At 39.0% G+C, this 144,179-nt stretch overlaps 2 protein-coding genes across 4 annotated transcripts; one reads left to right on the forward strand and one right to left on the reverse strand.

The window, feature by feature from the left end:
* Nucleotides 1–41,058: 41,058 nt before the first annotated feature.
* Nucleotides 41,059–43,523, reverse strand: LOC147623753 (uncharacterized). Its single transcript, XM_086820798.1, has 3 exons — nucleotides 42,759–43,523; nucleotides 42,652–42,689; nucleotides 41,059–41,080 (listed from the first exon to the last, which is right to left on the reverse strand). The coding sequence occupies exons 1-3, from the start codon at nucleotides 43,521–43,523 to the stop codon at nucleotides 41,059–41,061; spliced, it is 825 nt and encodes a 274-aa protein (XP_086676924.1).
* Nucleotides 43,524–72,747: 29,224 nt separating this feature from the next.
* LOC147623754 (putative serine carboxypeptidase-like 23) lies at nucleotides 72,748–77,749 on the forward strand. Of its 3 annotated transcripts, none has more exons than XM_086820360.1 (10): nucleotides 72,748–73,111; nucleotides 73,451–73,558; nucleotides 74,570–74,665; nucleotides 74,748–74,840; nucleotides 74,925–75,013; nucleotides 75,185–75,442; nucleotides 76,499–76,647; nucleotides 76,761–76,856; nucleotides 76,954–77,059; nucleotides 77,326–77,749. In XM_086820360.1, exons 1-10 carry the CDS (start codon nucleotides 72,787–72,789, stop codon nucleotides 77,476–77,478), a joined length of 1,473 nt encoding a protein of 490 aa, XP_086676486.1. In that variant the 5' UTR covers nucleotides 72,748–72,786; the 3' UTR covers nucleotides 77,479–77,749. The 3 variants fall into 3 exon arrangements, with proteins under 3 accessions (XP_086676486.1, XP_086676487.1, XP_086676488.1); XM_086820361.1 differs by having other exon boundaries at nucleotides 74,748–74,825; XM_086820362.1 differs by having other exon boundaries at nucleotides 73,081–73,203.
* Nucleotides 77,750–144,179: the final 66,430 nt, after the last annotated feature.

Raw genomic sequence — 144,179 nt, forward strand, 5'->3', positions numbered from 1 at the left:
GCATAACCATGAAATGAAATAGCCCACTTTCGATGCAAAAATCTATTTTGAACTCATCTCCTTCTCTCATTCTTATTTGGTGATACCTAGATTTGAGATCTATCTTGGATAAGAACTTGGCTCCCTTGAGATCATCAAGAAGATCATATATTCTAGGTATAAAATAGTGGTTTTTGATGGTAAGCTTGTTAAGATCTCTATAATCCATGCATATCCTATATTTTCCATCCTTCTTCTTTACCAATAAAATGGGAGAGGTGAGTGGAAATTGACTTGGTTGTATAAACCCCATCTCTATGAGTTTTTGGACTTGCTTGGGTGGTTTATAAATTGCTTTGATAAGGAAACCCTACCGTAACGTGTCATGGGAAGTTGCCTATCTGCCGAGCTTGAGGTAGACTCAAGAGGTCCACTGTAGCCGCTCGCCACCACCATCATCCTGCTCTCTTTGTTGCCACACCGAGGCAGTTGCTCTAATCCAACAGGTGATACAAGCCCTCTCACCACGAAGATCATGTGGGATCTCCACGAAAGAGCATTGCGTTGGTTAGCCTAATCACTCAAGAAAAAGAGAGAGAGAGAGAGAGAGAGAGAGAGAGAGAGAGAGAGAGAGAGAGAGAGAGAGAGAGAGAGGAAGCAAGAGAGAACAAGTGATTAGCACTAATCACTCCTAGACCCTAACCCTAAGCACAATACACATGCTAGATTAGAGTTGCAAGAGAGAGGGTAAGATGGAACACTCCACTTATATTGCAGAAATGGAAGAATGAGTTACAAACAAGAGAAATTGGCTTTTATAGTTCCAAGCCTTTTCCCACTAGTAGGGCGCCCGAGAGCAAGTGACCTAGGGCACCCAAAACATAGTTAGAAGGCTTTTCTCTATGGTTTGGCCAACTGACCATGATCCTCTTTTCTGTCCTTCGAAGCTCAATACTTGGGAGTGTCTTTAGGATGTTTCCCTCATCAAATGACGAGATTTACAATATATAGTAGTGCCGATGCTCCATTACATAAATGTGCGGACATAGTTGTTGTAAGAATGTGTTAACCAATATGTGGTTAACATACTCCCCTTCCTAAAGTCGATCACGTCCTCCTGATCGATGAGGGGTTGTTGAGGCATGGAAGGAAGTGTTGCACTTGGTTAGTTCTCCTCTCTCTCCAAAAATGAGAGGGGAGTAAGATGGAAAGAAGTTAGTGGTGGAGTACTGGCGATTAAGTATCCAACTAGTCGTATGGGCTCTTACGAGATTGCTTTTTTGTATGTGCCCAATAGTACTCTTTATTTTGTTTTTTTGGGTTTTTCTTATTTTTGTCACCTTTGCGGCGGCAGGACATCTTCATTAGAGGAGTCAGAGTACTTGAATGAGTAAACTAGCATGGAATACTTAATGGACCAGTATCCCAGTGGTAGGTGGTATGATGAAGAAGGGGTTAGCAAAACAATGATGTTAGTAAGAAAATGGTGAGGGGGGAATTCTAGAGAGACAAGGAGGCAACACGCATGGAGACTGCTTATGCTCTGAGATGCTATATGTCGATGGCGATGTACATGAAGCTCTAGCATTTTTGTCAAAGGTGAGTGAAAAGAATCTTCCCACTGGCTAATTCCACTTGCATAGGTTTCCCTGATTTTTGATTTAGGACTAATTTACGCAGACATCCTCGAGAAATAAAAGAATGAGTATTGCTTGAATCAATCAAAAGCTTGAATTGCTTACCCTGGTACTCTGCTGGAGTTTAGAGGACTGAGAATTGACGGTTATTCCCCTAATGCTCAATTGCTGTGCATAGATCTGTCCTTTCTCTTCCTCTACTTCCTCAGCTATGGTGACTGCTCTGCAGTCTGAGGCGAAACTCTCTCACTTTGGTTATTCCAATTTTGGGAGAGGGAGTTTGAAAACTTCTTTGCATGGAGGCTGTAGGCTGAGCTGGCACTCTTCTTGGGTTGCCCTGATTCTGGTGCGGGGGACCCTGGTTGGGGACTGAAATGAAGGAGTTGGTCTCTGAACTTTGGGACCCTGGCTTCCTTGGCCCATCAAAGGAGATGGGCAATCCTTAAACTAGTGGCCAAATCCTTGACATCCAAAGCATTTGTTCTCGCTTCGAAGTTCTTCCCTTTGCATTCTGGAGAGAGCCGGAGTTCCTGAGAATGTACTTCGAGGGAAAGCTCTTCCTTCATTTCTGAAGCTTCCCGTCTCCACATTCTGGTTAGGACCTTGGTGTCTCTTTGGAGGCGGAAAGTTGGAAGAACTTCTCGGAGTCTGAAATCTCTTGAAGGATGAGGGAGCTGGCTTTGGCGGGACTTTTATGATGAAGGCTTTGGCAAAGTCCTTCGCCATTCTGACAGCTTCAGCCATGGACACTCAGCCATGGACACTTGCTTGGCATTTTTGACCAGTCTGTCCAAGGGTTCGTTCATTCCCTGAATGAATCTGGCCATGAGTTGCTCTTCATCTAGAGGTGGTGAATATTTAAGTAGAAGAGCGAAGGCTTGGTGATATTTCTTGATGGTTTTGCTCCCCTGCTTCAGCTCTAAGAATTCGTTCATTTTTGTTTCTAAAAATCCAGGGGGACAAAATCTCTTCCTTAATAGGTTTTAAGGTCGTTCCAGGACTGAGTATTTCTATCCAGACGATTGGTGTCACAATGGTTCCTCCATGCCACCCTGGCTGTTTCCACTATCTTTAGCCTAGCAAGAGCCATTTTGCTTTGAACATTGTAGCCGGTGACGTCAAAATATTCTTCCATCGCTTCCACCCATTTCTCCATAACCTCGCCTAGGTTCTCCCCTTCTCCTTTGAAGGGTCCTGGCTGGAGTTCTATGAAGAGCCTTGCGAACGTCAGGGTCAAGCTCATCATCTTCAGAGAGAGGGTCCGGCTGACGGCCATGGTTGACCCTAAGACTTAAGACGTTCGAGAAATAATTTCTTAAACAAGACAAACGATCTTATTAGAGATCTATGACATATGTCCGATAACAGATTTTTCTTTATTAGTTTGTCCATTAACAATCACTTATACGCAGGGAAGTTTTCTTCAAAAAACATTTCTTTATTTATAGAAATCAAAATCTCCTCGGGAGATGCATAAGACGATGGTACTGGGCCATAGCCATGCCCTAATATAAACGTTCACTTACTGCCAAGGGAGCTATTATCTTCTCCTTAGGAATAAAGCAACTAAGGAGTCTATAGATTTAGCATGAGAGTCTGAAATTCCGAGGCATTGAATGATATAGAATGACACCATGTACCACTTTCAACTTTATTAGAATCATGGCCAATGAGAGGTTTTGCCTCAATGTTGCACGCCGGCCGCAAGAGGCGTGGACATACTGCCTTGCAAACCACTTATGTTATCGTCTCTCCGTTGGGTCAGGAAAATATAAATCCTCGAAATGGTGTGCGAGTTTGACTCGGCTTGTTCGAGTTGCAGTGGAAGAGATGAGATGCTCAAAGGCAAACGCAGTCATGTCTTGCAAACTGGGTGAGGTCTCAGGAATACCAAATAAGTACGAAACTTCCATCTATAAAAACAATTTCTTTGATTAAAAATTCTTCATTAAAGAAGCTTACTTAATGAAAATACATTATGAAAATGCTTTTTTTTTGAGTTTTTATTATCAATTTCTGATAAGAATTCGTTTAACCTTATTAACTTTCAACTAGGCTTTGATACCAGCCCGTGAGGTCCCCCGCCCCGCTGCTCTGGGGCTCTTGCTGCTGCGGCGGCGGGGCGGCGGCCTCCCGCACGGGGGCGGCGTCCACACATTAATTCCTTTACACTAGGAATTACACTTTCCTCATTTAAATATTTGAATTCCAATATGGTGGGAATTCCTCTTTCATCATTTGAATTTATCTATACAAAAAGATAAATTTAACTAAATTTTCTCTTAAAATTTAAATAAAAATCTCCATTAATTCCTTTACACTAGGAATTACACTTTCCTCATTTAAATATTTGCATTCCAATATAGTGGGAATTCCTCTTTCATCATTTAAAATTTATCTATGCAAAAAGATAAATTTAACTAAAATCCTTCTTTAATTTTTAAATAAAATATGCATTATTTTAGCATCACAATTTTTCTCTTACTTCATTGGAGTACATGGATTTCCATTGTCATGGGGATTGGATTACTAGAAATTTCTCTTTTTCGTAATTAACTATTTATGCATAAACATAAAAATCAATTTTCCATGATTATAATGAAAATCATTCAATTAATCTAGGATGATTAATCCTAGAATATGGTAGGAAGTCCTCTTTTATATAAATGAAAATGATTTATGTGTTTATTTTTTAGAAATTTTACCATAGCTCCGCTGCTATTATTGATAATTCTCAATAAATTTGAAAGAATAAAGTTTAGTATTATTCATGTGATTAGAATAACCACTAATTGGATCATTATCTAATTATGGATTGATTCTTAATTTTACCATAAATTAAATAGCATAAAAGTATTAAAAAGATATTATTTTGGCCTCCAATTAGACAAGCATAGAAATTACTTTTAGATTAGAGAAATGCTTCATTCGAATTGAGAATAGGTCATAGGAATGACCATTCTTTGGGGGAGAGAGAGAAATGCTTAAAAACTATTATAAATTAAGCATAAATGAAAATTTATGTGTTTCTTCATTACAATACATTAAAGAACTTCAATAGTATTCAAAAGCCATTCAAATTAATGCTTCTCAAGCTTGAGAGGGGTTGACAAGAGAAACATTTGGAGATTTAAGAAAAAGAAGACAATAATCCATACTTTGATTAGAGTAGAGAACCCCAACCAATCAATTGGTTTGCTATGTTGTTGGAGTCTCCAAGGAAGATTAAAGAGAGAGAGAAGCTCCAATCTCTTCAATTTGTAGAGGGTTTTTAGAGGATAATAGAAAATAAGCTTAACTTAGAGTAATACCGGCATAGTTTAGTTCACAAATGAGAATACAAAGGAATGAGGGTCTATTTATAGGTGAGGGAGGCCACGAATTGAATCCAACCGAGTTCTAGAATTTTCCAGTTTCAGTTTGGCTGAATTTGGATAAGATTTGGACCAGTTTGGCTCCCTTTTTGATTTGGTTTGATCTAGGAGAGATAAAAATATCCTATTATTTTTGAGTTAAAAACTCATCCACACATGTGAAATAGGTGCCTCCTTGAAGGGCCCCCTTTTCCTCACCCATGTGTCAAAAATGAATGATTACTCTAAAATATCTCATTTTTTATTTATACTTCATAATTTTTAACTAATAAACCTAGTACTTAGTCAACTCTTCATCTTATGTGGGCATTTACTCATTTTTGGGTATTTTCTTTTATTCTTTGGATTTATCTTGTCCCAACACTTGGATTAATCTTATTGGTCCATAGGAACCTTAATTGGATTCTAATCGAAAAAAATTTAAAAATCTTAACCCTTAGGCTAAGGTCTTCTAAATCATTTTTAATTAACTCCAATTGCACCTTGGAAGATCTATTTTGATTTTCTATTTCAAGAAAACATTTTTTTGATATTTATAGAATTTATTTATCCAAAAATATCCCAATATTGATTTATCACTCTCTAGATTTTCTTTATCTCACTAGGCAAAACAAAGAAAAATAATATTTTCTTGTATTCAGAAACATAGAATGATTACAAGGGATTGAAGTAGAGGCTTAGCCCGAGGAGGAATCTTACATCCTCTCCCACTTTGAAAAATGCGAGTACAGCAATGTGATGAGCTATGGTGGATCAAATGCTAGAATCAACATCATTAATAAAGTGATTAGCAAATAATTAAGATGTGATTAGTGAGTAATTAACAAATAGATTAATGTAGGCATGGATAATAAAAAACCAGCGAATTCTCATTAGGCCAATGCCTCAATTTATAGAGTTTACATCCAAGCATCTAACCTCTTTTGCTTGATTCTCTCCACCTCTCCCAGAATATCTCCACACTTCATAAATCTTCTCATGCTACCCTTTATTCTCTCCCAGTAGATTCTTCTCACCTTTTTACAGGTTCTCTCACATTTATAGATTCTCTTTTACAGTCTCTAGCCAAGGGCTTGTTCCCGCACACACCCTATTCACTTGTATATTTCAACACCTCCCCTCAAGTGAATACTCCTAGCACACCTGGACCCTATACCAAGTTTCCCTCTTACTTGATAGTCCGCGACGACCAGTGTCTAGCACACCTCCCCTCAAGTTAACTTAGCACACCTGGACCCTATACCAAGTTTCTCTCTTACTCCGCGAGCACCAGTGCCTCAAGTCCTAACTCACAGTCCCTAAACTCACAGTCCTTGACACTCTCTCTCTCTCTATGTGTCCAAGGCTACTACAAGTGCCCACGACCTTGACTAAAGTGCTCACCTTGACTAAAGTGCTCACACATACATCTACCACGTGGCCTATATCATCGGTGACTCAGAGGTGGTTTTACTTTGTTGGGGCAGGTTACATTGGGTTGTGGGGTTTCTCTCTCTCTCTCTCTCTCTCTCTCTCTCTCTCTCTCTCTCTCTCTCTCTCTCTCTCTCTCAGAGATTTTCACATGGCTCCTCACTCTTTGGAGCCTCACATCTTCTCTTGTCTTCAGTCTTCTTGTCGTGGGGTGGCAGCTTCTCTTCATGCGTCCATGTCTTCCTCTTCTTTCAGTCTTCTTGTTGTGGTAGCTTCTCTCCTCGTGTCCATGTCTTCCTTTAGCTTTTCTTCTTGGTGTGGATCCTCTTCTTGGAAAGAGATGTTCTTCTTCTTTCATGGCTGGGGCCATGAGCTTGTCCGTCAGGTCTTCTTGCTCCATGTGAGCAACATATTTAAATGTTTTGTTGACAGTTCTTTTGGGCTTTTGATGTTTATCTTGTGTCATTATGCAATGCAAACCCAAACCTATGTGGGAGGTCTTACCTCTTGCCTTATTCTGGACAAGGGCAGTGTCTGATCCCATTTTTACACTGATGTAATGTGCCCAATACATAATGCATATAGCATTCATTCTTATGCACATTCCCAGATGCAACTCTGGCTGTGAATAATCTTGAATTTGAGTGTGATTTGCAAGCATTAACCAAGGATTAAATACAAAATGATGATTACCATAATTTTATCAGCATAATTTTACCAGAAATTACATTAAATCAAGGGTAACCAATTTGTATGGAATGGTTAGAGTATCAAACCATCTTCGAATTGCAATATGAAGTTATAGGGATCTGTATCAGATACCTAATGGGTAATTTGAACCCTCAATTGTACCAAAATATAGTGATTAGTACTAAGATTAGTAAATTAATCCTCTGTTTTGTGTGCAAAAAACAGAGTATGCGGGGAGCCCAGATCTGGGGCCTTAGACTTCAAATGAGTTCAAATTCTTTCAAGGCCATCAATAGCAATTAGTCTAGTAGAGGATTAAGCCAAGAAACACAAGATTTGACCAAACATTACTTCATCTGTGGAATGTCTAGAGGCTGCAGTTTCCCTGGCATCTTGACTCTCTCTGCCTTGACTCTTTGGCACATCAAGCATTTTCGCACATTATCAACTACATCCTTTTTGAGTCCTGGCCAGAAGAAGCTTTTCTTCATAGACATATAGGTTTTTATAAACCCTAGATGTCCAACTATCAGGCTATCATGGGCTTCTCTCAGAATTCTTCCCTTTATTCTCTCATTATTGGGGATACATAGCCGATTATTATAATACATGCATCCTTCATCCAGTTTGTACCCAAGAACTCGACTCATTTCCTGAGGAGTCTTGCTTTCTTGCATCAGAAGGGTGGCAATAGGGGTAAAGAATTTGTCCTGCATGATTTTCTCCTTTGCTTCATTGATCAATGGATTTGACACCACTGTAATTGCAAGCAAGGAGGCTTTTCTGTTGAGCGTATATGCAACCATATTTTCTTTCCCCGGCCGATACTTTATTTCAAAATCAAACTCCTGCAAGGTCTGCATCCATCTCCTTTGATGCATGTTGAGATCCCTTTGGGTGAAGATCCACTTCAAACTTTGATGATCTGTCATCAAGGTGGACCTTTGTCCCAAAAGATAATGTTTCCACAACTTTAGAGCATATATGCACTACTGAACTCCAAGTCATGGATGGCATAATTTCTCTCATGTGTTTTGAGTTTTCTGGATTCATAGGCCATTGCATGACCTTCCTGCATATTAGAGCACAACCTAAGGCAAATCCACTAGCATCAGTAAACTACCTCAAAGGGTTTGGTAAAATCTAGCAATTTAAGAATGGGGTTGGTTACTAAGGCTGACTTTAGCTTGTCAAAGGCACTCTGACACATTGCAGTCCACTGAAAAAGTGTACTTTTCTAGAGAAGGTAAGCCAAAGGGGACACTATCTGAGCATACCTAGGTATAAAGATCCTATACCATCCAGTTAACCCTAGGAATCCTCTGACTTCTTTTACTGACTTGGGTTCTGGCCATTCAACTACTGCTTGGATCTTTGCGGGGTCAGGAGAAATCCCATCCTTCTTTTACTGACTTGGGTTCTGGCCATTCAACTACTGCTTGGATCTTTGCGGGGTCAGGAGAAATCCCATCCTTTGACATTATGAATCCCAAGTATTCCACCTGGTCAATAGAGAAAGAACATTTGCTCTTCTTTACAAAGAGTTGGTGTTTCCTTAGGATTTCCAAGACCTTCGCACATGATCTTCATGGTCTGTAGCATTCTTTGAGTATACCAAGATATCATCAAAGAAGACAAGAACAAAATCATCCAAGTATTCTCTGAGAATATCTTACATAAGATGATCAAATGTCACCGGGTCATTAGTCAATCCAAACGGCATGACTGTGAACTCATAATGCCCATAGCGAGTATTGAATGTTGTCTTTGGGATGTCCTACTCCTTGATTCTGATCTGGTAGTACCCAGATTTGAGATCTATCTTTGTGAACATTTGGATTCCACTTAACCGATCCAGAAGTTCATCAATCCTAGGAATAGGATACTTATTCTTAATTGTTAATTGATTCAATCCTCTGTAGTCAATACAGAGTCTTAACGTTCCATCTTTCTTCTTTTGAAAGAGAACAGGTGCACCCCAATGTGAGACATTGGGTCTGACGAATTCCTCCTCTAACAGTTATCTTAACTATTCCTTAAGTTCTATGGCTTCAGGGACTGGCATTTTGTAAGCACGCTAGGCTATTGGCATTTTGTAAGCATGCTGGGCTATTGGCTAAGCTCCAGGGGTTAATTTAATCTCATGATCTACTTCACGAGATGGAGGCATCTCAGTTAGCTCTTCAGGAAATACATCTGCATACTCACTTAACCACTCTGGTTCTTTAGCCTTGCATTTTATGTCTACCGGATTCATTTTAACGACATATACAGCTTGCCTCTTTCTGAGCCCTTTTAATAATTTGGAAGCCTTGACTAATTGTAGCACTGGGGATCCAGAAATTCTAATTCTTTGAACTTTATTCCTGAGAAGGTCAAGAAAAGAGATGGTTCCTTTGTGACAAGCCTGATTCTTTTGGAGCCGATCCATTCCAAGGATTCCATCATATATTCCCAGGGGTAGGACTCTGAACTGGCACTATGTTACGTTCCCATCTAGGCTAAACTGAATAAGGTCCATCTCAAGGTGAGTGAAAAACCACTGGCTAATTCCACTTGCATAGGTTTCCTTGATTTTTGGTTTAGGACTAATTTACACAGACATCCTAGGGAAATAAAAGAATGAGTACTGCTTGAATCAATCAAAAGCTTGAATTGCTTACCCTGGTACTTTGCTAGAGTCTAGAGGACTGAGATTTGACGGTTATTTCCCTGATGCTCAATTGTTGTGCATAGATCTGTCCTTTCTCTTCCTCTACTTCCTCAGCTATGGTGACTGCTCTGGCTACTACAGTCTGAGGTGGTGGAACTCTCTCACTTTGGTTATTCCAATTTTGGGAGAGGAAGTTTCGAAATTGCTTTGCATGGAGGCTGTAGGCTGAACTGGCACTCTTCTTGGGTTACCCTGATTCTAGCACGGGGGGCCCTGGTTGGGTACTGAAATGAAGGAGTCAGTCTCTGAAATCTGGGACCTTGGCTTCCTTGGCCCACCGAAGGACATGGGCAATCCTTAAGCTGGTGCCCAAATCTTTCCTCATTTAAATATTTGCATTCCAATAGAAATCGACTTGCAATATCCTAGTAAGCCTTTGGCGCCATCACTTGCAAAGCGTAAGAGAGTTGTGGGATTTGAAAAGGGAGGATGTGAAGCAGTACAGGGGTTAATAGGATAGATGGAGCCATCACACCAAAGGTCTATGTGTTGCTTTCCCGACAACCTCATATGATCTTTAAGATTTGATGAGAAGCAATAGTTGTCCACTTCTACGTTTTTGAATGGGCACATACGTACTATCTAGATCAATGTGCAGATGGTACTTTCTCCTAATGCTTTCATGATTGGACTCTTCAATAGAATGAGTGTGTACATGGTTGTTCTCCATTGGAGTGTTCTAGGAATGAGTAAGTATACTATATGATGCAGAGTGAAAGAATAGGACTGGTTATGGGGTGAGAGAAGGCTTGTATTTGTCTTTTGAAATTGGAGATGAAGGTTCTAATTCCCTTCAAACTGTCTTCCGTGCAATAGTATCCTCTTGAACTAACCTTATTCTTGCAGTTTCGAATGTATCATTTGAAAGAAGGTTTAAGATGGCCGCATGGGAGAAAATTTACCTCTCTAGCTCAGAGACTACACTTTTAAGACTTTTACATTCTCTTTATTTTAATTTTTCAAGACGGCTTTAAGACGGCCGCCTGGGAGAAAATTTACCTCTCTAGCTCAGAGACTACACTTTTATGACTTTTACATTCTCTTTATTTTAATTTTTCAAGATTTTTTCTAGAGAGAGAAAATAAGAATCGACCATTTTCTTACAAGGCCCTACGAATGACCTCCAAAATATCCTAATGGAAAAAGATTCTTGCATCTACAAGGCTTTTATTGCTTCTTCCCTCATACTGTAGCCGCCCAATGTGTGCGTGAACCACATTCATAATTCCAATGATGCACTGAACTAGTTCCCACTCCTCATATGATGAGGGGTACACATTTGCAACCATAGACGTGGACTATTTACACAGTTCATTAGACCATTATGAGAAAATGAAAGATTGACAAGAGATATATTAACTTACAGTAGTTTGGTCTATATGCGAGGGCAATTTTATGTCATCTGGATTCTCAAGCACAAGCTCATTATGCATATAGATATGCTGCACCAGGACTTCCTTGATTGTTGTCCTTCCAGCTTCTATCTTGAAGTCTTTCACTCTTCCTCTCCATGACGCCCTAAATGTATTCTTGTTGCTTGTCTTTCTTCTCTTCCTTGACTGCATAAGGACCCATGTGCCCTTGGTGATTAGCACTTCAGTCCATTGATTTTGCATATTGAGAGAGTTGGATACAAGTATAGCAAACAATGACGATCTTGGTCTCCTTGCCCTAGAAATTGAATCATCTATGATGGCATTAGTGGGGCAAAATTGGGATGATATAAAACGAGATTTGCTACCCATCTTTTTAAGAAGAAATGGAGTACAAAAGGCTGAAGCTTTAGAAAATGGAGTGCAGCAGAAGGTAGAGGAAATAAAAAGAGCGTGAGATATTGTTTAAGCCCAAGAGGAAGTTTAAGAGGGAGGGAATTTTTCCTCCTTTGCAAAGATGTGTATTTAATACATGGATTCGAATAAAATATTCCCTCCCTACAAAAATGTAGGTGTGTTTAATGCATTCGGATGTAAAAAGTGACTATCATTCGGGTGTGCAAGTACAGTACATTTTGAGGTGAAAAAGAAGAGGATTTAGAAAAAAGAAATAACCTATTTTTCAACGTAACGTTGCCTTCTTCCTGACTAGATGCACTCCTTTTTCTCTCTCTACTAAAAGGCCCTACGAATGACCTCCAAAATGTCCTAATGGGTCCTACTTTTGTGGCTTTGATTTCATAACAGGACATTTATACTTTTGTAGTTTCCTTTCTTCTTTGTTTCTTTGTTTCTTTGAGATCTTTTGCTCTTCTCTTTGTTTCTCTACTCGCTCTTGCTCTCCCCTGTAACTCTTGTTCTTGCATCCACCTTTCTCTCTTTACCTCTCTTTACCCTTTTCGCTTCCATATCGGCTTCCATTTATCAGCAACGCGGTTTTCTGCTCTCCACCTTGCTTCATCTCGCACTCTTGTTTCATATTCCACAAAACTAAGCACTACATCTGAGAATTTATCTTCTCCTAGTTCAAAGGGCTTTGCGAGCGTATACTCCTGATGATCCATGGTTTGCAGAGCCACAAAAATAGCCAATCTTTTTGTTTCTTCCAAGAAGTGTTCTTATTGCAAGACAATTTGGTGCTGCAGATTTGGAGCAATCAGCCAAGTCCCTTCTGGGTTCTTATACACCTTGTATTTACTGTCATCCACTATTAGAGAGTTCTCAAGCCCAAATCTTGGGTTAAGATGCCAAAATTTATTTAGTGATTTTAAGAACACTGGTTTATTCAGAACCTGCCAATCAATGCCGCTATAGTCCTCTTGTGATAAAACACCTGCTAATCAAGATTTCTGGGATGAAAACACCGTTTTGACTATGCCATTGATTTGGTGAATTTTTTTGTACTCCATATGAACACATGGAAAAAGAAAAGGCACCAATCTAAAAATCGATGAGCATCTTTTCGGTAGAATACATAACGTCTGCCATTAATGGGTTGCTTTACCAAGTTCTGGCTATATGGAGGTGGTTGTTGACCAAATTGGCTCTAAACGACCTTGACCAGTAACCCATTAAGGTCAAGGATTAGAGCCTGTCTTTCATCTTCTAAGCGCTTGGGCACCCATATTGGTTCGGGCAGAGGGTGCCAAATCAAGGATAATTATCTCCCCATATGGGTGCACATATTGCAAATAAGCGTCAATTCTATGCAAGCACATAATTAAATGATCAAGCCGCCTTTCAAATTGAAGACACTGTCTTTGGATCTGCCTAACCTTCCCAATTTGCCATTTTTGCATCTAAGTATCTAGTTTACAAAGGGCAAGTCAAGTAATTGCAGATTGACTGACCTGTGCAAGAAAGTTACTTATTCAACAAATCAAAAAGGCATAAGCTAAAAACAAAGAGTAACTGAATGCTGTGATTGACAGTAATAGTTTCATACCAACAAATGAGATGAAAATATTTTCCATTATAAATATCAGATACATTACATCACTATGCAGTTCAAGGCACAACAAGATACATTTAGCAAAATAAGGCATAAGAGACAGATTCAATAAATCAGGGCAAAGAGCAAGGCTACACAAAACAAGGCATAACAGAGTCGGGTTCATCACAGTGTTTTGCATGCATGGGAGCGAGTGGCTTTCTGTGCACCTGTACCCCCCTTCTTAGCACTATCCTTTGGCACCTGCATATCTTCCTCACAATCTTGCTTCACATTTTCAAACACAAATACTCTAGCCTCAGGGACTTTCCTCTTTAGCATAATCCTTTTCACAAGCCCTACCACACCCAGAGGGCTGTTATCACCAACATCCTCAACTAGATGTTCACCCCCACTCCCAGTAGAGGGTGTACACCAAATTCTTTAACAACAGCAATAACAACTATTGTGCTGAAGTTAGAAATATCAAATTGATCTTTAGACTCATGTCCACCCATCCCCATTGTTTCAACTTCAACATGCAGAGGCTGGTCAATGCTTGGTTGAACTTCGTTAGCTATACCAGAGGTATCCTTATGGCAAGGTACTAGGAAAAACTCATTACCTTCCATTTTAGCATCATAAGCTCCACCTTTTGCTTTAGCATCATCAACTCCACCTTCATTCAAAACACCCCCCCTTCTGGCATGCTCTCCACTTCCTCTCTCTCTCCACCATGCCCTCACTTTTCTTATACCCAGTCTGCATTTCATTGGGTGATTTGGCTTCTGCACTCCCTCCCTTGCCATGCTTGTTGTCAGCTTGGAAAAAGTCTTCTACAATGCTTTGTTTCGACATTCTTGTCCATGGAGATGTGGCCTCAGGCACAATTTTAGCATCTGTAGACAAATGTATATAAGATGCTGGTCAACATACATAAGTGCTAGTTAATTAAATAACAGTGCCAGTTGTGCACACAAGAGTAGGTCTATAATGCTAAGCAAGCAAACATTATTGTTAGCAAGCACATACAAGTGCTAGTTATCATACATAAGTGTGAGGCAGCATATACGAGTATCACACTTGTGTACAAGTTAGCATATTTGGATGCTAGTTAGCATAGATAGCATAGATAGCATACAAGACTAATAATCTTTTGTATAAGATGTCTAGTAAAGCATCTATGCTATCTATGCTCGTAGATAGCATACAAGACTAATAATCATTTGTATAAGATGTCTAGTAAAGCATAAGAGATTGCTAGATAGCATAGAAGGCTTAGAATACTAGAGTGGTTGTTAGCATACAAGGTAGCTAGTAAGCATATAATAGCATTACTTAGCATTCTAGATATGCTAGTTCACAATCTGGATATGTTAGTTAACATACAAGAGTCCTTGTTAGTGTACAAGATATTTAGTTATCATATTACAGTGCTAGTCAGCACTCTGGATATGCTAATTAGCATACTAGATCTGCTAGTTAACATACTTGATATGCTAGCCAGCTTTGTCGGTTTTAGCTTTTTCATGCTTCTAGATTTATTTCTTGAAGTTTGGGCATTAACCTACTCCATGAGGCATTATAGGTTTTTCATTATCCTTTATGTTTTCTTGGTGGGTCTCTACCCTCCTTTAGCTTTATCTTTTCTAATATGGCCATTATTGGCAAGTGAATTTCCCTATGGTTCACCATCATCTAAAAACCCACTTTGGCACCTTTCTCTACACTAAAATCATCATGAGTAGTAGCTTCATTTTAACAACCAAAAATGCTAATAGGAGGTAGTACCGAAATGATGTATTAAAAGGAAGAGAGAGTAGGATAGTGCAGGGTGTGCATGTGTGTGTGGTCATAGTCATGGTCACTATTGAGAGAGAATAAAGTGATGTGATTGAGCTGAATAGTGTAGGTATGTGTATATTGTGCAATGTCTAGAATGGAAGAGTTCATGTCTAAATGTTTCAAGATGATGCTATATAATGTACTATTCAAGGCCTTATTTTACCTTGTTAATGGAAATGAACTCTATTGTATTGATACTTATAATATTCTTTTCTTAATAATGTTTAGTGTGTCTCTCTCCATCTAGACCAAGAGACCGTCTTGACTAATCATTACTGTTCAAGGCCTTATTTTGCCATGTTAATGGAAATGAACTATGTTGCACTAATACTTATAGTAGTCTTTTCTTAATAATGTTTAGTGTGTCTCTCTATGTCTAGACCAAGAAACAATCTAGATTGATCATTAAAGTAGTTAGAAAGAAATTCTAAAATAGCTCCAAGTGCGTGCACCTCATGTAGTTTGTTGGTGTTAAAAATCTAAAAGTCCTCATATTACATTGGGTACAAACATATTGGCTAAGTCATAGGAGGTGATTAGGGGGCTTGGAATAATTAAAGTGTCATGCTTTGACCGAGTAGCATAGGACCTATTTTTGGTGATCATGTTAATGAGATTAGCACTTGGAAAGAAAGATTAGTTTGTGTTATAGGAGTTTTGGATTAGTGTGTGGAATGCCCTAGAGACTCTTGGAAGGAGGATGAAGGAGGATGGGAAGAATATTTAGTGGATATTATTAAAGAATTTATGTCATGGAGATCACTTGGAAAATGGTAAGCCTTCAACAAGATAATTGCATTAACAATGTAGACACTCGAGCCCAATAGGAAATGGTCATAGATTACATCATCCAAACTAGACCTTGAGAGAAGACCTACATTTGTAGAAGCTAACAGAACGAGAAGCTGATGAACCAAGATCAAGATAATCAAGATGATCAAGAATCTTAAGAAGTGAGTGATAGACAATGAAGATGAGGAGCTAAAGCTTCAAAACAAAAGGCAAGAAGATCAAGAAGACCAAAGAGGTAATCAGGAACAAGAAGAAAGACAACCTGCACCTCTCACAATGGCTTTGAAGTACCTTAAGTTCAAGGTGAAGAATGACAAGGATCCCAAATGCACATGTGTTTTAATTTGAAACAACATTCTTGGAGACTAGATCCCCATACTAGTTTGAAGATCAAATTCTTTGCAAAGAAACTAGTAAATGGTATGCATATAGTATGGTATGGATTACTTTCAAAAACTTGACGAGATGAAGGATGACTTCTTGAAAAGCTTTCAGAAGGACAAGGACACCACTTAAGTGATGGATAAGTTATAAAAGAGGTTGACTCAATAGAGGTTACCTATAGATTATGTAGCATAACTCAAAACACTTTTAATGTGGTTAGGCTATTGGGGATGCATTCTTACTCGTTAATAGGTTTCTTGTTTGCGCGACCAAGTGTTGCCAATGCCTGTCAAAAAGCTTTTGTGACCAACTATATAGGAGATTTTAGATTATTGCTAGGTATATTGGGTAGTTGTGGCTACCTTGAGCAAGTGGTTTTTCAGGGGAATATACACACCACTCCAACCAGTTATGGAGTCACTAGATCTTGATACCTTGACAATCAAACAAGTTGTGGGGCAGAAGAAGTCAGGGAAGAAAGGGTCTTGTACAAAGGAAAACAAAAGAAAGTACCAAATAAGAAAAAAAAGAAGACTGATAAGAAACAAAAGGAGAAGGGAGGGAAATCCTCACGAGTCAAATTATGATGACAGTGAGGACACCTCACAACACGACTCAAGTGAGGACACCTCACAACACGACTCAAGTGAGGACACCTCACAACGACTCAAGTTTAGTTTTAGATGCTAAAAAAGATAGGAAGCCCTAAAAAAGATAGGAAGCCCTAAAAAAAGAAAGGCAAGCAATAGACGTTCAACAAGAGAGGAAAATGAAATCTGCACTAGCTAAGGTAATTGAAGGACATGCAAGCAACAACGGATCTAAACTAAGACCGATGTTTGATGTACAAAGTGTAAGAACTGAGGTCACAGTAAGGGAAAGTGCAAACTATCTCCAACTCAATAGTAGTGTGCTATATTTATAATAAGACCAATCATACAACCTTAAGTGTTACTACAACATCTAAAACAAGAATCCAGGAGTAGCAGAACACTGGCTATCAATGAGATAACAACAACACCTCAGCACACAACCATCATACAAAAGAGGTGGAGGTGGTAGAATTGGTGAAAGAGGAGAATGAGTGACATGCTATTATTGTAATACACAGTCATAGAAGAATTTACTATCCAGTGGAAAAGTCATAAGCAAGAACTACGGTGCAAGAAAACAACAAAATGTGGCCCCAGGAGGATCAACAAAGGCATGGTAAAAATATATGCCTTACCTTCTTGGAGATTACAAGAGGATTCCCAAGAGATAATGGCAGTAACAAGGTCACAAAAGGGCCTATTAAGTGATAAGATAGACGAGAGAGATGATTCTAAGAATAAGCTAAAGTCTAAAGAATGGATGGGTTATTAGAGGGTCTAAGACTAGGTCACACCAACAAGCTTATGGAAAGAAGCACAAGGAGTGATCTAGACAATGCACAAAATTCTACACCATTAAGAGACGGCTAGAATCACTCCAAAATAGACTAGTCTCAAAAGAAAAAAGAAAGAAATTACTACAAGCAATAAATTACAAGGAAATGGAAATGAGAATAAGGAATGGGTACCAAACTAATTGATTGGTTGGGGGCCTCTACTGTGATCAAAGAATCAAGTAATTTAGGAGGTAAAGTGTGGATTATTGTCTTCTTTTTCTTAAATCTCCAAATGTTTCTCTTCTCAACCCCTCTCAAGCTTGAGAAGCATTAATTTGAATGGCTTTTGAATACTATTGAAGTTCTTTAATGTATTGTAATGAAGAAACACATAAATTTTCATTTATGCTTAATTTATAATTGTTTTTAAGCATTTCTTTCTCTCCCCGAAAGAATGGTCATTCCTATGACCTATTCTCAATTCGAATGAAACTTCTCATCATGAAGCATTTCTCTAATCTAAAAGTTATTTCTATGCTTGTCTAATTGGAGGCCAAAATAATGGCTTTTTAATACTTTTATGCTATTTAATTTATGGTAAAATTAAGAATCAATCCATAATTGGATAATGATCCAATTAGTAGTTATTCTAATCACATGAATAATACTAAACTTTATTCTTTCAAATTTATTGAGAATAGCAGCCGGAGCTATGGTAAAATTTTTGAAAAATAAACACATAAATCATTTTTATTTATATTATGAAAAGAGGACTTCCTACCATATTCTAGGATTAATCATCCTAGATTAATTGAATGATTCTCATTATAATCATGGAAATTTAATTTTTATGTTTATGCATAAATAGTTAATTACGAAAAAGAGAAATTTCTAGTAATCCATTTTTATGTTAAAAGAGTAATCCCCATGACAATGGAAATCCATGTACTCCAATGAAGTAAGAGAAAAATTGTGATGCTAAAATAATGCATATTTTATTTAAAAATTAAAGAAGGATTTTAGTTAAATTTATCTTTTTGCATAGATAAATTTTAAATGATGAAAGAGGAATTCCCACTATATTGGAATGCAAATATTTAAATGAGAAAAGTGTAATTCCTAGTGTAAAGGAATTAATGGAGATTTTTATTTAAATTTTAAGATAAAATTTAGTTAAATTTATCTTTTTGTATAGATAAATTTAAATGATGAAAGAGAAATTCCCACCATATTGGAATTCAAATATTTAAATGAGGAAAGTGTAATTCCCAGTGTAAAGGAATTAATGGAGATTTTTATTTAAATTTTAAGATAAAATTTAGTTAAATTTATCTTTTTGTATAGATAAATTTAAATGATGAAAGAGGAATTCCCACCATATTGGAATTCAAATATTTAAATGAGGAAAGTGTAATTCCCAGTGTAAATGAATTAATGGAGATTTTTATTTAAATTTTAAGAGAAAATTTAGTTAAATTTATCTTTTTGTATAGATAAGTTTAAATGATGAAAGAGGAATTCCTACCATATTGGAATTCAAATGTTTAAATGAGAAAAGTGAAATTTTTAGCTTTATGGATATTTTATGTAATTTTTAAGAATAATTTTAAGTAGATTTAATTTATGGTAAAAGAGGAATTCCCATGATAATTGGATTGCACTCATTAAAATGAGAAAAAGAAGGATTTCAAGTTTATTCAAAAAAATAGTTATTGATATTTTAGTTAAAAGAAGAATTTTTATGATATATGATATTTAAGAAAAGATGGATTTGAATTAAATTTTAGTGTCAAAAGATGAATTTCCACCATAATTCTACCTAATGAATTAAGGCTTAGAAATTATGTGGCATAAAGAATATCTTTGGATATTTTAATTGGTAAAATCACTAAATGTATATTTACCCAAAACTAGATGTTTAACTGAAGGGAATCCTTGTAGAACTAAACCAAATGAATTTGGTTAGACTACGTGAGGGACAGATAGTAAACCTAATTGTTCTTCTCTCCATCTGAATCAGACAAAAACTTCGTAACCAATTCCAGTTACTAAATCCAAAGAATAGACTACCGAAACTAATCTAGTCCTTGACCAAACTCACCAAGAATCTAGTGGGACAAATGGACAAAATGATGGGTAGATTACCCTCATGCGAGATCAAGGATCCTCATTATGAAACTGGGAATGATGGAAAAAGGGTTGTTCGGAACCGATCTCAAACTGGAATTTACTTGCATTGGAACCTCTGTTTTTTCATTCAAAGGGCTGTTTTACGCCAGAATGCTGGAGAAAGCATTTGGCTTATGTTTTTCTAAGAGGAGATTCGTTGGAACAGCTGGCGGGGAGTCGTCAAGGGACGTTACTCACGACAAATCCTGTTGAGGTTTTGACCAGCCTCGGTACGGTTAAAATGGTGCGCTTCCAGTACGATGGGCGATGATCGAAGTGGTCCCCTGAGTGAAGGGCTAGGACACCTAAGGAGGATCCTAGAGGATTCTGACTAGGCAATACACGGGCTCGCGGTTGCTAGGACACCCATGTGTATGTCGAGGAAGATTTTGGATGGACAAAAAGGAAAGATTTTTGGGAACCAAATTTTGATACTGAATCTCGTTGGTTGGCCAGCTAGTCTTCAATGGAGAGTTCAGAGGATACATTTTTGTAATATAATGGACTCGGAATTTTAGAAAATGATGATCATAAATATTATGATTTCTATTGAAGGATTGTTTTTAAATCCAGTCGAATCTGTTATAAATGGCAATATCATATTGGGTGGGTACGTGGTATGCCTACCTTGATTTTTGCATAAATCGCCAGCTAGGGGGCCTGGGAACTCTTTTCCTCGTACCCAGGAAAAAACCTAACCAAATCTTTATAAAGGAATCCCACCAATTCAATGGTCGGGTGGTTGGCTAATCCATGGGCCGGATGGGGTTAGGCTACATCATCGCAGGATTCTTGAGAAACAACTAGATACGATTAGTTACGTTATTTAGTTTTAAATCTTGAGAAGGCCTTGTTCTATGGGAGGGGATCATCGACTGTGCCTCGTAAATGAGAAAAAAAGTGGTGATTCCATGGACCAAGTGCAAGTCTCTTCTTGATCTGACCATGTGACTTCAGGTTTGGTCAAATCAGTTTATCTAGTTAGGACTTGACTCGTTAGAGTAATTTCCCCGTTAGAAGATTTTTCCCAGTTGGCAGAATTGCCCGTGCCTTCCGGGCGAGGGGAGTCTTCCAGGCCCGATCTCGGAGGGGCCGCCGCCTGGGCTAGCCTCTCGTCCCGGACATTCGCGGGTGAGGCCCCGAGTGTGTGGACCCCACCTCATGTGGGAGGTCGACGCCACTTTCGCCGCCGCTGGGACAGAGGAGCCCCGGAGCGGCGGGCAGGGGACCTCACAGCTGGTATCAAAGCCTTGTTAAGGATAAACGAATTCTTATCAGAAATTGATAATAAAAACTCAGAATAAAGCATTTTCATAATGTATTTTCATTCTGTAAGCTTCTTTAATGAAGAATTTTTAATCAAAGAAATTGTTTTTATAGATGGAAGTTCCTTACTTATCTGGTATTCCCGACCTCACCTAGTTTGCAAGACATGACTGCGTTCACCTTTGAGCATCTCATCTCCTACACGGCAACTCGAACAAGGCGAGTCAATCTCGCATACCATTTCGAGGATTTATATTTTCCTGACCCAGCGGAGAGACGACAGCATAAGTGGTTTTTTGTAGGAGGGCAGTATGTCCATGCCTCTCATGACCGGCGTGCAACGTTGAGGCAAAACCTCTCATTGGCCATGATTCTAATAAAGTTGAAAGTGGTACATGGTATCATTCTATATCATTCAATGCCTCGAAATTTCAGACTCTCATGCCAAATCTATAGACTTCTTAGTCGCTTTATTCCTAAGGAGAATATAATAGCTTCCTTGGCAGTAAGTGAACGTTTGTATTAGGGCATGGCTATGGCCCAGTACCGCCGTCTTATGCGTCTTGGCAGTAAGTGAACGTTTGTATTAGGGTAGTAAGTGAACGTTTGTATTAGGGCATGGCTATGGCCCCCCAGTACCGCCGTCTTATGCGTCTCCCGAGGAGATTTTGATTTTTGGAGCCGAGCTGCTCTATGTTCTTATTGAAACTTTTATATAAATAAAGAAATATTTTCTGGAGAAAAATTCCCTGCTTTATAAGTGATTGTTTATGGTGGGCGAACTGATAAAGAAAAATTTGTTATCAGACATATGTCATAGATCTCCAATAAGATCACTTGTCTTGTTTAAGAAATTGTTTTCTGAACCTCTTAAGTCTTAGGATCTCGTGGATGATATCAAAAATAAAAATTTAATAATATATCATTTTTTGGCACAATCATGAGACGAGGAAACCGTGGCTGTCAGCCAGACGACCCTCTCTCTGAAGATGATGAGCTTGACCCTAATGTTCGCAAGGCTCTTCATAGAAATCAGCCAGGACCCTTCAAAGGAGAAGGAGAGAACTGGGTGAGGCTATGGAGAAATGGGTGGAAGCCATGGAAGAATATTTTGACGTCACCGGCTACAATGAGCGAAGCAAAATGACTCTTGCCAGGGTGAAGATAGTGGAAACAGCCAGGGTGGCATGGAGGAACCATTGTGACACCAACCGTCTAGACAGAAATACTCAGTCCTGGAACGACCTTAAAACCTATTTAAGGAAGAGATTTTGTCCCCCTGGATTTTTGGAAACCAAAATGAACGAATTCTTAGAGCTAAAGCAGGGGAGCAAAACCATCGAGGAATATCACCAGGCGTTCACTTTTCTACTTAAATATTCACCACCTCTAGATGAAGAGCAACTCATGTGGTGAGATTCATTCGGGGAATGAACGAACCCTTGGAGACACTGGTCAAAAATGCCAAGCCAGTGTCCATGGCTGAAGCTGTCAGAATGGCGAAGGACTTTGCCAAAGCCTTCATCATAAAAGTCCCGCCAAAGCGAGCTCCCTCATCCTTCAAGAGATTTCAGACTCTGGGAAGTTCTCCAACTTTTCGCCTCCAAAGAGACACCAAGGTCCTAACCAGAATGTGGAGATGGGAAGCTTCAGAAATGAAGGAAGACCTTTTCCCCAAAGTACATTCTCAAGAACTCCGACTCTCTCCAGAATGCAAAAGGGAAGAACTTCGAAGCGAGAACAAATGCTTTGAATGTCAGGGATTTGGGCACCAGCATAAGGATTGCCCATCTCCTTCGGTGGGCCAAGGAAGCCAGGGTCCCAGAGTTTAGAGACCGACTCCTTCATTTTAGTCCCCAACCAGGGTCCCCTACACCAGAATCGGGGTAACCCAAGAAGAGTGCCAACTCAGCCTACAACCTCCATGCAAAGCAGTTTTCGAACTCCCTCTCCCAAAATTGGAATAACCAAAGTGAGAGAGTTCCACCTCAAACTGCAGCACCCACAACAGTCACCATAGAGGAAGAGAAAGGACAGATCTATGCACAGCAATTGAGCATCAGGGGAATAACCGTCAATTCTCAGTCCTCCAGACTCCAGCAGAGTACCAAGGTAAGCAATTCAAGCTTTTAATTGATTCAAGCAGTACTCAATCTTTTATTTCCCTAGGATGTCTCCATAAATTAGTCCTAAATCAAAAAATCAGGGAAACCTATGCAAGTGGAATTCGCAAGTGGGAAGATTCTTTTCATTCACCTTGAGATTGACCTTATTCAGTTTAGCCTAGATGGGAACGTAACAGAGTGCCAGTTCAGAGTCCGACCCCTGGGAATATATGATGGAATCCTTGGAAGTGGGAAGATTCTTTTCATTCACCTTGAGACTGACATTATTCAGTTTAGCCTAGATGGGAACGTAACAGAGTGCCAGTTCAGAGTCCGACCCCTGGGAATATATGATGGAATCCTTGGAATGGATTGGCTCCAAAAGAATCAAGCTGACATTAATTGTCATAAAGGAACCATCTCTTTCCTTGACCTTCTCGGGAATAAAGTTCAAGGAATTGGAATTTCTGGATCCCTAGTGCTACAATTAGTCAAGGCTTCCAAATTATTAAAAGGGCTCAGAAAGAGGCAAGCTGTGTATGTCGTTAAAATGGATCTGGTAGACATAAAATGCAAGGCTAAAGAACCAGATGTACTTCCTGACGAGCTGACTGAGATGCCTCCGTCTCGTGAAGTAGATCATGAGATTGAATTAACCCCCGGAGCTCAGCCAATAGCCCAGCGTACTTACAAAATGCCAGTCCTTAAAGCCATAGAACTTAAGGAACAGTTAAGACAACTGTTAGAGCAGGGATTCGTCAGACCCAGTGTCTCACATTGGGGTGCACTCGTTCTCTTTCAAAAGAAGAAAGATGGAACGTTAAGACTATGTATTGACTACAGAGGATTGAATCAATTAACAACAATTAAGAATAAGTATCCTATTCCTAGGATTGATGAACTTCTGGATCGGTTAAGTGGGACCCAAATGTTCACAAAGAAAGATCTCAAATCTGGGTACTACCAGATCAGAATCAAGGAGCAAAGACCGTATTAGGTATTATGGAAAAAATCCCGCATTATGGGAATTTTGAAATTGAGAGGTTTCATGTATTATGGGAATTTCCCACTTAATGTGGAAAAAGTTATTATGGAATTTCTTAATATAGAACGGAGGAAGGTAGTGTTGATAATCACTGTTCAAACCAAAAAAGTGGTATTAGTATTTGTGCATAAACATATTTGAAAGGAGTTTGATAATCATGTACGAAGGTGGTGTTGATAAACACCATTAAAGTGGTATTTGTTTCTTTGCAAAGGACCTGCACCAATTGAGTTGTACACTGCACAAAATTTATGAAACAATTGAACAAATAAGATAGAAACATTATTATATCAAAAAAATGTAGGAGGCACAAAGAAAAATTTCATTCAATAAGTGAAAATAAAAAATAAAGAAGATACCAAAGTACATCTCTTTTGGATATTAGAGTTATATTAACCTAAAATTCCACATTGTCAATATTGAATCTACAAATGCTACTCCTCATTGAAGGAACCATCAATATGAGCTTCATCCTCACAAGCCAAGCCTAAGCATGCTTTTGCTTTACGGGCTTCCTTTTCTGGTATCTTGATTCTTTTGTATGGTGGTGGATTCCTTGGTTTCCACGACCAAAGAATTGCATCAGCATTTTCCCATACTTGTTGTTCTACCTCATTAATTTGCCAATATCCCTTCCAACAATCAGCATAAGCTTGAGCATCTGTCAAACCTTTCTTCCTTGCACAAGGTCCCCAATATTGAATCAAGAGTTTCTTGTAATTTGGTGATGTAGGCTCATCATCAATATCCGATTCAACCATAGCAAGCCAAACTGGATAGATGTTTGTGTCATCTGGGTGCAGCATGACAAAGTGTCCTTGCTGAACATGTAGCATAGGGTTAAATGCCTCCCTTGGTTTATCCCGTGCAGGCCCACAATAATGATCATTATGTTCTTCAATACCTAAGAATCTTTGTGCCTGCAATTGTTCAACATTCATATCATCTAATTGATGGGACCCTTCAGATTTTGGCCAAAAATCTGTGTACTTTCTTGCCTCTGATTGTATTGGTTTTCCAAGCTCTTCGATTACATTACTCCAATAATCTATCATGGGCCCATAATATCTTGGCACAAATGAACCATTACTTAGATTTTGCCAAAATTTTATGTAACCCTTCAATCCTGATATTACTTCTGCATGCATCTTTATATGCTCGGCCATTGGTAGTAGAGGTGGATCTGCTTTTTGGTAACCTTGGTTTACCTTCATTGTCTGTCTTCCAAAGACGGATACTTCCACTCCAATTATGAATAGCTACATGTGCCTTAAATTGCATTACCGGTGTGTCTCCTTCCATGCAGAACCTGAATAGAAGTGGTTTGGAGTGACCTATAAGTGCTTCTTGCCCATCACAAATGTAGCCATCACAATATGCCTCGAAGTCAGGGACCTCTGTAAGCAAGAAGGGAGTTGGAGAAGAAGTTGAGCTGGTTCTTAAAGTATCCATCAAATGTGGTAAAGTAAAGGTTTGCCCCACTCTTAATTTCTCTAAAAACCTGCTAAACATGGCATCTATATCTTCATGTGTATGTCCGACCATTAGAAATCCCAACTGTACAGTTTTGAAAGCACCCCGTGCAACAAGCAATGACAAATAGGCAAATAAGTACCGATTTTTTATTTTCTCCAGCACAATTATCTAGTTGTAGCAACAAGTTTTCTGGCAACTTGCGAAACGAGGAAACCCAATTCATTTTGTCTCCCTGATTTATACATGGTTCAACAATGGGATCTTTACCATCACTCATATTGTGGTTGTCTAAAGCTGTCCTTGAATTTAAAGCATGTAGAAGTGAAACACTGCTCCTTGGAAGCCCATTTGTTACTAGATCACCAAGAGGATGCTTATCCATCCTCTCTAAGTTATGTAAAAAACTTGCGATTGAGCCAATTATTAGATTGGGATCAGATGGCCATAAACCATTCAAAATAAAGTGTCCATAATGACCTTCTGCATGGCCATGAGTGATCATACCAATCAATGCAATTGGTAAATTATATCCCGAATCCACACCCTTGGGAAGGACCCGTAGTCTGGGAATGGCTGTTTTCTTTTGATCCATCTTGTCATGGATGATGCATACATACTTTTGTGGTTGGGTTTCTGAAAATATGCGCCATGCATAGTATAAGCTCCTGCAACTTTGTTGTTGTTGCATGTGAATATCTCTTTCACTGAGGAGCCTTGCTCTTTCTTCTAGACTAGGTTTGGCTTCTAGTTTTGCCTTGAGACCACTACACAAGGTGCACTTGGAGAACTCACTTGCCTTTGTTAGGGACACTTGTGGATACTCTTTATTCCAAATTCTACTAAACGATGACTTTGATAGCCTCTTCTCATGTCCCAACTACTCAAGTGTTGCGTTGATTTCATTTAAAATGTCAACTTGCTGATTGATGGAATCGACAACCTGGTTTCCCTTGAGCCATCTAGCATTGTTCTACTTTTGTGTGGCGCAGGCTCGGAGTTCATGTTCACAAATTCATCAAGTAGTGCTCTTGCCTCACTAGTATGTTGTAGGCCTCTCCTCAATACCCCTATATTTCCATGCAGATATTGACACACACCAGACTCAAACTTTTCCCTGTAATGGTAAAAGGATGTCTTTGGTATACCATGCATCTCATACCATACTCTACAACAAACAATCACCCCATTTAACCTAAATTCATATTTAATTTTTTGAGCTGAATCACGATGCCAAGCTGTAGAAAGCACATCATATACATAATTTGTACGAGACTCCTGAGATTGTCCCCAAAAGTCTCGTTGTATCCTCATTAGTACATCACGATCGATTAGCTGACAACATTTTTCTGCACAACAATCAATGGATGAAATCCTTTGAACTGATTCACGTGACATATAAAAGGTAGAAGCTGGTTGTGGTCTCTACTTTGGAATCCTGTTTATGAAAGTGTAGCATCTTTTTGCAGAGGTTTGGGCAACATTAACCTCATTAGTTACATCTCCATCATTATCCTCATTACATACATCAGCATGTTCAGCATGCATGCCATTAAGCGGAACATAGCGTTGCAATTGGCTCCCATCCAGCATTGTCAGCTGTTTAATAGGCCATTTAACTAGGGTGATACTATCCACTTGCGGCATAGTTTGAAATTCATTTGCACTTTCAATAGCCATGTCCACACAATCATCACCAAGTTGTTGAAAGTTGACATATTCAAATGGAAACACATATAAGATAATCCCTTGATTGATAGTCTGCATCATGCTCTCATCCTTTAGAAGAACCATCTCATTCTTCCAAGATTGTCGGATTTGCATGTCAAGTTTTGGAGATGTTATCGGTATTGCATCTACAATTGGAGGTTCCACAGGCTCTTCTTGATCTGCATCATTGAATCTTTCACTCCACTCTCCAAATTCCAGCTCCATTGTGAAAGGCCTTAAAAGCATTTTTGGCCAATGAACATTACTCCATAATGCATTTTTTAGATAAATGGTATCCATTGTAGGGAATGGTAGTTCCACATCCTTCAAGCATTCCTCCACAAGTAATGACACATTTTCTTGACCAATCTTTGTTCCACTACAAGTGGAATTTGGATCAATTCTACACACGTAGTCAATACCACGGTTACATTCATTGAAGTCTAGCTCTACCACATGGTAGAGCTAGAAGAATGCATTCTAGCTCCACCACATGGTAGAGCTGGACCTCAAAGCATTCTAGCTCTATGATATGTTCTAGTAGAATACAGCTCTACCACATGGTAGAGCTAGACCTCAAATGCAGTTCTAGCTCCACCACATGGTAGAGCTCAATCTCAAAGCATTCTAGCTCACGATGTGGTCTAGGTAGAATACAGCTCTACCACGTGGTAGAGCTAGATCAAATGCAATTCTAGCTCCTTGGTTCTTGTCATGTAAAGTAGGTCTCTTCTTGAAGTAACTGGTTTTGTTGATGTGTATGGAACACAGCTAGATCGATGCATTCTTGCTCTACCACATGGTAGAGCTAGACCTCAAATGCAATTCTAGCTCCACCACATGGTAGAGCTAGACCTAAAAGCATTCTATCTCTACAATTTGGTTTAGGTAGAATACAGCTCTACCATAGTTACATTCAACCTGAGCCAGACACATTCATTGAAGTCTAGCTCTACCACATGGTAGAGCTAGAAGAATGCATTCTAGCTCCACCACATGGTGCAGCTAGACCTCAAAGCATTCTAGCTCTACGATGTGGTCTAGGTAGAATATAGCTCTACCACGTGGTAGAGCTAGATCAAATGCAATTCTAGCTCCTTAGTTCTTGTCTTGTGAAGTAGCTCTCTTCTTGGAGTAATTGGATTTGTTGATGTGTATGGAACATAGCTAAATCGATGCATTCTTGCTCTACCACATGGTAGAGCTAGACCTCAAAGCTTTCTACCTCTACGATTCTAGCTCCACCACATGGTAGAGCACAGCTAGATCGATGCATTCTTGCTCAGCCCACAAGGTAGAGCTAGACCTCAAAGCTTTCTACCTCTACCATTCTAGCTCCACTACATAGCATAGCTAGACCTCAAATGCAATTCTAACTCCACCACATGGTAGAGCTAGACCTCAAAGCATTCTATCTCTACAATGTGGTTTAGGTAGAATACATCTCCACCACATGGTAGAGCTATTTCTCAAAGCAATTTATCTCTATAATGTGGTTTAGGTAGAATATAGCTCTACCACAGTTACATTCAACCTCAGCTGGTTACATTCGTTGAAGTCTAGCTCTACCCACAGGGTAGAGCTAGACCTCAAATGCAGTTCTAGCTCCACCACATGGTAGAGCTGGACCTCAAAGCATTCTAGCTCTACGATGTGGTCTAGGTAGAATACAGCTCTACCTCGTGGTAGAGCTAGATCAAATGCAATTCTAGCTCCTTGGTTCTTGTCATGTGAAGTAGGTCTCTTCTTGGAGTAATTGGTTTTGTTGATGTGTATGGAACATAGCTAGATCGATGCATTCTTGCTCTACCACATGGTAGAGCTAAACCTCAAAGCTTTCTACCTCTACGACTCTAGCTCCACCACATGGTAGAGCTAGACCTCAAATGCAATTCTGGCTCCACCACATGGTAGTGCTAGACCTCAAAGCATTCTATCTCTACAATGTGGTTTAGGTAGAATACAGCTCTACCACAGTTACATTCAGTCGGTTACATTCGTTGAAGTCTAGCTCTACCACATGGTAGAGCTAGAAGAATGCAATTCTAGCTCCACCACATGGTAGAGCTGGACCTCAAAGCATTCTAGCTCTACGATGTGGTCTAGGTAGAATATAGCTCTACCACGTGGTAGAGCTAGATCAAATGCAATTCTAGCTCCTTGGTTATAAGTAGGTCTCTTCTTGGAGTAATTGGTTTTGTTGATGTGTATGGAACACAGCTAGATCGATGCATTCTTGCTCTACCACATGGTAGAACTACACCTCAAAGCTTTCTACCTCTATGACTCTAGCTCCACCACATGGTAGAGATAGACCTGAAATGCAATTCTAGCTCCACCACATGGTAGAGCTAGGCCTCAAAGCATTCTATCTCTACAATGTGGTTTAGGTAGAATATAGCTCTACCATGGTTACATTCAACCTCAGTTGGTTACATTCGTTGAAGTCTAGCTCTACCACATGGTAGAGCTAGAAGAATGCATTCTAGCTCCACCACATGGTAGAGCTAGATTTCAAAGCATTCTGGTCAATACATTTATTAATCTTGCTCTACCACCTGGTAGATATAATATCCATTGAAAAACCAGCACAACTAGAATACTTTGAAGTCCAGCTAGAATGCATTTATCTAGCTCTACCATGTGGTAGAGCAAGACTAATAAATGTATTGAGAGCTCCAAGATGGAGTAATTGAGATAGAATGCTTTGAGGTCTAGCTCTACCATGTGGTGGAGCTAGAATTGCATTTGAGGTCTAGCTCTACCATGTGGTGGAGCTAGAATCGTAGAGGTAGAAAGCTTTGAGGTCTAGCTCTACCATAGTTACATTCAACCTCAACCGGTTACATTCATTGAAGTCTAGCTCTACCACATGGTAGAGCTAGAAGAATGCATTCTAGCTCCACCACATGGTAGAGCTAGACCTCAAAGCATTCTAGCTCTACGATGTGGTCTAGATAGAATACAGCTCTACCACATGGTAGAGCTAGACCTCAAATGCAGTTCTAGCTCCACTACATGGTAGAGCTGGACCTCAAAGCATTCTAGCTCACGATGTGGTCTAGGTAGAATACAGCTCTACCACGTGGTAGAGCTAGATCAAATGCAATTCTAGCTCCTTGGTTCTTGTCATGTGAAGTTGGTCTCTTCTTGGAGTAATTGGTTTTGTTGATGTGTATGGAACACAGCTAGATCGATGCATTCTTGCTCTACCACATGGTAGAGCTAGACCTCAAAGCTTTCTACCTCTACGATTCTAGATCCACCACATGGTAGAGCTAGACCTCAAATGCAATTCTAGCTCCACCACATGGTAGAGCTAGACCTCAAATGCAATTCTAGATCCACCACATGGTAGAGTTAGACCTCAAAGCATTCTATCTCTACAATGTGTTTTAGGTAGAATACAACTCTATCACAGTTACATTCAACCTTAGCCGGTTACATTCATTGAAGTCTAGCTCTACCACATGGTAGAGCTAGAAGAATGCATTCTAGCTCCACAACATGGTAGAGCTAGATTTCAAAGCATTCTGGTCAATACATTTATTAATCTTGCTCTGCCACCCGGTAGAGATAATATCCATTGAAAAACCAGCACTAGAATACTTTGAAGTCCAGCTAGAATGCATTTATCTAGCTCTACCATGTGGTAGAGCAAGACTAACAAATGTATCGAGAGCTCCAAGATGGAAATACTCTTCATCTCCTCCACAGTGTTTTCATGGATATATATTGTGATTTTTGAATATGATATTTTAAGTTTTTTTAAAAGTGTAAGAATACAATAACTATAATTAACAATTGTGGTTTTTGTTGCAGGTGAAAGATGTCTCAGAAAAGAAAAGTGGTGGAAGTTTCGGTCAGTGTTAACTTTGCCTCTGCTAATCAACGACGATAGTGGTACTTAGATATTTGGCGTCTTCAGGGTTCACAATTTAACAAAATTCATCTATTTGTTGCTAGTGATGTGGGCGTGGATACTTTTGAGGATCTAGGACTAATGACTCTATCTTATATTTCTGTAGTTGATTCTCATTCTGATATTGAATGCATAAATATTGGGGTACCTGGGATCCATGACTATCAACTAGATCCCAAGGCATTCATTATTGAACGAATAGTAAGAGATAAACAAGATACTATGTTCTGTCAAGGGTGGAAGTTAGATTGTGCAAGTCAAGAAATAACTCTTGAAGAGTTGCAAGCCTCCATTGCTTATTGTGTGAAAGGCAAACAAAAAAAAAAAAAGAAAATGCCCTCTAAAAATCCAGTTCAAAAAAAGGTAACAAGCAGTACACGTATTATGGATGTAGATGAAGCAGTTCTTAAATCTACAGTAGAGAAAACAGGCTTGGAAAATTCAACAAAAATAAGATTTTTGGATCCCAAAGTTTTGGAAAATGAGGTGCAAAAGGCACTAAAGAGTGATATAGGGGGTATGGAAAAATACTCTAAGTATTTTCCATTCAAGTACAAAGAGTATGAGATCCCTGTAGATCAATGCTGGCTAGCTCCTGATCACTATAACTCCCGTCAAATAGAACCTCACTGTGTGGATGAATGCATGTTATTTTTTGGTGCAAGTGCAAACAGGCCAAGAGTGTGTGCATACTTGATGCCTGTAAAGAATGCTGGCAAGAATAAAGGAATTCCAATGAAACTAAGTGAGGTAACAGAGGAGAAACTCACTGAGTATTCATATTGGATTATTGATGGCCAACATTCCATCTATTGTGCAAAATTCTTACGGTATCAAGAAATGGAAAAAGATGGTCGTGCTCTCAAGACCTGATACAAGTGTATGAAAAAAGGAAGGCTCGAATTGTTGTAGATCCAGAGCCACAAGTTGCGATGGCCATATTTGCTATAGCTAATGAAGAGGCCCAGTCATTATATGTCAAACAACCATACTATGATGTCTTGCAGCACTTGAGGAGTCAGTGGATCTTCAATAATTCTCCATCAAGGCCAGCATCTGGAGTAACAGAGGGCTCATCATCTTGTGTAGACTGGGATGTATGTCCATATCCCTTGCTCTCTTATAATTATATGTTTTGAAAAAAATACTTGATTTTGATCTTTTTTTCTTTTATTTCTTTGCAAAAATTTTTGCGAATGGCTAGAATTACGGTGGGAGCATCCTTCATTTCAAAGCAGTCTCACATGGTCATTTACTCTGATGAAGTTTTCAAACCAACTGCCACAGTTTTCAGATGTCTTGCTGGGCTAGATGAACAAGAAGTCAAACAAATACAATCAAAAATCAGGTCTGGAAAAATTGTTCTTTCAAAGGGTACTAAGGATGTAGATGTAATTGACATGCCAGAGCGTATCAAGCAGCTCAAGCAAGATAAAATTATTCAAGATACATTGCTTGTAGAGTTCAACACTCTGAACAAGGACAAACAATGTCAAGATTGGTCAGAATTGACTATCACCTATATCATCAATGAGGTTGTATACTCAATTATTTTGAAGTTATGTGATGTGTATATAAAGTCAAAGCTACAGGTTGGATCAAAGAAGATTGATTTTCTAGTAGAAGCAAGGCAATATGTGGAGTGGAATATCAGCCTTAGCAAAGAAAGTTCAGCCTTGTCCTTGGATCTTCCTTGGTGTATTTATGTTGTGAGTCTTCCATTTGACGGGAGTTACTACTTGAAGCGCCACCTCAACAATCCAATTTCCATTGGGTTATGTGTTCTGGATAACACTGAAGATTTGGGAAGAAATATGCATTGGGATGTGGAATCATTTTACAATCTTTTGAACGGCATTATGATCATTACAGCAGCTGGTAGATCTTTGCCATCCCAATATGTGTTGCTTACCTTTCTAAATATTACAGATTTTATTCACTTGTAAAATGCTTTAAAAAATTTGAGTGGCATAGCAAAGGAACAGTATAATGGGGCATTGCATTTTCGACGTGACAACCGATGCATTGGTGCAATAGAGTTCTTCACATCCTTAGTGTTTTTCAACAAGGGAGATGCCTTTCAAGGACTAGCAGATGTTCCTGATCCAGGTACACAAGCAACAATATTGGATACTGGACTTCTTGATATAGATAATGAAGATGTTAAAACTATCCCAGACATTGAGTTTCTAAGAATCAAGAAGAATCTTTTGATCAAGCAATGTATTCGAAAGTATTGCAGAGAAGGCTGCAAGCTTGTTGATCTTTTCAGTAATGGCTATATCATCGAGCTAGGGCTAGCACTAAATAAGGAAGTGATTTGCCTAGTGGAGAGTATTGAAGATCAAAGAAAGATGGGAACAAGGCTTCTTGACTTTGCAAAGTCAAGAAATGAGCAACCAGTTCTGCCTATTACTAACAATCCAAGGAATACCACCCACGGAAAGATCGAGACATGGTGAAGTTCGTTCAGCTCGAGATTTTTTGGATTTTGAAGACAGTATGTAACTTCTTAATGGGCTTTCCTTGTATCTTCAATACCCTTGGTTCATTTTTTAGTAGTATTTAGTTCTTTTGATTTTATACAATGCTTTTTTAGTAGTATTTAGTTCTTTTGATTTTATACAATGCTTTTATTATTTTTGTAGCTCTCTCCAAATTGGGCTTTGGAATCTAGAATCACCAAGTTATGGATCCTAACATGTTCATTGACAAATTCACTTTTTACATAACCAATTGGTGAATTTGGAAAGCCTACTTAGTGGTCGCACAATGGCCATCTGGTGAATCTAAAAATCTTGCTTATAAATCTAAGATGATAGAGCTAGAGATCCTCTCATTTACTTCAATCCTACCCTGTGGTAGATCTAGATTTCAATCCTACCCCTGTGGTAGATCTAGATTGCAATAGGTCTACAATTTGGTGGAGCTAGCTACCTCTTGAAAGTGGTGGACCAAGAATCCATTAAAGTCTAGATACCTCTTCAAAGTGGTGGAGCTAGGCCAATGCACCCCCCCAAAGATAGTTTTTACAGAGCATCCATTTAAGTCTAGCTCTACCATATGGTAGAGCCGGCCAATGCATTTCTAGAGATCCTCTCATTTACTTCAATCCTACCCTGTGGTAGATCTAGATTTCAATAGGTCTACAATTTGGTGGAGCTAGCTACCTCTTGAAAGTGGTGGACCAAGAATCCATTAAAGTCTAGCTACCTCTTCAAAGTGGTGGAGCTAGGCCAATGCACCCCCCCAAAGATAGTTTTTACAGAGCATCCATTTAAGTCTAGCTCTACCACATGGTAGAGCTAGGCCAATGCATTTCTAGCTCCACCACATGGTAGAGCTAGTTCAAATGCAATTCTAGCTCCTTGGTTCTTGTCACGTGCGATGAGCTAGAACCCATTGAAGTCTAGACCTAGAACCTATGGAAGTCTACTGGCTCCACCCGTTTAAGAAGCTATCTTGATCCCCAACTCAACCACGTGGTAAAGCAAGACTTATAAATTCTATCTCTACCATATGGAAAATCTAAAATATCTAAAATTTTAGCTTTACCATATAGTTGAGTAGTTTTGTGTTTCTCACCTCCACCTACTCTTGGAGCTCAAGGGTGGATCTCAAGGCCTACTTGCAACAAGAGATCCCTTGCAAATTGGCTCTACCAATGGTAGAGCTAGAATAATGGGTGTATTTGGAAATCCATTTTAAACCCTCCAATTCTAGAGTGAGCAAGTAGAATTGATAATTGGTATCCAAACATGATTTCCTTTTAGATTACAATGTTACTTTTTTTTCTTTTAGATCCCGAAATTGAGATAGTAGCACCAAGTGAAGTAGCTACGAAATGCCATAATCAAACTGTGGATGAGAGCTTCTCCCACACATTCAGTGATATCCATCCAGAAGGTTTAAAGACAAATGCTGACAATGAAATTGGGGTGCCTAAATCTCCAACAAATGAAGCAATGGGTGAGAGTTTCCAACCCAAAGAAGAAGTACCTAGAAGTACCAACACTGCTATCTCCAAGAAATCAGTGTTGACAATTGTGTTGGACCTGAATGATAGTGCCAGGATGTATCCAATTCTTGAAGATTTTATTAAAAAATATTAATGTTGGGATCTGGTCAACAGCGATAGAGAGTAATGTTCTTCAAATATTGAGAATATTACAAGACAGAGCAGGAGAGATATTGCCTTTTTTTGTAGTTTGGTCTCAAGAGGCTTGCGAGAAGGATAAAAGTGGTAAAATAGCTAGACCTGATAATCCAACAGTTCAGGCAATGTTCAAGCCATTGTCAAAAATCGCTTCATGTTTTGATTGTGATGCTCGTAGAACGGTTCTTATTGATGACTCTCCAATATTCTCATTGATGAGCTGCTCCCTTACTTATTGCAGCTTGATGAGAGTGAAGATGTGCGTGAGATCATTGGCTCTAATCGCTACGAACAACCTCCAGTATCTAATGAAAATGAATACAGGGTGTGGTAGATTTTTGGAGAAAGCGCAATTTAAATTGGTCACAAAAGACAATCTACACTGATAGACTACCACTATCAGAGATTATACAAAAGTTTGTGGACAATCAAGAGGTATTAGTGAGACAATATGAAAACAAAAGAGAAGAGATAATAGAAATTATGGCAAAAGAACGAGTCAGTATTGCTAGAATGAGGGGACCACAAGTGATTTCTCTAGCTAGAAAATTGGGTTCTACCACAACGTAGTTGAAGGCAGCCAATGCAAGGGCTTTCATATACAAGGTGTTAAATGAGTACAATATTCTCCAACGGGATAGAAATAACTAAGGTACTACCCAACATAAATGATAATTATAACCAAATACATGATTTTATACAACAATTTTGTATTTACAATGAAGAAACTTAATTTATGATGGTTTCTTGCAATTTTATTTCAAGGATATTGTTCCAAGGAGTATTCACTTAAAGAAGCCATTTGTCACAAGGATTGTATTTTTTTTGGAGGAATTTTATCTTTTTGTAATCATGAATTGATAAGAAATTTTATCCTGTTTTTAAAGTAGTGGCAAATGTATTACTCTTCAGATAATTTTATAAATGTTGGAGTGCACTCTACTATAAGGGGCCTCCTAATTTGAAAATGTATGGAAGCTTGATCTTTGTCTTATGATTTTAATTCCTACATATTTGGACTATGGTAGAGCTAGATCAATGCTGTCTGAGGGGGGTTATCCAACTGACTCGTATTTGTCAGACCCAATATGCGTACCCCTACGCAAAGAGGATGATAGGATTCTAAACCTCAATGGTTTGTTGTGCCATGTTGTCGACCCAATATGATGAGAAGGATCCTCCTTATAGCAACGAGTTGGTAAAATACCCAATTAACCAATATCGTTATGTCCTATGTCACAAGGATGCACATGAGTTCTTAGATTGGTGTATTCAATTCTTTGATGTTTTTATTTGGAGCACATATAGAAGAACTAAGTTCTCTGGAATAATTGACATAGTATTTCCACAACAAAAGCCCAAGTTTGCAGGTATTCTCTCACAAGAGCATTGTTCAAAATCCACATGGGTTGTGCAGAATAGACAAGTTTTCCTTAAAAAGCTTGAGACCTTTTGGGGTCTCCATCCTTTGTACAACAAGAAAAATACATTGATAATTGATGATAGCTACTATAAGGTGTTTAAGAATGAGCGAGGAACCTGGTTAATAGTCCCAGAATTGTACCATCAACCTTCCAAGGAAAGGTATAGTTTTTTGATAGAAGATTTAAGAAATTGGTTGTTTTTATGGCTACAGAATGAAGATCGGCAAGAGTATACATGGGATAATGCCTTTGAAGAAAAACCTAACCAATTCTTAGATGATGTGATGAAGAAATGGCTTGAAGAAGAGAAATTGGAAGTAGAGAATAGGAAAAAGGCAGAGGTGTGGAAGCGACAGCAGGAGACTGATGCTGAGGCAGAGAGGCAGGAACAACTTGAAATTCAGAGAAAGCAATGAGAGGAGGCTGAAGCTGAGGCAGAGAGGCAAGCAGAGAGTGAAAATCAAGCAAAGCAACAAGAGGAGGCATCATGAAAGTAATACACCACCATGAAGCTCATTTTGTTTGTCCCTAATATAATCAAATGTAGAGGATGCAAGTAATTTGGCCTTTTTTTAATGTAATAAAAGTCCATATATTGAAATATGATATTGTAATCATGCCTCTTATGGAGCATACTATTCAAATGTTTGCCTTTGCAAAGCATTGAAAAAATTCTAGCATAAGCAATAAATTCATGTTCATTTACAATGTCTTATTATAATTGAGTCATAAATGGAGTGCATCCTTCTCTAAGGGGACTCCTTTTATCCTTTTATCTTTTGGTCAAACTTTGCAAATTATTATTATTTTAGTAGAGTAGGTGAAGACTTTTAACTATCATTTTGATAAAGGGCATCCTACTGCAAGGAGCCTCTTTCTATCTTTAATAATGTTAATTTGTAGTAGTTGTGTATATAAGGAAACTTTCACCATGTCAAATTATAAATTCTTGTTTCAAATTATTTAGTCTTTGTTCATTACAATGTAGTCTTAAAATTGGAGAGTGCATCCTACTCTAAGGGGACTCTCAATATACAATCTCTTGTATCAATGTTTTTACTTGGGGGTCTAGATTGAACAAATGGTAGATCTTGGTTCTTTCAATGCGTTCTTGCTCCACGTGGTAGAGCTAGCTCATAATTCTAGCTCTACCATGTGGTAGAGCTAGAATCCCTTAAAATCAAGCTCCACCATATGGGATGGTAGAGCTAGAATTCTATGTCTATATCTACCATGTGGTGGAGCTACCATCCATTGAAGTCTAGCTGTATAATTTCATGGAGCTAGCTAGCTCCACCATGTGGTATCTTATTCAACTCTAGCTCCACCATGTGGTGGAGGTAGCAGCCATGGTCTCTTCATGGAATTTTGGCCTTACCACATGGTGGAGCTAGTATCCATGTGTGGTAGACCTAAACCTTTGGAAGTCATACAATACGACTAGAATTTTGAGTCTAGATCTATCGTTTGGTGGAGCTTGCATCCACTGAAGTCTAGCTCTATAATGTCCAAGTGGTGGAACAGGATCTAGAATGGATAAGTCATGGATCAAGAAATCCTTTTCAGCTCTATAATAGACAAGTGCTAGATCTAAAGTGAAGAGATAAAGTGATTGACGTTGGACTGCTAGCCATGCTAGACACCTCAATATAAGCAACAAGGCAAATATCTCGCTACATTGTCCATTTCAGACAAATAACTACACGAGTTTTCTTCAAAAAAGATTATTTCTTTTGGGGTCTCCATGTTTTGTACAACAACAAGAATACATTGAAACTCGATGATAGCTACTACAATGTGTTCAACAATCAAGATGATAATCAAGATAATAATTGAGAGAATAATCTAAGTGTGTGATCTTGTGAGTACACAAAATGAACATGCTTAAAAAGAAGCTCAATACCTCATTCAACCAATACACCCCCATGACACTAGCACATTTTGTTACTCCCTTTTGTAATTGAATGTAAATGGTCTTTGTAAATGGTCTCTATTATAATAAAATATAAAGGGTCTTTGTAATCTGGCCATCTTCGGGAGCGTGCTGTTCAATTGTGTGCCTTTTGCAAGGCATTGAACATATTTTGAATGCATCAGTATGGACTTTGTCACTGGATTACCTTCAGTGCAATTAGGTTACAACTCCATTTTTGTGGTAGTTCACAGGCTAGCCAAAGTTTCCCATCTGATTCTAGTAAAAGAAACATACTCTGCAGTGGATGTTGCCAGAGTTTTCCGTAAGGAGATCTTCAGATTGCATGGATTACCCCAGGAGGATAGTAAGTGACAGAGATACCAAATTCACATCAAAATTCTGGATTGTGTTCTTTGAAGCAGTAGGAACTTTCTTGGATCTCAACACAACCTATCACCCCGAAACAGATGGCCAGACAAAAAGGGTGAATCAAGTAATTGAAGATATCCTTTGGTCATGCTGTAGCAAACAGGGAACCCAAGAAGTGGTTAAGTCATCTGCATTTGGTCGAATTCGCTTACAATGCTTCTTTCAAAGCTTTGTATGGAAAAGATTGCCTTACACCATTGACTTGGTCTGATCCATTGATCAGAGTCGAAATGTCCAGACAAATGCTTGACGACATGGACCAGCAGATGCAATCAATCCGTAAACATATAAAGCCAGCCCAGGACAGATAAAAGCATTATGTAAATAAAAAGAGATATGAGAGAGAGTTCAAAGATTCAGATATGGTCTTCATTCGAGTACGACCAAAAAGAAGTTCCTTATCCTTAGGGAAGTACAAGAAGCTCTCTCCCAGATACTGTGGGCCGTATGCTATCATAAAGAAAGTGGGCGATCTAGCCTACAAACTTCTTTGCCTCCCCATCTCAAGGTACATGATGTATTCCATGTCATTTTGCTTAAGAAATATGTACCTAGCTCGAGTCACGTGCTGGATGATGAACAATTGATCTCTCCGACACTCAAGGCCAAATGGTACTCCAACCTAAGGAAATCCTTGACGTTCGGGAGAAGATACTTAGGAGTAGAGTCCTCAGAGAATTCTTAGTAAAGTGGAAGTTCTTCCCTCTATAAGATGCCACACCTGGGAGAAAGAAGAAGAATTGGCGAAGGACTACCCCCACTTTGCGAGATGAGGGCATCTCGCATTTTTCAAGTGGGAGAGGATGTAAGATTCCTCCTTGGGCTGAATATTGATTAAGCCTCTACTTTAATCCCTTGTAATCATTCTATGTTTTTGAATACAAGAAAATATTATTTTTCCTTGTTTTGCCTAGTGAGATAAAAAAACTCTAGAGAGTGGTAAATCAATATTGGGATATTTTTGGATAAATAAATTCTACAAATATCAAAAAAATGTTTCCCTGAAACAGAAAGTCAAAATAAATAAAACTAGATGTTTAACTGAAGGGAATCCTTGTAGAACTAAACTGAATGAATTTGGTTAGACTGCATAAGGGACGGATAGTAAACCTAATTGTCCTTCTCTCCATCTGAATCAGACAAAAACTTTGTGACCAATTCCAGTTACTAAATCCAAAGAATAGACTACCGAAACTAATCTAGTTTTTCCTTGACCAAACTCACTAAGAATCTAGTTAGACAAATGGACAAAATGATGGGTAGATTACCCTCATGAGAGATCAAGGATCCTCATTATGAAACTGGGAATTATGGAAAAAGGGTTATCGAAACCGATCTCAAACTGGAATTTACTTGCATTGGAACCTCTGTTTTTTCATTGAAAGGACTGTTTTACGCTGGAGGAAGCATTTGGCTTATGTTTTTCTAAGACCGGCCATCCCTCATCAAGAATTCTTGCTAAGAGGAATGTGTCCAAATCTTTGCAGACAAGCATGGTTCTCGCTATCTTCACCTGAAATAAGCTAAAAAGTTCCACAAACACAATAATTGGTAGGTAAACAATAATTTTTAATTTTTACTACCTGAGTTGGAATGCTCCCTCGTAGGGAGCATTGCACATCCTTGAAGAGCTTTCTCTTTCTGACTCCATTACTGAGGGGTCTGGGATAGGCCAATCCATGTAGTTCCACTCAGCTTGCAAAGGTAGCTCTTCCAAGCGGCCACCACGATTGTGCTTTTTGTTTAGCAAATGGTAGAAATGATTATAGAAAAAGATTCTTGTATCTACAAGGCTTTTGTTGCTCCTTCCGTCATACTGTAGCGCCGACCAATGTGTGCGTGAACCACATTCATAATTCCAATGATGCACTGAATTGGCTCCCACTCCTCATATGATGAGGGGTACACATCTGCAACCATAAACGTGGACAGTTTACATAGTTCATTAGACCATTATTAGAAAATGAAAGATTGACAAGCGATAGATTTACTTACAGTTTTGTCTATGCAAGGGCAATTTTATGTCATCTGAATTTTCAAGCACAAGCTCATTATGCATATATATATGCTGCACTAGGACTTCCTTGATGGTTGTCCTTCCAATCTCTATCTTGAAGTCTTTAATGCCCTAAATGTATTCTTGTTGTTTGTCTTTCTTTCTTCCTTGACACTGCATAAGGACCCATGTGCCCGTTAAGTTTAAAAATATGTTTTTCTTTCTAAATCCAAAAACTCTTCTTTCTCACGTCAAAATGTACTCTACTTACACTTGATAGTCACTTTTCACACCCGAATGCATTAAACACACCTACACTTGATAGTCACTTTTCACACCCGAATGCATTAAATACACCTACACTTTTGTAGGGAGGGAAACTTCTATTCGAATCCATGTATTAAATACACCTTTTTGCAAAAGAAGGAAAATTCCCCCCCTCTCAAACTTCCTCTTGGCCTTAAACAATATCTCACACTTTTTTCATTTCCTCTACCTTATGATGCACTCCATTTTCTGAAGCTTCAGACTTTTGTACTCCATTCCTTCTTGATGGCTTGTGCCCTCTCATCATCTTCAATATATTCAGCCTTAGTTCAATCAATAACCTTAGTGCCGGAGATGAATGGCCAAAAACCTTTGGACATCATCTTGTACTTGACAAGAACTTGCCAAGTGTGGAAGCCCTCTCCTGAGAACTTCTTAATTTAGGTGTTTCCTTTGACATTGGGTATTGAAGAGAGATTACTAGAGAGTAATGGGCTAATTTATGAAGAAGAAAACCAAAAAATTTGTGATGTTTTGGCTTAAGTAGAAAGAGAAAGGCTTATGAGAGTGCAACAACCCTTAATCAATCCAAGGCTGTTGCATAAAAAAGGAGATTAAGATGGTGAAGCTTATGGTTTAGCACTTAGGGTTTGTGCACCCAACCACTAATTTTGATGGAGAGAGCTTCATTAGTGTCAAGGAACACTTTCTTTGGTGATTAAGATCACCATTAGTATTTAGCAATACTATTAGTACTTAAGAGCACATTTTTAGCATCAAATGACACTTGTATTGGTGATTAGATTCACCATTAGTGTTTAAGAACACACTTAGTACATTGTAAAAGACTTATGTGTTACATCAATCTGTCCAACGATGATTAACAAAAATCTTTTGTTCTCTCTATTTGTTTTATGCTTCTATGGCATCTGAGTTTTAAAATGCTTCAGAACGCTTCAATCTCTTCCTTTCCATATGTCTAAGTGTCTGCATTAGTTTAGATGATCTCAAGGTTTCTTTTTTATGTAGTTGTTGTAGTATCCTTCTATAGAACCATTGGAACACTTCTTGTAGGTTGTTTGCCTTACTTTTTCCACCACCAAGTTGTGTGTGCCTGAAATATGCATTTCGAGCCATATAGTATGATTTCTCGAGTCCTTGTGTGTTCCAAATGATTTCTCGAGTCCTTGTGTGTTCCAAATGCTAGGATCTCTGTACTTGTTGATAAAGTAAGGCATGTGGTTGTAGAGAATATGCTGCATAAGAAAACATACAATGTAAGTTAGTATCGAGGGCTAGGAAACAACAGTAAGCTGGAAACATACCATGTAGTGTGTAATGTTGGTGTTAGTCCAAGTAGCTCTGAATGTTTTTTTGAACGCTTTTTTGAATGCTTGTAAGTTGTCTTGAAAGCTCTTTTTGTCTTGCTGGGAGTAGTTGACTTTCTCACACATTTGAAACAAAGTATCAATTGAATGCCAAACATCTTCTTTGACATTTCTTGAAGCACCTTCACCTTCATGGTCTTTCACTGCATTATGAAGCTTTTTCCACTGTTGGTATTCGATTCGACTTGTGTAGGTTGTTGTATATTGCTTTCCTAACTTTGTAGGTTTGTGTTGCTGATTATTCATTAGCTTGGAAATAAATCTTCTTGCCTTAACACCTCCAATGGAGGGCTTCATTGGAACTTCCTTTTCATTTGATGACTTTTTAGTGTCCTTCAAAATCTGGACATTACCTCCATGTAGTCCAATTTCTGATAGCACCTTCTCCAATTCACGGATGGCTTCTTTCCTCTCTGCTACGTTCTTGATCTTCCAAGCAAAGCCAATGTAGAGATATACCAATTTCTCTATGATACGACACAAAGCATGAAGCGTGCATATATGCACATTGGAAAGAGGAATCTCAAACACTGGTTTAAAGTTCTCATCCAAAATTTGTCTGTTCGGTGGTCGTCTCCACCACTTAGAGTCCATCACCCTTGCGGAGTTCATCCAATAAAGGCATGGAGACTTTGCATTGGCCCCTTTGTTGCAATTAAATAAGCACTTGAGAGCCTTCAAGTCACCCGTAAAAGATGCCATTGGACTTGAAATCCCCCCCTTTTCTCTACATGGAGCATCCTGGTTTCATTCATCTATTCTTTGATGAGATTGGGGATATGTGTCTGATGAAATACCCAAAACAAGGATTCATGGTCCTCTTTCTTGACCTCAACTGAACCTCACCACCAGATGTTCGTCTCGGAATGCACACTAAAATACTTTGGATCATCCCTACTACAATTACAAAGAGCCCTATTCATAAGTGTTATTGTGACCCTTTCCATCTTTTTCTCCTTGATAATCTCACACTCATCAAGCTTGATGACAAACTGAAGTACACCTCCTATCTCCTCAAATGTAATATCATAAAACTCCACCATTCTCTTTTGCAAGAGCTTCAAGTCCATGAATATATTGTTGTGTTCATTGTAGAATATACTGCCACCTTCTCCCTTAAACTCTCCTACAATGTGGTATGAGTGACCAACATAGTGAAGCTGTTCTGTGTTTAATTCATCCTTATGTCTCCAAACTTTTGTAGATGTTGGAAGTAGCTTTGCTTTAATGCCTTTGGCCTCAAGGAGGGATCACGTTGACTTTTGGATGGCACTATAACCCTTACGACGACTGACTCCACTTGAATCCATGGCGGATTGAATATCTGCAGCAGCTGAAACTGTATTGTTGGTTACAAATTCATCCACTATATCTCATTGAACCACCTTGAACTTCTTCTCTTTTATCATTTCTCTTGCTATTCTTGATGTCACAAATGGTTTTAGTTGCTTTGCTGGATTAAGATTGGGATTGATATTCTCTTTGTCAGGATGTATGACAACCCTACAAATATAGCACTACTCATTACTAACGTAGAGAACATGTAAATCACAAAGAAGCCCAGCAAATAAAATAATGTTAACTGCTAACACAAAATACATGTGAATGGGAATGCATTTAGTGCAATCTTACCTTATGGCTTGGATTCTCTTCTTCAAGCCTCCAAAATCGAGCCTCAAGTTCTCGACGTTTTTTAGCTTTCTTTTCTGTATGTGCCATCTAATGATTGTGTCTTTTTCTCTATATTTGTAGAGGTCACTTCTTAGTTTATTGATTTGACATTCTTGTTCTTCCAATCTAACTTTCTATGTCTTGCATTCACTAGACAAGCCAAGAAGCTCATTTACTAAGGTTTCTGAATAATGCCTTTCTCTTTCTTGCATGTAAGAAATTGACTTGCAATATCCTAGTAAGCCTGTGGTGCCATCACCTGCAAAATGTAAGAGAGTTGTGGAATTTGAAAAGGGAGGATGTGAAGCAGTACAGGGGTCAATAGGATAGATGGAGCCATCACACCAAAGGTCTATGTGTTGCTTCCCCGACAACCTCATATGATCTTTAACATCTAATGAGAGCAATAGTTGTCTACTTCTAAGTTTTTGAATGGGCACATACGCACTATCTAGATCAATGTGCAGATGGTACTTTTTCTTAATGCTTTCATGATTAGACTCTTCAATAAAATGACTGTGTACATGGTTGTTCTCCATTGGAGTGTTCTAGGAATGAGTAAGTATACTATATGATGCAAAGTGAAAGAATATGACTGGCTATGGTAAGAGAAGGCTTGTATTTGTCTTTTGAAATTGGAGATAAAGGTTCTAATTCCCTCCAAACTGTCTTCCCTACAATAATATCCTCTTGAACTAACTTTATTCTTGCAGTTTTGAATTTCCATGAATAATTTTTTAAATGAATAAGTAATTACTCTGTAAGAGAGAAATCCTATCGTTCCATATTCACTCAGATGGTTCGTAGGTTGAGGGATTAAAGTTAGAGGAACTTGGAAGATGATTGGAGAGCCCGGAGGATACATATCGGATAGGATTCTATGTCAGCCATCTAGAAGAGTTTATTGTCAACTGGGACATGATAGTGTCAGTAGGGAGTCAGCTAGGAGTTTATTGTCATCATCTCCAATAATATGTGTTAATTAGTAGTCTATAGGTGCTAATCAGCAATCTATTAGGTGTTGACAACATGTGGTAATTAATAGTCTACAAGTGCTAATTAGCAGTCGCTAACTATGTTAGTTAGCAGTCTGTTTGGAAACAACTCTCTGGAATATATACTAGGTAATAGTCACACATGTGCTAGTTAGCAGTCTATCTAGAAACAGCTCTCTGAAACATGTGCTAGTTAACAGTCACACAAGTGCTAATTAGCTATCTATAGGTATTGAAAACATGTGCTAATTAACAATCTACAAGTGATGATTAGCATAGTCATTAACTGTGCTAGTTATTATCAGTTTGTCTATAAAGAGCTCTCTGGAATATATGCTAGTTAGTAGTCTGTTTGGAAATAGCTCTCTGAAACATATGCTAGTTAACAATCACATAGGTGCTAGTCAGTTTCCATCAAAAGAAGTCGAATAGGTGTCAGCAGATTGTCCCGCGGAAACATAAGTAATAAGGAGTTTAAAATGGTTATTGGGTTGAGGGAGTAAAGTTAGAGGAACCTAGAGGATGATTGGAGAGCCCAAAAGATACATATCAGGTAGGATTCTATGTCAGCCATCCATAAGAGTTTACTATCAGAATGGGACAAGATAGTGTCAGCACAGAGTCAGGCAACTGACATGTTCTATGGAGTTCTGAGACAAATATTGAAGGTTTGTGAAAGGTGGAAGGCATTTTGGGGGTCAGGCGGATACGTCTCTGACTGGGATTAGCAGCAAGCAACATTGGATTCAGCTTACAGACAAAATTTGGTCAACTAAGTGTTAGTCGAGGAAAATACAGGTCAGCTACTTATCAATAGAGGTCAGCTGAGACATTCAAGCTGAAGATCAAGGGTCAATACAGGTCAGCTACTTATCAATAGAGGTCAGCTGAGACATTCAAGCTGAAGATCAAGGGTCGTGGAGGATAGATCTAATCTGGGAGGATAGTTGAAAGTATCAACCTAGCTTGATTGAAGGGAGTTGAGGTATTCGTTTTGGTGCCAGCTAGAGGTCAGAGGAATTGATGTCTTTAGAGCTAGGATCTTAGTGTCCCTGAGTTCTGATCCTCTTATATTCTCATCTTATGCACGTTTGTGCATGGGCAGTCTCACAGGTATGCTACTTACATATTATCAACAAGAAAACTGCTAACATAACCCCAAACTACTAACTAGCATACCACTACTGATAAACAAGTCATCAACAAAAGCATATTGACAACTAGCAGGTTACATGTCAAATCCCAAAGGGCATGCTGTTACAGATTGCTTCATAACTTTCTGGAGTGATTGTGTACACTTGCCTTCTTTTTGGCATTTGCTCCATGGGTATCTTGATACAACGTACAAGATTTAAAAGTATGTGGACAATGGGCTACTTGTTATCTAGTTTGAAGGAGTAGGAATCTATTTGCTTGTAATACAATCCTTGCACAACATAAGAACCTTCCATTCATCAATGTACCCCTTTTCTACCTTCTCCTTTACTGCATTCTTCCATCAATGTACCCTTTTTCTACCATTAATCAATGAACCCCTTTTCTATTCATCAATGTACGTTCTTCCATTCATCAAAGTACCCCTTTTCTACCTTCTCCTTTACTGCAATGCACTTAACAAGGTAAAAATCTACATCCTCCTCATTGGTTGTCACATCTGGATTTACTGCAAAAGTGTTACCAACACACAAAGCATTGCTTAACACATCACAATGGCCTTCATAAGTGAATCCGGCATATCCAATGACCTCATCTAAAGGGACCTCATCATCATTAGGCAATGGCACCATAAGGTGATAATCCCAAGGCTACACATGGGCCTTGTTAGTGTAATGGTTCCAACATGAATGCATGCATGCATCACAAAAGCATGCCAATGATCTTGTTGCAAGGGCAGTTGGATCTTGTTGCGAGGGTAGTTGGATCTTGTGAGTTGTGACCATGGATTACATGCAAAGAGTGAAACTTATTAATAGTGGCACAATTCCACTTAACCTCCCTATTCACATCTCCCAAAACACACGGGCACATTTCCTTTCTTTTGAAGGATATGTTGCGGTTGCTCCCTCAAACAAGTTGGCTCGACAAAAACCAACCACATCCATTGCACACTTTAAAGTGGCCCCATTTTTCTTTAATTGTTATGTGTCAATGCTCTTTACAACTTCTCCTGCACCGTCATGCTCTCCCTTGCCATGCCCTCTTCCAAAGAAGAACCAGCTCATCTCCAGTGTTGTTTCAAAGTGACACCTTGTCTTCATAGCCAATCACAATGCAACATAAAACAATGCTAGACAAACAATGTGTCATGCACCTTGTCATCTGATATGAAGAAGTGGATTGTTTTAACTACTTTCCTTGCCTTCCAATAGTACGTTATGTGTACGAAAATGGTTACTTGACTTGACTGACAGTTCATGGATTGGATCTCATTTTGCTACTTTGAATGCATAATTCTGTGCAAAATCTACAACCGAAACAATCATATCATTAGGAAATTTAAGTATACATCCTTGAATTATTGTGCTTGCCACATCGAGCAATATAGTTATGTGTGATGAAGAGCTTGAGCTTGGACTTCAAGAGTTGAAGAAACTCCCAACATTGCATGTTTTTATTTAAAAGATCTTTTTTTTGTTTATTTTCCATGCTTATCCATTGCTTTGACATATTCAAATACTTTTACAGTAATGGTCTTATCTTTCTTTTTTGTCTCTAAGATGCATGTTTCCAACTTCTTCACACCACAATTCTTGCATGCTCCCATTAGACACTTCCTATAGTGGAAAGATGCATCTATTTCCTTTGGGCAAAGTATTGACTCCCATAGATGTGTGACACCTTTGAAAATGTGAAGCCGAGCAACCAATGCTCATGCCAGCACCTGTGGCACAAATTCCACATGTACAATTTCATACCGCTTCATGGAGCCTGAAGGTATGAGACCGCATGTGGTTCAATGTGTCCTTTAGAAAGAACATTTACACATGGTATTCATAGCAGCATGTGTATCTGTCCTTAAACCGATGTACGAAGAATGGCTTCAGTATCTCAAAGGATCTCATCCCAATGTTGCAGTCTGGATATTTTGATTTGAACCTGTGGAAGAACTCAACTTGTGAAATTTCATAATAATGCATTAATACCAGGTCTAGACGGACATGTGCACTCATCACATGATTTAGCTTTAAAAGTTGATATCAAGTGCTAGAACTAGCAGATGATAGTTAGCACTAGCACTAGCACTATCTTGTTTGTTATGCTAGTTAGAACTAGCAGATGATAGTTAGCACTAGCACTATCTTGTTTGTTATGCTAGTGCTAGTTAGCACTTTGCCTTTCATAGCATCACGTGTTACGTAACATATCTACATGTCAGTTAATAATAAATGTTATCAGATTGTGCTTGTTATTAGACCATGTTGGTTAGCATAATCTAGTCATTAGCATGCCTGTTTATTAGATCATGCTAGTTAGCATAATCTAGTCATTAGCATGCTTGTTATTAGGCCATGCTAGTTATCATACCATGCTAGTTAGCATATCTACTCGCTAGCATCACATGCTTGTTATTAGACCATGTTAGTTAACACAATCTAGTTATTAGCACATGCTGGTTATCAGACCATGCTAGCATAGATCATCTACTTGCTAGCATCACACGCTGGTTAGACCATGCTAGTTAGCATAATCTAATTATTAGAGCATGCTACTTATTAGACCATGCTAGTTAGCATCATCTACTTGCTAGCATCACACGCTACTGAGACCGTGCTTGTCATCAGACCATGCTAGTTAGCATAATCTAGTTATTAGCACATGCTACTTATTAGACCATGCTAGTAAGCATCATCTAGTTATTAGGCCATGCTAGTTATCATACCATGCTAGCTAGCATATCTACTTGCTAGCATCACATGCTTGTTATTAGACCATGTTAGTTAGCATAATCTAGTTATTAGCACATGCTACTTATTAGACCATGCTAGTAAGCATCATCTAGTTATTAGGCCATGCTAGTTATCATACCATGCTAGCTAGCATATCTACTTGCTAGCATCACATGCTTGTTATTAGACCATGTTAATTGGCATAATCTAGTTGTTAGCACATGCTAGTTATCAGACCTTGCTTTTGTTATTAACATGCTAGTTAGCATCTTCTAGTTATTAGGCCATGCTAGTTATCATACCATGCTAGTTAGCATCATCTACTTGCTAGAATCACATGCTAGTTATCAGATCGTGCTTGTTAGTAGACCATGCTAGTTTTAATACAAACTAGTTATTAGCACTTGCTAGTTATAAAACCATGCTTGTTATTATTAGACTATTCTAGTTAGCATCATCTAGCTATTAGACCATGCTAGTTTTTAGATGTGATGCTAGATAGCACACTTTGTAGTGCTATTTATCATAGGAAGCTTTAATTATGAGATGAAGGACTAACTAATAGCAAAAGGAGTTACTATTGCTAATTAGCATAGAGTTCAAAGTAGAGTAAAATATAAATCACTAGTGCTATTAGTAGAGACTTGATTTATTTCACTTGAGTTAGACTAATCACATGAGGCTCATTGAGTAGGTGCACGGGGTGCCTTATATAAATTTTACTCCCAATTATCTTTGGATAAACATCCTTTTTGCTAGGGGATACACATGTCTCACTCTCCAAAATGTGTAAACCAATTCTTTCATTTCATCTATGATTGGACTACAGCGATGTTGCTTATGACATGGAGTTAATGAAAACAGTCCAGCATCAGGTTTCACTCATGACTTTGCCTTGTACAAGTTTGAGGGGGGACTTCAAAGGACCCTTGAAAATTTTGAAATAGGCATATTTTCCTTTGAATTCAACATCATGGATAATGTTGTATTCTTAAAAAATAACTCCTCTTTACAACATGGTTGCTTTACAAGCGCCAATGTGTTCTGCACATTGGAAATGCTTGTGGTTTGAACAACAGTCTCCTCTCATGTAGATTGTTCTTGGATCGCTTGCATGGCAAGATGCTGAATGACTAGATTCCAGATTTCTCGTCTCACTTCTATAACAAAGCCTTTGGTCCTCTACTTGAAAACTTTCACTATCTCAAAAGATATTTTGTGCTTTTCTTCTTCATCAAGAGCATGTACTCCATCCTCACCCTTCTTGTGTTTCTGCTCCTCCTATTGTTTCCTCGTCCTTTCCCTCTTATACTCCCTAATGACGGTAAGAATTGGGTCCTGTAAGTTGGGATCCATCATCTTATACTCCCTAATGACGGTAAGAATTGGGTCCTGTAAGTTAAGATCCATCATCTGTAATGGATCCCTTCTGCAAGTTTATCTTTCTAACTACAAACATACATATGTAATGATAGTCGGGAAAATTGCCAAGATATCAGGCATGCCTTCATACAAATAGTGTTTAAAGTTCTTTACCTCCATTGAAGACATTCTCTGCATCACAAAAACACCTGCCTAATTAGATGCCACTGTATGGTTCTCCATAGCTTTGCAGAGAAGGAAAGAGAGTGGAAGAACAAGGGGAGGATGTGGAAGGGAGAGGGAGTCTTGGAGCCTGCAGGGATGTTGAGAGAGAGGGCGAAATGGGGTGGGGGGAGTGTGTGTGTGTGTGTGTGTGTGTGTGTGAGAGAGAGAGAGAGAGAGAGAGAGAGAGGGATGGAGCTCAGCCCACGTATGGTGTGTAACTGAACCACAATATTATAAAGACATTATTTTTAAAATTTGGAAAGGGAGGGAATGACGTTTTATTTGAAATTAAAAAAGGAGAATGTGGGACATTTTAAAGTATAGCTAACAAGCATTGCTAGTTAGCAATGTCCCGAACGTTGTTTTTAGAGCACGTTAACATGCTTACAGCTTGTAGGTGCTAGCTATTGTGAGTGCCTACGTAAGAAAGATGTGTGTTTGAAGTGCAAATCCCTTGTGTGAGTAATGCAAATGATGTGCATGGGCTATGAGGACTATAGATGTGCTCGTGTGTGCGCTCCTCTAATCTAGATAGTGCTCCAACACTTTTGCTTTATTTAACTACTTTCTTTGATATTTTTTCACTTTTGTTGAGACAATATTGCGGGGTTTAATCATAAGGAGGTTGGTATTTTGTGAAGGAGTTAGTTGCTTGTTGGCACGGATGGCTTTCGCCCACTATTGCTCCCCCCATCCAAAGATATACCTCAACATTAATGGCGAGATAAGGGTGCTTATCAATTGTGGAGTCCTTTAGCTATGGTTATTCAACTAGAACTTAAGCAATGAGATCTGCCTAGTTACATTACTTGTGCGAGGGTACTATGCACTTAGGTTAAGGGGATTGCACAAATGTTTTATGTGGAGTGCTCAGTGGTGGGTAGACTCAAGTATAAACAATGACTATATGAATGGATAGGAGTAAAAATAAAGTGATGAGAAGTAAGATAATTTAGAATATTTTTAGATTTTGTAGATCCCACTTGTGAGTATGATTGTGTGTGTGTGTGTGTGTGTGTGTGTGTGGGTGGGTGTGGGCGTATAAGTGTGTGTGAGTATATGTGTGTGTGGGTGTGTGCATGAGTGTGAGTGTGAGTGTGAGTGTGAGTGTGAATGTGAATGTGAATGTGTGTAGTTATGTGAGTGTGGGGGGGGGGTGATAAATGGATAGGAGGGTTGGTATGTATGTGTGTGTGTATGGGATTTGCTTTTTGAAGTAGTTTAAAGGGTGGTTTTGGTTTTGGAGTCAGGTTTAGGCCAAGAGGATGCCCGAGACGTTGCCAAAGGACGGGTTTGGGCCAAGAGGGTGCCTAAGGCAGTGAGTTTGAGACAAGAGGGCACATGAGAGAAAAAAAAATTAATTCATTTCCAATTATTTATAAGTTATTTGTACACTCAATCTATGAGGTGCTACGTTACATATGTATAAATAGGGTTTAAGTCTTCTAGATTTACCTTGTGATCTCACTAAGCAAAGGAGAAAAACCGTTTTTGCCCATCCATGAGACAAAAGCTTTGACGTCACTGCTAGTGAGCTTTGGTGGTGATGTGCCCAATTAAGTTCTTTCTTTCTAGTTCTAGGAGTTGACAAGTTGGTGTTGTGGCATGGTGCACAGGGGTGTTATGGCACTAAAGTAGGGGTGTTATGTCACAACAAAAATGCCACAAGAAGGGAGCTCCAAACCAAGTTTAAGAAGGCATGAGCTAATTTTGGCAAGGTAAATAGTGATTAACATCACTTTTAAGTGATGTTTACAGTGATGTTAATAAAAGTCACTAAGTTAAATTTAGCCCTAACCTCACATGCAAGATTTATTTCTCCCAAATTTTGAAATCTTCTACCTAGGAGTTTAGTCAAAATTGAGCATAGATCTAGTGCTATCTTATGCATAGCTATGGTGGGTGTATGTGAGTAGCATTCATCACATGAAGATGATGCTAATTAGGTTGCAAGGTAGATTAGCTCGCACACTCATAAAGAAACTTGATAAATGTGCTTGGTTCATTGGCTTGAAATGGATCTCCTTATATAGGAGCTAGGTATAAATTTTGGGCTCTTGATTTACATGCATGTGGGATAATTAGGCTTTGCCAATGGCTTGATGCTAGGCTTTCTGTTTACTCACTCCTTACCTTTCAACTTGATCCTAGGCTTGCACTTCTATTCACTCCTTACCTTTCAACTTGTGCACTATGGCACCACATTTCTCAAAACCCCCTTTGGTGTGTCAAGTATAATTTTTAGGCTTTCACTCTTCCTCTCTCTCTCTCTCCCCTTGTGCTAGACTATACTATAGCTACTTTGGTTATAAATTTCAGCTTGAGTGCATCATATGGCCTCAAAGCTAATTTACAACACTCTTTGTAGAGATAAGAGGGGTGAAGAATACTATGGTTCTTTCTCTAGAAAAGTCTTTCTTTAGGTATGTTGTCCTCATCCATGGCACATTTGGCCTCACTTTAGTTTGCTTGATTCTTTTTATGATAGCAATCTTCTTCTAGGTGAGACCAACTTTCCTACAAAAATTGCACACAAATTCTGGTTTGTGTTTGTTACGACATTCGTTCTTTGTGTAACCAAGTTTTCCATAATGATAGTATCTTGGAAGTGAAGAGGTTGATTGATTGTTCCTTTGAAATTTCCCATCCTTTTGCACATAGTGCTTGTGCAATTGACTATGAGGTGAATGGTTCTTTATCCTTGAATTTTGATTCATGCTTAAGCAAAGATGATTCTATGTCTTGAAGTGTAGTGTTAGGCCCAATTTTAAGTGTAGCCACAATTGATTCGTATGGTTCTTTAGCAACACTCTTTAACAGTACATAGCAATAGACTCATATTCTTCAATAACTTTCTTCAAGGCTTTTAGTTGTTGCTTAATACCTTTGAGCTTGTTGATGTGTTACGCCATGCTCTCGATGTCCATCTTCTCAAGCTTGTAGAATTGCATGAGGTTAATCTTGGAGCTCTTTGAATTGGTGCCGAAAACCTTGTTAAGTTCTTGGCATGCCAATTTGGCATCCTTGATGCTAATCACATCATCACTGAGGTTTTAAGTGATAAGGCCCAATGCCTTGTGATTTTCAAGTGGCTTAATCGCCACTTGTTTATCCCCAATTAGGTGCCAAATCCCCTTATGAATGAGCAAGTACGTGGTCATGCTTTTGCCGTGTAAAAAACCCACCTCATTGAATATAGTGATGACCTCTACATACTCCATGCTTAATGAGGGGTCTTACCAAGTACTACTCGGCAATGTTTACCTCTTACAACCTAGCAATGTAATAAGAAGAATGAAGAATGTGCAATAAATGCTGATAAAAAGCAAGGAAATGGATAAAAACCAAAAGATAATGAAATCCACTTAGAAGTGGTTAGTTAAACGTTAATGAAAGTGAGGGTCTAGGCTTTGATAACTCACAAATGGTGTCTCAAAATATTTTTTTAAAATAGCATCACCAGCATGTCTGGCACATCCAAAAACCCCCTTGGATGCACTTTTCCAGTGACGGCACATTTTGATCCTTAAGTGTGCAAGCTTTCCAACTAGAGATTGTGTTTGGTTGGACTTAGTTGCATAACTGTGGGTGAGACGCTGCACCATGGCTGGGTACTGTAGATAGCCACACTACATTTGTGGTCTCTACTGTCTTTGTTAGCCAACCCCTTGATTTAACTATACTGAGGGCAATAGTAGTGTAGTTTCCAGTCTGCCTTCGCTTTTCAAATGCCACATCACGAGCTCTATAGATAGGCCGGAGGTTAAAAGGAGTAGCAATGGGCTGATAGCATTGGCATCCACATTGGCTATTAGTAAACAACCTAGAACTTCCTGCAAAGACCTCGTCGACACAGCAAAGAAGTGTCCAAGCGGTGGACCTCATAGTTATGGCAATGGCAAGCTTCGGATCAGATGGTAGTTTTTAACCATTGGTTTCTGAGTGGATAAGGTTGATTAGATAAGATTAATAATGAGGATTAAGCTAATAAAGATCAAAATAATGGAATGTGAGCTAAGGGGTCCGGATCTAGTGGGAGTGTTATGAGCTTAAGAAGGAGATGAATTTTGGAGAGAAAGTGGCAATAGCCATCTTCCACAACAAGCGGTGAAGAAAACTAAAGAGTGATTGATGAAAGACTTATGAAGAAAATTAGCCTAATGCACCTCCTATGAAACTAAAGAAGGCTGAAGAAAAGCTACTCAAGATTAATGCTAAGCTAAGCTAAGCACAACCCTAGCTTTAATACCATGTCAAAGTTGAGCATGGATCTAGTGCAGGCTTATGTTAAATAGCTATGGTGGGTGTCTGTGACTAGTATTCATCACATGAAGATGATGCTAATTAGTTTGACTCAAGTTAATTAGGTTACAAGATGGATTAGCTTGCACTAATAAAGAAACTTGAGCAATGTGCTTGTTTCATTTGCAAATGGGTCTCCTTATATAGGGGTCTAGTACAACTTTTGGGCTCTTTCTTCCCATGCATATGGGAAAATTCTAGGCTTATGCCACATAGATTGATGCTAGGCTTGCTCTTCTACTCACTCCTTACCTTTCAACTTGTGCGCTACACCACATTTCTCAACAAGTTTGGCACTCCTACTCCTTGTAGCATTCTATGCACATGAGCTCTTCTCTACCTCACCTTCTTACACCAAAGGTTCACCTTTGCTTAGAATTCATCTTCTTATTTCCTCTCAGCCTCCCTTGTCTCTTTTTCTTCTCTTCTACCCTCTCTCTTCTTTGCCCTCTCTTTTCTCTACCCTCTCTTCATATGGATCCATAAAGAGAGTTCTTACTAGTTATCCTCTCAAGAATCCTACAAGATTGTCAATTTGATGAGGAGGCATTATGAGATGCAATGGGGTGGTTGTACAATAAGGGTCCTCACTTTGGATGACCTTCCAAGTTTCTTAAAGCAAAAATAATCATTTTTTACTAAAATTGGCTAATCTCACCCACTTGGCAAAGGAATGTGACATTGAGCTCTTCTAATGAAACATCACACTCTTTGTCATGCACTTAAACATATGGTCCGATCAAAAATCAAAAATTCCAAATTCTAAATTTCGTGCGTCATAAAGATATTAAGGGTGTGGCATGTCCCAAACTTAGACTTGTAGATAGTATGATTATAAAATGATAATAACTTCTTTGTTTTAACTCCAATTCCATCCCTACTTTGCACACAAGGAAGGCATGGAATAGAGATCTTAGCTTGATTTATTGAGTAATTTTTGCATGTATTTTCTATTTTAAATTAATTAATATATATTTTAAAAGTATACAACCAGAGTAGTTTTTTTTGGATAGCACATCTTTATATAAAAAATTATATATTTTTACTTAATTGAATGATCTAAGGATACCGAGATCTCCAGAGTGGAAATTTACCTCAAAGTCTCAAAGTAGCTGAACATAATTAGTGAATTAACTATATAAATTCCTTTCTATGTGATTATGCAATAATTTTATATGACCAAGCAGTGTTAATCAAGGTGAATCTATAGAAAAAAAAATTGGTTCAATTTGAGTAAGAAAAGGTCTATTTTCACCTATTTTATGTGAAAATAGCTATACTTGAGTAGTTTCTTCCCTTCCAAGCCTAAACCCAAGTCTAACTAGGCTTGGTAAAGTTGGTTAGGTAATGGACCAAACCTAGGTGGAGACCCCTAAGGTGGCCATGCATGTGGCCACATGTCTAACATGTCACCTACACATGGCATGCATTCCACCTCAATGTACCACCTCAACATTGATGACATGGCATGCCACCTCATCATTAGATAAGCAAGCATGCCACCTTATTATATGCCATGTCACATGCATTAACACATCATCAAAGAGGAAGAGCTGCCACCTCATCTTGAGTTGGTTGTTGATAACCGAGCATGCCACCTCATTAGATGCCATGTCACATGCATTAACACATCACCAAAGAGGGAGAGCTACCACCTCATTTTTAATTATTACATATTTTAAAAGTATGCAACAAGAGTAGTTTTTTTGGGACAACACATCTTTATATAAAAAATTATGTATTTTTACTTGATTGAATGATCTAAGAATACCGAGATCTCCAGAGTGGAAATTTACCTCAAAGTCTAAAAGTAGCTGAACATAATTAGTAAATTAATTATATAAATTCCTTTTTATGTGATTATGCAATAATTTTATATGACCAAGTAGTGTTAATCAAGGTGAATCGATAGAAAAAAAAATTGGTTCAATTTAAGTAAGAAAAGATATATTTTCATCTATTTTATGTAAAAATAGCTATCCTTAAGTAGTTCCTTCCCTTCCAAGCCTAAACCCAAGTCTAACTAGGATTGGTAAAGTAGGTTAGGTAATGTACCAAACCTAGGTGGAGACCCCTAAGGTGGCCATGCATGTGGCCACATGTTTGACATATCACCCACTATGCCACCTCACTATGTGCCATCTCAATGTGCCACCTCACTATGCCATCTCAACATTGATGACATAGCATGCCACCTCACTATGCCATCTCATCATTGATGATCGAGCATGCCACCGAGAGTTGGTGCCACTTGTCACATGTGTAGGCCATGTCAACGATTGACCATGCCATGTCATCAATTTGAGTTCTCATGTCATCATCACCTCCCATGCTTTGGGCATCCATTCATGGTCTCACATACATAATATATATATATATATATATATATATATATATATATATCATTTATAGATAATCCATGCAAATATATGAAACATACTCTTATGATATTTAATTTTTTTAAATAAAAATATACATCAATTAGAAAATACATTATTTCACCTATATGATTTTAAAAAAATTAGCTAAATTTGTTGATTTATTATATATATATATATATTAGTATCTTTTTATTTTATTTTTAAATAATAAATTTTAATTTTTAAAAAATAAATAACATATTTAAATTAAATAATATATTATTTTATAGTTAAAAGAAATATATTTTGTGTCTTCTTCTTATTAAAAGATATTTTCTTTATTTGTAGAATTTTTATTTCTAAATATTTCTTTTTTGAAAAAAATATTATTTCAAAATCCTCTCCATTTTAAAAATCTAACCAAAGATATCATATAGATTTAATTAAAAAGATATATCTATTAATCTAATTGAATAAGAAAAATCTTATCTTATGAATTAGAATATCCAATACAATGCAAGTTAAGAGAGTGTTGTTTCCTATAAATGCACACACTTCTATGCTCATTTCATTCAATCATAGCTTAATGTCTAGTCTTCGTACTAGCATTTTGTAGAGAATGGGCTCACAAAGTCATAGGAGTAATAAATCTGATAGGAATAGGAAACCCCCTCCCCATGAGGCGGAGAGAAAGAGGATAGCTCGCGAGCAAAAAAAGAGAGTGGAGAACATGCCAGCCGCTAACGTTGTTGAGCCACCACTACCCTCATCTCCTCCACATGAGCCTCCTCCACCTCTCCCTACTATTGCCCCCCTTGGTTTGGTTGAAGCATGTGAGCCTTCTCCTCCTCCTCCTCCTCCTAGTAGTGAGAGTATGAATGTAAGAGCCACCATAGGCAACCAGCCATACGTCGTCGTGTGTCTAAGATCATCCATAACTTCTTTCAAGATCTCACTCCCTTGTCACAATTTTTTCTTCTCACATCCCTTATTGACCATCCTGACCTAGCTGAGTGTAGGGCTATTGCTGGGATTGTTGAGCAAGCATCAAGAGAGGAGAGTAGGTGCTAAGGTTCTTAATGGTGTTTTGTCGCATATATGAATCCATCAAGAAGAGGAATACCTTGGATGCATTGGTTGCTCGTCGTCATGCTATTGTAACGGACATTTGTAGACCCCACATGGTAGGTGAGATGAGAGCTACCTCTCACATTCTTTTGCATAGTACCACATACTCTTAGAGGTGGTTCTTTAAGGAGCAGAGTCTAGATGTGGATGATGCTGGGGTATTGTGGTCTTTTAGTGGTAGTGCTCCTAGGGGTAATCGTTTGATTAACGATAACATCAAGGCACTTCTAGAGAAATTTTGGGAGGAGAATTGTAGAGCTTTGCCAATGTTCAAGAAAGCATTGCGAAAAAGAGTCTCAAATGGTGTTCATTGAACATGGGGCTTGCTTTCTTGAGGCGAGTTAAATTGAGTTATATTCTTAGTTTGTGGAGGCACACCCTCACTTCAAGATTGGCCAAAGATCTTTTGAGTAATGCCAACCATGCTTTGTGCGCTACTCCCATCAGTGGGACACATGTTGTTGTCGATACCATGTGGAGTTTCAACTTTACTATGATGTATTTTGTTCCCTTATTAGTGGGAAAAATGGAAGGCCTACTAGCCCACACGATTTCATACACTCTCTTTTATGTGCACGCGAGCTAGATACCTTATACTATCACCTTTCATGTGTCAAGGGGACATGTGGTATATGTGGAGGATTGGCAACGCTACCTTGTTTGAGGGGGATGTTAGTGACATTGAGGTAGTGCATTGGCGGCAATATGAGTATGTAGTGTGCCGCTCGATGGTGGGGGGCCAATCCAAGAGGTTGCAACTCGTGGAGAAACATATCCACATGCATTATTCGGTACTACTTTTAGAGAGAGCACATCTACCCTTATGTACGACACTCTCATTGGGCCAAGTGGCAGGACCGTCAGTTTCATGCATGCTTGGAGCAGTTTCCCATCGGTGTGGTTATCTCAATGTGGTGGATTTTGTTGAGAACTATACATTCTTGCCCTACCCAGAGATACAATATGAGTCAGAGTAGGTGTAATATCTTTGATTGCTTTGTGATGTAATAGATTGTATTTACCATTGTATTAAAGTAAAATTGCATTACACTTTAGGTGGCTATTTTGGTGCATATTATAGTATCGGCATGCATAGATACATACACTTGGATGGAGTTGCCAACACCCATGCTTTGTGCGCTACTCCCATCAGTGGGACACATGTTGTTGTCGATACCATGTGGAGTTTCAACTTTACTATGATGTATTTTGTTCCCTTATTAGTGGGAAAAATGGAAGGCCTACTAGCCCACACGATTTCATACACTCTCTTTTATGTGCACGCGAGCTAGATACCTTATACTATCACCTTTCATGTGTCAAGGGGACATGTGGTATATGTGGAGGATTGGCAACGCTACCTTGTTTGAGGGGGATGTTAGTGACATTGAGGTAGTGCATTGGCGGCAATATGAGTATGTAGTGTGCCGCTCGATGGTGGGGGGCCAATCCAAGAGGTTGCAACTCGTGGAGAAACATATCCACATGCATTATTCGGTACTACTTTTAGAGAGAGCACATCTACCCTTATGTACGACACTCTCATTGGGCCAAGTGGCAGGACCGTCAGTTTCATGCATGCTTGGAGCAGTTTCCCATCGGTGTGGTTATCTCAATGTGGTGGATTTTGTTGAGAACTATACATTCTTGCCCTACCCAGAGATACAATATGAGTCAGAGTAGGTGTAATATCTTTGATTGCTTTGTGATGTAATAGATTGTATTTACCATTGTATTAAAGTAAAATTGCATTACACTTTAGGTGGCTATTTTGGTGCATATTATAGTATCGGCATGCATAGATACATACACTTGGATGGAGTTGCCAACACCCATGCTTTGTGCGCTACTCCCATCAGTGGGACACATGTTGTTGTCGATACCATGTGGAGTTTCAACTTTACTATGATGTATTTTGTTCCCTTAGTGGGAAAAATGGAAGGCCTACTAGCCCACACGATTTCATACACTCTCTTTTATGTGCACGCGAGCTAGATACCTTATACTATCACCTTTCATGTGTCAAGGGGACATGTGGTATATGTGGAGGATTGGCAACGCTACCTTGTTTGAGGGGGATGTTAGTGACATTGAGGTAGTGCATTGGCGGCAATATGAGTATGTAGTGTGCCGCTCGATGGTGGGGGGCCAATCCAAGAGGTTGCAACTCGTGGAGAAACATATCCACATGCATTATTCGGTACTACTTTTAGAGAGAGCACATCTACCCTTATGTACGACACTCTCATTGGGCCAAGTGGCAGGACCGTCAGTTTCATGCATGCTTGGAGCAGTTTCCCATCGGTGTGGTTATCTCAATGTGGTGGATTTTGTTGAGAACTATACATTCTTGCCCTACCCGGAGATACAATATGAGTCAGAGTAGGTATAATATCTTTGATTGCTTTGTGATGTAATAGATTGTATTTACCATTGTATTAAAGTAAAATTGCATTACACTTTAGGTGGCTATTTTGGTGCATATTATAGTATCGGCATGCATAGATACATACACTTGGATGGAGTTGCCAACACCCCGGAGGCCCGTATTATCAAGAAGTATCATTTTTACATTAATGATGATCGCTCGACTCTTAACCTTTTTGCTCAATTCCAAGCAGTAAACCATAATCCAAGGTATACACATATATGTTGTAACTTCTTCTCTCCATTTTTAGAGAGAAAAATTATACTTAAGACTAAATTTAAAGTAAAGATTTAAGTCCTAGGATAGGATTATCATGTCCTAAAATCCACTACAAAAAAATATACACAATTTTTTTATTTAAAAAGAGAGTTTCTCAATTTTCTCTCTCTAAAAATATACTCTTAATTTCTCTTTTAAAAAATATCATATCTTTCCTAATCTTTAACATGAAACTCCATGCATGCAAAAAGAAACTCCATCCATGCATGAAACTCCATGCATGCAAAAAGAAACATCAATTATTAATGCATGCATGTGCATGTGAGCCGATTACTCATTTACACATGATTTATTTCACATAAGTTACTCTATTTATTAATTTTCCCTAAGAGAGAGGCCTTAATATTACGGGATTAAAAATTTAAATCTTTTATTCTTCTATATTCTTTAACATAAATTACTCTATTTATTAATTTTTTCTAAGAGAGTAAGCCTTAATATCATAGGCTAAAAGTTCTAATCTTTTATACATCTAGATTTCTTTAACTTTTCCTTTATTAAATTATTTAGCAAAATCATCTCTCATATGAATGGGTTATTTTATATATCTAAGTGCATAAGTTATTGTATACAAGTTATGTGCACCTTTGTGTGCAAGCTTAATGTACATATTTACATGCACATCTTAATTTAACCTTAATTAGAATCAAAATTTAAGGTAATATTTCATATTCTACCTAAGGGTAACCTTTTTAAAATTTAATGCATAAAAGCTTCCCTCGTTATTGCATGTCACCTATCACCTTCATATGCTCCCTCTCTCTGCCTTCATCATCGCCTAGGTCCCTCTCTCTGCCTGGTTTTACCCCTAGCTCCTACTTTCTCCTCTTCCACCTGTTGAGCCTCTGCCTAGCCTGCGCTTCAGTTCACAGCCCATCTGATCCAACTCCTTTGTAGCTCCAAGAGGACTCCATGGTAGCTACTCTGTCATCCCCAATTGAGGCTACGTCCCTGACCTTTCCTTATCAAAAGCAAACCTCTAGCTCCTCACTTTGATAGTCACCTCCTTGAGGCCTCCACCTTGGTCTACAAAATTGTGGGTAGCTTCCCGGCATGTGGATACCTCATGGATCTTTTGCAGGCAAGCCTATGAGCCTATAAAGATCACTGATATTCATACTTTAGGGCATGGAAACTACTAGGTCAAGTTTGATTCACCTGTAGCATTGGACAAAGTCATGCCAGCTGAGCCTTGTTGCACTCCATACATTCTTTATAAGGTGGCAATATGACTCAGTGTCCAACATCGACTCTTTAGCTTGTGCCTTAGGCTTTCTCATGTGATATTTTTCTTTCTTGGTCTCATGAAGGAATACTTTTCCCTTCTCATAGTGATAGGTGGTGTCATAGGGAGAGTGTTGAAATCCCCCCCCATTGTCACTTCAATTCTAGCTAGGGCAGCTGGGATTCCATCTTTCATATCTACATAGCCCTAGCTCCCTATGCTTCTCCTAATAGTGTCTTATGATGATGCTTACTCCTACTCACCCATCTAAGACTATCATCCCACAATCTATGAATAGTTACATTAGTATCATCGTATTTATACTAATGTCCCAATTGTTCATAGAAGTTTGAGCAAGTTTTGGGATGCTACCATTCTCCTTAGCTTGTGCCTTAGGCTTTCTCGTGCGATATTTTTCTTTCTTGGTCTCACGAAGGAATACCTTTCCCTTCTCATAGTGATAGGTGGTGTCATAGGGAGAGTGTTGAAATCCCCCCCATTGTCACTTCAATTCTAGCTAGGGCAGCTGGGATTCCATCTTTCATATCTACATAGCCCTAGCTCCCTATGCTTCTCCTAATAGTGTCTTATGATGATGCTTACTCCTACTCACCCATCTAAGACTATCATCCCACAATCTATGAATAGTTACATTAGTATCATCGTATTTATACTAATGTCCCAATTGTTCATAGAAGTTTGAGCAAGTTTTGGGATGCTACCATTCTCCTTTGCTTGAAGCAACTCCTCCAAAACAAGTTGAGGTGCATCCTCATCCTAGTTGAAGGTCCCTTCTTGTAAGCTTTCATTTTACATCAGCCCATGTAGCAATGGCCCTATTGGCGTCCTTCTCTGTTGAAGATAGAAATAAAGTAAGGCGGCTAGCCACATCTCTTGGAAACCTCACTTATTGGCTCATGAAATTCATTGTCCCAAGAGGTAAAGATCTCTGAGGACAAATACTTCTTCTTTTATGAACATCAAGCCATTAGGTCAACTCTTCTAAATCAAAGCCATAATTGGGTATCTCCTCATCTTGTTCAAAAATAGGTTCTCAAGAATATCCAACTATCCTTTGATTGGCTCATGAAAGTCATTGTCCCAAGAGGGATAGATGTATGAGGACAAATATCTTGTTCTTTTGTGAACATCAAGCCATTAGCTAACTCTTCTAAATCAGAGTCAAAATTGGGTATCCCCTCAACTTGTTCAAAAATAGGTTCTCATCAGGAATATCCAACTTGCTAATAAGCATAGAAAATTTTCTATGTTAAATTTTCTATGCTAACAAACATATCTGCTATGCTAGCTAACATATCTGGTATGCTAACATAGAAAATTTTCTATGTTAAATTTTCTATGCTAACAAACATATCTGGTATGCTAGCTAACATATCTGGTATGCTAGCTAACATATCTGGTATGCTAACTAGTGTATATAGTATGCTAGTTATCATACTAGATATGCTAGTTATCATACTAGACATGCTAGTTATCATACTAGACTGCTAGCTAGCATACTAGACATGCTAGTTAAGCATACTAGATATGCTAGCCAGCATACTAGATATGCTAGCCAACATACTAGATATGCTAGCGAGCATACCAGATATGCTTGTTAGCATATCTGGTATGTTAGCATAGAAAATTTAGCAAACTAGATTGTTAGTTGGCATATAACAAAGCTAGCTAGCATATCAAGAATGCTAACTAGTATATCTAGTATGCTTATGAGCATATCTTGTTTGCTAACTAGCATATCTAGTATGCTAATTAGCATATCCAGAGTGCCGACTATCACTATAATATGCATACCAGATATGCTAGTTAGCATAGAAAATTTAGCATACTAGATATGCTAGTTAGCATAGAAAATTTAGCATACTAGATTGCTAGTTGCCATATAACAAAGCTAGTTAGTGTACTAGATATGCGAGTTAGCATAATAGATATGCTAATTAGCATACTAATAGTGCTCAATAGCATATATAATTATGTTGATTCACATTGTTAGCACACAAGAAACCTGCTTCATTAGCATATCTTGACCTGCTACTCCAGTAACCCTTACCTGAGTTTGGTGTGATTGGATCCTTTGTCCGACAACCTTACACAACCAATTAGAGGGTATCATTTGCCCACATCTTGTAGCCTTGCATCGAGGCCCAAGCCAGCATGCACTTGCAAAGCATAACAAGTGATGCCTATGCTTACAAAAGGCAGTATGACCATGGCAATAAGTTCTTCAACTTTAAGACATAAGCCACAACCAACACATTGGTTCCGGTCTGACCCTTCTGCTGAATCTACCATGGTTTCTTTCTGTACCGTGTCTTATCCTACATGTTGTGTAACTATGGCAATAGCTAAATTATATAAGGAGGTGGCAATGCCTAGATCTAATGCTTGGATCTAACTCTCCATATGCAACACCAGCTACAATTGATGTTCACATGCTTGAACTTCAGATTACTTCACCTCCACTTCAATCTATAGTATAGAAGAAGAGAACATCAAGTTAGATAAATACATTAGCTATACATAGTTTAAACATAAGGTGTTGCTATCATGATAACTAGCAGTTACTTGAAGCATGGTTTATGTTGAGATCCTTCTCGAGGTGCATGTCTTCTATCTCAAAAACACCAAGTGTTTGAAGAGTGTCTTTCATGGTGTCAATGAAAACCTCAAGCTCCATTTACCGCTTTAAATAGACAGTACTGCTCTTTGGTGAGGATAGTAATTCTTCTCATGCATCTTTTAGCCTCTTTCCTAGAGCCTCGATAGCTGGACTAACCTTATCATTGCTAGCCTTTACTATCTTTGCAACCTCTAACACATGTTGTGCACTTCTTAGATCTTCATGCGCCTTGCTTAAGAGCCCCCTCAAATGAAGGACAATTTCCTTCATCCTCTCCAAGTCATTTGGGTCTGCAAATGATGGGTATGGCATTATGGAGTGAACAAGGTGTATTCCCTTCTTCTTAAACAAGTAACGAGTTGTTTAATGATAGAGGGGTGTGGCTTTGGCAGTCGTTTCCATCATGGTGGTAGGTGTATGATTAGATGTGATAAACTCCTCATTACATAAATCCTCAAACAACTCAGCTCTTTTGGTGCTTGTAAATCCTCAGTACACATCCTTCATTTCTTGAAATGGCTCTCATAATAGCCTTTCTCTTGCAGGTCTTGCAAATATTGGACAGCTATTTTGCCCATTTTGAAGTGGATCGTCAAACCACTCAATAAACACAAGGCTAAACTCTTTCACATCCCTCTTGTTGGCAAATGCTGTAGTGATCTTCATGTTTGTGGGAGGACACTTTTGGTACACTTTGTGATGAAACAACATCAGATGCTCGTAGACCTTGCTGTGGATATGGCTACATTTGATGCGATGTTGACTGGGATCCCTACATGTCTGAACACACTAAACCACTCCACGTCAGTCAATTGATCCCACCTTAATAGTTTTGGATCAACACCTTCCATGGAGAGGTCATAATCTATATTGAACTCTGCCATGGTTTGATAGAACTTTCTTTGTCTTTGGGTAGACTATCTTAGGAGCTTTCCACCAGCCTGCATACAGGCAATGGGAGAAATAAGAAAAAGAGACAAAGAGAGAGAGATAGAGACTAAAGAGGGAAGCATATATATATATATATATATATGTATATATATATATATATATATATATATACATATATATATATATATATATATATATACATATATATATATATACATATATAGATAGATAGATAGATAGATAGATAGAGAGAGAGAGAGAGAGAGAGAGAGAGAGAGAGAGAGAGAGAGAGAGATGGGTACATTCTTAGAAAGAGGGGAGCATAGAAAGAGATGGAGATGGAGAGAGAGATGGGGAGAGAGGATACTAGAACCTGTCAAAGTGCTCCTTCCCTTTCATGCAGCAGGCGACTTCATTCTACTGATAGCCAGATTGCAATGGAGAGTTCTTGCTATCAAGTAATTTCACCCTTTTTTGGCATGGTGGAGAGCTAGACTCAGCTCTTTGAGGAAGTGTTTTAGAGCTTCTTTGCCTGAGTCCCTGCACTTGTTTCGCTCTTTGTAGTTGTGGTAGAGAGCCTGACTCTAAACTTGTGTTTTCTTCTGGGGAAAATATTGTAAGCCAATATCCTCTTGCTTCCTTCCCCTAACAGAATCTTCCCTCTTCTTGGGCTTGGCAATCTTCCCCACTCCCCGCTACTTGCTTGCGGCCCCCACCTTCTTCATGATTCCACAACTCTCTGTAATGCCCACAAAAAAACCTCTTTTCTACCTTAGGAATTTGCCAAGTGAGTAGTCAAATCTTCTTTCTACCTTACAAAATCACATACGAGTAGTGAAATCAAAAAATTCACCATAATTTTGCATGAATACACATATATTTAGCGCGAGTCATATCTTATCATTTACCACGAGTACCAAACATGATTACCACAAGTTATATCAAAACAAAGAATATAAATTTACATATTTTACATATAACAATTATTCTTTTTCATATGCTAGCTAGATATGCTATTTGGTACATGCTAATAACCATAAAAAGCGTAGCACGGTAACATGCTTACACCCTACACCAAGCCTCATCAGTGACCATACATGTACATCTCTAGATGGGGGGCTATGGTGGGCAAATGATTCAAGGTACAATCCATTACCTAGATCCTCTTTGATTGTCTTAGAACCTTCAAAATACATTAAAGAAAATAATTCCTTAAAGTGTCCATTGGACCATTTTCCTTCTTGGATTACCTTCACCAACAAAGGTGTAACAAACAATGAAGAACACACATTTTCCATCATAATGATGATCTCACCACCAACAAGGATGTAACCCACAATGAAGAACCCCACCATGAGGTCTAGGAATGATACCTTGTCGTATTGCCAATCAAATGAAGGTGGGTGCATGAATCCACAAAGCAAATCAATAGGTCCCCCTTTTGTACATGCCCAAAACACCTCATAACCTCGGAGGTGAGGTCTCACATCAGCCATTTTTAAGCCCACATTACATCATGTACATCCATAGGTCCTCTTTTGTACATGCCCTTGGCATAACCTCGGAGGTGAGGTCTCACATCAACCATTTTTAAGCCCACGGGCCACATTACATCATGTGTAACCTCAACATGCTACTTCTTCCTAACTCAACCACCAACCAAACTCTTATCTCCAATGGACCCTGAAGCATGTGGATTGGTCTCTTTACTGACTACATCTTTGACCATCCCCAACTCTCTGGAATTGATAGCATCTTCACCACCTATGCTTGATGATGTGATGCATCCACATTAGGAAGGGGGTATGTTAAAACCACTCCATCAGTTAACATGGTTTCACCCACCCGTCATCCTATCGTAAGGCGCTTTGCTATCTTACCCACATTTGTAATAGAATCCTATGCTTTGTGAGATGGCACTAGACTTTATGAAGTGGCATTACCCTGTGGTTAATGCCAAATAGGGAAGTCACATACTTTGTGTATATACTTGCTTAAGGCTAGAAATAATGGCCTTGGACCATTTTAAATTTATGGTCGGGCCACTTCTCTACTCTCTTATTTACTGACGTTTTGTTGGATTCTTTCATGAATAGGTTTGAGTTTCCCTCTTATGAGTTTGTTTGAGTTATGGTAGGCCTCTTCTCTACTCTCTTACTTGTTGATAATTTATTGAATTCTTTCATAAATAGGTTAAAGTTTCACTCTCATGAGCTTGCTTAAATAGGTTTGAGTGTACACTTCTCCCTCTCATGAGATTCTTCCCCACCCACCTCTTGTGAGAGAGAACCACTGTGAAGGCTCTTCTCTTCTTGTCTTCATCTAGGCAAAGAGAGCTCTTCCATCACCCCCCACTGTAGACTTCTCCCTCTCATGAGATTCTTCCCCACCCAGATTCTCTTGTTGTGAGAGAGAGCCACTATGTGAAGGCTCTTCTCCTCTTGTCTACATCTAAGCAAAGAGAGCTCTTCCATCAACCCCATAGCCATGAAAGCATTATGTTGTGACAACAAAGTGAGGACGCAATGTGGATAGGCTGGTGCATCCACAAGGGAAGTTACATTGCGGCTCTATGGAAAAGTACCAAATGACCCATGTTTTGTGAAAGGATACGGTAAGATCTTGACTTGAACAAATGGCTCATGGCTCATGGCTCATCCTTACTTACCTCAAATGCTATGAGGTTACATTAAAATTATATATAGGATAGGTAGCACATGAACTCAACCTTCAAGAAGTTTTAATATTTTTAAGAAGTTGTGCAAGGGATTACATAAATTCCCTTTAAACATATGGATTATATAAATTCCCTTTAAGCATAGGGATTGTATAAATGCCCTTTAAAGATGCTCATGATGTAAATGATGGTATTTGGAAAGTAAACTCTTTGAGTTTAAACCTAGGAATAGTTGAGATAGACATTACAAAAGTTTGATGTCTAGTACATGGTGTAAAGGACAATTTTAATTATCATGGTTTTCATAGTAATCTTGACAAGATTTACTCTAAACTAAAAATAAATATGTACATAAGTAAACTATTTATCTATAGTGCGATTGTTGTAGTTTGTGGTACTTTGATTAATTATTTTACTATCCTTGTATTAGAATATATTAAAATGTACATCGAAATTTTAGTGTAGTCCTTAAAGGTTTGAATTTTTTGCATTCTAACTTTTACAAACAAAAAAAAAGAATAACAACCATACTCCTACCCTTACTTTTTTCCTTGCTACATGGGGATAATAATGCAAAGGGGCAAAGATCATTGAGACTAAAAAGTTCTAACTAAAAAGCTATATGGAACTTATTATTTCTACCTAAGTTTTTTGTCTTTTGAAATGCGTTTGGAAAACATCCGTGCTATGCTATACTAAGAATCTTAAAAAACTTTAGACTTTTCATGTTTTAGCTCAAAGGTTCTTTTTCTAATTCAAAATTCTTTAACTCATTAGTCTCTAGAGCTAAGACTTATGGTCACGTATGCATGTCTACTTTTATGTGGCTCAAGAAGATCAAGTGAAGAAGCTATAAGGCTCCACAAAGAGTCATAGACATTAATATGTTAAGTAAGTTTAATGTGATAAAGAATTGAAGTCAAGGATAACCCTGGATAAGCCTTGTCTAGTTTAAATATGAAATAAATATTCAAAGTTAACATTGAAATTACTAGCTAAAAATTCCACAAAGATGAATCTTTGTTTGATGCAAAAAATGAACAAGAGTCATAGACATTAATATGCCAAAGAAGTTAAATGTGATATCGAATTGAATTCAAGGATAAGACTTGTCAAGTTTAAATATAAAATATATGTACAAAGTTAACGTTTAAATTAATTAAAAAATTCTTAAATATGAATCTTTGTTTGATGAAAAAAATAAACAAGAGCTTATTGTATCAATCAAATTTTTTATTCAAATAAAGAACTCTATTATATAAATTATATGGCATCTCATATTTTCTTTAAGAAAATGCCATTCTACATGTCCAAGATATGGTATGAAAAAATCTGTGAAGGTAACGTCAAGCTAGTATGACCCAAAGTGTAACCTTAGAGACTTAAGCATGATTTGTGTGGATTGTGGTCCAAGATAGAGTCTATAGGACTAAAAGCTACCTTTAGAATATGGGGCATACATAGCTAGATCCTAAGTGTGATATGAAAATGATATAAGGATGGAAAGAGTGGAGTGATGTGAAAAGAGTTATGAGTGGAATCTTTGAATTTCTTGCCTCTATGAATTTTGAGGTATATACTTTGTTGAGAAATTGTGTTGATCGAAGTTCAATGATTTGATATAGGTATCACCATGTGAGAGAATGAAATTCAATGATCAGTATTAGTTTATTCTGATTGGATCAACTCTCAACCCCCCTCTATCAAATATCGTTATTATATAGTATATGACATACACCACTAAGATAATATACAACATAACGTTATGCGTACTTGTTTTGACAGTAGGTATACAAGTCAGCAATTCTTTGAGGCATATGTTCCAAGATGAATAATGAAAGATGCTCAAGAGTGGTAACGATTGGAGAAGCTAACCACTATAGTTATTGTTCTTCCTCTTTGAAGATATCTCTATCGATATTCATCCATCATGTGGTTGTAACCACAACAACTTTTTTGCAAGAAGATAAAGAAATACCTTTGGTTTTGTGAGCTAAAGTTCCCTCTTTCAAAAAGTTGAAATCATAGATAAGTTTCAATAAATTGTACATACTTAAATCTGAATTAATTCTCAAACAATGCTCTTTGAAAATTAGAATCTCATTTTGGATAGTGTTCACGTACCACAAGGGAATATCACCCTTCCAAATACCCGCCATTTTTTGGCTCTGGGTAGGCTCCACATGCACGAGTGACTTGGTCGATTGGAAAGAGACACCCTACACAGTTTGTTAGATTCATGTGTAGGTGTGGCAACCCTCATGCATGAATGCATAACAAGCACGTGTGTCCTTCCTAAGGGAGGAATAATGACCCAAGGATTTGAACCCAAGTCCTCCCTTTTGGAAGTCCCAAACTCAAACCACTAAGCTAAAGTGTAGGGGATAAACAATATATCTAGCCAACTTTTTGCAAAAAAGGATTTTTGTAATGCTTATAGGAGCAGATCACCATGATAAGGTTCAATGAGAAATAGCCAAGTATTTGTAGAAAAGAAACTCTTTGAAACTACATCCATATGATCTCAACATCAAATATGAGGTATCCTTTAGGGTACATGAACTATTGTTGTGAAACTTTCCCCAATATTTTTTGGAGCTTTTGATGATAATATATTATCATTAAGCCGGTTTAAGAGCATAACATCTTGTCTTCTTTGCAATAAACTTGGGATGTGAATTTTGCATTTTTTAAAGCCCAAAGTCTTGCTACATTTACCTAATTAAATTTATAAGGTTTTCAAAGCCAAAGTCTTGCTACATTTGCCTATATGATATACATTGGATCTTACGCTCTTAAGCTTGGTTACACAAAGAGAAGGTGCCCATCACCTCTTTGTATAACCCAGAAATGGGATGTGATGTTAGTAGATGGGTGCTCCTATACATATGTAACATAACAACTTAGTACATGGATGTATACATGCAAGAGAAGATTGAACATTATAATATAAATAATTAATGTGAATTTATATAGGAGGGTTTCATTCAAAATACAATCATATATATACTTACAAAAGGGGGATAAACAATTATGCAAAATAAATAAAAAAGTTAAAAAAAAAGGCGTGGACGTACATTCTGTATAGGTTTTTAGAACGTGACCTCCCGCGCCTTCCAAAAAACAAAGATGCTGATTGATAGAGCATAGGCTACCAACTTGCCCTAGACGATGGATGGGCAAGCCCCTTCACCTAAATTATGCCCACATTCGTGTATCGACGAACAAACAAAACAGAGACAAAGAGGTATATAATACTAGATTCTAGCAGGCCGGCTTGCAATTTCAGATTCGATATCCACCTCAACCTTACACTTTTGAAAATTGAAAGTAAACAAAAAGAAGGGTGGAATGTTGGTCCCCATGCAGTCCGCTTAAAAGTAAAGGTTGCAACCTGTATGCATGGATTCAGCAATCAAAGGTGCTTTCTTAATATGATTCAAGGCTTTTTTTGCATGATTGAGCAAGGTGACTTTAATTTGTGGGTGAATGATTGGTGGTCATTTGTACCCGGTGGATGATTGACCACGAACTATCTGCTGTACGTCTATATATATATATGTGTGTGTATGTGTGTGTGTGTGACATGCTGTAGTATAATTTAGCTTGTTGGCTAACTGCCCGCATCTGTAATAAATCAAGCTACCAAAAAGCTGGATTGTAGTGTGGCGTTTCAACCTGACTTCAATGGAGCGCTCTCTCTCTCTCTCTCTCTCGTTTTGTCTTGTTTTGGTGGGGCGGTCCCCCACGAGCTGGTGATCATTCTGATGCAGACGATCTCTCCCGCATGCTGGGCCATCATTTTCTTAAGCCCCCCCCCCCAACCATATTAAAACTGCAAGCTATTCGGCTGGCATATCACAAACTTTGGTAGTCGCAAGCCATCACCCACATATGGCCATATTTCAGTGCGCCAACAACCTCAATAATGTTAACATTATTAAACTTGCCAGCTATGGAAGCTTGCTGTTAATTCTCTTCATCTTCTTCAGTGCTTCTTCAACCATAGCTGCAACTTATGTCTATAGTGGTGATTCCCTAGATGCAATTAAAAAGGCAAGTAGAATTAGTGCTCTACCAGGTCAGCCCCATGTATCCTTCTCTCAATATTCTGGCTACATTACCGTCAATGCATCACCTGGCAGGGCCCTCTTCTACTGGTTTATTGAGGCAGCTTCTCAACCTGAATCCAAACCCTTAGTCTTATGGCTTAATGGAGGTATTAATGTCGAACAGAGCATCAATCAATCGCGTTTCTTAGAGATAACGTCTCAAATTGAATTCAAATTCTTAAACGCGGTTAATCTTGTGGTACTATGATTAATTGTATCAATATACCGTTAGTCCCATGGCAGCTATAATGTTTTCTATAAACCCTTACTTAACTTGATCGCGGAATTGATTATTCACAAGCGCAAAGTCTTGAGAATAGCCACGAGATATTGCTAGACTGAAGTCTTCACAATAATTTGGTTTCTCTTATAAGTGGGGAGATTCAAACCTATAAGTTAATGCACTCAACAATGCATGGAGTTCGTAACTGTTTTATGGTCTGTAGGTCCGGGTTGCTCATCCATAGGATACGGGGCATCCCAAGAGCTCGGCCCTTTTAGGGTTAATGTGAACGGGACTGGATTGCACTTTAACAAATATGCATGGAACCGAGGTATGTAAAATTTTTTTCCCCAAAAAAGTATCACGAGGGTTTGCGATTTGAGTGCATTCTCGCCCAATAAAAGAGCTATATTCGTGGGATTATTACTTATAATGAGCCTTGACCCTTATAATCAACATGCTTTTCTTAATCCCTCGATACCCTAACCCCAAGCTAACCCTAGTACAGTTAGCATTTTTAGGTATAAAACATATTGTCAATGAGCAATTGGAATGAATTCTCTCTATACTAGTTGTTAGGAGTTGAGGAATCGTGTCACTAAAGTCAGCTTTGCAAAGCTCATATAGACAGTTGAGTCGCTCAAGTGATTGGAGTGAACACACACTGCATAGTTGAACTAGACTAGAAGTTGAGGAATTGTATTGTGCTAATTGGCACTATTAGCTAAGGATCATGACCCTCACAACTGACCCGTTAGAGCGGTTGGAGGGAACATGTCCCTTGGGGACTAGGGGTACTCATTCCCACAAGTGAGGAGTCGCTTGAGCGGTTGGGATAAGCATCCTAATTAGAAGTGCTCATCTCTGTGAGTGAACATCCTAGTTCGGAGTGCTCATTCTCATAAGGGAGAAGCTAAACACCGTGACTAAGGGTAGGGTTGGCTTTTGCCGCTCGTGGGACTTGTTTTTTCTGTTAAATTGGATGTAACATATTGGTAAACTTTTAAAATGCCCATTAAAAAATAGGCCTAAAAACAGTGACGGTGGTATTTAGCTGCAGTTTCCATCAATTTTGATGGCTACGTCTGTCTACTTGTGAAAACGTAAGCCCTGTAAGCCACCACAAGTGAGTCGCCCGAGCGATAATTAGAGTGAACACCCTGCATAGTTGTGAGGAGTGGTGCAATATAGTTACAGTATTAAGGAGTGGTGTAACTGTGCTAATTGACGGTGTAAATGGATAAGGAATGTCATATATAGACAGTTGCAGCTAGGAGCGGTGCCAATCGACACTACAAATCGATAAGGTATATTGACATAAGAATGAGCTTAATTTTTTCAGAAGCAAATATGCTGTTCTTGGACTCTCCTGTGGGCGTTGGATTCTCTTACTCAAACGACTCCTCGGACAACAAGAATTTTGGAGATAAGCTCACAGGTTGATAATATATTGACATTAATGCCTACGATGAACTCAGTTATAAGCTGCGAGCTTATAATTAAGTCGTTGGCCTGCACAGCTCAGGAGGCTTACACATTTCTCGCTAGCTGGTTCGAAATATTTCCTGAATATAAGAAGCGCGATTTCTACATGGCTGGTGAGAGCTACGCAGGTAAATTAATGACTATTTTTTAATTAGTGCCAAGTGATCATTATGTTTATAAAATTTTCGATTAAATGCTAATGACCATCACAGGACATTATGTGCCGCAATTGGCAAGCCTGGTGTACGATCGGAACAAGGAATTTCCGAAGTATCCCGCCATCAACTTGAAAGGTTTCATGGTAATTTATTAATCAGAAACGTGGCCGATCGTTAGTCGAAAGTAAATAATAATAATTGAGGTCTTGATCGGTAGATCCCATTTAAATTTCCTTTTCTTGTAAAATCCGTGGAATTTATATATATATATATATAGATATGTGTGTGTGTATATGTATGTGAATATATTGTAGGTGGGCAATCCGTCTACAGACGATAACCACGATTGGGTGGGGATTATCGACTACGCTTGGTCGCATGCTGTGATTTCAGACCAGCTCTACGCGGACGTCATGAGAAGCTGCGATTTCACACGGGTGAACTGGACGGCCGCCTGTACGAGAGAGGTCAATAAGGTGTTCTCGGAATACAATAAGATTAACATTTACAATTTGTACGTGCCCATATGCGTCTCAAACACCACTACTACCAAGCAATCCGGCCGTACATCGGTATGACATATTGCTACTCCATTTAGTTTCTCAAGGAGCCCAAGTTTGGAGAGGGGGGAATCTATATATAAAGAGAGAGAGAGGAGAGGGGTATTAAAGTTGGTAGAATGCAACACGAGGGTATATATATATAGAGAGAGAGAGAGAGAGAGAAGATTTTTAAGCAAACCTTTACTTCTTTTCATACAAAGAGCAGTAAGGCTTAAACAGTGGGTCTAAATTTGTCATTTTGGATGAGGGTCTAATTAAGTGGAGTTAACTAGGTACTCCTAATTATAGATATGATTGCATAGTGTGGGCATGTGTGCGTGTGCGTGTGTACGTGCATGTGTCTGTGAGTGTGTGTGTGTGTGTGCAACTATATTTAAGTTGTCTTGTGGGCTTTGTTTTGGCTTGAGGTTCCTTAAACTGTGAGGCCTTTTCTTAAGAACTCACTAGCTTCAACAACTCAACCCAAAAGAAAAGATCTCACTAGCTTCAACAACTCAACAGGCCAAGACATTTGAGTCTTGCTTGGAGTGTACTTATGTATGTGGTTTAACATTTTTACACAAAATTAACGAGTTAACACATAGCTAGGGCTCTTTGGCCATGCAACCTTCATGCCTCTTGTTCCCATGATTGGCTAAAAGGTGGTACACTAGCATGAATCAAAATTAACGAGTTAACACATAGTAGGGCTCTTTTGGAGTGCCTCCATGCAATCTTTGTGCCTCAACTCCCAAATTTCCATAAAATGTGTTTTAGATGAGCCCACTTGTCGACCATTTTTAATTTCTCTATGACAAACCCAAGCTTGACATTTCCTCTAGATACCCTACATCAAAACCTCATGCACATAGAGAGCCACAGGTATACCCATGGTCCTCATACTCAATATGGCATTTTGACATGCTTGCTCAAGCACATAGAGAACCACACATCTCCTGGTCGTCATAGTCAATGAGAGGTGGTAAAGCCTGGGGGCGGCGGCCTAACAATGCAATTGGATAGCTTTTTTATCTGTCACGTTTTCTTACTACGGCTTTTCGCCACATGTTGTGTGTGCATGCGTAGGGTTTACAACAACGAGTACGGCCATTCTATCCCGCTGGATATGATGCATGTCTAGAGCAGCACACAATCAAGTACTTCAATAGGCCGGAGGTGCAAGAAGCCTTCCACGCCAATGTCACGGGCATCCCATACAGCTGGACTGTGTGCAGGTATACAGCGCTGATGAGATATCCTTGAAAAGGCTGACGCGCATGCATCAATCAATCATCTCCGTTACCCTAACTAAACTCAAAGATTAATTACACTTGCCTTTAATTCGTAGTGCTGCGCTGCTTCAAAACTGGCAAGATTCGGCATTTTCCATCTTGCCCATCTACAAAAAATTCATTGAGGCAGGTCTTCGAATATGGGTCTACAGGTAAATCTCAATGCAAAATGTACCATGGGGTTTTGGTTACTGAAGGTAATTGGCCCTAATATGAGTTTTGTGTGTTTGTTGATGATGGGTGATGCAGTGGAGATGTAGACGGCAGAATCCCCGTGACCGCGACAAGATATACCCTCAACGCTTTAAATTTGCCAATTAAGATCCCTTGGCATGCATGGTATCACAAGTCTCAGGTCAGCGTGCAATCAAAACAATCAAGCATTCTCTAATTTTCCTCAAAACTACACTGAGTTTAAGTTGAAGCCATCTTGTGGGCTTATTCCAATTGAATAAGCCATCTTTTCATTATGTGGGCTTATTCCAATTGAATAAAAGAGAAAGGAGAAAAGGGACCCTAGTAGGTTAAGGTGTATAAACTTTCAAAAAAAAAAACTTAGTAAGTTAAGTGTAAGGTGTATAAGAAAATTCTTTAATGATGGGAATTGTTATTGATATTTAGGTGGGAGGATGGACGCAAGAATTTGAAGGCCTAGTTTATGTGACAGTGAGGGGTGCAGGCCACTTGGTCCCTCAAAATAGTCCGAGCCGAGCCCTCGCCCTCTTCTCTTCCTTCCTTAGAGGCCAAACCCTACCTACGAGCCCCTCCACATGACCAATCTTTCCATAAAAGAAAGACTCCTTAACACCACTCACGCTTTCCTTCATATAGCACACCAATAATTTGCATCAACATCCTTACTTATCACACACAACCATGATACGCAACAACATTGATGCAAAACCTAGACATTCAAGAGCTCATTGTTCACCACCCTAGTGGTTAAATGTCACCACTAGCCAAACCTATGGGTTGAGTTGAAACACAAGAATATGGTCTGTAAAAAAAAGACTTTACTCTAAGGAATAGTCCTACTCTTGGTCTCATGTCCCAAGTTGATTTTTTCCATGTGTTCTAGTGGGTATGTATGATTAAGCTTATGTAAAGTAAAAATAGAAATCAAAACTTGCCTAGCATCTTTTTATTTTTATAACATAAATAATCTATATGTGATCATAATTCCAATATGATATATAATAACCTTTCTTTAATAATGATTTATTGGACTATATATTCTCAATTAAGTTGTTGATCACATCAATTAACTATTTGTCTATGTCTCTCTCTAATGTTATCTTACATTAATTTCTAAATTAAGTACCAGGTAATTACATCTATCTCTCTACATGTGTGTGTGTGTGTGTGTGTGTGTGTGTGTGTGTGTGTGAGGGGGGTGGATTGTGGGAGAGGGGGATGGGGGATGGCATGGAGGATTTTTCGGTCTTCTAAATATTGTAGCAATCAGTAAATATTTTAGGCATCTTTTTTAGTTCTAACAACAGTAATCTCATATTTTTAGAATTCATGATATGTAAATCATCATGCGTACTAATTTATTTAACATATGGTGGGAATACTTTTAGAATTCATGATATGCAAATCATCACGCCTACTTATTTAGTTAACATATGAAGGGAATATTTTTTAATAAAATCTAAAATGTTCTTCACTTGATTTACAAAACTCAAAAAGTTAAAATTAAGATCCATGCATAAATAGAAATAAAGGGGTCGAGTGCTAAAGTGTAAGAATCTTGGTTAACTTTGAACCTTTTAAAAAACAATGGTCGCTTGTTTGAAAAATTTAAGGAGTAGGTAGTTATTATATTTTTGGCGTTAGTGCTAGGTGGGAAAGAGAAGAGGGCTCAAGGGGAGATACACAAAATATAATGGGAATTAATCCCTAGAACCATAAGGGAAAAAATGTAATATATCACGTGAGTTTACAAGATATTATTTTCTAATTAGGTCTTTATAGTTCTTGTATTTACATGAGGTGTATCATTTATTAGCTACTAGTTAATGTAATTTTCTTATGTTAGGGGTGGGTGTAAGTGTTCATCTTAAAAATATGTGTGCATACAAGGGATAAAAGATATATTCATATTTTTTATTTATACATATCTAAATTTTTTTCATACATATATAACTTTTATTACTCTCCAATATTGTAGGTTTCTTAGAAGTGAGGTCCCTAGCAAGTTCTCACAAAAAAGGAGGGAGAAGACTTGAAAGGAAGGGGACGACTTAAAAGAGAGAGGGCCAATGGAAGGAAAAAGGAGATTAGAGGAGGCAAGATGATAGCTAATATGAGAGAGAGAGAGAGAGAGAAAGAGAGAGAGAGCAGAGCATGTTCATGGGCTAGAACAATCTCTAGATAGAGAGAGAGAGAGAGAGAGAGAGAGAGAGAGAGAGAGAGAGAGAGAGAGAGAGCAAACTAGAGTGTGTTCATGGGCTAGAACCTTGATTATTAATCTGTAGAGAAGGGTATTAGCAAGAGGATTAGCAAGAGCAAGACTCAATTGCATAATGGAAGAGTATCTTGTATTATGAGAGAAATTCACTTATATATATGGCCATAAGTGTTCACACTCACTTAAACTGTGGCCAGCCGGGCACTTTAGGCTCATAAGAGGCCTAATGCTATTACAATGACTACTCTCATAATATATCCATGAAGTACATCACTTAGGACTTCATCCTAACTTGCTACCACACGCTCTAGCGAGAATCGCCATTAAATACTCCATCACACCATTACGGGCACCCGTCCAAGTTAGAGCTTTGGACACTATTGCTTTATATCTTGAATGTATGACCCTTTGGTATATCTACCATGAGCGTCTTGGCCCGTCGACATGGCACGGCTCGCCGGTCCGTCGTTTTTCCACCGTTTTCGATCCTGACTCCACGTTCGGCAGCCCGATGGTGGCGGGGAGGGCAACCCCCGGGACACTCGATACCCACCACGAAACCTCTCCCGCACCCGAGAAGGCCTAACGTGTCTACCGGTGTGTGAGTGCGTTCCTAAGGTGCCTACTACCATGGGTCCGTGCTTTGCCTCTCCTTGCACCTCCTCTCCATATAGAGGCAAACTATTCGGGACGGGCTAGCATACCCTCAAGGCACCATGTCCCTTTGGATAGAAATCCCACCTCACATAACTCCTTGATATAAGATAATGGTGGTAGATCTTGTTAATCCTAGAATTGGATTAATCTTTTTTCCTTTTTGATGGCGATCGCGTCTGCGTGATCGCGTTGAAGACCGTTGTGTGGGGAGAATGAACAAGCTTGTCGATGGCATTGATGCTGAATGACATTCAATGGTCTTTGTTCCTCTGGAGGAAATAAGAAAAGATAGTTAATGAATGAAGAGGTTAGTTGTGTATTGAAAATTTCTAATGGGGTGGGGGGGTTTTGCGAATGATTACATTTCAATATTTGTGTGAGCCCTTTTATTTTTTATTTTTTTGGCCCACTTTGTTTTGGCAATCATCGGCAAAGTTACATGTGATTTTTGTTAGTGGGGACACTAAGAGATATTAATAATGGGAGAAGAGAGAAGAGAGAGAAGGATCCGGAGGAACGTAGACTTAATCATCAGAACAAGATGGTGATTCTCAGTTTCTCAATTGATTCATTGAAGCGACATTCATCATTTGAAGTAATTGGCTTGTGATGATGTCCCTTTGTGTGGCAGGATTCTTGTCAAATGTTGTTGAGTAGGACCTAAGATTCATGTCTTCTTCTGCCCATGTGCTTTTATGTTTTCATGCATATTTAAGTACTCTTAGAAGTAGTTTTTCATGAAGTACAAGAATTGAGTCATATAGACTCTTATTGAACTACTCTGTGTTGAAGTAGCCACTTATTGGTGAGGATTGAAAGAATTATGTTGACTTGCAAGGCTAATATAGAGATCTTCACTCGGGATTGAAAATCATTGAGTTGTAAAGATTTTGGCGTTGTTTGAAGAGGTATGTAATTTGAAGAAAAAATTCTAGGCGGCGCTGGGTTGTACCATTAACCAGGCTTTCGCCCACCATGCCCCCCCCACCATCCAGAGATGTATCTGGAAGTTGTCGATGGTGAGGCTTTGGTGCAAATGTTTTCCAGTGCATGAGTATGGGTATTTACTCATGGAGCAGCTCCTACATTAATCTAGCCAAAAGAATAGTAAGCAATAAGCTTAACAAATATATAGTGGCTATTGTGTGATAATGAGACTTAAATCATGAAAGTGCAGGTTCTTAAGCCATGACATGGAAACCTTGAATTGTAATTCCGTGAGATGGAGTTCCGTGAATATGTAGATTTTGATCCTCTTTTTTTTTTTAAAAAAAATGGGTCATCTAGGTCATGATTTGCAAGCAACAGCTTCTTATGCGCTCATTTCTTATTTCTAGAGGGGTGACAAGAGCATTGTTATTTTGTTCTTGATGTGCTCCTAAGTCTCTGTATTGATCTTGAATTTGTTGCTAAAATGATGTCGAGGTAGTAGGGAAGACTGATGATTGTTTGCTTGAATAGACAAGCTCTTATGTTGGTGCTGAATGCACGAGAGTGGTTGAGTGATTTGCTTGTTGTTGTTTGGGCCTCCATTATTGTCGAACTATAGGTGAAATTGTTGGGGTTGAAGTCGGTGGTGAGGTTTTCTTCACACTGCTCGATTGTGGCAACCATATAATAGAATTACCATCATAGTAGTATCCTTGTTGTTGAAGTACATGCACAGGCACCCATCTTTGATGATCACTATAATTTGGTGGCCATTGTGCTTGGTGTTGAGGATTTCTTCTTTGTGCAAGCTTAGGGGACTTTGTGATGCACTTGGAGACCTAAGCTTTGGTATTATTTTGGTAGTACCCTTGTGCCTGCAGCAGTGTTTTTGGTACCCATGCTTGTTGCATTAGTGGAGTTCTTCGAGGAACTTGCATAGGCTTTTGTGGACGGTGTTGTGAAGTACTCTTCTTCTTCCCTTGGCTTTCGAGTGCTTCGTTAAGGAAGAGTTTTTGACTGCCGAGGTACCCAAATTTGATTGGCGCCTTCATAGTAGCCTTGAGCTACAAGTAGCTGCTTCTCCACCCATATTTTGATACTATTAAGATATCGTGATTATGGGAGTCTTGGTGGAGTTTTCTTTAAGATTGATGTGGAAGGTTTGGGGCCCTCCCTTGACTTTGGTTGGCGCTGAGGCTGCACGTTTGAGACTCATTGGCATTGTTGATGATGATGAGATTAGAGTCTCTTATGGAGTGGATGTCTGGCGAGGCCTTTGAGCATGTGGTTGTCTCCTTTGGTGAGGTTTGTTGATGAAGATACAAAGGAGCCTGGGCCTTTCCTTTGAATTCCTTGTTAGAGTTAGATGGTTGGGCTCTGGGAACTTCTTCAGGATTAGCTACTGATTGCGAGGTTTTGGCATCGAACTTCGTGTGAGGATGGGGTTGAAGGAGTAGAGGCTTTATCGGAGTTGGTTGTTGACGCAGATTGTAGGTCATTATGTAGAGAGGCTTTTGTGGAAGAGGCTTGTATCCTTTTGTGTTCAGCATCATAGATATCCATTAAAGTTGGATCCTCTTCCTAGCAGTATGGTATTGTCAACTTTTTATCGTTGACCATCATGATGACTCTATCGCTAGCAAAGTACAGTCCATTTATGCCCCAAGATTAAATCTGCTTCCAACACATACTCAACCACAAAAAACTTACAAGTGAGGGGGTTAGTTTCAATATACATTGTATGTTCAAAGTACCCTAAACATGGCATGTTCAAGTCTTGCGTGTAAAGGTAATCCTTTCAGGATGATGTGCCGTGAGTGTTAGTTGACCTAACAAACCCCATAGCTTGAGGGTCATGAGATTATGTTCTCATGTTGGATAAAGCTGTGCTTGATTTTATTTGCAATTTCCAATCCAACCAGATTCCTAGGGATCTTTTCTATAAGATATGTTGAAAGTTTCAACTCTTGCAAGGTTTCTTCCTCCCGTAATAGCAATTGTACATTGCCCAGCACACGAGTGTTCATGATGACTGTTTGCATGGATTCATCTAGTGAATACAACGATTCACTTATCCAAGGTCCACCAAAGATGACATCATACTCAAAGGAATCTAGGGTAACATGAAATGTAAATTCCATATCGCCCATCGATTGTTTGAGTAGTGTATCTAAAGTAACCTGGAACTTCAATGTTTTGTTCATTGGATCCTTTTGCAGTTTCCACCATGTAAGCCACATCTTTGATGTAGAATATATCTTGCTTTGTTAGAAAAATCTTAAAGTCTATGAAAAGTAACAACAAAAGTTAGCATTTATACAAATATAGCATTAATGTTGCATGCTTTCTCCTGCACATTAAAAGTTATTGGAGTATTTTTAGGTTTGTGAAAAAAAGAACCTAGTTTCTCTTTGCCTAATGTTGATAAATCTCTTGTATTTGTAATATAAACTCTTAGTTGTACGCTCCTGGTGATAAACCTTTTATTATGCCTTAGTTGCTCCATATAGCATTGCTTCCATGTCTTTTATTATAGGCAATAGAGGAATTATTTGCAATTTCACTAACTCTCTACTAGTGAGATGAGCAAGTGGAGCATGAATTGTTATTAGTTGAGTATATCTTATGTGCCCTTGAGATTAAGTAGGTGGGACATGTCTTCTTGATGAGCTTAAAGTTGCATCATGCTCTCCTTCCCTAGTTATGTTCTTATTCATCTCATCCCATTCTTGGACATACAATGAATGACCATATTGGATTGATTGTTGCCCATATCTATTGAAGGTTATGGCATCATGTATATCGTTGGTAGTATATAAATATATTAAATACTATAGTAGATCCTCTGTCAAAATATTATCTCCATGAGCAACATTAAACGATGTAGGAAAGATATAATTTGCCTGCTTAAATTAAGCAACCTTTATAAGGGTTATCATCAATAAGCATAGTTCCTCAACAGAGCAATGACCACTCCATTGGCACCACACCCTTAGAAGAGGTTTGGACATTGATTTAACCACACCCTTAGAAGAGGTTTGGACATTGATTTAACCACAATCTTGTCTAGCCTAAAAATCATCTCACAGTCATTTATATAGCACTCTTCTTCCCCATACCATGAAAAATAGTAACTCTTTTCCTACTTGTATTGCCACATTGTTTTACATTGCCACTGACCATATCCCAACATGAAACCTCATAAATAATCCATCTAAAAATTTTGTGGGTGCCAATGTACCATCATTACAATAATATGAAGACACCATCATAAGCATAATGCTGAGGATGATGTTGCCAATGAAAATGAGCCACATAGAGAGTCTAGGGATGGGGAGGGGGATAAAAGAAAACACATCCCTTGTACACAAAGAAGAGAGGGTTCACATGCACAAGAAAGAATACAAACGTATCAGGGTAGTGGCGTGGAGGAAGTTCAAGAAGGAGCTACGGGAGAGCAAGGTGTGCCATGTGTTCATGTAGATGTGGGAAAAGATAATTTTTATTTCTTGACCTAGGATGCTATGAGATGACATGTAAATGAAAGGAAAATTAGTATGACAAATATGGGGTGGGATGTGGATGAGGAGGGTAAGGAAACACCAATCAAGCATATAATTGATTCTTATGCTAAGGTGAAGGCAAAGCTCAAGCTAGATGTTCCTACAAAAAACTCATAGAAACCACCAAAGAAACCACAAATAGGAGGTGAAGGGACATCTTCTGGTGCTAAAGGAGGTGGTGCTGAAGCTGAAGGAGGATCTTGGACAAACATATTAGTGCTGATTCCTATTTATGATACTATGTTATCTATTAACTTTGAACGGATGAAGAAGAAACTATCTCCTAAGAGTAATGCTAGGCAATCAGGCTTTGGTGGAGTATGATTTTTTTGGGGGGATCAGGAGAACATTTCAAGATCCATGTAACTAATTGCTTCCAAGTACCTACACAATATGTGTATAGAAAGCTAAAGATAGAACACATTAAGAAGATAGCTTTGGATTTTGAAATCAACTCTCAATCACCATCTTCTTACGTATATGTAATGACATTTTATAAAATTACTAGTAAAAAGATGCCCTTGGAGACCAAAGAAAAGATTACTACATGACTAGGACTACTAAGATTCTAGTAAATTGTTCCCCCAAGGAATGTGTGGAAATATCATCGACCACTAAGGGCCCAACAAGGCTTGTTAAAGGAAGTCCACAATGAGCAAAATCGGATGTAAGTCTACTACTTTTTCTTACCTATTTTAATAATCAATATAGAGTCTAGGAATCATGGTCTCCTTTAATAAGACTGAGATTTAGACTTGACTACAAATCTCGGAGATTTGGACGCAAGTCCACTCTCCCTCAAAGCCTAAGGATTTGGAATTGAGCACAAATCTCTCATAATGCCTAGAGATTATGACTTGAGTCCAAATTTTAAAGTATTCTCTAGGCATTAAGTCCAAATCTAAAGATTTGGACTTCCAAATATCTAGGCATTGAGGACGAATCTCTATAAGACATGGAGAGAAGATTCGGACACACACTCCTCCAAGCTCTTAAAAAGGGTAAATCCTACATTAATCTTAGGTAACCCCCTAGCTTGCCGGCACTCAAAGCCTATAAAAGCACGTACTTGGATGAAGGACCTCCAAAGAAATTTTCCTACTATATAGACTATAATAACGTAGATTTGGTATGCACATGCACATGGGGATTAGTCTTAGGCACTTGGGGCTTAGGGTCATTCACATGTGTACTTTTGGGGTCCTTGCTCTATATTAGGCATAGGGCTCATGGACATTGTACCCTTTTATCATCTTTTGACATATGTCTATTACATCTTCTTGGAGCTTATGACCAAAATGTCAAGGTTGATTCATGGCAGTCTTTTCATGTTTAGGTGCTACATGAGTGGGACATGTGTGTACTCCATGTTAATGAGTGTAACCCCTATGTCCCCTTCATTGTATTGTTATCAGAGCTCTTGGCTTCGATCTTGATGCTTTGACAAGGGAATGATTAGTACTTTATCTACTTTTCGATTAGTGCTTTTACATAATTTTTAAATTTTTTATTGATTCTGTTTTGAATGGATTAGTAATGGGATTAGTGACAATTATTTTTAGAATTGATTTTAACACAATTTTCAAATTTGCTATTTTCTTAATTTGAGAGGATTCGCAAATGAGATTTCTGTTAATGATTTTTGGATTTGTATTAATCACTATTTCAAAAACCCTAATCCACTCTAAAACTTGATAATCTTAAATTTCTTGAAGTTCTTAATCTTCTTGATTTTTTAGTTCAATTTTACAGTCAGTTTCAACATGAATTTTCTTGAAATCTATTGCTAAACCATCTTGATTAGAGCCTTTCTTCAATAATCAACCTACACATAAAACCTAGTTTTCTTCATTGTTTCTCTAGATCTAGAGAATCTTGGCAGTTTGGGAAACCTGTTGGTTGCCATGCAAAATCTTGGTATAGTTTTCACGAAAGTGTGTAGAATACGATTCTATGTAGAATTACTGGTGTAGAGTGTTGTAGTTTGGATATTCAAGAAGAGTTTGCATACAAAGTTGTGTAGACTAAAGTTTACAAAGATTTTGATGCAATTTCCAAAGACAAATGTGTAGATTTAATCAAGGTATAATTACTGGTGTAGAGTGTTGTAGTTTGGATATTCAAGAAGAGTTTGCATACAAAGTTGTGTAGACTAAAGTTTACAAAGATTTTGATGCAGTTTCCAAAGACAAATGTGTAGATTTGTCTAAAGTTTACAAAGATTTTGATGCAGTTTCCAAAGACAAATGTGTAGATTTAATCAAGGTATGTGTGCATACTGTTAATTACAAAAATCTTGAACTATTTACAATAGTTTGGTTAACTTTTTATCAAGGTTGATTAAGAGCAAGTGTTTCTTGTTAATCTTGGTGGTTAACATCATAATCTTGAGAAATTTTCAAGTAAATACAATAAGAATAAAGTTGAGAAAACATTGTTTGCAAGCACACACAGTGGACAACAATGTTTGATTGATGCATTTTCATCAATGAAATGTATTCACGAACAGTTCTACTACAGATCTATGTATCAGTGTTATACAAAGGACATATGATGAATTCTTGATGCAAAAGTGTGCAATCTTAGCAATTTTGTGTGTAAAATAGAAAAAAAGAAGTTGAAGCAAAAAAGCAAGTTGAAATCAAGTTCATCCCTAACATCTGGTTTGCAAGTTCAACCCTACTAGGAATCGAACCCAATCGACAGGTGTAGGCATGTGTGCACCATACACCACAAGGTTCCTGACCTACATTCAAACTAAGGACACAGGAATCTAGCACAGACACCGACTATCTATAGGTTAGTTTTCACAGCCAATTCATAGAGGAACCCAACCTTACAGCCTCAGAATCGTGGGGAGACGACCACCACAGATGCCTACATGATTCTTATATCAGTACAATCTTAAAATACAAGGATGGCAAGATAAAGATAGGCTTCAAAAACATTGAAGTTCTTCATCTTCATGTTTATATTGGGGGCTCTGGTGCACAAGTACTTTGAGTGTTGTCAGCCTCATATAGCTATCTATAAACAAGCTTCATCACCTTGGTCATTCAAGGTTCTAGCTCAGTTTGTCAAAGGTCAAAGGCATCATAGGAAGATTAAGTAGCCAACGGTGGGCTTTGAGATAGATCTTTCACCAATACATATTTTCCCTCTCCAAGCTTCAAGCACAAATCCACAATGGACTTCACTATGCCCCACATGTTGAAAGTGTTCAGATAGATCTAAGCAACAAACTCCTTTGGCTTATAACCTTGGCACTATGAATACATGGTTAAAATGACCTTTTGGTTGAACCCTAGACACATACCCTAGGTATCCTCATCAACTTCAGTACAAGCTCCAGAATCATCATCAATACTCAGCCGCCCCAACTTTACGGTTCCCAAATGTATTTGGGTCCTCCAAACTGAATCCAAATATCACCAAGGCAATCTCAAACAAAATTAGAACAAGATCCTTGGCCAACTTGCCATTCTTGTTAACCTTAGTTGCACTAGCTCCAATCAAATACCAAGTAGCCCCATATCAAGAGTAATTACCTTCTTGCCTTCAATAGTCTCTGGGACATCACCAACCACCAGAAATTCTTTATGCAAGCCCCTCAACAATTGTAGTTTTCCATCACCTGGCTCTCTGATGAGGCAAGGATTGTTCTTGGTCCGCTGACCAAGAATTTGAGTGACATGCTCAATTTGAGTGACATGCTCAATTTGAGGCTGCCCACCTACAACAGCCTCAAATCGAGCATGTTGGATGACCTGAGTTTTCTGATGTTGCTAGGGTCTACATTGAGGTTTTCAAGGACTCAGGCTACCACACCTTTACCTTCTTTGAGCACCCCTAGCATCAATTACTAGAGCCCAAGATGTGCTCACCTGTAGTGCAAGCTTCATCAACATGACAACACTGCAACTCTTTATTAGGTGTGTTCACGCATAGCTGTGGATTAATCTTGCTATTTTTACCCTTCTTATGACCAACACACTACACATCATCTTCATCATCGATGTCACTTCATTTCCCTATCGGATCTGATCATAGGGCTTCTGCCCATGCGCTATTATCATGGTTCTATGTTCGTTATCATGAGTTGCCTACCAATCATGATATGCACTTCTATGCATATCTTCTTTCCTACGGATCATGTGGGACACTCTAGTTGATCCTGGTGACATTCTAGAGGATAGTGTGCATTTGATCAGTGATGCATGCATCCATTAGCACACTCGAGATTAGTGCATCTATTATCACACTTGAGATTAGTGATACTCTTCATACAAGTGACAGATAAACCTATTAGCATAGACTTGAGTTCCTAGTGTTAGACACGTTAGGCTATTTTTCCAGGATTTCTATTTGTGGAGATATCATTGATACGACCACTACTCCTAGTATTCATAGCATTCTTGGTAGCATTTGTGTGGATAGAGTTCATGTGTTTGAAGAGTCATGATGGTGCATGAGAGTAGTGATGATTTCATTAACGTGAGACATCATAGTAGGATTATGTATATTGATCATATCCATAGTAGATCATGACATAGATCTTAAGAGATTTGGATTTGATCTAGACATCTCCTTAGATCCCATATTGTTGGAGATAGATTTGTCATGGGATATAGGCTACATAATTAATGGAAATAGACCTTGGAGACCTTGGGGATGCCATAGATGATGATATAGGAGATGATATCATTTACATTTCATGTGGGGAGACCTCTTCATTTTTCAGTGATGACTATGATGATGCTAATGATCATATTGTTATCGTGGATCATCATACACACGTAGAGGGTTTTGCACATGAAGTGATAGTGCATGGTTTGGCTCATGCCCATATACCTACTGTGATGAAGTGGATCATGTCTTTGACTTTTCGAGTGATGCTACATGGATGACGATATTGGTTCGCTCGTAGAAATTTGTATTATGCATGACGTTTGATTCTAGATATGTATAAACAAGTTGACATTTTAAATGAAGTAAATATGACTTTGAAGCGACGGCTAAAAAGAAAAGAGATGTCCATGTCTACTTTCAATCTAATTTGAAATACAAAGTTTACACATGTGAACCTTGCTAAGACAAGTGAGTTTTCAAAGTGAGCTACATGTAGTGGAATCCAAAAACAACTAGGAGCCATAAAGTGCCAAGAGGAAAGGAACAAACTAATACATCCTCAAAAACTCCACATGTCACAGGAAATGATTTGTAGAAATTTGTCTTATGCATGACATTTGAGCTCTCAAATGAATCCTCAAAAATACTTATCCATTATACGCTATAAGATGGACCAAAAGAAAATAACAATCCTTAGATTGATGGTGTGCTCAGAGAAAACATATAAATCTATTCAACTATCGGGTGTCATTAATAGGCATTTAGCAGGTTCTCTGAAAGGTTGAGGAGAAACCACACATTTACATTTCCACACTTGATGCATATTTCAAAAAATGTCAAATTTCCGCTCCAACACCATTCTTGATCACACAAGTTCCAAACTTCAAGAGGTTTTGGATACTTATGTGATGGTCATGATGCATTGGTAGGTCACTCAAAGATACTACAATTTTGGTAGTGTGAACCCGACTATATGAGTTGGTGCTATAACTCTAATACTCCAAAGTTCACACAGCCTATCATCCATTAGCGGCATATTAACCATAATCTTACCAACCATTCCAGTGACATAACTACAGAAGCTATCACTCAAAGTGGGTCATCAATGTCCACCGTAGCACTAGTTGAGCTTGATATCTCAACACTCCTGTTTACCACATATTGGTTAACACATTCCTATGACAACTATGTCCGCACACTTATGTAATGGGCGCCCATGCTATATTGTAAATCCCGTCATTTAATGAGAAAAATGCCCTAACGATGCTCCCAAGTATTGAGCTTCAAAGGACAGACAAGAGGATCTTGGTCAGTTGGTTGGCCAAACCATAAAGAAAAACCTTGTAACTATGTTTTGGGCACCTCGGGTGGCCTAGTGGGAACTATAAAAGCCAATTTCTCTTGTTTGTAACGGATTCTTCCATTTGTGCAATAGAAGTGGAGTGTTCTCTCTCTCCCTCTCTCTTGCAACTCTAATCTAGCATGTGTGGTGTACTTAGTGTTAGGGTTTAGGAGTGACTAGTGCTAATCACTTGTTCCTCTCTCTCTCTCTCTCTCTCTCTCTCTCTCTCTCTCTCTCTCTCTCTCTCTCTCTCTCTCTTGATTAGGCTAACCAATGCGATCCTGTTTCATGGAGATCCCACATGATCTTTGTGAGAGAGCTTGTATCACCCGTTGGATTAGAGCAACTGCCTCAGTGTGACAATGAGTGCAAGAGGTCAGCGGTGATAAGCAGTTAAGGTGGAGCTCTTGAGCCATGCTCGAGCTCGGCGAATAGGCAACTTCCCATGACACGTTAGGGTAGGTTTTCCTTAACAACTCCCCCTCAAGATTAATTGCACTCCAAGTAAGCTCCTAAACCTATGGAGCTTCTCTATGCCCAATTCCTTTGTGAAGACGTTAGCCACCTAGTCCTCTGGTGCTGACATATATGAGATCTACATCACCTGCTAGCTGCTATCTAGAACCTTCTCCCTCACAAAGTGATATTGCACCTCAATGTGCTTTGTTTTGTCATGGTATACTAGGTTACTAGCCACCTGTATGCTACTCTTATTGTCACAATAAATGACAACCTCCCTATCCATGCGCTCACCCAGCTTCTCAAACCAAGCTACCTCACAAGCTGCCATAGCAGCACCCCTGTATTCTACCTCTATACTCGATAAGGCAATTGTTGGTTGCTTCTTACTGCTCCAACTCATAGTAGCACTCCTAAATGAGAACATAAAACCACTAGTAGATCTCTTATCTCTACAACATTGCAAGCCCAATCAGTATCTATGTACCCATGTAGCTATATCTCTATACCAACCTCATAGAAAAGTCCATAATCTACTGTGACTTTATGTACTTGAGAATCTGTCTAGCCGCATTCGAGTGTGGCTTCCTAGGGGCTTGCATAACTTGACTCATAAGTCTAACAACATAGCTCAAGTTTAGCCTAGTAATGCTCATGTAGATTAAGGGGTATGCACATTTACTGAGCTAAAACCTCCGAGTTAAAAATACCAAGCTATAATTTTCTACATGCATATTAATTCATATATTTATCCAAGAAATTATACAACATACTAAAAAAAAGGGCTAGTTGGGATACATATTACATATTCAATAGAATTTCTTGGCATGGCCTCCTCTACAAGCACACATGACTTCCATATATTTATCCAAGAAATTATACATCATACAACATACTAGAAAAAAGGGTTAGTGGGGATACATGTTCAGTAGACTTTCTTGGCATGGCCTCCTCTACAAGCACACATGACCTCCATATCCTCCCTATTTACTTGTAGAAAGTACCTGGGGAAGATTCCCTAGCATGGCTATGTTCTCCATTACATTACGATGAGCTCCTTTTCCTCTCTAGTTCCCCCTTAGGGAAAGTACGTAAGGAGGAGACCCTAAGATAGCAAGATCTTTTTCACATGCATATGAACTAGGATAACTTGGTGTAAAAGAAAGCAAGCCCAAGTACTTTCTCTAGAGAAAGTACTTGGGATAGCTTGTGAAAGAAGGCAAGCCCAAGTACTTTCGCTGGCAAAATTACTTGGGAAAGCTTTTTAAAATTGCCATGATTCTCACATCTAATGCCCAAATATAGTCATCCAGCCACTCAAATCGAAGGGAAAATGCTATTTGAGCGTATTCAATGGGTTAAATCTTACAAAAAAAAACATAATTACTAGGAATTTTTTTAAAATAAATATCTAGATCTACAATTGGATAAGTTTAAAGCTATTTCTTATGCTATTTCAGTGACATTACTTAAGTCTATCCTACTATGTATCTAGGGATGATCTCCTCTACATACCCATGAACTCCTTGTCCTTCCTACTTTTGTTGATTAAGTGCATGGAGAGGATTCTCTTACATGGTCATGATCTCCTTTACATATGCCTATATTCACATGTCTTAAATCCACTAGTCTCTCTCCATGCCACCCTCAAATGTAACTCCTAATATTCCGTTATGCTTGTTTTCTAGCCATCATGTAATATCAATGTTTCTTTCTTGGAATGCCACCCTCAGATGTAACTCCTAATATTCAGTTGTGCTTGTTTTCTAGCCATCATTAAATATCAATGTTTCTTTCTTAGAATGTAAAAAATACATAATTTAATAATATATCCATATTTCATAGATAAACATGCTGGTGGAATCATGTGATTTTTCTCAAAAAGTTAGTAATTTCTCCTCTTTTGTGAGACCTTAGCTCGGGAGCTCGTGGGTTTTAACTCAGAAAATGTAAGGTCCCTACATCAACCTACGCGTTATGCCCCTATACGTAGTGGGGTCCTCCAAAATCTCACCTGTATCTGCGGAAAGCTTTGTGTCCTGCTCCAATGGCACTAAAATAAGCTTACAGCTTGTCATACCATACTTGGACAACATGTCTAAGCTATACTGCCTCTACAATAACAAAATGCCATGAGGTGATCTCACCACCTCTATACCCAAGAAATACCAATAACATGATCCCTTTTTCACATAAAGTGAAAAATTTGCATTGGATATCTAAAATCCAATGGTGACAAGATACTCCGCAATCTTGTTTGACCATGCTCTGGGTGCCTGCTTTCAGGCCATACAAGGCTTTGCGTAACCTACACACAAAATCTCGGTTTCAACCACCTAATGCAAGATATATTTTGTCCCTACTTGGATGAATTTGTGCTTGTCTTCTTTGATGACATCTTAGTCTACTCCAAGTTGGTGGAAGAGAAAGAGGAGCATGTGCGTAGAGTTCTGCAATTGCCGTGCAGACATAAACTCTATGCTAAGAAGAGAAAATGTACCTTCTTTACTCTCATCAAATTAAGTATCTTGGATTCATTGTCTCCCAAGATTCTATCTTAGTAGATCCTGCCAAGGTCAAGGATATACTGAAATGGCCACCCCCTAAATCAGTCCGTGAAGTTCGTGGATTTTTGGGAATCACAAGATGGTAAAGGATTTGATTAAAGATTATGCCCTGGTAGCTACACCCTTGACCGATATTCTTAAGAAGGATTCTAAAATAGTGTGGTTGCCAATCCATCACGTCAGCTTTGATCTGCTCTCAAAGCCATCATTACCTCAACACTAGTCCTAAAACTTTGTGATTTCACCAAAAAATTTGAGGTGGTTTTAGTAATGCTAATAGTCTAGTACTTGGTGGTGTCTTAGGCCAAGAAGGAAGACCAGTAGCTTATACTTCTTGCAAGCTGAAGCAATATGAAGCAAATTATTCTACCCATGATTTGGAACTCTTAGCTGTTGTTCATTGCCTCAAGTTATGGAGACTATCTCTTGGGGTGTAAATTCCATCTTGTTTACTGACTACAAGAGTTTGAAGTGGATCTTCACCCAACCTAACCTCAACATGAGGCAGAGAAGGTGGATTGAAATCCTACAAGAATATGACTTCGACATCAAATTCTGCCCTAGGAAGGATAATGTGGTAGATGATGCACCTAGCCGTGCAAATCTGTCTTGAATGTAATTTCTATGCCAAATGATCCCATTCTGATCAAGGTGAAAGAAGTGTCATTTCATGATCCCGATTACCAAAAGATGGTGAACCTAGTCAAAGAAGGAGGAACCTCAAAAAAAGAGAAAAATCTAGTCAAAGGTTACTCCACCTATGATGGGTGCCTCTACTTTAATCACGTGCTATATATTCCTAAGGATCCTTCCCTAAAGAAGTTAATCCTCCACGAAGCTCATGATAGCCCCGTTGAAGGGCACCTAGGCTATGAAAAAACATTGAACAATGTAAGAAGGAGATATCATTAGGCGGGCTTGAAAAATGATGTCCTCCTTTAGTACTTGAAGCAATGTCTCTCATGTCAAAGGATTAAAGCTGAAAGAGTCAAAATGCATGTGGAGCTTCAACGCTTGGATATCCCCCAAATGAATTGGAAATGCATTAGTATGGTTTTTGTCACAAGTCTACCCACTATACAAGGAGGATATGATTGAAAAGATGCAGGGGAGAAGAGAGCTTGAGCTCTTGCAAGCACACACACACTCACACTAAACCCTAAAAGAGAACACACAAGGTGAGAGGCTGAAAAACTTCACTCAACACTCAACACACCATATATAAAGATAAGAGTACACACAATATGAAAAGGTACTCAACCAAATACATACTAGGGTTCTCTATAGTGTGAACCGAACTAAATAAGCTGGCACTATATAACTATGCCAGTCTCTAGAATGACTGTCACACAGCCTGTCATCCCACCGGCCGCATAACACCCATGATCTCACCAACCATGCTAGTGGTGTAAGTGTGGGGCCTATCCCCCAGGCGGGTCATCAGTGTCCACCGCCCCTCACTAGATGAGCTTGATATCTCAACAATGATTCCATTCTAGTGATGGTGGACTTGCTTACCAAAGTAGCTCGTCTTATATAACCAGAGCAAAGAAAACCTTCAAAGCTTCTGATGTTGCTCAGTTATTCATCAAGGAGATCTTCAAGCTTCATAGTCTACCAAACAGGATAGTCAGTGACCAAGATTCTAACTTCAGTTCAAAGTTTTGGTAGTCCTTATTTCAGGCCTTGGGTACTCAACTTTGTTTTAGTACAACTTATCATCCAAAGATCGATGGCTAGATTGAGAGAGTCAACCAAATAATTAAAGACATTCTCAGAGCATATTGTGCACGGAAGCCAAGAAGATGGATTCAATACCTTCCTTTGGTAGAACTTGCTTATAATACATCTTATCATCAGAGCATAGGAATGTCACCATTCAAAGCACTCTATGGGAAAGAATGCTTATCTCCTCTAAATTTCTCTAATCCAACCTTAAGAGTCGAAGCCTCTAGAAAAATGATCAAGGAGATGGAGGAACATACCAAAGCTATCCAAAAAGATATTAAAGCTCCTCAAGATCGGCAAAAGCATTATGCCAACATAAGGAGGTCTGAAAGGATCTTCAAGGAAGGAGATAAAGTTCTTCTACAAGTGCGACCTAAGCGTAGCTCTCTGTCACTTGGGAAATATAAGAAGCTCAACCCAAGATACTATGGACCCTATACAATCATCAAATGTCTAGGGAAGAAGTGCCTATAAGCTACAGCTGCCATCCCATATTAAGGTCCACAATGTATTTCATGTAAGTTTAAGCCTAATGTACCCAGTCTCGATCATATTCTGGATGATGAGCAAGTTGTAATCCCAACTCAAGGAGTCCTTGAATTGCATCGTAGTAGGATCATAGATTCTAGAGAAAGGCAATTCCATAATAAGAACATCTAGTATGATGGAAAGATTATCTTGAAAAGAATGCAACTTGGGAAGATGAATCTACACTCTTAAAAGAATACCCCAAATTCATGAGACGAGATGAGGACATCTTGATTTCTTTAAGGGGGAAAGGATGTAACATGCCCATCTCTAATAATAATATATGTCCATTTAATAGATGAATTTATGGTCTTTTTGTGGTGTAAAAATCATTAATTTTAATAATCAAGCTATTTCCACTTGGAATCTTAAAATTATGAGTCCAAATTTAGAATCTGCACATGATTTTATCCTAATATAGGATTTTACAGCACTGAAAATGGACACCAACTTAAGCCTATACACAAATTTTTAGTTATTTTCAATTAAAACATGGTAAACTTTAAACCTTAATAAATGCACGTCCAGGTGTCCACTGCTTGACGAATGGACTACACCCCCACGACTAGGGAAACACCCCAAACATTTTCACTAAAAAAAAAAATTGCAAGCTACCGGGCGAACTAGCATCATGCAAATTGAGGTCGATGCCCCAAATTAGGGATCCTCGCCCCAAAAAGATGGCATTCACATACCTAGGCACCCATACAATAGCCGTGTAAGGACCAAAGGCCAACCAACCCAATGTACAGTCCACACTGGCCGACACATGGACACCTATGCGGCCACCCACCCAGAAGGTACATGCATACCTCATCTTTTGCCCACGTACATGCACCATCCCTTTCCCTAAACTCATGCAGCCCACAGACCGGTGTACTTTCACCATACATAGTCCTTTGTACCCCGCTTTTCTCTCACTTTCTTCCTTGCACCCGTACCTCGTATACCAACCCCTATATAAACCCCCCAACACCCCCATGGTTGACACCCCGACACCTTGTGTTGCCCGTACCCCACACTCTGTGTAGAGATTGTACCCGACAATCCATACCCAACACTCTGTGTGGGACTGTACCGGACAGCCCTCTGCAGCCCCTCTCCTAGCAAGCCTTTTTAGCCCATCTCCAAGTAAGTTATGCAGAAATGTTTTCATCATCTCACCCTTATGTTGAGTAGAGGGTGTCCTTAGCTGCTCTCTCTCTCTCTCTCTCTCTCTCTCTCTCTCTCTGTGTGAATAGACTTAAGGGAGAACTCCCCCTCTCTTCTTGTAGGTGTAGCCTTTTGCCCCGAATTCTAGTTTAAGGACACCTTTTTTCTCTCCCCATTTGCGGTGACTTTAGTAAGGGATCTTTGGCTCTTAGAGGTGGTTCCCACATTAGCAAAGCCCAAAGTCAGCCCAAGGTATCCTTCCTACCATTGGGAAGATGAGATTTGTTGGTTTTTAGGTGAGTATTATGATGCTACCTGGTTTAGGCTCCTTTTAGTCATTAGCAAATTGACTTTTGAACTCTTATGCCATTGGTGTGTTTTAGCCTTTGGGAACTTAATTTGACTCAGATGCTTACCTGGGGCCATTCCCTTATTGCTAATTTTTTTAGCAACAACATCTTTGGCTTTGTTATTTGAGTTAAGGGTGTCTATGTTATTTTGATGAGAGCTTGGCTTCTGCCTAGGTTAGGAATGAAGCTTTGATGGCCTTTGGGCCTTCTTGTGCTAGAACACAGTCCTTGCACTATGCGCTCATCAAAGGTTTCAATAGGTAGGGATGCTCAGATTTCATGTAGAGCCGAAGAAGAGGGTAGTTCTTAGATCTTCTTATGGAACTATTTCCTACTCTTCCATTGTCGATGCTCAGATTTCATGTAGAGCCGAAGAAGAGGGTAGTTCTTAGATCTTCTTATGGAACTATTTCCTACTCTTCCATTGTCGATGTATGTTCAATCTTTTCTTTCCCTTTATCTTGTCTTCTTTTGGTGTGACTTGTTGATGTATGATCTTTGAGCATGATGGTGATTTTGTTAACCTTTCTTTTGTTGCTCTAGGAGGGTTGCATCTTTGTGTGGATTGTAATCTTGGCACCTAGATTTGGCTTCTTCCTTGTTGGTAGTATCCTAGGGCTATTCATGACCTTTGTATGGTCAAGCATCCCTATGTGGCTAGATCATTGAATGACTTTCAATTCCTTCTTGCTTAAGAATTCACACCAGCATCGGCTTTCATCAAAATTTTAGGGATACTTTCCTGAAGAATCTATACCTATTTTGACTTTTTATTATTGGGATTTGGCAGGCATGTAAGTTGGTTTCCTTGTGGCATCTTCAATACCCACACTATTACTTCATCTAGTTCCTTTGGGACTTTCTCAAAGACTTAGGTAGTCAAATTGGAGGTATTAGTTGGTGGCCTTTGTTTCTCATATGGTGTCTATCTCCTTAGTTTTTTATGAAGCTTTTCCTCTTTTCGTGTTTTCCTTCTTGGATTTCCATTTTACGGGACCTAGAGAGGGTTGTTTGGATAAGGTCTTAAGTTTATAGATAATTACACTTATCGGGTTGATGGTGGGGGACTTACTTTTAACTCTCGATCTCAGTAGAGATTTGTTTTGGCTCTCCTTCTACGCAGGTGAAAAGAATGCTTTACAGTCTGTTGTTTTTTTTAGTAAGCTTGATTGTGGCTATCATCATTGTTCAATCTAGTTGTAGTCCTGTTTGGCTATCCATTCTTTTCTAAGGATGAACTCTTTCGACATCGTACCTATAGTCATCACATAACATAGAAACTACCTTCCATGGAGTAAGAGTTGACACATGGAACTTGGACTTTATCATCCCTTTACATTCATTATATAGGCATCATGCCAAAAATCGTGTGCATTGTTGATCATATCCACTCCCTCTTGTAAGTTTAGGGCATATTAGGGTTTATTTTTATCTTTTTCACTAATTGCATCCTTGAGTTGTCTACAAAAATAATGGAAACTTCTTAACTGTATAGACCATTGCTAAGCCTTTCCTCTGTATGGTGGTATAATACTTCTCAGGATTGTTGAGTTGTCTACTAGAATAACTAATAGGAATGTCCATGTTCTTTTCACCAAGTTAAGCTAATATGCATCTTATTATATACTGATGCATCTATATGTACATGGAAGATGGCATCCCACCTTGGAGCTTTGAGAATCATAGTTGTTCAAGGCCTCCTTGAGCTTATAAAATGACTCTTTACACTCTTTAGTCCACACAAAACATACCAATAGGGCATATAGTGGTCTAGTAATTTCTATATACATAAATGAAGTGTTTATATAATACCCCATGTGACCCATGAATCTTTAGATAGCTTTCCATGTTTCGAGTCTTTTGAGTTCTATGATTACTCTAATTTTCCTTCATATGTAGAGATTTTGTTCTTAGACACCACATGCCCTAAAATTATTTTTAGGATTCAGGCACATCCTATATCATTAGCACCTTTCCAACACTAGCCTTAGATGGGGTATGTGCTCTCATCTCAACTTGGAGTTTACACAGAGATCATCCATGATGTAAGATTCCTCCCTCCAGCTTTTGAGGTGTACAGGTGTAAGAACCTCCCCTTCTGATCTTGTAATTATTCCCCTCTCTGGGAAATAGAAGAAAGATCCTGTTTTATCCAATTTTGACCTGGAGAGAAAATGTCTAGAGAAAGGTAGTCCAAAATTGAGATATTTTTTGATATAAAAATCCTCCTAGTGTTTAAAATGATTTCCCCTAAAACAGAAATTCAAAAATAACTTTCCAGTATGCAATTGAAATTAATTGAAAATGTGTATAAAGGACCTTAGCCTAAGGGTCTAGATTTTTATAAATTTTTGGATTATGGTCCAATTAAGGTTCCTATATGGGCCAATAGAATCAATCCAAGTGTGGGGAGGAGATAAATTCAATGAATAAAAGAAAATACCCAAAAATGAGTAAATGCCCACATAAGATGAAGAGTTGAATGAGTACAAGGTTTATTAGTTAAAAAGTATGAAATATTACTAAAAAATGAGATATTTTGGTATAATGATACATTTTTGACACCTTGGTAAGGAGAAGGGGGGAATTCAAGGAGGTGCCTATTTCACACATGTGGTGGAGTTTTTAACTCAAAAAAATTGTGATATTTTTATCTCTCCTCTCTCCTGGATCAAACCAAATCAAAAGGGAGCCAAACTAGGTCTAAATCTTGTCCGAATTTAGCCAAACTAAACCTGGAAAATTCTAGAACCTAGTTGGACTTGATTAGAGACCTCCCTCACCTATAAATAGATCCTTAGTCTTTTGTAAAAAGATCTTTGAACTATACCGTGCCAGTATTATACTAAAATAATGATATTTTTTATTATCCCTTAAAAATCCTCTACTTTTGGAGAGAGTGGAGCCTCTCTCTCTCTTCAACCATCCTTGGAGCTTTCCTTTCAACACACAAACCAATTGATTGAATCAAAATCCAAATCAACTCATCAATTCTCAACCAAAATTCTAAAATCATATCAACAACCAGCATCCGAATTCATCATCTGGATAGCATTTTTGCTTATAATTTTAAGGTCTTAGATTTACTCATATATACTGCCAGTAAAGAGCTGCAGTTATACCCTCGGTATATACGGGTAGTCACGGTCCTTGGAATTATAAGGTAAATACCATCATGTCTAGGCCTCAAGCAAGTCAGGGATTCCATACAATTGCGATACTTCCATCTGAAGACCCAATTACAAATTCATGAATCTTCATTCTAAATATTAATTTGTATGAATTTCATCACACAATTATAACCTTTTACTGCTACTTCATAAAATTTTGACATTTTTGGCTTCTCGGTTAATCCACTTTAGCCAATTCACTCTGATACCAGCTAAAAGATCCCTGTCCCCTCGCGTAACAAATTCGGGGGTGCTAGCAGCAGAAAGAGCACTTCTTGCGCCGCACGACAAAGCCTCTCACTCACGGCCTCACCCTCAGATATCCAGACAAGAGACTAATTCCTTGATTCTTCCAAAATCCAACCCAAAAAAACTTCCCTCGCCCAAAAAGCACGGGCGATTCCTCCATGGGATATTTTTATTCTAACGTAGTCAAGAGCCTTAACTAACCAAACTGATCCGACGAGACCGAACCAATAAGTCGCATGGTTAGATCAAGGAAAAGACTTGCACTTGGATCATAGAGACCAACGCTTTTTTCCTCAACGAGAGGCACAGACTATCCGGGATTTAATTCATCTATCGTACCATAATAGAATTGAGTCTCATTTTAGGGATCCATCAGTCTAGCCTAACCCCATCTAGTCCCATTGGTTAGCCAACCGCCAACCACTGTAGTGATGGGATCCATTTAAGAATTTGGTTAGGTTTTGTCTCGGGTATTAGGGAAAAGAGTTCCCAGGCTCCCTAGCCGGATTTTCATGCAAACTTCAAGCTAGTCACACCACTTACACACCCAATATGAAATTGCCTGTTTCACAGATTCAGCTATCTTTAAAATAATCTTTTAATGAAACCATAGAATCACTGATCATAATCCTCCAAAATATCTGGTTGAATGCTAATTTCCAATCATTCCTTCATCGGTGTACCTATGGCATCATTGGCAACCACAACACTCATCACTTGTCCACTCAGCAGGGGTCTTTCCAATAGTTCCTAGCTCATAGTACCCAACAATATAATCACATAAGAAAATCTAGATGGATTCTTCATTGAAGATCAGCAAGATCAACCAACAGATCCATATAAAAGAGCCATGGACTCATCCGTTGAGGACCAGCAAGGTCAATCAACCAGATCCATGCTCGAATTCAAAAAACAACTCTTACTCCTTGTTCCATTATCTTCCTCGATGCACACATGGGTATCTTCGGCAACCGAGCACCGTATGGTCGGCACCCTCTAGGATCCTTCACACATCACCTAGCGCTTCACTCATAGGCCGCTTCCTTGGTCCCTCATCCGCCGTACCGGAAGCTCACCATTTAAATCGAACCGAGACTGGTCAAGACCTTGCTACGTGAGACATTCTCCATTGACTCTCCGTCAGCTATTGCAACTTTATCACTTAGGTCTCCACACGACCTCATTCACATAAGACGGTCAAAATGCTTCCCCAGCATTCTTGACACAAAATAGTCATTTAAAAAGAGGTCATAAATACAGTTTCTATAACGAACTCTCATCTTCCCACATTGTTCCACATCAATCCATATTACTTAATCCAAGTCCAATCATTTGTATTCCCATCGTCATTCATCCATTCTCATCCAATCACATCATTTTCCATCTCATCATATCTTTCCACATTTATACTCATCACATCTCATCCACTCGCATCATCTACCCATATACACATCTCATCACATCACATTCATTCACATCTCATCCATTCATATTTACCCCGATCCACATCACATCACGTCCATTTCACCTCACATCTCATTCATTCACATCTATCCCGATTCATATCCCATCACATCTCATCCATTCACATCACATCACATCTCATTCATTCAAATCTATTCCGATTCACATCACATCACATCACATCCATTCACATCACATATCATCCATTCACATCTATCCCCATTTACATCACATCACATCACATCCATTTCACATCCCATCTCATTCATTCACATCCCGATTCACATCACATCACATCTCATCCATTCACATCATATATCATCCATTCACATCTATCCTAATTTACATCATATCACATCACATCTCATTCATTCACATCATGATTCACCTCCCATCACATCTCATCCATTCACATCATATCTCATTCATTCACATCTATCCCGATTCACATCACATCTCATCACATCCATTCACATCACATATCATCCATTCACATCTATCTCAATTTACATCATATCACATCACATCCATTTCACATCACATCTCATCCATTCACATCTATACCAATTTACATCATATCACATCACATCCATTTCACATCACATCTCATTCATTCACATCCTGATTCACATCACATTACATCTCATCCATTCACATCTATCCCACTTTACATCATATCACAGCATATCCATTTCACATCACATCTCACCCATTCATACTTATCCGATTCACATCACATCGCATCCATTCACATTCTTCACATTCATCACATTCATTGTATCCCCATTCCATCACATACATTCTATCCACATTGCATCACATCCACATCATATCTCATTCATACACATCCCATCTCATTCATCCACATCCATCCAATCATTCACATGCACGACTATCCACATCTATCCATACATTCACATCTATCACTTCACATCCACATATATTCACATCACATCTCATCTCTTTACATCACATCACATTCACATCCACATCTCTTTACATTACATCACATCTCATCCACGTCCACAGCACACTCACATCCACATTTCTTTTTATCTCATCACATCTCGTCCACATCCGCATCACTTTCATATCCACATCCCTTCACATTACATCACATCCTTTCACATCCACATCCACATTCATTTACATCACATTCTTTCACATACACATCCACATTCATTTACATCACATTCTTTCACATACACATCCACATCCATTTACATCATATTCTTTCACATACACATCCACATCCATTTACATCATATTCTTTCACATACACATCCACATCCATTTACTTCCCATCTCATCCTTTCACATATCCTCTCATCTTATTCTTATCTCATCATTCACATCCACATCCATTTACTTCACATCTCATCCTTTCACATATCCTCTCATCTCATCTTTCACATCCACATCCATTTACTTCACATCTCATCCTCATTCATTTTCATTACACCACATCCTATGACACCCCATTCACATCTTATCCCATCCCATTTACATCTTATCATATCCATTCACATCCTATCGCATCCCATTTACATCTTATCACATCCATTCACATCCTATCACATCCCATTTACATCTTATCCATCCATTCGCATCCTATTCCTATTTAGTAGCTTTTTCTACCTCGATACCGATAATGGGACTTTTTCTACCTCGATACCGATAATGGAACTTTTTCTAAAATTCTGCTAATTGCTTGGCCTAGATAAAGGTTCTTTTTCTCGACGACTATTTTCATATTCTTTCTCAATTTCGCGAATGAATTATATTCAATATTCCTCTTTTGAATAAAAGAATTTATGGGATTTACAAAAATCAATTCTACCCTTATTTTCACTTTTGATAAATAATCATAAATTAAATTATACTAAAAATTTCTCTTTTTTCCATTTAATTTCTTGGACCTCAAATATCATGGGAATTACTCTTTTTGCATTTAATTATTTGCATTCCAATGTCATGGGAATTCCTCTTTTATCATAAAATAAATCTATCTAAAATTTCTCTTTTCTTTAATAAAATATCAATTAATTCAATATGCCAAGAATTTCACTTTTATTGTTTAAATGATTGAATTCCAAATGTCATGGGAATTTCTCTTTTATCATTTAAATATTTCTCATGCATAAAATAAATTTATCTAAAATTCATCCTTGAATTTAAATAAAATATCTATTAATTTCAATATGCAAGGAATTTCACTTTTCCTATTTAAATGACTGAATTCTAGATGTGATGAAAATTTCTCTTTTATCATTTAAATAAAATTACCATAATTTCCTCTTTTCTCAATTATTTAATTATACATAAACCTTAAAAATTGATTTTTCCTTGAATGTGATGAAAATTATTCTTTTAGCCTAGGATATTCAATCCTAGAATATGGTAGGAAGTCCTCTTTTCACGTTATGCATAAGAATGAATTATGTACCAATTTCTTAAAAAATTTGCCATAGCTCCGTTGCTATTACTACTGAAAATTTTTAATATTTTTGAAAAGAATAAGACTTAGTAACGTAATTCTGAATTCTAGTTGAAAGAATATAAAGAGTCCAAAGATGTGGGCTATAATTTTAGGTTTTACAAGGACTTAACATGGACAAAACTATGTATACTCCCGCTATCTATAAGGATGTGTGTCCCTGTACCCTTGATGTAGGCCTTAAGCCTCACAATTTGAGCATTTTTACACCCCATGTAGGCATCATGTGACAGCGTACACAAAGTGGCATCCTTGCATGAATCATCCAAAGTACACATAATTGAAAATCCATCATCATAGTCCTCCAATTCTTTGCCACCACAACCACCAGGATCAAAAGGAAATTCCATGATCCTCATCTTCTCCCATTGATTCATTGCATTCCACAAACTCATCCATTCTCTTTTTCATCCATGTCCATGAGTATGACATTGAGAGTAGCATTTCTAGCCTTTCATGTCTTTGCATGGCCTTTATGTGACTTCTCACCACATTTGAAAAAACATAACCCTTTAATCTTGTTAATCTGGTCCTCTTTGACATGCTTTGTCTTGTTTCCACAAACTCATCCATTCTCTTTTTCATCCATGTCCATGAGTATGACATTGAGAGTAGCATTTCTAGCCTTTCCTGTCTTTGCATGGCCTTTATGTGACTTCTCCCATTGATTCATTGCATTCCACAAACTCATCCATTCTCTTTCTCATCCATGTCCATGAGTATGACATTGAGAGTCGCATTTCTAGCCTTTCATGTCTTTGCATGGCCTTTATGTGACTTCTCACTACATTTGAAAAAACATAACCCTTTAATCTTGTTAATCCGGTCCTCTTTGACATGCTTTGTCTTGTTTCCACCATTATAGATCTTTCCATCTTCACTTGAAGCCTTTGAAGCACCAATAAATCTGAAATTTCTATTGCCATCCTTTCCATAGACATTGGTCACATTTGAAGGAGCATTGCGTGTGGGTCTCATATAAGAAGATGTGAAAACTTCAATCCATTTGAAGCTCTTGTAACCACCCTTTAAGGTATATTTTTCTTCATATATCTCCACCAACATCATAGCTTCTTCAAGAGTGGTTGGCCTTTGAGCCTTAACATCAGCCCTTTATCCTTCACAAGGCCTTCGATGTACTTAACCGCCTTCACTAAGACCTTTGACATAAAGTATGAACTTGAGGAACTTGCACAATTGTAATCTCTCACACTTCCTATTTTGTTGAGCTTGAGGAACTTCTGATTATAATCTCTCACACTTCACATTTTGTGTCAAGTCATCCATCCACTAATCTTGTGACCACCATGCAATTTGGAAACAAATCCATTTCTCCTCATTTTATTCTTAAATTTCAACCAAGTGGTGATAGTATAGCGATCTTCTTGTACCTTTCACCCACCACATGTGTGCATATCCTTTCAATTATAGAATAGTAAAATATACCTTAGCATGCTCACTTCTAGGATTGAGCTCAAATTACAAGCAAATTTTATTTTTGCATTCTTCAAACTCCTCATTGTTGTTGGGTGTTCTCTCCCTTGAACTTTATAAACACCGCCATTGTTATCATGAGCATTGCCAACATGCCCTCTTGGTGAAGGTCTACCAAACCTTCCAAATGCTATTTATTTGCCTCTTTCAAAATATCTAGGTGAAGATATAAATATCTATATTGAGTAGGTTGATTATCCTTATTAAAATGTTATGATCGTCTTTAATGTCACCATCATCTTCATCATCATCCATAAGCACAGTGGTATTGGTTGACTTTAAGTTATCATTTGGTTGTTTTGGAGATCCACCCCAATGTGTAATTTCTTCCTCTCGTCCACATGGGCTCTCAACCTTTTCATGTAAAATAAAGTCTCTTTGATTAAGTTGGAAGCTCTCCACATAGTCTAAAAAAATGTTAATCATTGACCTAAACATCAATGCAACATATTACATTTCAATTCTCAATTGAGCATTAGGCACAAATTTGTAACACCCTCATTGACATCCATAGCACTCATTAACCTTATTCAACATGTTTTGCCTCACTTTGAACCTTGTCCCCTTGTGTATTTTCCAATGATGCATCATGCTCATCTTCCACATTGGCCATTGCCTCTTTTCTAAGTGATGGGGAAAAAGAGGGATCTTGCCTTGTACCTTTCAGTATGGAAAATATGTAATTTCACCAAGAAAATTGTAGTGTTCAATAACTCAATAGCTCTTTATGAAGATACGCTTCAAAAAGATGTAAAGATCACCCATAAATGAAGCCCTTTGCTCTCTATTTCATGTACACATGACTCCTTACGAAAACTCTAATTTGAGAAGTTTTTAGATTATTCAAGAGGTAATGGAATTGGGAAGACATTGGTACAATCAATTTAGGTTTAATCGATCCCTTTTACTCTCTATTTGGTACCCCATATGCGGTAAACTTTTGACAATTCGACCAAAAAAATAATATCAAACTTGACAACTTATTAGAAAGCCCTCAACATAGCCTTTCCAGTCCTTAAGAATGATATCAAACTTGATAGCTTGTTAGAAATTCCTCAACATAATCTTTCCAAATATGTGAGAAAATTAGGTTCAGTCCAAAGCATTTATGGCTTGGCCAACTTCTTAGATTTGTCCAAACTAGCCCAAAGTGTTGCACACAAACCACTTTTGTTGGCAATTGTTCAAATGCATTTGTTTCCATAGAACATCAAAAGAACTTGCCTTGCCAAAGCACCTTCGAATACAATTCATATGATCATCTTATAAGAATAGCCTCACATACATCATTTCATTCCATTGGCAAACCATTAGCTCTATATGTGAGCCATACATGTGATCCTTTGATTTCATTGCCATGTGTCAATCCTTCTTCAATCCACACAGTGTAGTACCTAATCCTTCCACTCTTCCTCAGTTTACCAATAGCCTTGAGGTAGTGGAATTTATGAAACCTTTCTTGCTTGGCCCCTTTGTCCTCCTCTTGTTAAGGTTACTCCTTATAATAAGCTAGATTATGATAAGTTGAAATATAATTAATAGAGACTTGCAACACAATAGTGTGCTAGTGGCCATTTACAAGTTTTCATACATTTGACCTAGCATGCACTCATGCTATAGCATTCCAATATCACCATTGCAATCATCATTAGGAGGTGATGCCACCCAAATGAAATCCCTAATCTAAGTGTGAAAGTGTAAAAACCCAATATATCACCATAGCAATCATCTTAAGAAGGTGATGCCACCCAAATGAAAACCCTAATCTAAGTATGAAAGTGTGAAAGTTATCTAATGGAGATTAGAGGATACCTAATGGAGATTAAGATTAGATGATAAGCTAATAGAGATTAGGGGATACCTAATGGAGATTAAGATTAGATGATAAGCTAATAGAGATTAGGGAGAGAGTGAGAATGATAATGAGGGTTAGAAAAAGGAAACTTTTATGGCTCGACTGAGTTAGGGTTGGATTTTTTTTTAATGTCAAAGGGACATGTGAGTTAACACTTAGCTCTTCGCATAGTTCAACTAATGAAAAATACAAATTCTCTTGGACCTCAAAGGACACGATGTCAATTTGAACTGTAGGATCTTGATACAATGGGCTTCAAAAGCCCCTTTAGCCTACCATCGTGCCTACACATGGCGTATGGCTATATGGATTACTGCATTGTAGAAACAGGTGCCATTTTGAACCAGTCGAAATGTCGTGGCTAGGTGAGGAGGAATCCATCGATTGGCTATACGAGCTTGAGCACTCGGATGTCCTCTTCAAGTTCTTAGTTGAACAGTCCACGAGATCTTGCCTCCACGAGTTGCTGGAAGGCCTCCACTGGCAGGAGGTTCAGCTCCACAAAGAGAAAGAGAATAAAGTTGACCTATTCTACACCACAAAAAGACCTAATCAACCAAAGCTCTAGATACCATGATAAGATTTCGTGGTGCTCATGCTAGATCAACTATGTGGAGGAGAGAGACTCACAAAATACAAGAAAATATCTTGCTTATTAAGTTGCTCAAATACAACTAGGCTTCTTGCTCCATGCTTCATACAAATGCCTTTGGCATGTGCCTTTAAATAGGCTTGCTAGTGGCCTAGGGTTAGGTGGCTCCCTTAGGACCATTCACGCCCACACACCTTCTACACCCTTGTTCACTAAGGTTCCAAGGCCTATATCTTAATATTGTAATCCCCACCCTAGCCTACATATTTCAAATGGTGGACATTCCTCATGTAATAACTCTCAATCCAAGTACATGTCCACCATGTAACTTGATCGAGTTACATGGTACTGTTACTCCTTTTCCAACTTGAGAAAATTAAGAAAGAATATGAAAATATCTATTGAGAAAAAGAACCTTTACCTAGGCCAAGCAATTGGCAAAAATATTAGAAAAATCTGTATCAAAAATAGAAAATGATACTAAATGTGAAATGGATGTGGATGTGAAAGAAGAGATGAGAATAAGATGTGAGGATATGTGAAAGGATGTGATATAAATGAATGTGGATGTGAATGAAGAGATGAGAATGAGATGTGATGATATGTGAAAGGATGTGATGTGATGTAAATGAATGTGGATGTGGATGTGGATGTGGATGTAATAGGATGTGATGTGATGTAAATGGATGTGGATGTGGATGTGAAAGGATGTGATGTGATGTAAATGGATGTGGATGTGGATGTGAAAGGATGTGATGTGATGTAAATGAATGTGGATGTGGATGTAAAAGGATGTGATGTGATGTAAATGAATACGGATGTGGGTGTGATAGGATGTGATGTGATGTAAATAGATGTGGATGTGGATGCGGATGTGGATGAGATGTGATGTGGTGTAAAGGGATGTGGATGTGAATGTGATGAGACGTGGATAAAATGTGATGTGATGTGAATATATGTGGATGTGAATGTGAATGTATGGATGGATGTGGATAGACGTGCGTGTGAATGATTGAATGGATGTGGATGAATGAGATGGAATGTGTATGGATGCGATGAGATATGGATGGATATGGATGTGATGTAATGTGGATGGAATGAATGAGATATGATGTGGATAGATGTGGATGTGATGTAATGTGGATAGAATATATATGATGGGATGGGAATGCAATAAATGTGATGGATGTGAATGGATGCGATGAGATGTGAATGGATGTGAATGTGACGTGATGTAAATAGATGTGAATGGATGTGATGTGATGTGATGTGAAATGGATGTGATGTGCTATGATGTGAATGGATGAGATGTGATGTGAATGGATGTGATGCAAATAGATGTGAATGGATAAGATGTAATGTGAATGGATGTGATGTGATGTGATGTGATGTGATGTGATGTGATGTGATGTGAATCGGATAGATGTGAATGGATGAGATGTGATGAGGATGGATGTGATGTGATGTGATGTGAATTGGGATAGATGTGATGTGAATCAGGGTAGATGTGAATGGATGAGATGTGATGAGGATGGATGTGATGTGATGTGATGTGAATCAGGATAGATGTGAATAGATGAGATGTGATGAGAATGGGTGTGATGTGATGTGATGTGAATCAGGGTAGATGTGAATGGATGAGATGTGATGAGGATGGATGTGATGTGATGTGATGTGAATCAAGATAGATGTGAATAGATGAGATGTGATGAGAATGGGTGTGATGTGATGTGATGTGAATCAGGGTAGATGTGAATAGATGAGATGTGATGAGGATGGATTTGATGTGATGTGATGTGAATCGGGATAGATGTGAATAGATGAGATGTTGATGAGAATGGATGTGATGTGATGTGATGTGAATCGGGATGGATGTGAATGGATGGGATGTGATGTGATGTGGTGATGTGGATCGGGGTAGATGTGAATGGATTAAATAAAGTGAATTGATTTAGAAGAATGTGGAATAACGGGAAATGATGTAGAATGATGTGAAAATATGAGAGTTCGTTAGAAACTGTATTTATGACCTGTTTTTAAATGACTATTTTATGTCAAGAATGTTGGGGAAGCATTTTAACCATCTTGTGAATGAGGTCGTGGCCAAAGTGATAAAGTTGCAATAGCTGACGGAGAGTCAATGGAGGACGTCTCGTGTAGCAAGCTTGGCTGAGGTCTTGACCAGCCTTGGTTCGATTTAAATGGTGAGCTTCTGGTACGGTGGATGAGGGGCCAAGGAAGCGACCAAGTGAAGCGCTAGGTGACCTGCGAAGGATCCTAGAGGGTGCTGACCATACGGTGCTCGGGCTCTGGGTCGCCGAAGATACCCACGCGTGCATCGAGGAAGAAAATGGAACAAGGTGTTAGAGTTGTTTTCCAAACTCGGGCATGGATTTGGTTGATTGACCTTGCTAGTCCTCCAACGGATGAGTCCATGGCTCTTTTATATGGATCTATTGGTTGATCTTGCTGATCTTCAATGGAGAGTCCATCTGGATTTTCTTATGTGATTATATTGCGAGGTACTATGAGCTAGGAACTATTGAAAAGGCCCCTAAGTGAGCAGGTGGTGAGCGTTCTGGTTACCAATGATGCCATAGGTACACCGATGAAGAAATGATTGGAAATTAGAATTCAACCAGATATTTCGGAGGATTATGATCAGTGATACTATGGTTTCATTAAAAGATTGTTTTAAAGACAGCTGAATCTATAAAAAAGGCAATTTCATATTGGGTGTGTAAGTGGTGTGACTATCTTGAAGTTTACATGAAGCGCTGACTAGGGGGCATAGGAACTCTTTTCCCTGGTACGCGGGACAAAACATAACCCATTTCTTAAATGGATCTTATCACTACAATGGTTGGGCGGTTGGCTAACCCATGGGACTAGATGGGGTTAGGCTGGACTGATGGATCCATAAAATGAGACTCAATTCTGTTATGGTACTATAGATGAAGTAAATCCCGAATAGTTCTTGTTCTATGGAAAAGAATCAATGGTTGTACCTCTCGATGAGGAAAAAAGCGTTGGTCTCTATGATCCAAGTGCAAGTCTTTTCCTTGATCTGACCATGTGACTTACGGGTTTGGTCAGATCAGTTCGGTTAGTTAAGGCTCTTGATTACGTTAGAATAAAAATATCTTGGAGGAATTGCCCGTGCTTTCTGGGTGGGGGAAGTTTTTTCAGGTTCGGTTTTGGAAGAACCGAGGGATTAGTCTCTTGTCCGGATATCCATGGGTGAGGCCCTGAGTGAGAGGCTCTACCCTGCGCAAGACGTGTGCTACTTCTACTGCTAGCACCCTTGAATTTGTTGCGCGGAGAGGGCAGGGATCTTTCAGAGCAAGAGAGGAAACTGTGATAGCTAGAAGTACTCAATGATAATGATTATGTGGAGTACAAAGCACAAATATCTGTAGCCCTAGGGCTAATGTGGCTAACACACGAGTGTGTTCACATGAGGAAAAAACCCTTGCCACAGGGTAAAAGTGGGGTTGTTCACACCAGGGACTTCAAAGGCTAACAAGCCCCTAAAGTGAATGGTGTGAACTTGTACAGTGTGTAGAAGACTACCCTAATAGAGGTAATAAGTTCAAAGCCTCAAACTTTCCCTGGAAAGGGACTTGGTAAACACCTTTGCCACATTGGCCTGTGTAGGCACAAAAGTCAAGGCAATCTCTCCTACACATGGAGCCTTTCCCTGACATAATGATAATGCACCTCAATGTGCTTTGTCTGCGCATGAAAGAGAAGATTCCATACAACTACTAATGTGCTCTGATTGTCAGTGAAAATGGTGGTAGAAGCCAGCTATCTAACACCAAGATTTGCCAATAGACGGCATACACACTCCACAGTAGGCTATCTACCATGCAAAGATGGTGGTAGAAGGCAGCTGTCAAAATGATGGTAGAAGGTAGCTATCTAACACCAAGATCTGCCAATAGACAGTGGAGCCATACACACTCCACAGTCGCTATCTAACACCAAGATTTGCCAATAGGCAACAGAGCCATACACACTCCATAGTAGGTGTGAATGTTGCCTTGTACTCACCTTCACAACTTGAAGTGGCCACCACCACTGTTGGCTGCTTCTTGCTAAGCCATGTGGCCACTGTTGGCTTCTTCTTATTGAGCCATGAAATACATGAACTGCTAAGAAGAAAATAGTTACCCCCCAGTGGTGGTTGACACCCTAGTGTCATAACATCCTACCACTGTCAGTGTAGGCAGATAAGCATAAAAAGAAGACACATTGCTATAAACCAATGCAAAGTCCTGAGTACCTTGAAGATAAACGAAAGAAACATTTCACTGCTTGCCAATGCAAAGTGCTAGGGCAATGCATAAATCTGCTCAATTGTGACACTGCATTACTAAATGTCATGACGGGTGCTACATAGATATATAAGGCATTCAACAGCCTGCTGCTATACTGATAAGTGACAACATCAAAAGGCTCAGAAGAGTCCTCAAGAGACAAGCATAGGCTTGGTACCATAGGAGTATAAACAAGTTTGCAATCTATCATTTGGAACTGTTCTAAGAGTTACTGAATGTATCTTCTCTGAGATAATATGATGACCCCCTCAACTGGTATATTTAGATACCCAAATAGTAATGCAAAAGCCCCATGTTGGAAACATCAAGTCAGCCTATGAAAGCTGAAATTTTCTCCTCATCAGGGCCAATCACAAGAAGATCATCAAAATAAAGGTTCACGATTATGACATTATTATCCATAGAGGGTACTTTTAGTCAAACTATTCTAAAACAAACAAGAGAGAAAGCATGCATGATTTTTTTGATACCAAGCATGTGGAGCTTGTTTTAGGCCATAGACTACTTTACGCAATAGACATATGTTATGCTCTACATTTTTCTAAACAAAGCCAGGAGGATGAGATACATAAAGCTCTTCAGAAAAGCAATTTTAGAATCTAACTGATGTACATTCCAACCTTTATGCACAACCAATGCAACAAGAGTGTGGATGGTTGTCATACGTGAAGTAGGCACAAAAGTCTCATCATAGTCAATGCCTTATCTCTTGTCATTATGCCCTTTGGAAGCTAACCGAGCCTTATAATGATCAATGGAGCCATCAAGCTTGTGCTTCAGTTTATACACCCCCTTTGTGTCGATAGCACGCTTGCTGGCAAGCAAGTCACATAACTCTCATGTAGCATTTTTTTTCAATGGAGTCCAACTCCAAATGTATGGTTGAAACCCAATTGTCATCCTCCAATGCATCAAAATGTGAAAGAGGTTCCTTCATGACATGTAGTATAGCAACAAGGGCTATGTTAAGAAAATGAGATACATGTCGAGAGACAGCTTGTGTCCAACCTGGCACAAGTGGAGTTAGCTTGCTATCATGCAAGGTGGCACAAAGCCATCGGGGAGCTCTCTGTGAGTAACGATTACCAGCATCCTCTTCAACTAATGCATCACCTAAGGCATCTGAATCAAAGTGTGGCAGATCTGGAGCAATATGGGAAATGTCAGACTGTCGAATCTACTAACTATCAGCAGCAGCAGTAGTAGTATAGAAGGCTGATTTGGAGCCAAAGTGGGCTTGGTTATTCACTTGTATAATGGAAGCAATGTATCGAAAACATCTGGGTCATCAATTGATGGCTATAGCCAACATGAAAGCATAGTTTGAGATGCTTATTCGTCAAAGATGACATCTCTAGATACAATAAGCTTCTAAGTGGATGGAACATACAGCATGTATCCCTTGCTTTCACTACTATATTCCATAAAAGTACATTTCTTTGCCTTTTCTTCAAGTTTATGTCTATGTTGTGATGGTACATGCACATAATCCATACATTCAAAAACACGCATATGAGTGATTACAAGCATTCTGCCATTCCAAGCCCTTAAGCTGTCTTAGATTTCAAGTCTTTAATTGGACAGTAGTTCAACACACATAGTTGGCACACATGACCGCTTCAAGCCAAAATCTAGAATAAAAATCCTTGCTTTTAAGCATACATCTAGCCATTTCCATAAGTGTCTGATTCTAGCGTTCAGTCACACCATTCTGTTGCGGTGTATAAGGAGTAGTGCATTGATGAGAAATGCCACAAGAGTGCAAAAAAACTATAAACTCATGTGACAAGTATTCCTCCGCTCGATTGGTTTGCAATGTCACAAGATTATGACTACAAGCATTTTCAGTCAGAGAGAAAAACTGACGAAAAGCGAAAAATGCATCCCCAACTTGGCTTTTAAACCATACACCCAACAAAAACAAGTGTAACATAAATGAAAGTCATGAAGTACAATTGTCCGCAGAAAGATGCTGCCATCATAGGGCCACAGAGATCACTCTGTAGTAGTATAAGCTGCAATGGCCGTGTAGCTTGCACAGTGCCATCTTTTGAAAAGTAATGATGTGCATCTTTCCCAGTATACATCCCTCACATACATGCTTGTGTAGAATCTACATAGGTGGCAGCTCATGAGTCATAGCCTAATGTTGTAATCTCATATGAGAAGGGAAATTCATGTGACAAAACTGAGCATGCCATAGCTTAGTGTCTTGTATAATAGCTGATGTGGAAGCAACCAAAGCATCAACGAGATGATCACCACTCCTATCATACATGTCAAGCCTGTATAGGTCATTAAGCAATGTACCAGATAGCAAAGTGCATCGGAATTAGTTATGTCATAAATGGAGCAACAGTGGATCAGAAAACTGGATTATGAGGTAATCTTTTATAAGTGTTGAGACACAAATTAGATTCTTACGGATGCCAAGTACATACAAAGTGTCCTGGCAAGAGTATATGTGGCCCCACTACGTAATGTTAGTTCCACATTGACAATGCCTTAATGGCATAAGATGCATTATTAGCATACAAAACTATACCACCTGACGAAGCATCTCTCAATGTAAGATTCCTCCCTAGCCTCTCAGGATTTCTAGTATCTTCCCCTATAGTCAAATCCCTCTTCAAAAATATAAAAGATCTTGTTTCTACCAGTTTTGGCCTAGAGAGAGAAAGTCTTCTAGAGAGTGATAATTCAGTTTTTAAATATTTTTAGAGAGAAAAAATTCTCATCTTATTAAAATAAGTTCCCCTGAAACAGAAGTTCAAAAAGATTTCCAGAAGGTGCATTAGAAATCAAGTATAATTTGTTCAAGAGGCCTTATCCTGAGGGTCAAGATTTTTTTGAAATTTCAAATTAAGGTTCCTATGGGCCAATAAGATCAATCCATGTGTGGAGGGAGGAGATAAATCCAATTTGTAAAAGAAAAATACCCAAAAATGAGTAAATGCTCACATAAGATGAAGAGTTGACTATGTACAAGGGTTATTAGAAAAAAACTATGAGTATTACTTAAAAAATGAGATATTTTGGGTATAATGATTCCATTTTGACACATGTGTAAGGAAGGGGAGTCCCTTCAAGGAGACGCCTACTTCACATGCTTGAATGAGTTTTAAACTCAAAAATAATGTGATATTTTTGTCTCTCCTCTCTCTCTTGGATCAAACCGAATCAAAAAGGAACCAAACTAGGTCCAAATCTAGTCCAAATTCAACCAAAATAAATCTGGAAAATTCTAGAAATTAGTTGGTCTTGGTTAGAGCCTCCCTCTCATATAAATAGAACCTGAACCCTTTGTAAAAAAATAGGAGACTTATACTATGCCAGAATTATGCTGAAATAATGATAATTTTTACTATTCTCTAAAATTCTCTCCAAATTGAAGAAATTGGAGCTTCCCTCCTTCTTCAATCTCCATTGGTGGCTCCATCAACACACCAAACCAATTGATTGGTTGGGGGCCTCTACTTTGATCAAAGAATCAAGCAATTTATAAGGGTAAGAGTGAATTTTGATCTTTTTCTATAATTTCTCAATGTTTCTCTCTTCTCAACCCCTCTCAAGCTTGAGAAGCTTAATTGGAATGGCTTTTTAATACTATTGAAGTTAATTGATGAATGGTAGTAAGGAAATACATAAATTTCAATTTATGCTTAATTTTAATGGTCTTTATTATTTTTGTCTTCTCTAAAATGATTATGATGTTATGCCTCATTGAAAAAGGCATTCCCCTCTCTTCTTTAGTAAATCCAACCATTCTCTATCCTAGATGAATGATCAATGGATAAAATCAAGTTTTTCATGATGTTTCTCTTTTGATAAGTAGAAAATGTTTGCATTAGAATGATTTAAATACTCTTGGTGAAATTCTAAATAATTTTAGAGAATTAGAATTTGAAAAATGGTCAGCCATACAAAGGAGGTTATGGCAAAATTTTCTAAAATTGTGAAAAATAAGTTTTATTTTTTATTCAAAAAGAGTAATTCCCATCGTATATGTATTCTTAAAGTGTTAATTTTCATCCTAGGTATAAGAAAATCTATGCATAGAAGGAAGCATATTGAAATTGTTATTTTGATTATAAAATATGATTTTCATCATAAATGGATTTTATGCATAAATTAGATACATAAGAGAAATTCTTTTATTCTAAAAGTGTAATTCCTACTAAAAGTGTAATTCTTTTATTCTAAAAGTGTAATTCCTAATAAATTGGATTTATGCATGGAAAGATGCATAAAGAATTTAATTTAATCCAAAAGAGTTATTTTCATCAATTTTGATTTTATGCATAAATTAGATGCATAAAAGAAATTCATTTATATTAAAAGAGTGATTTTCATCATAAATGATTTGTATGCATAAAAGATATTTTTTTATGTTAAAAGTGTGATTTTCATCATAAATGGATTTTATGCATAAATTAGATGCATAAGAGAAATTCTTTTATTCTAAAAGTGTAATTCCTAATAAATTGGATTTATGCATGGAAAGATGCATAAAGAATTTAATTTAATCCAAAAGAGTTATTTTCATCAATTTTAATTTTATGCATAAATTAGATGCATAAAAGAAATTCTTTTATATTAAAAGAGTGATTTTCATCATAAATGATTTGTATGCATAAACATATGCATAAAAGATATATTTTTATATTAAAAGTGTGATTTTCATCATAAATGGATTTTATGCATAAATTAGATGCATAAGAGAAATTCTTTTATTCTAAAAGTGTAATTCCTACTAAATTGGATTTATGCATGGAAAGACGCATAAAGAATTTAATTTAATCCAAAAGAGTTATTTTCATCAATTTTGATTTTATGCATAAATTAGATGCATAAAAGAAATTCTTTTATATTAAAAGAGTGATTTTCATCATTTGTATGCATAAAAGATATTTTTTTATACTAAAAGTGTGATTTTCATCATAAATGGATTTTATGCATAAATTAGATGCATAAGAGAAATTCTTTTATTCTAAAAGTGTAATTCCTACTAAATTGATTTTATGCATAGAAACATGCATAAAGAATTTTATTTTTAATTCAAAAGAGTTATTCTGAACAATATTGATTTTATGCATAGTTAGATGCATAAAAGATTTATTTTTATTTTGAAAGTGTTATTCTCATTAAAATGGAATTTATGCATGGTAAAATGCATAAAAGGTTTATTTTTAATTCGAAAGTGTTATTTTTCTTAAAATTGAACTTATGCCTAAATAGATGCATAAAAGGATTTTTATAAAAGTGTTATTCCTACTAAAGTTGTCTTTATGCCTAATTAGATGCTATAAATAGATGTGATAAGATGTGATAGGAATTCTCCTACATGCTATAAATAGATGTGATAAGATGTGATAGGAATCAGATAGATGTAAATGGATGTATGGATGTGAATGTGAATGTGGATATGGATGTATGAATGTGGAATGTGGAAATGGATGTATGGATGTGAATGTAGATGTGGATGTGGATGTATGAATGTGAATGTAGATGCGGATGTGGATGTGGATGTGGATGTATGAATGTGAATGTGGATGTGGATATATGAATGTGAATGTGGATGTGGATGTATGAATGTGAATGTGGATATGGATGTATGAATGTGGAATGTGAAAATGGATGTATGGATGTGAATGTGGATGTGGATGTGGATGTATGAATGTGAATGTGGATATGGATGTATGAATGTGGAATGTGGATTTGGATGTATGGGTGTGAATGTGGATGTGGATGTGGATGTATGGATGTAGATGTGGATGTGGATGTGGATGTGGATGTGGATATGGATGTGGATGTGGATGTGGATGTATGGAAGTATGTATGTGGATGTGGATGTATGAATGAGGATGTGAAAATGGATGTATGAATGTGAATGTGGATGTGGATGTATGAATGTGGAATGTGGATATGGATGTATGGATGTGAATGTGGATTTGGATGTATGAATATGGAATGTGGAAATGGATGTATGGATGTGAATGTAGATATAGATGTGGATTTATGGATGTGGATGTATGGATATGGATGTATGGATGTGGATGTGGATATATGGATGTGGATGTATGGAAGTATGTATGTGGATGTGGATGTATGAATGAGAATGTGAAAATGGATGTATGAATGTGAATATGGATGTGGATGTATGAATGTGGAATGTGGATATGGATGTGAATGTGGATATGGATGTATGAATGTGGAATGTGGAAATGGATGTATGGATGTGAATGTATAGATGTAGATATGGATGTGGATGTATAGATGTAGATATGGATGTATGGATGTATGGATGTGAATGTAGATATGGATGTGGATGTATAGATGTAGATATGGATGTGGATGTATAGATGTAGATATGGAATGTGGATGTATGAATGTGGATGTGGATGTAGATGTATGAATGTGGATGTGGATATGGATGTATGAATGTGGATGTGAAAATGGATGTATGAATGTAGATGTGGATGTATGGATGTGGATGTATGGATGTATGGATGTGGATGTATGAATGTAGATGTGGATGTATGGATGTGGATATGGATGTGTATGTATGAATGCGGATATGGATGTGGATGTATGGATGTGGATGTACGAATGTGGATGTGTATGTGGAATAATGAATGCGAATATGTATGTGAAATGATGTGACGATGATATGAATGAATCTGATGTGATAAGATGGAAATTGATGTGATTGAGAATGAGTACACATATGAATGGAATGTGGAATAAGTAATGTGGATTGATGAGAGATAATGTGGAAAGATGAGAGTTCATTATAGAAACTGTATTTGTAACCTATTTGTAAATTACTGTTTTATATCAAGAATGCTGGGGAAGCATTTTGACCATCTTGTGATTAAGGTCGTGGAGTCCTAACTGATAAAGTTGCAACTGCTGAGACGGAGAGTCAATGGAGGATGTCTCGCATAGCAAGGTCGGCCGAGGTCTTGGCTAGCCTCGGTTCGATTTAAATGGTGAGCTTCCGGTACAGTGGATGAGGGACCAAGGAAGCGGCCTATGAGTGAAGCGCTAGGTGACCTCGAAGGATCCTAGAGGGTGCTGACCATACGGTGCTCGGGCTCTGGGTCACTGAAGATACCCACACGTGCGTCATGGAAGATATTGAATCAAGGAGTAAGAGTTGTTTTCTAAAACCGAGCATGGATCTGGTTGATTGACCTTGCTAGTCCTCTCAACGGATGAGTCCATGGCTCTTTTATATGGATCTGCTGGTTGATCTTGCTGATCTTCAACAACAGAGATTCCATCTTGATTTTATAAGTGATTATATTTTCGGGTACTATGAGCTAGGAACTATTGAAAAGACCCTTGAGTGGACAGGTGGTGAGCGTTCTGGTTGCCAATGATGCCATAAGTACACCGATGAAGAAATAATTGGAAATAAGGATTCAACCAGAGATTTTGAGGATTGTGATCAGTGACACAATGGTTTCATTAAAGGATTGTTTTAAAGATAGCTTATGCTGAGAAAAAGGCAATTTCATATTGGTGGTGTGACTAGTTTTATGTTTGCATGAACATCCGGCTAGGGGGGCTGGGAACTCTTTTCCCTGGTACCCGGGACAAAACCTAACCAAATTCCTAATTGGATCCCATCACGACAATGGTAGGGTGGTTGGCTACCCCATGGGACTGGATGGGGTTAGGCTGGACTGATGGATCCGTAAATCAAGACTCAAATTCTGTTTATTCGATAGATGAAGTAAATCCTAGACAAAAATTGTTCTATAGAAAAGAATCAATAGCTGTGCCTCTCAATGAGGAAAAAAGCATTGGTCTCTATGATCCGAGTACAGTCTTTTTTCCTGATCTGACTATGGGACTTACGGGTTCGGTCAAATGAGCTCAGTAAGTTAATGCTTTTGACTATGTTAGGGGAAAGTTATCCTGGTGGAATCGCCCGTGCTTTCCGGGCAAGGGAAGTTTTTCTATGTTTGGTCTTGGAAGAACCAAGGAACTAGTCACCTGTCCGGATATCCGTGGGCAAGGCCCCGAGTGTAGGACCCAGCCCCGCGGAAGATGTGCTACTTCCGCTAGCACCCAGAATCCGTTGCATGGTGGGGACGGGGATCTTACACTCAAGGTGTGGCAAACAATTGTTTGCATGAAGTGATATGCTTTGTAGCACCCAAATCAAATAACCAATCACAGCATCCGACAATGACAAACAAGAAGTAGATAAATCACTGCATCTGATTGTGTTAATGCATCACTGATATTTCTGAACATTTTACACAGCAAAGAAATGGGCAAAGTGAAGTATATTTGACATAAACAGTAGCTTCAAGTAGCTTAGAGTACCTCAAATGTCTGCTCAATGCATGTGCAAACTTACCAAATCAGTAATCTACAAGTCGAAAGTTGCATGCACAATCAACGAACCTAGTCTCTACCCGTCACACAGCAAGTCGGCATGTCAAAAGCTAACATGGCATCAGTAGGTCGAAAGATGATATGGCATTAGTAGATTGGACACTGATATAAAATTAGTAGGTAAGAAGCTAGCGTAGAATCAACAGGTCAAAAGCTGAAGGCAGAGTCGTCATGTCAGAATTAGCTCTACGGCCGGACGTGGAACTAGCTGACGGCGGGACAGACACTGAATCGGCCTGATGGATGGATGCTCAATCGGCTTATTGAATCAGTTGGATGGAAGCTGAAAGCCAAATGTTGAATGTCGAGGGCGGAAGTCCGAAAGCCAAATGTAGAGTGTCGAAGCTGAAGGCGAAGCTGAAGTCCCCGACTATGCTGAATGGGTATACCCGGCTAAGAAAATAAACCCGACCAAGGAAGTAAACCTAGCCAAGAAAGTAAACCCGGCTAACTTGTTGAATGTAGTTAGCCGAATGCTGAAAGCAAGAAGCCAAGCACCGAATGTCAAAAGCTAAAACACGAAAGACAAAATCGCTAAATGATGCGGGGAAAGCTAAATCCAAAAAAGTAAACCCAACCAAGAATGAAAGCCAAGTTGCTGATGCAAAAGCTGCAATCAAATGCCGAAAAACTAAATGTGGATAGCCAAGCACTGAATGGTTGAATGCAAAAAGAGGGAGCCAAGAAAGTAAACACGGTCAAGACAAAGCCGAGCTGCTAATGTGGAACCTGCAACAATCAAATGCCAAAAATTTGAATATGAACAGCCAAGCGCTGAAGGAGATTGATTGCTAAAATCCTGAATGCTGAAGTTTGAGTTGTTGATTGGGCAAAATCAATGGATGCAACTGAATGGTTGATCGAGCACAACTAAAGCTGAATGATGAATATGCGAATGTTAAAGCCGCAATGAAATGCCGAAAAGCTAAATACAAATAGCCAAACGCTGAAGGAGGCTGATTGTTAAAAGCCTAAATGCTAAAGTTTGAGTTGCTGATTGGGCAAAACCAACGGATGTAGTTGAATGGCTAATCGAGCACAACTGAAGAGATGTGCGAATGCTAAAGCTGAATGCTGACTGAGGAAATCCAAATGCTATTGACCATGCAAAGCTGTGGACACAATTGAATGGCTGACTGAGTAGAATCGACGGACTTAGTAGTTCAATGGTGAAAGGAATGCTTAATGGCTGACTAGGCTAAATTGATGGATGCAAAAGTCCAGTGTGGAAAGGTGAAAGCCGATCATCAGACAACAATAGAAACAATAGAACTCGATGAATACTGAAATCCCATGCAAAAATCTTCTGAAAGCTTGAGCTTAGTCTAGTGCTAGTATACAAGGTTGCCCAAAATGCACGGTAGCATAAATGAAGGCTCACCAATGTACTGAAGGTGCAAAAACCCTAAACTGGGAGAACTTTGAAGTGCAAGAACTTATTGGTGGTAAAACACTTTGACAAGAGGCGATACTAGTGAGGAGGGCATCAAGGCTAATAGTAGAAATAGAGGAGCCAACACCAACAAAGGAAAATTGTTAATGCCAACATTAAACTGCCAAGGCAAAAGTAGACGTGAATGCAGGTGGTGGGTGTCAAAAACTGAATGCAAATGCAAGCTCTGAAACCAAGACTCCAAAACAAGGCTCTGATACCAAGACTCTAAAACAAGGCTCTAATACCAAGACTCCAAAACAAGGCTCTGATACCAATGTTGGATGAGAAAGTAGATGCTATGCACACTCACACAAACACACATGCACACACAGTCACACACGAGCTTAGAGAGCAAGAGAGATGAAGCTGTGATAGCTCTGGGAAGAACTCAATTATAATGATTGTGTGGAGTACAAAGTAAAATAACACTAGCCCTGATGTGGCTAAAACACAAGAGTGTGTTCACATAGGAATAAACCCCTACCACAGCACAGGGGTAAAAAGTGCCCGTGTGTGTAGGGTTGTTCACACCAGAGACTTCAAAGGCTAACATGTACCTACCAAATCTATAGGGAATATTTACTGATAGTGTAATTATTACATCGCAATCAAGGCACTAACACAGCAATCAAGGCACTACCTTCTACCAGACACTAACACCGCAATCAAGGCACTAACACTAACATAGCAATCAGGGCACTACCTTCTACCACACACTAACATAGAGAGTTGGATCATGAAATGATCCCAGAAGTGAAATCATCAATCCAAATCTCAAATCATTAGTTAACTAGCATCACTGTGATCTAAGAGTTGAATTGTCTAAGGTCTGATCGAGCTGATCCCAAAAGTAGTCATCCAAGTTTTTCAATCTTTCTTCAGTGGAATCATTTTATTGGAATCATTTTGATTGGAAATGTTTTTTATAGAATTGTTTCCGACTGGAATCATTTTCAGGAAGGATTGTGAGAGGTGAATCGCCCTAGTAGGATCGACAATCCTACTATGAGACTAAATTCCAAAAACATTAAAATTCAAGAAAAACAACCAGTGCAAGGGATCTTGACCACCACCTCAAACCTAGACCTGCTAAACCACCCTGGAGAAAAACCATTAAAATATAAAAATATAAAACTTCATCAAAATATAAAACATTAAAAAATAGAAAAATTACCAAAAATTTGTTAAAAATTAAAAAAACATAGAAAACCCCAAAAAAAATAAAAAACCAAGAAAAACCATAAAAAGAGCCTTGCAAGTGATTATGGAATTGTTTTATAAATTTTCTCCATAATGAAAAAGTATTGCTTAGAGTTTTTATTGAAAAATTCTATTGGTGTGTGACTTTTTAGAAGTCTTATGTTGTGGGGATTTTCTAAGGGTTCTTGTGGCCAACTGTATGCTACTAAAGTTGTCCACAATAGATGACAACCTACCACATAAAGCTCCAAAGCTCTAAGTAGCTTTATGTAACCAAGCTACCTCACATGCTGCCATTGTAGCACCCCTATACTCTCCCTCCATAATCAACAAGGCAAGTCCTGGGTTGCTTCTTGCTAGTCCATGTAATAGCACTAGTCTTAAAGGAAAACATCCGTTTTTAAAGATGAAGAAGTAGAGGGTATTTCTTTTCTTCTCTTTGGTGTTTTATCTATATTTGTTGTATGTTCTCCTTGGTTCAATGATATGGCAAAAACTAACATTTTTGCTTAAGTTGGGGGTGGTTGTAAGATGAGGGTTTTGTTTACTCTCTCTAAAATTGGGACATCGACGCAACTTGCGAATCTCTCGGGTGTGGAGTATCTCGAGCCATCAATTAGAAGATGATGCATCCCTCCTGGGCCAAAAGCCCCATATCTCATTTGAGATACCAACAAATGCCATGCAGCAAGCTTGAGAGGCAAGTCACCATCCATGTCAAAAGTACATGTCACCACCACCTCATTATCTCGATTGAGATATGTAGGCCACTCGAATCTACGTCCATGCCACAGTGGATCCCCCTTGACTTTCCACTATGGCATTGACATGCCCAAGATATGTACATTAAGCATATTCAATGATGCCATCTCCACCCACGTATCTCAAACGAGATAAGGAAATATAATCTTGACCATTGCTATATCTCAATCGAGGTATGGAGATGTGATCTCATCCATTCATATATCTTATTTGAGATACCAAGATGCAATCAAAGTCATAGAAATACCTCGATCGAGATACGTCTATATAATCCAACCCATCCATTGAAATCAATTCCAAGATGTGATCCTAACCAGGCCATTGACATATCTTGATCGAGATATGCAATAATTGAATCGTGATCTTTAAACATATCTCAATCGAGGTATTGACTCAACATCAAAGTTGTCCATTTATCTCGAATGAGATATCTATTTCAAATCAAACCTATCGATAGGACCAACCCTAAAATCAAACGAATATCTAGGCTGTTTGTTTCACTAACCCTAAAACCACACGTACATCCGGGGCATTGATCTTGCAAGCCCTAAAATGCATGCCACCAAGCCTCGATCGAGATTATAAAACCGCAAAAGTTTTTTTTTCCCCCTCACTGTCTCACATTGTTTTCACTCTCCTTGCTCTCTTGGATTGAAGTGCAATTAGTGGGCTTTGAATCCATCATTAGTGTTGTTTTATAGCTTCATTATAGTGCTACAGCCCTAAGCATTGGACCTTTCACATTAGCCTTTCACATTGACTTGCCCATTTGTGTTAGGCTTAGGGTCTAGCATGGAGTCACAGGAGGAGAGCCACTTGTCTATTGTGGACCTCATCGTAGAGATAGAGCGTGAGTTAGTGTCTATACATAGGACTTCTAGAGACACACCGTCTACACTACATATCATGTCGGACTTGGAGGCGATGCTCTCATCCCTTCGTAGCCTTCACGATATTGTTTATGTAGATGAGTGGATAGCACACCATCTTATTGCTCCAGTATCACATGGCCTGACATATCATCAGGTCTGTGATCTTGGTTTAGGGATGGAGCCTACTTAGACCTTTTCCTTGATAGCTGTGGGATGTGGCCTGGGGTAGGGAAGCCCATTACTATTTTGTAGTGTTTGCATCCTCATATGGCAGCAGATATCTATAGTCGATATGTTGCCGCATATGCTGAACAACCGCCAGATTCCCATATACTTTTAAAAACAATTATATGCAAAGTTTGTCTTAGGGGAGCAGATGGACTACACTAGCCATTGGCCCGACAAACGGTGTTGGTTGAGGTTGTCTCCAAGACCAAGGTAGGCAGCCTCCACCAGCCCTTTGTGTAGCTGCCACCGCGCAGATCCTAGCCATTTGCCTGCTGACAACGGTGTTGGTCAAGGTTGTCTCCAAGACCAAGGTAGGTAGCCTCCACCAGCCCTTTGTGTAGTTGCTGCCACACAGATCCTATGTTTGTGCCTTTGTCTACACTAGGCGCCCAAGTGGGATCGATGTATGAGATACCACAAAGAGCATCCAGCACGTGGCACGCCTGTTTTCACCACGATCGATACCGACAGTCGAGGTGTTTATACATATTTATTGGCTGTTTAGGTTTTTCATAGTCATTTGTTTACATGTTTATAAGTACTTTTCTATATTTTTAAAATGAGCAGCATGGTTGATTATGTCACATATGGTCCCAACACGTACCAGTGAGAGACTCACTCATTCAGGAGTTGATAGAGGTGAGAGTGGAGATCGACCATCTTAGAGCAGCATTGCAGAAGAATGACAAAGGCGCGCCATGCAAGAGAGTCTAACATCCATCAGGTAGGTCTCTCTTGTATGTAAAAGAGTTATAATTAAGGTCTAAAGCTATAAATTTCTATAAGTAATACCTAATGAGAGAGACTAATCAATTATTTATGTGCTTTACTTTTTGAGTAAGCTCAGACTAAGGTAAAGAGTGCAAGAGCTGAGGCAGAGTAGCACATGATTATGGAGAGGATTGTGTAGCACAGGGTAGAGCAGTTGATCCTACAAGTTTGGGAGTTCCGTAGCTCTTGTGACGTGACAGTGCCTTACTTGCTTTTATATCCACGGCCTGTTTTACGGAGTTTTTTCAACAACCTCTCCCTCAGGATGCACCACCATTCCTCTGTGATCCCTACTGCGCTCTATGCCTCGAGGACATTAACAATATTGGTGGATATGCTATGGGATGTGGATAATTTTTACATTTGTCCTGCATCACCACACGAGCTAGTATGCTTCTCGGCATGTCCCTCTTGCTGTCGACCTACTAGCAACATACAGAGTTCTCGGCATTGACGATCTTCACCCAGTCTTCGCTCGAGTTGATGCTAGGATGGCAGGTCACTTGATTTTACATCAGCTACTACTGACTTAGGACTCAATGCCGCCAATGATAGAGATCAAGAGCTTGAGGTGCCTCCAGAGATTGAGTGGAGTGCATACGAGTTGGATGGATACCAGAGAGAGTCCTTCAGGAGAGCCGGCTCATAGCACACGAGCGTGTGGGTGTGTTGCTGGTAGTAGCAGTGCTACTGCGTCACTTGAGCAGCATGTCCTTACAGCAAGCAGAGGAGCTTACACGTGCAGAGTGGTAGGCATGGAGCATTGCCGAATATAGATTTTGGGTTTATAGACAGAGACGTCTTACAGTAGCACAACATAGAGAGAGGGAGAGGGTAGTAGCTTATGGGACTCGTGAGCTCCCAAATACACTAGCACCAACTTATGATCTTGTCTTTGAGGCAGACCTCCCTGCAGTTCTTTGATGACCCTCACAACTGGCATAGCTTCCTCAACGTGCACGTCGACTAGTCAAAGATAACGATTTTTATTGGGTTGCCATTGTTGATAGTGACTAAACTCAGACTGGTTGGGTTAGCTCACTTACATTATACTTAGATTTTTTGGCAGTGACTAACCTCAGACTAGTTGGGGTAACTCATTTTCATTATGCCTTGATCTATTGAGTTAGTGTCTAAACCCAGAGTAGCTAGGTTAGCTCATATTCTGATGTACTTAGTAGATGTTTATATCATTATGTGTTTTTTCATTATTGAGGATCATTGCATTTTAGTTGATGTTCATGGTTTTTGGTTTTTTTTAACACTTTGGCTATCATATTGTTTGTTGAAAATCCCCATGCCATCATACCGAAACATACTCTGATGCTGCTAACCAAACTTTGCAAGCATGTGGGGGGGACCACCCCCACCTGCTCACAAAGTTTAGTTAGTATCGGAGCATGTTTGGATTAGTAATTAGCGCCATGTGCACATTTTTCAAGTCTCCTAGTGCTTGAGAGGCCATGGAAAATCCCGCTCTTCCTCGCGCCATCGTACCCAAACATGCTCCAATGGTGACCAAACTTTTCGAGCATGTGGGGGTGGGACCCCCACATGCTCGCAAAGTTTGGTCACCATCAAAGCATTTTTGGATTAGCAGTTAGCACCATGTGTGGATTTTTCAAGTCTCAGTGTGCTCGAGAGGCCATGGAAAATCTTGCTCTTCCCCATGCCATTGCACCCAAACATGCTTCGATGGTGACCAAACTTTGTGATGAGCATGTGGAGGGACCCCCCCAATGCTCGCAAAGTTTGGTCACCATTAGAGCATGTTTGGATTAGCAAGTAGCATCATGTGTGGATTTTTCAAGTCTCTTAATGCTCGAGAGTCCATGGAAAATCCCTCTCTTCCCCATGTCATCGCACCCAAACATGCTCTAATGGTGACCAAACTTTGCGAGCATATGGGAGGGTCCTCTTCTCCATGCCATCACACCCAAACATTCTCCGATGATGACTAAACTTTGCGAGTATGTGGGAAGGGCCCACACCCAAACATGATCCAATGGTGACCAAACTTTACGAGCGTGTAGGGGGGTCCCCCCCACATGCTTGCAAAGTTTGGTCACCATTGAAGCATGTTTGGGTGCGATGGCATTGGGAAGAGCAGGATTTTCCATGGCCTCTCGAACCCCCCCCACATGCTCACAAAGTTTGGTCACCATCACATGCTCGCAAAGTTTCATCACTATCGGAGCATGTTTGGATTAGCAATTAGTGCCCAGTGTGGATTTTTTAAGTCTATTAGTGCTCGCGAGAGGCCATGGAAAATCTTGTTCTTCCCCATGCGATCGTACCCAAACATGCTCCGATATACTGATCAAACTTTGTGATCAAGTGGGAGGAAGCAACCCCCACATGCTCACAAAGTTTGGTCACCATTGGAGCATGTTTGGATTAGCAATTAGCACCGTGTGCAGATTTTTTAAGTCTCTTAGTGCTCAAGAGGCCATGGAAAATCCCGCTCTTCCCCATGCCATCGCACACAAACATGCTTCGATGGTGACCAAACTTTGTGAGTATGTCGGGGGGGTTGGGTCAAAGGCTCGAAGGGCTAGGGAGAGTGCAGGGCACGGCAAGGGCCCCTTTACCTCGCAAAAAAATTAGGGGATAAAGCACTGAGTCATGCTGTAGCTAGGATGAAAGGACCCTAGAATTCATGCATTCTTGTAACATCTTCGAAGGGTTAACTAGCCAATTCCCTATCTGGGTGTTCTGACTGGCACAAACTCTGCCCGCGCTGCACTACTTAATTGACACTAGCAGTACCCTATGCATACACGGTTCCCAAAGTGTAAGGTAGTAGGCAGGAACTACAAGCGCTCTGTCCCACACATCTATCCGAAAGTGTGGTTCATCAGTTTCACCGAATGCTCCTATCTCTCGGTAAAGGTCGTGTGAGCGTGTAGTTATGATTCAGATGTTTGCTATACCCATATCAAATCCCACTTTTTGTTATCCCCAGTGCACTCGATTTGGATCTTCAACACACACCAAGGAGGGATGCGGTAGGGAGAAAGCCCTAGCTACCCAACACGTTCGGCTGATCGTTCTACTCGCATCTTGCATTGGTCCCCCCCACATGCTCGCAAAGTTTGGTCACCATCAGAGCATGTTTGGATTAGCAATTAGCATTGTGTGTGGATTTCTCAAGTCTCTTAGTGCTCGAGAGGCCATGGAAAATCCCACTCTTCCCCATGCCATCGCACCTAAACATGCTCCGATGGTGACCAAACTTTGTGAGCATGTGGGTTACCGCCCGCCCGCCGCCGCCGCAGGCTACCGTGGAACCGGGAATATTGACTACATTGGGATTGGCATAAATATGTTTATGATTATTGGTTGTTTGGCTTAGTCTGTTGTCTGGGATAACGGCTCGGCAGAACTTGCTAAGCACTTTTATTGGCGCAGTGTGGATGCCTTTCAACTATCTGTGACACAGATAACAGTGCAATCTCATTACGTTGTTGTATTGACTTCGCTACTTTGGCAGGGTGAGGTCCCCCCCACACATGCTCGCAAAGTTTGGTCACCACCATCAAAGCATGTTTGGATTAGTAATTATCACCCAGTGCGGATTTTTCAAGTCTCTTAGTGCTCGAGAGACCATGAAAAACTCGCTCTTCCCCATGCCATCGTACCCAAACATGCTCCAATGGTGACCAAACTTTGCGAGAGCAAGTGGGGGGGAGCCACCCCGAAATGCTCGCAAAGTTTGGTTACCATCAGAGCCTGTTTAGATTAGCAATTAGCGCCGTGTGTGGATTTTCAAGTCTCTTCGTGCTTGAGAGGCCATGGAGCTCTTCCCCATGCCATCGCACCCAAACATGCTCGATGGTGACCATACTTTGCGAGCATGTGGGGGGGTCTCCCTGTACATGCTTGCTAAGTGTGGTCACCATCGGAGCATGTTTGGATTAGTAATTAGCACCCAGTGCAAATTTTTTGAGTCTCTTAGTGCTTGAGAGGCCATGGAAAATCCCGCTCTTCCCCATGCCATCGTACCCAAACATGATCTGACGGTGACCAAACTTTGCAAGCTAGTGGGGGGGACCACGGCTACATGCTCATAAAGTTTGGTCACCATCGGAGCATATTTGTATTAGCAATTAGCGTAGTATCTAGATTTTTCAAGTCTCTTAGTGCTCGAGAGGCCATGGAAAATCCTGCCACTCCATGCCATCATACCCAAACACGCTCCGATAGTGACCAAACTTTGCTCGTAAATTTTGGTCACCATCGGAGCATGTTTGGATTAGGAATTAGCACCGTGTGTGGATTTTTCAAGTCTCGTAGTGCTCAAGAGGCCATGGAAAATCCTGCTCTTACCAATGCCATCATACCCAAACATGCTCCGATGGTAACCAAGATTTGCAAAACGAGCAAGTGGGGGGGGACCCACCCCCACATGCTCGTAAAGTTTGGCCACCATCCGAAGCATGTTTGGATTAGTAATTAGTTCCCAGTGGAGATTTTTCAAGTCTCTTAGTGCTCAAGAGGCCATAGAAAATCTTGCTCTTCCCCATGCCATCGCACCCAAACACGCTCCGATGGTGACCAAACTTCTCGAGCAAGTGGAAGGGACCTCGAGAGGCTAGGAAAATCCCTCTCTTCCCCATACTATCGCACCCAAACATGCTCCGATGGTGACCAAACTTTGCCATCCCCCCTGGTTAACTTTTGATCAATAGGAAGAGGGCTAGGTGCACATTTTTGACTTCTTTGACCCTAGGGGGGCTAGGCTTTGGTTTGCTAATGGGGCCTAATTACAACTCTTGTCCCCCTACCTCTTGGGCCCAAACTTAGAGGTCCCCCATTCAAGGCCAATGACCAAGGTTTCCTTCAAATTGTCAGTGTAACATAAACACAGCTTTAACAACATGCTAACATTGGATTTTTTCTTTCAAATTTTCTTATGATTCTCCATTTTCTTATGTCTACAGATATTTTCCCCTCTAATTATGTTGAGGAACAACCACTCCAAAGCCTCACTGGAGTTTTCTATGCTATGCATGCATCCATTGGAGAGGTAATGTTTGTATCTCAAAGCCCAAGTGATCTTGTACAGAACAATATCTTTTTCTTTTCTCACTCATATTTTGTAGATAAAAAACCAGGTTTATTTGGCAAGCTAGAAGAGATCCCCAACCCCCCTCTTATTAACAATCCCGAATGGCCCAAACCTGATGCTTGGACCATCTTATGCTTAAAGTTTAAGATGGTAAGTGATATCAAGACATCACTCAAGTTTTCAAAGGCATCTAGGTCACTAGGGCTAAACTGGTTTTGTCCTTTACATGTTTTTGTGCGCATGTTCAATTCCATGCCAATGCACCAAACAAAAACAATGTATATTTGTAAGGAGGTACGGTCTGAACTCATTCAAGGATTACTAAGAGAGGGTTGGGAGGTTAATGAGAGGTCACATCAAGGTGATGTGTACAAGTGCAATGTAGTAGATTCTACAGTGTCTTTTAGGTTCTTGAAGGCATGCTCTACATGCGTCTGCACTACCAAAGATGGATGCAAAAGCACGGGACATGGATCCCACTTCAAGCCTCAGAAGAAGAAACTATGCCTATTGAGGTAGCTGCTGTGATGATGCAAAATGGATGGATTGAGCAAGTGCAGCAAGCAAGCATTGGAGCCTAGCAGACCTGCATCAACACTTTAGCATCATGGGCTTTGACAATGTGGAAGAGTCAAGTTTCAAGTTGATGAGAAGAAAGGTATCTCTGATTCCACTACATGTCTAGAATTAACCCTTACACTTTCTGGTTATTGTGCCACTTTCTATATTTTTACAGATTGGGAAGCGTAAGGAGGGGACAACCATGGTCTCATAATCATGGCAAATGGGGGACCTTGAATTTTCAGTAGCAAGGTGCATAGCCCTACCAACACATAGTAGGCATGTGGAAGAGCTTGAAGATGAACTGAGTATATGGGAAAATAGCCTCTGTTTTGATGCACGTGAGGGGCAAGAGTTTGAAGATCGAGGTGAAGGCAATGACAAGCTTTCAAATCAACAAGGAGATGGAGATCAACATGAAGTAAATGTCACAAGAGGGGCAAAAAATGAAGACATTATAACAATTTTAGATTAGATGACATGTTAGTAATTTTGTAGCAGGCTCTTTTTTAACCAATCTTTATTTAATTGAAATCTTAATATTTTTTAAATTTTTTAACCAATCTTTATTTAATTGAAATCTTTATTTAATTTTTTAACCAATCTTTATTTAATTGAAATCTTAATATTTTTATAAACTGTAATTTTTTTGTCTAGCGGTCTAGTGTGAAAAGGCCAAACTTTAAATTTTAACTATAAATAGCCAAAGGTGCCTTCTTTCTCATTTTCACGACGCGATAGAAACCAAGCATGAGCTCACACTATCTCTTTGCATTCACATGGCTACCCACTTTGACAACTTCTATGAGTTCCTCTCCACCACCCCGTGGGTGGGCAAGAGCGAGCTCTTTGTCATGTTCTCTCGTGAAGTCGACTTTGAAAAGTCGCTCGCCCTTGCATCCCAACATTATGAGATGCAGATTGCATACATGGAGCAATACTTGGCTCCCCACTCCATCTCCTTTTCCCATTTTCCCAATGATCGATGGGTCCTTGTTGAGCTACTTAAGTACATTCAATAATATGCCTGCCCCTACATCCAGTGCGCCTCAACGCACCAAATGTATAGTTCTGATTAAAAAATCCCTTGCCTTCGATGTTTTTGGTACTAGATTTAGGGATAAGCTTCTTGCTTATATAGGTATAGCCAAAAGCATAGGCATAGAGGATCCTCAAGAAATAGCCCAATCACTCCTTGAGCACACTCTGCCTAATAACAAGAGAAGGAAGCTCAATATTGTAAGAAAGATTTTGTAAAGATGATGTATCACTTCTTATTATATGAATACAATATAATTTTTGCAAACTTATTTTCATCAAGTATATCATTATTTTTTCTAGTTGTACCATCAATGTTTTTGTGAATGCATCAAAAATGACCTTGGGAGCCTAGGGGAGCAGTGCTAGAACAGTGCTAGAACAATGTGAATTTTGAGCCTGCACCACTGCTATAGAGCCCAAATTCACACTGTTCTGGCATAGCTTCCCCAGCCCTTCAGTTTTGATGCATTGGATGACAAATAATGTATTTTTACACATGAATAAAGGTATTTTTATCTTGTAAATTATTGTTTCTCATAATCAATGTACTCAACTTGATTATAAATGCACCAGAATGATTCTGAGTGGCTGGGGGAGCAATGCCAAAATAATGCAAATTTTGAGCCTGCACCGCTGCTGTAGAGTCCAAATTTGCACTGTTATGGAATAGCTCCCCCAACCCTCCAGGAGCAATTCTGATGCATGACAAATAAGTATTTTTACACAATTAAAGGTACTTTTATTTTATAAATTATTGTTTTTATAATTAATGTACTCAACTTCATTATAAATGCATCAGAAATGATCCTGAGTGGCGGGGGAGCAATGCCAGAACAGTGCGAATTTTGATCCTGCACCGCCGCTGCAAAGCCTAAATTTGCACTGTTCTTGCATAGCTTCCCCAGTTCTCCAGGAGCAATTCTGATGCATTGGATGACAAACAATGTAATTTTACACATGATTAAAGCTATTTTCATCTTATAAACTATTGTTTCTCACAATTAGTGCGCTCAACTTCATTATAAATGCATCAGAAATGATCCTGAGTGGCTGGGGGAGAAGTGCCAGAACATTGCAAATTTTGAGCCTGCATTGCTACTGCAGAGCCTAAATTCGCACTGTTCTGGCATAGCTTCCCCAATCCTCCAGGAGCAATTCTGATACATTGGATGACAAACAATGTAATTTTATACATGATTAAAGCTGTTTTTATCTTATAAACTATTATTTCTCACAATTAGTGTACTCAACTTCATTATAAATGCATGATCCTGAGTGGCTAGGAGAGTAGTGCCAAAACAGTGCGAATTTTGAGCCTGCATCGTCGTTGTAGAGAGATTAAATTCGCACTGTTTTGGCATAGCTTCCCCAGTCCTCCAAGAACAATTCTGGTGCATTGCATGATAAACACTATATTTTTATACATGATTAAAGGTGTTTTTATCTTATAAACTAATGTTTCTCACAATTAGTGTGCTCAACTTCATTAAATGCATCAAAAATGCATCAAAAATGATCTTGATGAGTGGCTATCAGAAATGATCCTGAGTGGCTAGGGGAGAAGTGCCGGAAGAACAGTGCGAATTTTGAGCCTACATCGCCGTTACAAAGGCCAAATTTGCACAACTTTGGCACAGCTTCCTTAGTCCTCCAGGAGCATTTCTGATGCCTTGGGTGAAAACTAGCATATGATAGACACTCCATGTTAAACAAACATGATGACACCGAGACATTGTAAGAGAAACTTAAAATTTAAATTATCAGAAGGTTACAAATGAAAGCCAGATAGGCTTGTTACAAAGGGGGGTTTGAAACAAAAGAGTTGCTTCAAAAAAAAGGTTAACATCTAAGATCTCTAGATCGTGTCTCACTCGCCTCAAATGCACCGAGCTAGTTACATGTCCTTGGCAGATATGGTAATCCTCTTTGGATATATTGCAAGGAGGTTGGTGCCTTCAAATCCTAACAAGGTAAGCCTCGCGGAGGCTTCTTGCAATGCTTCAAGGGCAATCCCTTACACACAGAACTCTGTTCTATATCGTTGGAGAATCTCCTTCACTGTGCAAGCGAAAGGGGCTCTTCTTATCAGCAACTCAGTGTTCCTCTGATAAAACGTAGAGCCCTATGCCCTTGGCGCATCCTTCTCCTTGGAGCTCTCTGTGTTGTGTTAGTGCGTTGGCGAGGTTGGGACTTCCTTGGCTTGAAGTGCTGACCTTTCTATACTTGCGCGCACTTGCAGGAACCTCCTCTTGGTTTCTCTCATAGTCTAAATCCTCCTCCTCCTGTTGCTGTAGTACTTGTGTATCAAGTTACTCCCGGGTAGGTAGGGGACCCTGTCCTAGTAGTAGGGTCTTGCCACCTATGGTGCTGCGCAATGTAGGAATGTTTTCACCAACCCAATTAAACTTCTCATCATCGGCCTCTCTATCTTGATCTCTGGGGTGGTTGCATTGTGGGGTCTTCTTCACACGCTTGCTCCCACTAGAAGGGCCTGCATGTGTGTGCGTTGGTGTTGCTATGGGAGGAGGGTTGGACTTTGGTGATCCCATTGGGCGTGTCCTAGAATCCAAGGGGTCACTCTCTTCCATGGTGTCGCCACCAGTATTGGGTTCCTTGCACTATGTTTTGTGAAGGCATGGTAACACGTGCGGTGTTCTTGGTGCGTGCCATATCCATGTACGACTATGCTAATGTGGTGATGTGCTGGTGTCCTTACGTGGGTGTCTACGTAGATCTTGAGCTCAAGCTCTCTAAAAAAGTAAAATGAAAATGAAGTGAGAGAAGAAACTATTAATAGTTTTTTTTTAAGGAAAAAAAACTAACTAAACTTATTTTCTTAACCTTATTACAACTAGATTTATGCTGGTGTGTGCACAACCCAATGCCTCCCTTGTCTCCTCATTCATGCATGCCAAAGCACCATGCCTATGGGAAGCATTGGTCTGCAACCATTCAAGCCGAGCATGAACTTTTGCAGTCTTGCGTGCCTCTTGCGCAAGCTTAGATTGTTGGGCCCGCTCCCTAACCAATATCTTTCCAAAGGTTGTGCGATAAAACCAATTGAACATCTCTTGTAGATAGTTTATACGTGTTCCTCTCCTGCAGAAGCTCCACCTCCATGTCTTGTATTTTTAAAATAAACCCGTCTTGCTTTATAATGTGATTTCTCCATCCCTTGGGTACTCCACATGTCGAGCGATCCATACTTGTTCATGAAATACGCACCATGCGCATAAACTATGTGCTGTACGCATGACAATAGAATTTAATTAGAAAAAGTCAAGGTTAAAACACCAATTTATTTTTTTAGTGTACAACTTATCATATAGTGTGTTACTTTACTCTCTCCCTAATCACCTATTGGTGAATTCTATGATATGTTGTTGGAATGATGCTCGTTCGGGCAGTTGTGCTACTTTGATTCATAATGCGAACCATGTTATTGAAATTTTTCCAAAGTTGTTTATGCATATTTACAAGAGCTGGCATTGGACAATCTACATTTGTGGTGATTGCACACAGGTCTCTCCAGAGTCCCCAAGTCTTCTTTGAATTTCTCTATGTTTGCTGGCTTCTGCAAAAATCTCCTTGCCTTTGATTCAGTCATGGAGGCCTTTTGAGCAGCCTCATATGACATACCAAAGGCCTGCTTATTCACTGATGATGTTTTAAGTCCTTCTTGACATTGTAAAAGGCTGAATTGTGATGCTTGCAATTGAGATTGGAGAATATGGGTTTGCCAAGCTCCACTTGTAGAGTCAATCTTTTGCAGTATCCTAACAAGCCAAGCTCTTCTTCATCACCAACAAATTGCATAAAAGATGATAAATTACGAAAAGGAGGGTTTGCTCTTAATGGAGGGTCAACTGGATGATAGAGATGCCCATCAACCCAAAGATCTACATTTTTCTCCTTAGCTATCCTACGAGCTTGGATAGATTGTGCATCAGTAGGATGGGTTTTTTTAGAGCTGCCATACTCTTTAGGAATACGAATGTGTGAATCAACCTTCCGTTTTCTAGCTTCACAAGGGGCTATACACACAGCTTGCAAAGGCTCCATAGCTAAGTAGAGGAAGAAGCTAAAGCAGAGAGATCCTCAGAGGGAGAGAGAGAAAGAGAGAGAGAGGAAGTGAGTGAGTGAGACTGTTAAAACTTTGCTGTTGTGCAGGTTTAACACAAATCCGTTCTTCTAAGTAGAAAATGATATTTTTGATATACAAATATACTAACATGGATTTTTTCATCAATAAATTACATTTATGAGAAAAATTTAAAAATAATAATTTTTGGGGTCCCCACGATTTCGGGATCTCATGGATGTAGTGGTTCCTGACAGTTAGTTATGTTTATGGGGTTATGGGGACCTGATAGTTAGTTATGGATGTACTAGCTCCTGACAGGCTTCTGACATGACTTGAATTACAAGCTTTTTGGAGGGAAAATTTTATTTTCATCATACATATTGGTTGGGTGGTGTCTTTTCCACCTCAAAATGTTAAAAAATAAAAAATAAAAAAATTCACTTTTTGGGGCCTACCTAAATACAAGAATGTTTTGCTGATGTGGAAGGGAGATATGATGGGAGTTAGTGAGAAAGGAGATTTCAAACTGACAAGAAAGATTCAATTTGTAGAGAGTGAAGATAAAAAATTCAAAAAGTAAGAGAGAAAGTATGAGAAAAGTCAAAAAGTAAGAGAGAGAGTATGAGAATATTCCCTTTAAAAAGTGAAACTAGGGGGGTATGGCTAATGTGGCAAGGCAAAAAATAGGGGTCATCATAGCCTTTTTCTCCCTTAAGCATAGCTTTTTAAGCTCTAATCCCTTAAAATTAGGAATCCTTATTAGGAGGCCCTTTTTGGGTCCAAAAAATTCCTAATGAGACTTGAAAAATCTACACACAACACTAATTGCTAATCCAAACATGCTCCGATGGTTACCATACTTTGTGAGCATGTGGGTTCTCCCCCCACATGCTTGCAAAGTATGGTAACCATCGGAGAATGTTTGGGTGCGATGGCACAATGTGTCAATGGGATTTACAACAAACAATATGATAGCCAAAGCGTTAAAAAATCTAAAAGACCATGAACATCAACTAAAATGCAATGATCCTCAATAATGAAAAAAATCATAATGATATAATCATCAACTAAGTACATCAAAATGTGAGCTAACTCAGCTACTCTAGGTTTAGCCCACTAACTCAATAGATCAAGGCACAATGAAAATAAGCTACCCCAGCTAGTATGAGGTTAGTCAACTGCGAATAAATCTAAGTACAATGTAAGTGAGCTAACCCAACTAGTCTGAGAGTTTAGTCACTAATAATCAAGATAGAGATCTAGTCAGCAGCACCCTCCTCTCTAGCTCTCAAATTTTCTAGAATGCTCTCATGGTCATCCACTTGAAGCCGAAAATACAGGCGAGATCTCTGTTTTCGGCTCTCTACTCAATCAAGAGTGAGCTTGGTAGCAACAACCACTAGATGAGAGAACTGAAATGCCTCTAACTCCCACTTCCACTGCTAGAACTCAAAACTCCCCCGACGAAGTCCAATCTGCTGCTAGAACCGGCTTGCCATAATCATGCTATGGGCATCAAAAGAAAAACCACGATCATCCACTGTATCCATTGTTGAAATTTGAGCATAATGATGAGCTATGGTGGATCAAACACTAGACTCAACATCATTAACAAAGTGATTAGCAAGTGATTAAGACGTAATTAGTGAATAATTAGTACATAGATTAATGTAGGCATGGATACTCAAAAACTAGCAAATTCTCATTAGGGCTATGCCTCAATTTATAGAGTTTACATTAAGCATCAAATCCCATTGATTTCTCCATGATTCACTCCCAGAATATCTCCACCTTTTGCCTGATTCTCTCCACCTCTTCTCTTTTCCCTGATTATCTCCCATAATAACTCCACACTCCTAAATTCTCTCATGCTACCCTTTATTCTCTCCAAGTAGATTCTTCTCACCTTTTCACAGGTTCTTTCACAATTACATCTTCTCTTTTACAGCCTCTATCCAAGAGCTTGTTCCCGCACACACCCTATTCACTTGTATATTTCAACACCTCCCCTCAAGTGAATAATCCTAGCACATCTAGACCCTATACCAAGTTTGCCTCCTCTTACTTGATAGTCCGCGACTAGTGTCTACTCCTCCCCTCAAGTTATCTCAGCACACCTGGACCCTGTATCAAGTTTCTTTCTTACTTGACAGTCCGCGACCAGTGCCTCAAGTCCCTAAACTCCATAGTCCTTGACACTCTCTCTCTCAATGTGTCCAAGGCTACTATAAGTGCCCGCGACCTTGACTAAAGTGCTCACACATACATCTACCACGTGGCCTACATCATCGGTGGCTCAGAGGTGGTTTTACTTTGTTGGGGCAGGTTACATTGGGTTGTGGGGTCTCTCTCTCTCTCTCTCTCTCTCTCTCTCTCTCTCTCTCTCTCTCTCTCTCTCTCTCTCTCAGAGATTTTCACATGGCTCCTCACTCTTTGGAGCCTCATCTTCAATTGTCTTCAGTCTTCTTATCGTGGCAGCTTTTCTCCACGCGTCCGTCTCTTCTTTCAATCTTCTTGGGGCAACTTCTCTTCTTGTGGAAGCTTCTCTTCTCGTGTCCATGTCTTCCTTCAGCTTTTCTTCTTGGTGTGGATCCTCTTCTTGGGAAGAGATATTCTTCTTCTTTCATGGGGCTGGGGCCATGAGCTTGTCCCTCAGGTCTTTTTGCTCCATGTGAGCAACATATTTAAATGTTTTGCTGACAGTTCCTTTGGGCTTTTTATGTTTATTTCGTATCATTATGCAATGCAAACCCAAATTTATGCGGGAGGTCTTACCTCTTGCCTTATTTTGGACAAGGGCAGTGTCTGTTCCCATTTTTACACTGATGCAATGTGTCCAATACATAATGCGTATAGCATCCATTCTTATGCACATTCCCAAATGCAACTCTCGCTGTGAATAATCTTGATTTTGAGTGAGATTTACAGGCATTAACCAAGGGTTGAATGCAAAATGATGATTATCACAAATTTATCAGCACAATTTTCCCAGAAATTACATTAAATCAAGGGTAACTAATTTGTACGGGATGGTTGGAGTATCAAACCAACTCCGATTTACAATCTGAAGCTATAGGGATCTGTATCAGATACCTAATGGTTAATTTGAACCCTTAATTGTACCAAAATATAGTGATTACCCACTGATTAATCATTGATTAGCAAATTAATGCTCTGTTTTGTGTGTAGAAAACAAAGTATGCGGGGAGTCCAGATCTCTGGTGCCTTCCACTTCAAATGAGCTCAAATGCTTTCAAAGGCATCAATAGCAATGAGTCTAGTAGAGGATTAAGCCAAGAAACATAAGATTTGACCAAATAATGAAAGCTTAATCTCTGTTTTACCAAAGTCACCTGCTGCAGATTTGATGAAGAGCTTTGATCTCAATGTAGACTTGATGAAATTGAATTCTGTCTTCACCAGCTTGTAGAGCATGCTTGATTACCCTCGGGGCTAAGAGGAATTAGACCCATTTGATTTGATGAAGTAGAAATCATTGATTTACTATACAGAAAAACATAGCTTTTTAATCAACGAAAATCGGGAGCTTGCGTGGGCGGTTTGCGCTTCTAATTTGATGGGCTAGAGCTCCTATGGATTAGCTATCTTGGGCTAGAAGGGTTTGGGAAATGGTTGAGTGTGCAAGGAGAATGGAGTCCTCCACTGGCTGGGGGTGAAGGAGAGAAGTGAAAAATAACTAAATTTTGGATTATTTCCTAATTATCTATACTAATCTTGATTAATTAACTAATGGGCTCATAAACCTGATGGATTCTAGGCATGGCTCTGATACCATGTTGAAATTTGAGCATAATGATGAGCTATGGTGGATCAAACACTAGAATCAACATCATTAACAAAGTGATTAGCAAGTGATTAAGATGTAATTAGTGAATAATTAGCACATAGATTAATGTAGGCATGGGTACTCAAAAACCAGCAAATTCTCATTAGGGCTATGCCTCAATTTATAGAGTTTACATTAAGTATCAAATCCCATTGATTTCTCCATGATTCACTCCCAGAATATCTCCACCTTTTGCCTAATTCTCTCCACCTCTTCTCTTTTCCCTGATTATCTCCCAGAATAACTCCACACTTCTAAATTCTCTCATGCTACCCTTTATTCTCTCCCAGTAGATTCTTCTCACCTTTTCACAGGTTCTTTCACAATTACATCTTCTCTTTTACAGCCTCTATCCAAGAGCTTGTTCCCGCACACACCCTATTCACTTGTATATTTCAACATCCATGTCAAGGATGCACTTTGGCCTAGTGCAACTCATCAAATAGTAGTCTACTCCCTCGCTATTGCCATCACTAGCAATAATGACAAATACATCACCCTCCTATAGCAAATCTGTCAGGTCATCATCGTTGGCCATGAACACAGGATCTGTGTGCTCATCAGACAATAGTGGATGTGAAGGATGCGCGGGGGAGAGGAATTTTTGTATCCATGCATCTGCCCATCCTCTCGAGGCACAATGTGACCAATCGCCATCCATACATTCTCCACAAAAGCATGCAAAAAACCATCGTGTGTAAATCGTGGGGGCCACCATACACGTGCTCCTGATGGAGCCCAAGGTGCCAAGTACTGTGTCACAATCATGGGGGCCTCTAGGATCCAATCATGCCACTATCCACATGCCAAAAAAATCTACTAACAATCCGAGCATCACGTTTGGGATAGGATGATGCTTCACTCCCACACAAATGTTGGGAGCACCACTCGACCACATGGCACGCATCTCTAAACCGCTCAACATCCTGTCCCAACAATTGATGACATCTTAGAGCACTTGTCACACATGCACCCGCACCATTATTCTCTCCCTTCCTATGACCAGTCTCAAAGAATGACCAAACTACTGGGATACTAGACTGCACATGCCACCTATAAACCCATAAAAAAAAGTCTTAGTAATTATTGTTTTCTTTAAGATGTTCTAGTGAATTTAGATTAAATACAAATCTAAGAGAAGTATAAGTCCTACCTATAGAGCCAATAGAATTGTCGTGAGGACTTGAACTGTGCACCACAACCATCCAACTAAACCCATCGCTGGCCACACGTGACCCCACAATCTCATAAAAAATCATCATGGAGACGAAAACAATGTTGCACAAAATGTGCATCATGTAAATACATCACTATTATAGAAATGATACTCTTGAATAATGACACGGGCCATCTACATGTGCCTCTCCATGTCAATAGCTAATGTGGACCATAATAGCAACCTAGTGAGGTAAGGAAGAGAGACGATTAGGAAACAATATAATCAATTAAGTAATATAGCTCAAACACACGAAACAAATATTATGAAATATAACCATTACCTGCTCCGAGAAGTAATACTCCGATTGTATCTCTTGAAAGGTATCTCTTGAAAGGTGTGAAGGGTAGTTCTTTGCAAAATCAACCACAGAGATGACCACACCAATAGGAAACTCCTCTAGGCATGCTTGGAATTGATGATCATGCCACTTGTCACAAAATGAATGTGCCATATATAGGGGTAGATCTGCTCCCTAAATGTGGCTGTGAAGTGACAACGAGGTGTATGTTTGTCCACGAGCTGCAACTTCCTAGACTGCCCACCACTCTGGAGCTGGTGTGTCACATACTCATAACGTCGCAATGGCATTATCTGTTGGATCAAGATCTACCATCTATAGATGTGCAATGGAACCACATGATGTGAAATTTCTCTCCACACAATGCATCATATGGAAATGGGCCTCCTCCATCCGGCACACAAAAGAGAGTGTGAAATCACGAGGACTCCAAAGCAACTCTCTATGCCCACTAAGAGAACAGAACACATCATAAAAAAGTTGAAACTCAACATGGTAGCAACAACAACATGTGGCACGTTGTCATGAGTATCTCGCAAACCAAGGCTTACACCTCTCAAATGACCTTTGCCCTATTTTAAGGTTTGGATATGATGCCACAAACTAAGAATACAACTCTGTTTGGGTCATTTCAAGAAAGCAAGCACGGTGCGCAATGAACACTCCTCTTGTCACTCTCTCATATGCAAAGCTTTCTTGAAAACTAGTAAGACACAACAATTTTCCTCCTAAAAACTTTCAATCAAGGCTCTAGTGGTTTCATCTAGTAGGCAATCATGCCTAGCTACACGACCACTACTCGCCCACAAAGCACCAACCTCATTGGCATCTAAACTTTGTCGTCTAATAGACCCAACTCTAAGTGCGTGTGGTGCTATGGGGAAAGGATGCAAGATGTGGCACTCACCTTACCCTTCATTTAGGAGCTACTTATGGCTACCACGATAGCTCATTGAGCAGCCAAAGCATCCGTAGAGTTCCTCTTCTTGTATAGGAATGACGAACACTTTGCCAGCTCTTCTCTCTCTTCGACCTCCAATGTCAAAAAGTGCCCTGTAGTTAGCCATGTTGGGCAAATAGATCAAAGCATCAAGCACGCATGCCTGTGATGAAGGCGTGAGGTCTTTGAAATAGGATTGGAAGATTGCATGGGCACAACGATGCACCCCTGACTTTGATAGTTATTTCCTATCCACACTATGGGCACCCAAAGGAGGGGGGTGGGTTCTTGTGGAAAAGAAAGGGGCACATGAAGGGCTGGTTCATGTGGGTTATATAAACTAAGGGATAATGGGAGGGAAGAGAGTAGAGGGAGAGGAAGTGGAAGAGGAGGAGCAAGGCTTGGATCATCGCCGTGCGGCGGAAGGTGTTGCTCGTTGACGTGCTTTCCACTCCCTCTTTCTCTCACAAGCTACCCTTTTCCTTTCCTCCTCTTGAACTTGGTGGACAAAGGAAAGTCTAATCCTTTGATGTTTCTGACTCCTATGACTTTGAGAACCCATTCTCAAAGCAAAGTCTAATCCTTTGATGTTTCTGACTCTTATGACTTTGAGAACCCATTCTCAAGGAAGCTAAGACATAACAATGATGGGATAGTACTAGAGATGTGTGTTTATATAAGAAAATAGGTTATCCACTTCAAATCTCATTGGATTTCCTATCTATGATTGATTGGATAATCAAGATAAACAT

This window comes from Cibotium barometz, chromosome 26 (assembly GCF_041138505.1).
Source record: "Cibotium barometz isolate CiBa-2024 chromosome 26, ASM4113850v1, whole genome shotgun sequence".
Classification (NCBI taxonomy): domain Eukaryota; kingdom Viridiplantae; phylum Streptophyta; class Polypodiopsida; order Cyatheales; family Cibotiaceae; genus Cibotium; species Cibotium barometz.

Bases quoted from the DNA above. Each gene is read 5' to 3' on its own strand.
- LOC147623753 (XM_086820798.1), bottom strand. From the start codon at position 43,523: ATGGCATCTTTTACGGGTGACTTGAAGGCTCTCAAGTGCTTATTTAAT. The intron at 42,690-42,758 runs GTATGTTTCCAG...TTTCTTATGCAG, and splicing joins CCAACATTACACACTACATG to CATATTCTCTACAACCACAT. The intron at 41,081-42,651 runs GTACAGAGATCC...TTATGGTTGCAG, and splicing joins ATGCCTTACTTTATCAACAA to ATGTGTACCCCTCATCATAT.
- LOC147623754 (XM_086820360.1), top strand. From the start codon at position 72,787: ATGGCCATATTTCAGTGCGCCAACAACCTCAATAATGTTAACATTATT. The intron at 73,559-74,569 runs GTATGTAAAATT...TAATTTTTTCAG, and splicing joins CAAATATGCATGGAACCGAG to AAGCAAATATGCTGTTCTTG. The intron at 76,857-76,953 runs GTAAATCTCAAT...TGGGTGATGCAG, and splicing joins CTTCGAATATGGGTCTACAG to TGGAGATGTAGACGGCAGAA.